General features: G+C 37.3%; 3 protein-coding genes across 6 annotated transcripts in view; all 3 read right to left on the bottom strand.

Moving 5' to 3' along the window:
- The window catches only part of LOC149784900 (uncharacterized), a 12,363-nt gene extending 10,391 nt beyond the window's left edge, over positions 1–1,972 (bottom strand). Inside the window, exons 1-2 of one of the 2 annotated variants that reach the window (XM_089978489.1) lie at positions 1,253–1,972; positions 326–399 (exon numbers count right to left, since the gene is read on the bottom strand). In XM_089978489.1, the coding sequence (XP_089834615.1) occupies positions 326–399; positions 1,253–1,519 (341 nt within the window). In that variant the 5' untranslated portion in view covers positions 1,520–1,972. The remainder of the gene's footprint in view (positions 1–325; positions 400–1,252) is intronic. The other variant, XM_089978490.1, reaches the window with a different exon arrangement.
- An 11,480-nt stretch (positions 1,973–13,452) lies between these two features.
- On the bottom strand, positions 13,453–55,978 carry LOC149784899 (uncharacterized). Of its 2 annotated transcripts, XM_089978486.1 has the most exons (7): positions 55,857–55,965; positions 26,814–27,129; positions 19,223–19,776; positions 18,122–18,320; positions 17,353–17,415; positions 16,301–16,402; positions 13,453–15,674 (listed from the first exon to the last, which is right to left on the bottom strand). In XM_089978486.1, exons 2-7 carry the CDS (start codon positions 27,117–27,119, stop codon positions 15,342–15,344), a joined length of 1,557 nt encoding a protein of 518 aa, XP_089834612.1. In that variant the 5' UTR covers positions 27,120–27,129; positions 55,857–55,965; the 3' UTR covers positions 13,453–15,341. The 2 variants fall into 2 exon arrangements, with proteins under 2 accessions (XP_089834612.1, XP_089834614.1); XM_089978488.1 differs by lacking the exon at positions 26,814–27,129 and having other exon boundaries at positions 55,857–55,978.
- Positions 55,979–90,014: 34,036 nt separating this feature from the next.
- LOC149784898 (uncharacterized) overlaps positions 90,015–102,500 on the bottom strand; it is a 15,133-nt gene continuing 2,647 nt past the window's right edge. The window contains exon 2 of one of the 2 annotated variants that reach the window (XM_089978484.1): positions 90,015–93,000. In XM_089978484.1, the coding sequence (XP_089834610.1) occupies positions 92,261–92,980 (720 nt within the window). In that variant the 5' untranslated portion in view covers positions 92,981–93,000 and the 3' untranslated portion in view covers positions 90,015–92,260. The remainder of the gene's footprint in view (positions 93,001–102,500) is intronic. The other variant, XM_089978485.1, reaches the window with a different exon arrangement.

Below are 102,500 nucleotides of genomic sequence, written 5' to 3'. Positions count from 1 at the left end.
GTCACTCATAATTGTTTGCGTTGTTCAAACAAAACAAAACAGAAAGATCCCTCCTCTAAAAATCCTGCTCAAAACAAAATGAAAATAAAACAACTTGAAATTAGAAACATCCCCTCCAAAAGCAAAATTAAAATGAAAGCAAAAAATAAACAGAGAAAAAAAAGACAAGTAACGACATTGCAATTACAAGTTATTTGAATGTTTATTTGTTTATGGCCACAGATCTGCTGGTGAGTATTATTTAAGTGGCAGGGTTAATTACATTAGAAAATTTGACGAACCTTGGTATATATATACCTTTTAATTTGATTAGAAAATATGTTACCACTCAAGGTCTTCATCTTTACTCGGAGTTGGTCGATTTACACGTTCCTCTTTGTCCGTTGTCGAGATAAGAGGCTGAATAAAAGACATTGTATATCACCATATTCTAAAGTTGATCTTGCAAAGTAAACATATTTAGTTTCAGAACGTTAAAAGAGTGTTTGCATAGAATACACTGAATATTAAAATGGAGATAAGAGACTTAAACCTCTCAGTAAAAACTGCAATATAAATATGATCCCAGAATGCTTAAATTGCAAACGACACGGTTGCATAGAAAACAGCCGGGTCACTTATGTACCTTTGCCATAATTCTATCGAAACTCCTAACAAATGAAAACCGGGGTCCAACAAAACATAGTTGTCTTTCCTGCTAGTTATGCAACAATGCCCTCATATGTAAGTTGCAAAATATTTAAAACTTTAACATACACACTTAAGCGTTGAAAATTGCTGCCATCGCATTTATCCCTGCCGCAAAGTGCTACTTATTACTCTCTGTTTAAAAAATAGTAAATTCGCCTATTCAATATTTAGGTATAATTTATTTTCGCCAACGAAACCTTGCTAGTGAAAGTCGCGAATGCTGGCAATTCTATTTCGACCAGTTGGCGACTCGGCGAGATGTCGCTCTCTATATACACAGTTAACTAACTGACATTTAGATTGCTGCGCGACTCTAAAGCGATCTGGGTTACTGATGGTCTGATACCTTCACCAATTTCATTATATAACATGCACAGATTCACATAACGTGGTATTGTTTCATCTAAATTTCGTTAATTTTCACTGTGAAACAAAAATTACTCTTAAATAAAATGGTAGATTTTATATATTTTTTTACAAGTAATCTTCTATTTTATCAAAAACTATATTGATATATAGCAGGCATGGTTATCTAAGGTCTGGGGATTCGTCAAGTACCCACCTGGTTTTTATTGCCGTTGGCTTTGGTATATCTCTCATATTCACCCTTTGCCCCTGGGAACAAGGATGTAGCTTTAGTCCAATTTCCCACATAACAGCATTGGAGGAAATCATTTATAGTTTGTACGTTTCTCTTGTCCTCTCCCAAGTAGTGGTTGTAAACTTGTAAAGTCCTGCTCATAAAATGCTTATCCAATTTACTAAAACATTTCTGCTCGAAATTATACAAACATTGTCCCAATTGTGCTTCAACAGGACTCGCAGCCATATTGACCTTTGTTCAGATCTGTAATGTTAATAAAACGGTGACCTATCTGCACAATACTATCCCACTGAAAATAAACTTCAAAAAGATATATTCAACACAAAATGGCCTTTATTATTTATTGACCGTTTTCCTTTGTAACATATGGTTGGTGAACAGACATAGCATGGAACACATGAGTTAATAGCATCGATTTTTCTTCCCAACAAAGAGCGAAGAGGTGTCGAAAATCTCAATGGCCGATATTTGTCTGTGTAATACTTACAACTCCAACTCTCATATAACGGCTTGAGTTTTTTCAGGTCCTAATCACGATTGTTGTATGTTAAATAAACCTTTCTTACGGTCATGCATGGAGCGGTCTCGAAACACATGTCGTCTAGGTAGCATGAAATATAAACATGTATACACAAAACGTAATTTACTTCCTTTTAAATCGTTTCACATGTACACACACCGACATATACGTGTCCAAATGGAAGGGAGATAACTGGATTAGCACTATTTCAATTTTATTTTGATAGATGGTTATTAGAAGAAAAAAAAAAAGCTCCCGACAAGAGTGGCACAATAGCCTATAAACAGGAATGATCTGAAGAACACTTTATTTACACGTTTTGATGTAAATTCCATTAAAATAATAATCTATGGAACAATAAATATGAATCGAGGGAACTGCATATTAAATCGAGCCATGAGAATAGACATTTTAATGTATAGGGGCAGGGTTACTATGGAAAGTTAATTTTAACATGTCGAAGATAGATTTTGTTAGAAAACACTTTTAACCATAATTTTAAAATTTACCGCGCGCTTGTATTTTTTGCGTCGAACCTTTCAACCTCGCTAATCTTTTATCAGATGAAAACCTTGTTGGTCCTGAAATTTGGATATAGCGACATTATAATTGCCCTTTAAGTAGCGTGATATCAAAAGTTTAGATGATCCAGAGGAGTTGGGCTTGATCAGATACCGTGCAGATACGCACCTCGAAGCTGTCGCCATGGCTTACTGGTAAGACGGAGGCGATGTCAAATATGCATCTGTTTGCTTGATATAAGTAAATCAGGAAATAACACTGTCTTTAAAACGCCGTCAACATGCTCACCAGGAGTAGCAAATACCGTGCCCAGTGTTCGCATGGTCAATGACTCTGTTTTCTCACCCATGCGACAGAGAAATCTAGCTGTTTTGCTAACCTTACTTTTCTTATCTCAGTCTAGTCATCTCAGACCAGTCGTCTCAGTCAAGGTGTCCACGCTCACATAACTACTTTTAAAAAAAGAAACCCTTATTGTCTTCTGCTGTGCCTGACGTAGTTGTTCTAAAATCAAACAACAAAAACAGCAAAGATATAACAAAAGCATAGTAACTTAAGGTCAATCCATCTTTGAGAAAACACCATACAAAAACATTTCGAGAGAGACAAAGACACACGCACACGATGTCGAACTTTTTGGCATTATGCTAGTTAGTTCCACACAGCATGGTTAATTTTATCCTATATGCAGGCCTAGCTCAGTACATTTTCAGGTCAGCGTCATTAAATGTAGCTAAAAGTACCTAACCAGTTTTAAATACTTCGTGTGAAACAAATTATATACATTTATAAACTGTTAGCTGCATTTAATGACGCTGACCTAAAAATTGTGCTACAGATAGGATAAAATTCCCATTGCTGTGTGAAATGAACTATGACAGAAAACTCTGATCCATGCGCATAGACTAAAGACCTATACACTTCATAGCCTCCCAACTCCCTTAACAACTACAGAAAACTTAGTAACAGCCAGAAATGTGTTATGTCAAACACGCTTTATCCTAATTTTGTGAAGCATCTCCATTGTGCCCCGGTTGAATAAAAAATATATCTACAATATTTAATGACAAATAATGCACTTACCAGCCAGAAGGAATCAGGTATTCGTCAACACATTAATCCATAAGCAAATTTTTCACTGTAGCACTTGCCACATTTCTAAGACATAATTTGTTTTTCTTCAAATAATCCGTGAACTTGAACGTTTAGCACATGGTTATACGCTAGGGTCCATATATTAAATGTGATAATACCTCATTACTATGCGACGATTTATGTTGTTATTTTTCTTTGCTCATGCGTGTAAACCGTGTACTTCGGATGCAACAGTCACACCACAGCCCTCATTACATATTTGTATTAATGAGCCGCATGTAAACATTTGGACGTGAACTATATTACACTAGTGAAGAGTTCTTTTTACTTGAAAGGAAAATATTGGGTGAGAAAAATAATCTACGTTGGGGCTTGGACCGAGACAAGGAAATCCCAGTCGCGGGGTTACATTATATGTTTCCCCAATCGGCAAGCCTCGTGGGGAGACAAATAAGGTAACCCCCTGACTGGGATTTCCTTGTCTCGGTCCAAAATACAACATAGATTCTGTATTTCTTGAGCAAATGCGACTGAGTGCGTCTTTTCCGTTTACAGCTTTGTTTTCTCTCCAGGACAGATGATCTATGTAGGGTCCTAATTACCCTCAAAGAGAGTTAATAGGGGAGGGAGATTCGCCAAATACCATGTTGTCATTGCACAATCGACCCCCCCCCCCCCAGCAAAACGTTTGGCTGTTGATCCGACAGTGAAAGGGCAGCTGATGCTTCTGGTTTGGCTTAGGATTATCTACGTGACCCAAGTACTCGATGTCCATCTGATTTGCGTCCTCATTCAGCTCCAATCTGCATGGACACGTGTCAACCCCAATGACACTTTGAGACTCTCGCACCATTAATTTGTGTTCCTTGATGATGTCATGTACTGGTTGAGCGAATTATTCCTATAATCCGTTGTCGATCACTGATTCATGTTCATTGTTTATGCACTGTCGCTCACTCATAGCTTTATTGCTTCGCCTTTAAGTTAAGTATATAGAGGGTTCTTTTTGCAAAAGTCGTACATAATTATAATTGCTAAAAACCCTTAATGTTGTACGTTAACGCTGAGACCCTTGCACCAGAATTTCTCCAAAGTCAAATATGGAGACAAAAATAGTTGTAAATCTCTTTCATTTGAAACTTTTGCTGGAACGACAGGCTGATACTCGCTTTCATTACTTGCCTGTAGAAATCCGTTTACAGAGATTAACACATTGTATACGTTCAGTCACGAGTATAATTAAGTACACACTGTACCTAGTATCGTTGTTGCTGCTGAGGATAAAGCACATTTGTTTTGAAAGTTTTGCATTCAATCTCAGTGAAAGTAACAAGACTCATTTATTGCTGTAACGCCTTTGTCCGATGAGACACTGTTAACCGCTAAGTACACGACCTTAATAGTAGCATCAGTGCCGGTGCTTGCAATGGACGTGCTTGCAATGCACAGTACGTGTTTGAGAGTTGTAGCATCTAGAGCGACATTAAACGGGGAGATGGTCCGAAGGTACTTGCAACGCGGCAAGTAAAGTAGTCAAGGTCACGTAGATCATATATGTGTTTGTCGCTTGTGCTTTCCATAGGCACCAGTGTTGATTTTTAAATTGCAAGGGTGATAGTGCACGCAATGACCTTAACTGTGGATTGTTTTTCATGTTAAATATGTACTGGTAGTTCCTGCATACTGTCTTCAAGAAGACGGTGACAAGTTGGTCTTCAAGAAGACGGTGACAAGTTGGTCCTCAAGAAGACGGCGTCAAGTTGGTTCTCAAGAGGGAGACAGTACACGTTCTTTCGTGTGAGTCACCAACCACAGGAATTGTTGCAGAATACCAGGTTTTTTTTCCATCAAACATTGATTGTGTGCCAGATATGCACAACGCGAATGATTTGAATCCAAAATTTAGGCTCAGCGCGTTGAGATAGTGCTGAGAGTTTGAATTAATGAGTCTTCTCGATACATTCCGCACTCATTCCAGGCATGACATCCTGTATTACTTTTTCGAGATTATCCATAATGCATTGCCAGGCAGAAATGGTAACGCTACACAAACAGTTGTGCGGAAGGATGGTTGATGATTATGACGGACACTAAACTCAAAATACAAAGTGACCAGTTTGTGTAAGTTGTGGGGTAAGCCGGTCTTCCATTGTTAACCGAACACCGGCAATTGTGTGACCGTGATGTTGAGGAGATAATCATTAGGCTGGAAGTCAAGTCAGCAGAAGCTTTGGGATTATACGGAACACTTGGCGGTACCCCACGATTACCAGCATTGTTTGAAACAAGAAAACGGGGGGAACGACTGGAACAGCGGGAATAATAGGAACAACAAGAATCGGCAAAATGACTGCAAGTTAGCGTGACCACCTGTCTGTGTTAGTCGCTTCTAGAGCGGTGAAAGAAATCAAAGGCCGGCATTTTACGTTTGTGGAAATCAAGGCAACATTTCTGTATGGCACATTCTGATCATAGATGGCCACGAGCGCCTTCCACATGATTTCAAAGGCGATCCTATCATCCAGGCCTCTTGGGCGAGTATCAGTAGTTGTTGTTGTTGTTGTATGGTTTAACGTCATTTTCAGCACACGATAGGCTATACATGGCGGCCAGTATTAATGGTGGAGGAAGAACCCGGGAAAAGCCCGGAAAGAACAACTGACCCACGAGAAGCTACTGGCAAGCTTTCTTACATACCCACATTGGCTGAATCTGAGACTCGAACCCACGCAGAGAGAGGTGAGACGGCAGTGATCCGGAACGGAGAGCGCTTTAGACCACTCGGCCACTCGGGGCCCCAGTATCAATAGTTACCTCTATTTTAGGTATGGTTCTATAGTACCACCAACTGCAGTTGGCATAATCACCTAGCGGTATGTTAAACGAGCAAGCAGTCTCAAAAGTATATTTTTACAGAGTTTGATGAGTGAGATTTATGAACCAGTAGAAGTACCTTCGTTGAACGTGGAAGTACCGATGTCGGTACCAAAGTCGGAAGCGATGCTTGCGCAACTGTGGATCGCGGAGCAGGAGCTGGAGCAGGAATTGATACAGTTTGCTTGTTTTAAAAACCAATGTAGAGTTGCCTCCGGTAAAAACTTATTGCTGTGATGATACATGACTGAAAAAAGCGCCGAATGGGCGTACCTATTTACACCTTAATCCGTGGATCAACGTCGAAACAACCAGCGTAACGCCTGCAAGGGCTGATAGCAGAGGACCCGTGTAGGGTCAAAGGCAGGAAAAATATGGGCGCAAGCAGTCAATATTAAATACTTTCCCAATTCTTTTATGTGTGCGCGCAAATCCAGGTAAACCAAAAACTGCACCACCGTACGCCAGTGACCTTGGAAACCTTCTTTTACCACAGATCAGTACTTGGCGGCCTTTAGGTTAAGTATGTGATGATTACCGAACGCTTGCTGAGAAAACCAGTTGACCTTGGTCGCCTAGATTTCATAGATAGAGCGAAGGTTATTACTATCACTGCGCTGAATCTTTTGGGCACATACCACGCTAATTCAACAAGGCATCATTCCTGCTGATATTATCACAGCTGAGTAAACGCAAAACAATAATGACATCCGTATCTCTCTTGATCGATGGTGAAATTACTAATGCCATTGTATTCTCTGGCTCAAACAAATTCTTCTATAAGATGTATAATAAAGGCCGACGGATAAAAATAATGCATTAGGACAGCTTCATGCTGCACAGGCTGAGTAACAAAGCAAGCTGAGCTTTTTGATTACCACAGTGAAAGAAGAAAAGATGAACATGTAACTGCGCAGATATACTAAGACGTCGATGAATCTATTGTTATCCCAAGAATGAAAGCATGGTTTGTACCCAAGCCAAACATTCCTGACTTTAAACACGCTTGCCCAGTCAAAAAACAATTAAGTCAAATTGTTTGGCTATGTGGCTTTCAAGTACTTTTAACATATCTCTAGTGTCAGTACGGCAAGTGCAGGCATCTTTCTAATTTTTATCCACGCTTGCCCAGTCTACACAAATATGAAATCATATTGTTTGGCTATGTGGCTTAAAATTATTGTAACATATCTCTAGTATTAGCACTGCAAGTGCGGCATCTTTATTCCGGCATTTTATGATACTAACAAAGCGATGAAGGTAAAATTATGGAGCACAATTCAGGGGAGCCAACCGCGAAAGGTGACACAATTCCTGGTCTTATTATTCACCCGAGGGACGAGGATAATTGTGTTATTAACTAATCCCCGTCTTCGTTGCGGTAGTTATCTCATCATGTTGCTGGTATGTACGTATGTCGTCCTCTGATACCCCCACCCCGATAAATACAACGCCATGCAAAGTTCGTTCATGTATATAGCAAACGCTTCCGCTTGTTAGCGGATGACAAGCAAAAGTATTTTTTGCCGCCACGTTGGAGCTTTCAAAACAACAAAGTACAGCAAATATTTTAGCTTGTTAGGCCATTGAACCTATGGATACAATGATACCTTCAATATTCAACAGTCCGTGTGGTTAATGGAAGATGAGATTATTACAGACTGCCACAGGCCGCTAGGCTATCACAAGCTACTGGCATGTTCATGAAGCACACCACGTGGCAGATATACCTGCCGCCACCGAGCAACATCTTACAGTTTCAATTTGATATTTCAATCCCAACCGAGGTGCTACCTGAAGCACGATGTGCTTCTACATGCGAACGTGTCTGAAGCATTCCACGATAGCTTGCTCCAATACTACGGGCTATCAGCTGGGACTCTTTTTTAAATAGAAAACTGGCTTCCAGCTTGAACTGCTGTTAGACATTGACATGCACCTGTTTATTGAGAAGGGAATCATTGGTGACATTTCGATAGTGCGCAGCCGCCATGCAACAGCAAAAGCTCCAATGTATGGTGACTCAGAAAGCGAAATCCAAGCAGCTACCTATTTTGAACGTAAGGACGTCTATGGCTGGGCCGCGATACAGCTAATGTTTGTAGGACCGCCGTTTTGACTGATTCACCAAATAGCTATAATTTTGAAGAACACCCCAATTATTATGAGGAGCTTCATGAATGGTTTCTGAGACTATATTCATTCAAGGAGATTGGCTGAGCGAGTACCAGTTCGATCTAGTGAGAGAATGGGGTCAGCGGGGTAAGTTCACAGACAGAATGTTGCAGATGCCAAGCTAGTATGACAAATCAGACCCCAAAATCTGTGTTGATACTGGTGGGCGATTTTGTGGGTATGATGTCACCTGTTCCTTAACTTGTGCATTTTGCGAAATGCAATTCTTTCCGGAACAAACCTACGGACAGTTGAGATACCTACCGGTAATTGGTAACAACCATATCTAGCACGAAATTCAAACTCGCTACATGACATAGATTTGTACTGTTCCACTTGGATTTACAAGTCGTAACTCAAGAGATGCGAGAAATACCGGTACGTGTTTAATATGCACATCGATATGTTGAGGAGAGTCTTATCTGCAAACCGTTCTTCTTTTCTGTGAATAGGTGCTATCATGCATCAGTGTCAACAGAGGTCTTGAGGTCTGATTTATCGTTTAAGTGCCAGGCCTGCGATAACAGAAGCAATACATAGTTCAATACGGAAACTTCCAGGTGTCTACAAAGCTCGTAATGAGTATAACAAAGATGCACAGGACATTGGAGTTCGACCAAAGCATGTGGATGACCCCATACATACAGCTAAACAGAGATCTTGAGATCAAGGTGACATCAGAGCTTGAACAATATTTCTTCAAGCTGGTGAAAAACTCCGTATTTGGGAAGATTGTGGAGACAATGTTTAAGCGGATCCAATTTGATCATGTGGACTAGAAGGTGAGAAAGATATGCATTGCAGCCTGAGCGTTGGCCCAGTGATACAGTCGAGGAGAGTACTTGATGATAGCCTAATCGCCATACATCCCAAATATTCCAATCAGGAGTTAAATAATCGAGCAAACTCCTCATAGGTGACGTTGACTAAAGCATAATTAAGACCAGGTATGGAAGCAAGGCTGTCCTGCTACACACAGATATCGATAGCATGTTGTTTAAAATCGAGACAGTCCATGACTATCTCGACATGGATGAATATGCCATCATTTACGACACAAGTCAATACCCACATGAGCACTAAGTCTACAGCACTAGCATCATGAAGGTCGTAGCATGTTTAAAGATGAATGCGAGGGCCGCAAGTTGCCTAATTTGTTGGCCTCTCCGTAATATATTCAGCATTTTGCATGTGACGCAAGCAAATATCCCTAAGATCAAAGAATTAATGGATGGTAATAAAAGCAGACCTCTATCTGGAATGCTTCAAGAAAGAAAATAGTTTTGGCACACTATGACTATCATCGGCATCAACCACCACAAAATGGGGGAGGGGTTCCTTCGCATAAACAGACCCGCTGGGCCACTACCTCAAGACGTTCGCCATGCGGTGCGATGAGAGAGTACACTGGATAGTTGTAGTCGAGTATCTTCTGGAAAAATCTCTAATTATTATCAAACGAAGTTAGTTTCTGTAGCCGAGTGTACCCACCAGAAGGATATATATATATATATATATATATATATATATATATATATATATATATATATATATATATATATATATATATCACTGACTTACCTGGGATGTCACGCCTACCAGCCAGAAAATTGGATAAACACCATGATCAACTGTCAGGGTAGGTGGCACTGTGTATCGCTCAACCTCGGCATAACATTACTATTACTGATTCTACTAAGATCCTACAGCAAGAATAAATAAATTTTGCAGTGACAAGATTGGATATTTCTCTACTTGACTTCAAGTCACAATTAGTATTTTCTAAAACAAATATTTACAAAATAAAATCTTAGTTATATTTAGAAATGTGTTACTAAAATTATAATACAGATTGTCGAATATGTTAGATATGCCAGGTAAATGTAATGGGGAAGTTCAATAACCTAGACCCAGACATAAATAAACAAATAACTTATATTAATAATGATCCTGATATTAAACCCATACATATAGAGAATATTTTATGTATTTGTTAGTTGTTTAACAAAAAATTGAAAAATCAATGTTTCAGGCCTGGTAGAAAATGAACTTGACTTTGGAAAAGGTCAAGTCAGCAAACAGTATCAATAGTATATATTGAAATAAAAATAAAAAATAAACAAAACCTAACAAACAATAGAAATTAAATATACATAACACAAAACAAAATGAATTCCCTACAATACAAAATGAAAATTAAAATTACGCTTACAGTTTAGTGAATTAAATCCTAAATTATCCTAAATATCCTATCACAAGTATTACAATATAGAATGTTCCGAATTAATTCCAAGAGTTTTCACTGTCTTGATGTACCGCAGTGATGCTGTCCAGAATGTCTTTGAATGTGTTCACAAAAATTCCAAAATAATGTGTTAATCCAAAGTCAATGAGCATTCAGTAAATCCGGTGAATAATTTAAATAAATAATTAATCTCGAATGATATCTGAACACAACTATAAACTGATAAGAAATGGATTCTATGGAATGATCCATGATAGTAATAAATTATTTGTTTATCAGATCCATATTTATACACATTTTCAATTGCCATATAACATAACAGAAGTTGAAGATTGCCTAGGAAAAACGTAGTAACATATTCTGCATTTTTAATTTTGTCGATGCAATCATTTAATGTTGGTATAGGAAATTAATCTGTTTTGGTGACACTGGAAGTTGCTATAGTCAGCATAAATGCTGAATGCCAGATTTGATTTGCTCGTGTTGGAAGATCTGAAAAAGCGCTCGTATTGAATTATTAGCTGTTTTAATTCACTGCTTTTGTGCTGTTGTAGATGTGAATGTTTCTGGTCCAGCTTGTTCAATATGTCTGAATTGCGAATATTGATTAAACCAAAATCATTACAGTCAGATTGCATTCCATCGTTTACATCGTCGCTGTGTGGGATAGGTACAACTAAATTGGTTGAATAATTAACTATGTATCTCCATCAACATACTCCTTTAATATATTTATTTGACAAAGGTTTTTTTTATTCCACCTCCTAGGAGTGTTAATAATATCATTCCAGTTATTTACTTTCTTTTCAATTCTATAAGGACCATACACATTATCCCGAAGTGGATTTGGAGGTATTGTCAAAGGAGCCAGAGCTTTACTGTAGGCTGAAAACACCTTTTCTGTATATTTCTCTCCAAAGACCGACCGCTCCGGTGGCCTAATGGTTAGAGCATCCGCCTCGGAAGCGGGAGGTCGTGGGTTCGATCCCTGGCCGAGTCATACCAAAGACTTACAAAAATGGTACTAACAGCTGCCTCGCTTGGCGCTCAGCATTAAGAGGTTAGTGTTAGGACTGGTCGGCCCGGTGTCAGGATAATGTGACTGGGTGGGACATCATGCCACATGTCTGCAGCATGATGCCCCAGTGCATAGACATCACTAAAAACTGCCACACTGCAGACATCGTAGCGATATGACTGAAAAATTGTTAAAGCTACGTTAAAAATCCAAATCACACACACACACACACACTCTCCAAAGACCAGTACAGAAGTACTAAAACCCGATGATTCTTGAACTGATTTCCTAGCAGCAAACAACAGCAAATAAACATCCTCATTCCAATCCTTTCCCGTATGAAAGCAATAATACCGAATAATATTCTTCAAAGTTTGATAAAATCTTTCCAAACCTCAAAAACTTTCAGCTTGACATGAAGAAGATTTAAACTGTTGAAATTTGATTCATGCATGGCTTGTTGGAAAATTACAGGCATACATGTTGATCTTTGATGAGACTGGACAAATTTGGGAAGGTAAAAAATATGTAAAATAAACGTTACCAAAGCTTTAACAAAGCTTTCTCAAAGAAATTGCCTCTGAAAATCTTGTGGACGCACACATTATGGTCAGAAAATACTGGTTGCCTGACTTAGTCTTAGGTATGGGACCAAAACTGTCCACCATCATTCTGCTAAATGATTTATCAAATGCAGGAAGGGGTTGTAGATGAGCCTTAGGTATCATGTGTCTGTGGTTTCCTACCATTTGACAAGTGTGACAAGATCTAAAGTATTTAGAAACATCACTTTTACGTTTCGGCCAGTAAAATTATACTAGATCTTGTGATAAGTCACGTTGATCCTAAATGACCAGCCAATGGAATTTCATGGGCTTGACTTAGGATTTCCTGTCGATAAGACTTAGGAACAATACGTTGATAGCTCATTGACCGCTAGTCACCAGCGGGTACCTTAGATGGTCTCCATTTTCTCATAAGGACTCCATTGTTCACAAAGTAACAAACTGGTACTTGTGTGGCTTTAAGTTTGCCAGTAGTCCCCTGAAACAAGCTGGAGATCTTAGGATCTTATTCCTGTTCGACAATGAGTGTTTGTCTTCTGCTACTCTAATTCGAATAGAGAACGAGTACCAAGTGACATCATCAAAAGATTCAGAATAAATGTATCAGCTAACGGGATAATTTCCTGCTCAACATGATTTTCATGAGATCTTATGCTAATCATATACATTTGTTTAGAAATAAGGTGGTGAAATCTGTTCTCGATATTTGGCATCCTTGTCTAATGTCAAGCAATTCGAATATTTTTAGTAGACATACTTATTAAATTGTTAGATATTTAATAATTGTAATTGTTATTCCAATCGCTCAACATAATGTCAATATAAATTACTGTATCCACTGCATTTACATTGCGCAGAGATATAGTGATCCGTATTGTCTATCAGTATAAAAAGTGATTCCATCAACAAAACTTTAGTTTGCTGTGGTCTTTTTATCACATCTGACATGTGAATTACTATGGGTAGACGCAGAAGCCAATCACTTTGAATGTTGCTTGGTCCAAGTGTAGTCACCGAACAAAGTTGTTAATTTAAATACCGTCGATCGGGGATAAAAGAGGGCTGGGAAGATAAACCATTCTTCTGACTCCTATTTCATATCAGGCTAATTTCCCATACAAACAAATAAAAACAATATTAAAAGATTTTTTCTTTCTGTTTATTCAAAGCAAATGCAAAATACATAAATACTTGCACAAATCTGGACAATGTTGTCTTTCAAAGATACTATATAAATTGATTTTTTTTTGCAACAGCTCTGTTAATGATGCACAATTGAAATGGTTGGTTTTACAGTATCCAATGTAAATATAGTGGAATATGTTTTTAAAACTTTGCTACGTTTGTTTCTGAGCATTTAGTATGACAGTATTCGCATTCGTTCTGACGTTTGAAGACTTACTTTGCAATGTACTTTGTTTCATCTTATTATCTATTCCTCCACTGGCTTAGTTTGGACAGCTCTCTTGTATCCTTGAGTGACATATGCTAAATTACAAAAGTAGCATGGAAAAAATTATAATACGGCCACTTCCAACAATGCATAATATAGCCTTTGTTTCGTTTTGTCATTAATAGCCAATACAGCAAATCTCACCTCAATTTAGTTTCTTTGGATATGAGAGAATATATTGCACAACTGATTGTAACGTGACTAAAATGTTTGCAGAACTTGTTAAAATATGCTTAGCGATTATGTGAAATTTTCTTTTGATTCCACATAATCTCTAGGCATGTTTTAATCAGTTCTGCTTTTGTGGGGAATGAACGTTTGGGCTGAGTGCTGAAAGTTGTTGCGAATATAACATTTTGTTCTTCGCGTAGAAAACAGAGAAACATCATACTTCACACTACGACAACAACAATAATAATTACCTCACTTGCCTATCCAGGTCCAATTTGGAAAAAGAAAAATACCAGGAAGAAGAAGTAAAAAAGGAAGAAGAGGAGGTGAAGACAATCTTTGGTAAAGGAGACAATCACTAATACTTGAATCGAAACGTGTGTGTGACTTTTCTTTTAAAGCAGGGCAATCTGATATGTAGAATTCCAAACAGTTGATATTGCCAACATATTTGTATTCAACATTTGGGGAATAGTTTTGTAGAGGTTATGTTTTACTTTCTTTACCATGAACTTATGATGTTATTGTGTCACTTTATAGTAAAGTTTAAGTAGGGAGATCACATATACATAAAGATATCATCTTAAAAGGAAATCTTATGTAAATATTGTAATGATGGAAAACGTTTCTGAAGGTATTTGATTGACTTAAAACTAACGATGCCGTTAAATATCGTACATGCAACTTACAAAACGACAACTTCTCGTACATGAAAGCGGATACAAGAAATATAGAGAACATATTAAGTTTTTATTTTACAACAGGAAAGTATTTATCAACACAACCACACAATATTTACCTTTTAATTTACATCGACTCAACCAAATCTTCATGAAATGTACAAAAAATCAATTTATTTATTTAATCCGCTTCTCGTTATTTCTGCCGTAGTTTGAATCATTGGAGTTCTGTACAAATAATTTTGGATACGTTTTATTTCTTTACATAGAGTATTTTATAAAATATCATTGACGTATTCACCACCCTAATTCTCTGTAGTTGCGCTTTCATGTCCTGTTTTTCTACACACGTGTCCTTACTATCTCGACTGTTTTTAATTTGTCTTTACACCTGATTAGCATAAAACGCTGTGTGATTCATTAAGCTCATTTTACCTGGTCAAAAGATGTAATCTTTAATTTACAAATTTGCTACAGCATTAATGCGATCAGAATATTAAAACGCTTTATGAATGCATCTAGTTGAAAGACTGTAGTTATCAGTAGAGCACTGCGTTGTGGTTACAACAGTTAACTTTCTATTCTGTTAACATTTTAAACCTATATATTACTATGTATCAAAGAGAGTTTACATATCGTCGTAACATAAACTATAACGTTTCGTTTCATAATCCATGATTTAATTTCGTCCGCACCATTTCGTACTTAAATATAACTATGATGGGTCATTAGTTTATTCCTTGGGCAATTCCTTTGGAAAGAACGGGTCCTTCTTTATGGAGACGAACAAGTGGCCAAACACAAAAGTCAACATACTGTCCTGATTTAGTGTAACTGCGGTACAAATCCGAATCAAATCTCTGCCTCAGAGGTTGATTCATGGGTCGGTCCTGAAGCCACTCCAAATGTATAGGGGGATTCTGCACACACATCCACCACACTATCTCGACACATTTTGCGGCGTATTTCCTGTATTTTGAGTGTGCATGTTCAATTTCAGCATGTTTTGTTACAGCAGAGAGATCTTTTAGCAACAATGGAACGTGATTTTCCATGAACATCTGAAGAAGATAGCAGATAGCTGTTAATCATAAATATTGTTCCTCAATATAGGTTTAACCTACCAAAACGTGTTTTTTTCAGAGCGAGTAACTATTGTAGAAAGAATTATAAAATGAATCTGTTTTAATATTGGTATTATTGGCTGTGCTAGAAGTCTGTATATGTCAATAAAGTTTGCTTTGTATATTCTGAAACTGCAGTCAAACCCTATTGCATATCAAAATACCAAAATTTTAAAATATGTCAGTAAAATATTACAATGATCGTCGCATTTACACAAACACACACACACATATATACGTAACGAATACGATGCCTTCTAAATCGTCTTTTTCTCACTGCTGCTGAAGTACCACGCGGAAAGAAGAAGGAATGATATCGTTGAAAAAGAAGAGCAAAAGGATATAATTCCAGGATGAATGCACGGTGTACTTTAATCAAAGCGTCTCCCAGATGAGGAGGGAAGAGTTTGATCCCATCAGTGAAGTCGATTCCTAACTTACGGGACAGTTGATAGCACATAACTAACAGTCATCACATCAGCTGGAACAGGTAGATATAAATGTTTACTATTCACCTACCTGAACCACGAACCAGCAGATACAAATTCTTATTATTCACCTACCTGAACCACAACGTCTTTTTTCTCCTCCGCTTTACGTTTCTTTTCCGCCTGGTGCTTTCCTCTAAAAATAATGTTTTGATCGTCCGACTTTGAAATTTCCAGCTGAGTTAAAAAATGGATAAATTAATTTTGTGACAAATTTGAAATTCAATAATGACGTTGAGCCAGCGCTATATAAACGTAACTATTTCGATTCAAGTTCAGTACGAAATTAGCTTCATTTGAGTAACGACGCTCGTAATAGGTATCCGTTTGGCAGGATATATTTTGTAACCACAAGAAAATGTGATCAAAAAGTGAAGCTTCACATCAATGGATATTATTATCTCCTAACTGTAAAGGGAGCCACGCCATTTGGTAGACTGAGCACCACGACATTAACTGATAAGTGTTAGGTTTCTCACAATTTAATGTAGGTAGATAACAAGTGAGCCAATTATAGCTCATGGGCAATATATGTTACGTGATTTACTCCAGCCCAATCAGACAGTTTTCGCTAGATTAAATGCGTAAAAAAAGAAATAAAAATGTCATACATGATAAAGATATCACTGGAAAGGTGATTGCTTGATATTGCTTCCTTACTAACGTGGACTCAACGAAATATGAAAGGACAACGTGAGTTCTAATTTGATGAAATCTCTTCAAGCAGTATTATGAGAGATGGGTATTTTTTCGTTTTGTTGAAATCGTCGTAACATCAGCTGTAAACACGACAAACTTGGAACAGACTTAAAGGTGCTGGATGCCCGCAAGCAGTCTGTAAAATGTGGTGAAACTAATGTTTCTTTTCCTCATACTCACGATGCAAAACAGAAGACTTTCGTAGGTCAATATCCTACCCATACGTGACCTTAGATCCACGAAATCGACAAGGTAGTCATGTACCTACAAGAGTAACTAGCTACGTATATATTCGCAATGGTTTTTATCTTCCTAAGACATATAATAGTAAATACCCAAAATAAATGAGAAACGTTCTTTTTAAGAGGCTGCATGTTTCTCTTTGGAAAGTTAAATTGTAATATATCAAACTTCTTAAGCTAGCGTACCTGCTGTATTCTCAGTTCCTCATCAACTTTGTGATTCCATTCCTGGCAGTGTTTATAAGCATGCTGCAATTATAAAGTGACAAAATTTCAAAACAAAGAAATATAAACATAGAACTGAGGACAATGATATAAGTAATTCTCAAATATACAACAAAGATGACAGCAAATACGTTTAATTTAAACTTCAAGCACTGAAATTTGCACATATCAGTATATATATATATATATATATATATATATATATATATATATATATATATATATATATATATATATATTAACATAATTTGAATATGCTATAATATTGTTGGATCGTACATATTGCAGATTCGGTATGTCAGCTTGCAGAGTATTAATTCTGGGTTACATTTTGATTTCTTTGCGGCAGTACTTTATTGTGTTCTATTTACTGATTGTTTTGCTAGATAAATAACAAAAGATTCAGCAATTATTTCATATAACATTATATACCGCTCACAATCTCTGTTTAATAAGTTGAATATTGCAATAAATTCTTTTTTATGTTCATTAAATGTAAAAGGATAGACAATAAAATTGGACATATTTATACCCAAAAATGTTGCATGCATTTAATATATATATATATATATATATATATATATATATATATATATATATATATATATATATATATATATATATATATATATATATATATATACGATATACGCACATGTACAGTTTTTTGGAATCAAGAAGAAAAGAGGAAAATTCCTATACTAAACTGAAACGGTTGGAAGATTCTTACTTTTACGACAAGTAAAAGCTTATACTCCATCTTTCCCTCATACGAATGATATCTCGTGAGCTCTTCAAACGCGTCTGTATGCTCGTTGCTATATAATTCAGAGAACCTTTCGGCGAATTTAGTCGGACGGTTTGAATCAGACAGGTCAGTGATGTTTGGATTGTTATCACGAAGCAGGATGCTAGCCTCCTCGCTTCTTCTGATAAGAAACATGTTAGAAAGAAAATTAGGATTTGCATTTGTCCACAGAGTACTTTCTAGGGTAAAAAGATTTAAAGAGATGGTACGTAAGTAGGATGCGAAGGTGAGGATAAGAGTAAGTTTTATACAGCCATGGCTATTTCAATGAATAGCAGTTTATTACGACCACATAAAGGTCTGTTTTACTGTGCAAATACATTATTGTAACAACATCTCTTTAAATATTGTAGGAGCTCACGTTTCTTCATCTGATATAACTTTCTGAATCTATGAAGTTAAATTAAATCTGAAAATAATCAAGCTGCATATAGTAGGGTCATTCAGATAAAAACAAAACGTTTATTATCTGGAACCACTGATTGCATATAATACGAATTAAATAAAACAACATAAATATGCACAACACCAATTAAAATGAAGTTTTTTTGACACAAGATGGATTCCGTTTGCACAACGACACCTGCAAATTTGACAAACTTTACAACATAAAACCTTTATCTATGTCTAGAATAAAGAAATATTTATTGACGTTTTCTTTTTCTCCAAAAGTAAATGGAATATGCATCAAACTTATATCATATATAAGCCTTTTACTTCGAGTGAAGTATTCTTGGGGTTGCTTTATTTTAACTATTTGCAGTCTACAACTTTAATAAGTGTAGATTCACCTTATTATTAGGATGATTGACAGTAGCATTCGTTCAGACAGATTCATTCTATGTACCTTTAGAAGATGGTGGAAAGTTTTATAACGATTTATGCATATGTTCAAAACCTTTGTAAAAATATATGACATATATTTCAAAGAACTTTGACTTGGATTCAATAGAAAATGTAAATAAAGCGAATAGGTATGCTATTGTCTATTCTCCTTTGACTTTATATGACATTAGCTTGTACCTGTAAATATCGGCTGCTAGGTAACCATATTCATCTTTGCTTTCTTTCTTCCTATTTTCTTCTTCAGATATGTGTTTATCATAATAGCTCGCCGCAGGTGAATCCTTTGTAGATTTTAGCTGTGTTGAACGTTTATGATCTTCCTTCTGTGCTACTTCGAGTCTTCTTCCCGCGTCAAAGCTTGGGGACGTTAGGTGTTTCTCTTCCAGAGACACACTTACGGGTCCTTGCGTTATTGCCCTACCACTCTTGTTCTTGAGATTCTGGTTGGTATGTATATACTTCTCCTGCTGATATTGATGATCATGTTCGTATTTCCATTGCTTATCGGATGCAGTCGTGGCTGCTGACGCTGATGACACCTGATCACCTGTATTCTTTGTGGGAATCTGGTGGTTATCTGTTATAGTTTGTGCATAGGATTGGTCTCTATTTGGAGAATAGATGGTGGCTCTGTTGGCCGGCGTTTTATTTATATTTTTACTCTCCGTGATAACATTCTGATTGTAGTCATTTGTTGTGTCTCCTCTTTGGTTGGGTTTCCTCATATTCTCCTGTTAAAAATATTGACCCATTTTAATATATACGTAGATACACGTTCAGAATCAGAAACTGTATAGACCATATAGTTAAATTATGTTGTTGTATTGTTAGAAACCTGTCCAGTTCCTGAGCAATTTGGGCAAAATTTAAGCTGTCTTAGATTCCTTTCAAGGCTATACGAATTCGAATTCTGGCTCACTGCCGGATAAAAGGCATGCTACATTATGATCCTTATATATATATATATATATATATATATATATATATATATATATATATATATATATATATATATATATATATATATGAAAAAGTGATTAGGTCGCTGTATAGTAGAAATATTTTTTTTTTACCCAGCAGGATATCAGTAATGTTCATCCTTTGTGGTTATGATTTTTATTATTATTATTATTATTATCCTAAGGTATACTTCAAAACATCAGATAGAAAGTAGATCCAGAAATGCTGTAGATGGTGAATAGTAGAGGTATTGAAAGATTCAGTATTAAACGCAAATCTTAAGGTAAATTACAGTATGATATGATGGTGTTATTTTATTTTAAAATATAAATATGCTCACTAACGAACAATGATATGGAAGAAGTACTAAAATTGGTTATTCTAGTTTCTTTGCTTCACATTACGATGAGTACCAAATTGAACAAAAGACACATGCAAAAATTAATAATGAAATTACCTAACGAGAATAGAACGAATTTTAGTTGATGAAAATTAATAAATTAAGAATGATTTAGTCAAACCGATAAAACATTATAGAGGTAAAAGACAAAAGTATAAACAGCATATACGTTTTCAAAGCATTCCAAAGGTTGGTATTGGAGAGTGGGAGGTGTTTCCGCTAGAATGAGTTGCAACTGACAATTTCGGAGTTGCTGCGGTCTGCTCTAAAGGACGTATGATAGCTATTACTTGTAGAGGGTTTTGATGCAATTGTACTAAAGTTTATTACAATCGCCTTAAACGACAAGCGGGTATACGTTAACGTTTTAAATTACGATAAGATTGCAACCTGTGCTATATCGTAGTTAGAGACTAATTTTTGTAATGTTTAGTAAAGAAATGAAATAAGTCATGGTGAGTTTACATTATAGTTATCAAATGCAAGAAATGGTTGGTACAACGCAATAGAATATGTTTCGTAAGGAATTGCCTTGTTTAAATGCAAATCATTACTAAAATGAGGAAAAACAGTCTCAAAAGTAAATAAGTTTTAAAAATCCAACTGATCAAAAATGGCAAACTATACATCTCGTTAAAAAGAAAAGATTTTGTAGCTGGTTATTAACCTTTATCAGATCTTAAAAGTCTGCTATAAAAAGAATATTAACCATATCAATTTCTGTTGGTTTCAACGCTCTTGAAATTACATAAAAATTCAAAGAACGAATGAATGTTATTGGTGACTATGAGGAAATCATATTGAATGTCTGAAACATAACTCTACAATTTTAATAACTACTAGTAATAATTAAACAGTGTATATAAAACATTACAACTCTAAATTACTAGGAGTGTAATAATCAATGATCTATCAATACATCTTCCCTGACCTTTTGAAGCCTAAGACGTTTTATATCTTTTTTCATCAAATAAACACTGCAAAGAATTATTGCAACGATTCCTACTCTACTATGCTAGAGGCCTACTTTTTATGTATGTATTTCAAGTGATTGTATATTTTGTAACATTAACAGCTCATGAAATCAAATACAAAGAGACAGTATTCACTAATTTAGTGTTAGCTTTAAGATCGAGACTCTAAAATCATACATTTTAAAGGTATGCCAATTACATATATCTTTAGAACATCACAGTCAGGTCAATTTTCCAGATCATAGTTGCTTTTGGAAACAAATAATGATATAAACATCTTTACGAGTCCTAGTTATTTTAGATTCAAATTCAAATTGTAACACGAAAAAGACGAAGCCTAAGTCAATCAATAAACAACAACGTAAACTTGAACAGCAATCGCGTTAACAAAACAATTCTTTGATCCAATAGAAAATATAATGGAGGCGATAAAAGGTTTGTGCAAAAACGTCTTGACACGCACGTACGTACGACTTGCGAAGATAACAATTTGAAAGATAAAAAAATTTCAGAGGAAATGTTAATTTAAAACCCAACATCTGAGGATCAGAGTATCACATACGCATCTACTAAACTAAAAGCAAAACAAAATAATCAAAGATTTCAGGTGGACAAGATTAATTAACAATAGATCAATTATATCAATCCTTTACGGGGTTTATAAATTGTTAGAACGGACTCAACTATGAGGCCTGCAGAAAACACACGATATTTATTGCAAGTAATTGAACAAAGGATAAATGCTGCAATTTCATCCCTAGAGAGTGACTTAAGAGACAAAAGAAGGATAATGATGCTGATAGGACTTTACATCTGGTCTGAAAAAGTTCGTCGATAGACTGACCGGTGTCTGACAATCTCTTTCACAACGACAGAGGAAGAATGACTTTGTAGAAGTCAAATGAAATACAAGGGACTTAAAGAATAAAGTTAACTGGAGTGATAATAAGATTGGATACATGAAAACAACCTACGGATTATCCATTTAAGATTTAAGACGTAAAACGAAAGTTTCAAGAAATGAACAGGATTGAGCGGTTGTCAAAAATTAACAATCTGCTCGAAATGAAAAAGTTTAGTAATAAAGTATATACAGATAACGTACTTACTAAGAAAAAAAGTAAGGTACAGGGAAGTATTGGTCAATTTGATAAAAAGATGAAATAAGTGAGAAAAGATCTGAATGACCTAGAAAAGAAGATAATAACAGAAACTGACAAAAGTAAAACCAAAAGTTAAATGACATAGATAAAATGATTTTTGCGTGATGTGAAATGATTGATTTATTCAAATATAAACTATACAAATCATAGAACAAAAGATAAGAATATAAACAGATGAAATAATTAATAAAGTTGATAAAGCACATCAAAGTATTAGAGAGATAATTAACTTAAATAAACGGAAATATGCGAGTACAGACTCAAGCAATTGATGAAATTAACAAAAGTTAACCGATTTTTATAATAGGTTGAATATATGGTTTGATTCATTTTAAGACGAACGGCCTAAAAGTATATGACATTTTCAATTTCGCTAAAGACAAAGCGTACTTTTCATTTAACCAAAGAAATAAACATATGCTTACTTTGATATCATTGATGGAATGAAATCATAACTTCAAGGAAAAGCTATTTTTAATTCTGTCACGTACACGTAAAATACACAGAGGCAATATTAACGATCAACTTTAACGCTTATGAAACACGTGACCACTCATTTGATACCTACAACAATCTAAAGGACAAAAATTGCAACACGATCAAGACTAGACGCTATACCTAACGATGTAGCTGTTCTAACTTAAAAAACAACTATCCGTCACCAGAAAACAAAAGGTTGACCAAGACGGATAGGTAAAGTGTCCGAACATTTCTTAACTGATGTCTACATCTCTTCCAGTATTATTTGCAGTCAGAGCAAGTCTGTTGAACCACACAGCACACACGACAGCGCAAACATAGGGCAGCGACAGTTACAGAAGCGTATACGTGTCGGTCGTTCACTCTAAAATATAGTATAGCCTCGGATGAGATTCTCACCCCATATCGCTCTCTCTCTCTCTCTGTCTCTGATGGATTTTGGTGCTTTATTAATGTTAAATACGAGGCACATGTTTACTTAGACACACATTTATTTTCTGATACTAATGGTGGCATTGCTCCGTTTGGAAAGATTACTCGCGATTTGACAGTTCTCGGGAGTATTTATCAAATTTGATATTTTCAAATATTTGTATATATCCCAATTTATCATTTAAAATACCAAGCAGTGGAGTGAATAAAACTATTCTAAATGAATAGGTAATGATTTAAATGAGTTATTTAAATACATTTAGATATTAATTGACTATTCGTGTATAGAAACAGTAATATTTAAATACTTTTTACGTCCAATGGCTCGTTAGGACGACCGCTTTCTTTAATTCATGTGAGGAATTTCTGCATATTTCGACTTTGGGGTACGGAACAAATTTCACAGAAGCAACAAGCCCATCTGTGGTAACTGTCTGAGTTACAAAGGCTACAGGCACAAATTTTCAGCATTGTCAAGAGTAACATGCAGTTCATTACGCCTGCTAAACAAATCCATACACTGCTTGTGAACGTATTGTTAGTTAACGAAAATGGCAGATGACTAACTGGGTGGCAATATATCACTTAAATGTTCGATTTTGGTCCAGCGAATTAACGTCACTGAAAGTTTACGTAAAGTCAATATTTACTAATGACTTTACTTAACATGAACATTTCATGCTTCTAACTGAAACTGTTTTAACATATAAAAGGAAACCTTCAATTATTTCATTCAGTTACTGAGACAAAAACAATGGACACTCATTGTTATTACAAAAGAGATGTTTAAAAAAAACAAAACATTCGGACGAGGATTCTCCACAAACGTTTAAAATGTCGAAAAATGTATTTTAATTTTAAGTTTTCAGTCCACATGGCTACTGAGCAATGGGTATTGCTGACAATATGTACGCTGTGTAAAAACACATTTCAAGGAAAACAATAGAAATAAATAGAAAAATACAAAATATATTGATGTGATCAACTGGATCTCTGGAACTCTCTAAAAAAAACAAAAACAACGGGCTGGACGTAACAGTAAAGTGGTGACATCTAGTTTTTACAAGTTTGCATTGTTATGTATATTTAATTTAATTGTTTCTTTGTTAGTTTTGTATTATTTTGTGCCCAGTTGGGATGAACTGTATTTCTTCAGGTTATTGAATTCAAGTAATTACACTCTCTGGAATTACAAAAGGGCTCTGATATAATTGTTGGATAGAGACATTCACTGGAATTTATACTGAATTGAAACCTGGGATTATATTACTGTGATTCAACAAAAGACTGTTGACACATCAACACTCTATAAGCTATAAATGATACGTCATCTTCTTCAGTTTTTGGATTTCTTAGGGACTTGTAATGGGTTTTATTCAGGACTTTAAATTACTAGGAATTGTATCTGTAATTCTTGGGTTATTTTGGGATTTAATTCGCGATACCGTTCTATTTTTATCATTTTCACTATGTATTCTAGGAAAACAAATTGCTTGTTAAATTTTACAAAGCATGTTGCCTTTCACTCTTTTCTGTTATTTATTTTAAGAGCATAGACTCGTAACAGCATACCTGCGTGCTTTGTCTAAACATGCGTTTGAATACCTAAGCTAAGATAGAGATGATGTTTGTAAACACGGATACAAATTAAAAATTACAAATTAGTATATTGATATAACGCTGATACAATATATAGTATTCATTGGGTTGGACACTGAGTAATGAGAGTTCATTTGCCCAACTCATGTCGAGTGAAATAATGGTAGTTGTCTGAATGGGATGTGTAGAAAGAATGCATGACCTGCAAGTTTTCCTCTTTCTATGAAACAGTTACTAGCATCAAGCTCTAGCTCAACACACGTGGTTCGGGGCTGTATTTCCACGCTTGTGGTCAGACTATATCACATATGTATTGGTGATCTTAGTATGACGGAAGAATCCGTTTTATTTTCCATAATAATTAAGATTACTAAAGCAAATCAGCAATACAATGAATGGTAAAGCAATGTGCTGGGCACAGCGCCCAAATACACCGAACGTTGACCTTATATTCTTGTTTGCCCTCTGATATGTAAATAAGGGGTAAATACAAATTGGTGCTAACAGAACGATACAAAAATCGTCTCTCTCCCTGTCTACATTTCTTCAGTTTAAAACATTTTAGAGAATAAGGAAATCATTCTAAGTATTACATGTATAAAATTGGGAACGCCCCAACCACCCAACCACCCACCAAACAAATGATAACAAAGATATCTCTTCCAAAGGACGCAAGAAACACTGCTGTGTACGAAAACAAGATTTGCTTCACAACGTACTACAATGAATTGACATTGGAAAGTTTGACTAGTCATTTAACGTATCTTTACCTGTGTATATCGTGCTTATAGAGGACATAATAGGTACTCAGCCACGTATTTCACTCATGACCACTAATCAATAGTTTAATTAAAAATCATTACAGAAAATACAGATACCATCTATATACGGATATTATCGATATACCGATACCGTCTATCATTAAAACGTGACATTTAAATTAGAAGAAAAGGAAATAAATTCTAACAGATAGAATATAAATCAACCTTATGTTTTTTTTCTTCTGTTCATTGATTGGATTGATCTGTGGTGCTACAAGTGATAACAAATACAACATAATCTAACTGTAAAAGCTTCACTATGCACATAATTCAATGCAGAGTATAATTTTCCAGTTCAATTCAAAATGCATTATTTATGAAAATACCTAGTAAAGATGCTAATTAAGTCTGGGTGTAGACAAAGAGTCTTATAAGAGAGAGAGAGAGAGAGAGAGAGAGAGATATTGATGATGGAACCCGGATAGATAGTTTGGCTTTAAGTGAGTCCTTGACATTTTCCTGACGGACAAGGAGAAGTATATCCACATACAGTTTCAAAGACAGGAGCTGAGTGATGAGAAAGCAAAACTAATAAAAACTGACACAAACGGGGAGGGGGACATTTTGACTGATAGGCTTTCAGGAGGCCCTTGCATAGTCTTAGAAGGAAACTGAAACAAAGAGAGAGAAGGATGGAAATACACTAATACTACCAGAACATAGATAGGACAGTTTAAGAGACCTGTGATCAAAGACGCGCAAGAAGCACATATGGTTAAAGATAAGTTCAGATGCTAAATCTCGGAGGCACCAACTGACATCGACCTAGGCATGCATGTAAACAGCGTATAAATGTGGAAAAACAGAAATCACTGCAGAGCTTTTACGTGTACAATCTAAAATGGTTTTAGCAAAAGAGGCGAGATACACTTCGTTTTCGACGACAACAGTAGGAATATAACGAGACCTGGAACAGCCATAAAAAATTAATTAACTTACTACATTCCTCATAGATTTCTCGAGGCCCTCTACAAATAAATTGTACTCCTTTCTCGCTTGGTCCAAATTTGCTTTCGCGTAACTCCAGTTACTTTGCTCACAACCATCTAGAAAGGATCCAAGAGTATTGAAAGCGTATTTAACGTCTGTTATATTCTTTCTGATTAGGCCTTGACCTTCAGTGAATTCAAGCTTTACTTCTGTCATGAATGGTGTCTTTAATAGGTCAACACGATTCACGTTGTTGGTTGCAATGTATTCTTCAACGCTGCTGAAGCAACGATCCAGATGATGATGGCTCATCATTATTCGTAACCTAGAGCAATTACAATAATGAGAAAAGCTAAATTTCTAAAGCAAACCGTCATACAGCCTTCGGTTAGTTTCTTACATACCAAATAAAATGAATTGCAACAAAAAAGTAAGTTTTCCAGTGACTACAACATACACACTAGCGAATGTATCAGTTTTCATACGAGTGTATCTTTAATACTCATAATGAAAAGTTCGTATATGCCATAAGATCAAGATTAGATATATCAAGCATGCATATATGTATATAACCTCCTCCTTCCCCAACCCACCCCAATGTATAGCGACGTGCTTCCGCGGGCACCTGCAATATAATATGTAGCTTCAGGCGGACGGGCGATAAGCTACTTAGTCGAACCCTTGTTTCCATATAATTTTCACAAACTAGGTTATTGTTGTTATTGTTGTTGTTGTAGGGTTTAACGCCATTTTTCAGCACACGATAGGCTATACATGGCGGCCAGCATTAATGGTGGAGGAAGAACCTGGGAAAACCTCGGAAAGAACCACCGACCCACTAGAAGCTACTGGCAAGCTTTCTCACATACCCACATTAGCAGCAGAGAGACTGGGCCCACCAACTATTTCGTCCAACAGGACCATCTATCGAAAACTTTTCTGATAGAAGTTCTTATTTCACAAAAATAACCCTTCTATTCAGAAACTATGATGACTAAATCCTCTTTTCTGGCTAGAAGGGTTATTTCGACAAAGATAACTCACTATGAAAAATGTTTCTTGACCGGGGTGACGTCGACGACGACGTTGGCGGCCCAGTCTCTCTGCTGCTATCATGTAAAATATTTTAGGATTTTTAGTTAAAAAATGTATCTAACCCAACTCGGTATCGTGTCCTAGGATCATGTAAATTTATTGTTACAAACCCGTGTGGTTTTCGCTGTGCATGACTGAAGAAATTTCTGAATCTATTGAGGTCCATGTCACCACTGCACCAAGTCTGATGAATATTTCTCAGCGTGTGTGCGTCAACTCCGTTAAACACCGCAAGAACGTTACAATTATCTCTGATCACTTTTGGAATTTGTGTATACCGCTGAGTCACATAAATGACATCAGTGTTTTTGTGTCGACCACGGGAGAATATTCTGGCTGGATTTTTTGTTTATCCAACATTACATCATCGTACACAACTAAGTTGTTAATTGATCCATCAATGTCGTCGACGGATGGAGCTTCTTCGATGTCAGTTATAAAATCAATAACATCTTCGTCGTTTATCGATTTTGCACTTTCGTTAAAATCTTTTAGCACTTGATAACATCGCTGATCGTCCACAGACGGGGCTATCAAATATAATTTATCCCACTTCATCCACATCATTATTAAATTAAGTAACAACTGTGTCTTACCCGACCCAGATGGACCTATGATAATTATTCGGATAGAATTTGGTAGCGCTGAGTTATGTTTGATTGGCTCTCGTCGCTTTGTCGCAGAAAAGTCAGTGATTTCCATTTAATATATCATAAAATAAATATGGATTTATATTGTGTGAAATGCCGAGCACGTACCCCAACTACGGATACAACAACAATTAGAACAAAAAATAATCGACAAGCGCTTACAGGCAAGTGTGAACGATGTGGCACAAAAAAATTTAGATTTATTTAAAAAAAAGCGGAGGTGATATCGCAGCCAAGTTAACAGCGCTGCCAGGAGCTCCGTGGGCTAAATACCCAGGAGAAAAACATCTTCCAGGATATAATTACTGTGGTCCAGGAACCCGACTTGATATCAGACTTGATGCTCAGGATCATCCAAAACCAGGTGAGTATCCGATAAACGCTATTGATAGCGCGTGTCATGCTCATGATGTAGCTTACCGAAGCAAGGATTTACAACAGCGCCATCTCGCGGACGTGAAATTAATTCACGCGTTAAATGCCATCCCTGATAAATCTTTCAAAGAAAAGTTAGCATCCTGGTTAGTAAAGTCCGCAATGAAATCTAAACTTGTATTAGGCGCTGGGTAATTAATAACAATGCAAGCATTTCCAATGGAGTCGATTTATTATTCCCCAAGCGGATACTGGAGAGGTAGCGCGGCAATTAGTAAACTCGCTGAAGCAGCAAAAGTTACGGCGGTTACTGCCAAAAATTGGTTATCACGACAGGCAATATGGCAAATTTATCTACCGCGCCCTAAACAAATTCACTTCGCGCATTTCGATGTTAGTGTACCAAATGAGGTTCATCAAGCTGATATATTATTTCTGCCACATGATACTATCCGAAGACGCACATACAAGTACGCGTTAACCATAGTTGATGTTGCCAGTAGATACAAAGATGCGGAACCGTTAACAACTAAAACAGCATCTGAGGTTGCTTCTGCGTTTGAAAGAATTTATCGGCGAGGACCTCTGCGATGGCCAAATTTATTACAAGTTGATCCTGGCAAAGAATTTCAAGGTGCGGTATCATCGTTGATGAAACAACATAACGTCACCATACGACAAGGACATACTGAAATTCACCGTGATCAGGCAATTGTTGAGCGATTCAATAGAACACTTGCTGAGCGGTTATTTGGATATCAATACGCGAAGGAATTCATTCAGGATACGAGATCGCGCGAATGGGTTGCAAGATTACCAAGCGTGATAACTGAGCTAAATAATGAAATTACCCGAACCACCAACATGAAACCTTCCATCGCGATCACGAAAAAATATATACCCGTACGACGTGATTCTTCAGCACAGCCGATACTGGGTAATGTTACTGTAAGATATTTATATGAACCAGGTGAACCTGAAGGTGGAAACGAAGAGCGACTGATCCCATTTGGAGTGTTACCACACATAAGATATCCACCGTGACAAGATCCACTGGCAGACCAGCAATCTATAGATTAGATTCAACTGCTCCTCAACGCGGATTCACCCGTGAGCAACTTCAGGTAATTCCCGAGGACACACAATTGCCGCCAAAATCACTGAAGTGACTTAACTAGCGCTGGCACACCGACGTCGATTACACTCAAGACAGGTCAACATGACATTATCACGTGTATGACCGCGATTGTTATCTTTTCTGTCTACGGTAAATTGTCTTGAATTTTTATTCGAATACTGCCATAGCATTATACAATTACAGCTCGCGCAGTGATTATTCTGCTGTTGTTTCAGCGCAACAACGAAGTCATCGTCAAGATCAAAATCGCTATTATTTTTTTTTTGTCACTCTGTTTGTAACCAGCGAGTTTTTTTCTTATTATGTTGCTGTTGTTTTCATTATTAATTTTATCAGCGTTTGATTCATTCAAGACAATTCTTCGCAGTTGAGATATTCTTCTGACTCTGGACACCGCTAAGTAAACTAAGTTTGACCATTCGATTCGATCATCAACGATCCAGACAGCTGTATCTGAAATAGTCAGTCCTTGAGAACAATGAATGATCATTGCGTATCCTAGCGTCCACGGGGATTTATTCATCGCTAGTGCATCCTCGACAGCATCGATGTCAACTAACACAATATCATTCAATACTATATTCTGTTTCTCTGTCTTTCCTGGAATATCAACATCTATAATTTGTAACCGCGTATCAGCTGGTCTATAACATAACGGCGTTGGCAGCATTGGAAACTTTTCTTGTTGTAATTGAAATAGCTGTTGTTGAAGTGTGTCTCTGACTATCTTTCTACTCGCCACTATCAAATCGTTTGGTTTCCACACGCGTAAAAAGTCACTCATCGAAGTTTCAGGAATCATCTCGCGCATAATTTCACATTGAATTTTATTCGGTTGCAGCCTGATTAATGTTTTAAATTCTTTCAGCGTTGCATCAAGTGCTCGGTAATCATCAGACACTTCTTCGTGATAATCAACAAAATTCCTCAGCCAATCATGCGGAGATGCGCGGACAAACGGAGGTGGTTGACCGTGATCGCCGCACATAATCACTGCAGTATTTTTCGTTAACAGCCAATCAAGAAATGTTTTTAACGTTTCCAGTGGCACCGTACATATCTCATCCCAAATTATTATATCATTGATATATTTTGTTCCCGTTCGATCTGGCGTCCACACACCGCCGCTGTATTTGAAAAAGCTGTGATAAGTACAAGAATTGACTCCTCGCTGTTTCATCTCTCTGGCAAGTCTGTGTGTGGGTGTTAGCACAATCATATCTGATTTTCGAAATAATTCAATCGCTCGAGTTGTTTTACCAGACCCTCCCGGCCCGTTCAAATAAACAGTTTTGTGTCTGGTGATTGGATCATCCACAGACGGTGCGGAAGATATTTCTGGCATCTCGGATTTATAATAATCATCCTCGATTGCAACATCAGCGGATTCATAATACTCGTGTAACATCTCGGCTTTTATTCTCCACGAACCCCATTCATCTCCGCCGCAGAATTTCATTATATCGGTCAGTGATTCTGAATATTTCTTGTCGATGTAAAATGAATCCGTGGCAACTCTGACTGCCATACCAGTATGGTATGGGTCAGGAAATCGATTTACCATCGATAACAAATTTATAGAAACATAAGCCAGCATTGAAGATCTCAAATGTGTGTATTGAGGCGATTCTCCGTCGATATAACTTACAATTGTGCCCAACTTTTTCCCGTCGGACAAGAACACATCCTCCCTGTTACAAAATATGTCTCTGGCAACCGCGTCGGCGATTATAAAATCCAATTCAGCTTCATCGATAATCAACCGCGAGTGATGCATTTTATGATCAAATGCTGCACCCTGAGTAAATTTACCGATTATTCTTCGTCCAAGATCTTTCGCTGTGCTTTCACTGTTTTTGAGTTTAATCTTGAGAATTTTAGGAGCCTCACTGACAATGACATCCATCGGGGTATTTGGACACTCTCGTGCATACTCGCCGATAACTTCTTCGAGGGTAACACGCTCCGGTGTTGGTAACCAAACTGAGGTCTGCGGTTGATAACATATGATTGCTTCACTGACAGTCAACGATACCAGTATGCCGCTGTCAAGCATGTATCGCAATAACACTATTGGTACCCAGCGCTTTTCAACGAGGTGTCTGCCAAACCAAACATAACAAATCGGATGAAGTCCCGCAGCAAATACAAACGAAGTCACACGAGCAAATCCTGTCAGGTCAGTGTCGGGTAAACTGCCGTTTACGGCGACTCGTGTCATCGAGTTCGTGGGATGTCCAAACCGCGCAAAGTATTCGCGGCACTCGCCGTTCCCGAGAAAGCTTCCTGGGTAGCAGGCAATCATATCCACGGAAATCATATCCCGGTAGTCATATCGGGTATTCCATAACCCGCCATGACCATACTCGACACAACTTAACTGTATATCCGAGAGAAACTGACTTCGGGTTCGTCTCCACGAATTTCTTTCTCTGGCGGAGTGAGCGGCAACACTTGGAACTGTAAAACAATTAGCCAATAACTGCTCATCGCTAGCATTTCTCATATACGTTTTTGCGAGTTTTTTCATTTGTTGTTGCAACGATTCTGTTCTGTATAATTCTCCGTTGGGTCTCACAAATTGATCATAGTCGCCATCTTCAGAGCTCCTAAATAACCACACCGACACAGGATCGGTTTTACTCAGCGCGTAAATAACCTCGTATATGTTTCCAGAATAAAACTTGACAACACGGTCTCGTGGAAATATTGTAACCGCATCAGTCCACGCGTGCGAATTATGATCAATAATTTCAATCGGTGATCCTGACTTTTTATACTGCTTCGAACTGTATAATATTTCCCCGGTTAGTGTTTTTACTGTTATTGAGCATTTTAATTTACTTGATAGCGCAGCAACATCATTTATTGTTGCCCCGGTATCTTTAACCGATTCACCCCATGATGTTATTTTTTCACGTCGCAGATCGGTTAAACCGTTTCCTCGTTTTGCGTTTTTAAAATGTTCCATTACTCGCTCGGCTACACAATTCAGCGTTGAAAATCGCATCGGAGCGAGTTTATCAATTTTTGTTTTTTTTACAGGATATATTCCATAAATGACTGCGGTTACAGGATACGCTCGAGCGTAATATGGTTTATCAATCCCGGTCAGCATTCCTGGTTTACAATTGCTACTTAACAGAATTGTCTTTCCGTTAGCAAGAACAGGATCGAGTTTGTCACGGATAACCCACGTATCGTCTTCAACGTTGACAATAAATTTTATTCTGAAAAAATATTTCTTTTCACGTTGATGAAAATCAATATAATCAATAATTGTTTTTGCTCGGGCATCAGTCATTGTAGCACCGATGATGTTCTCATCACTGGCATCGTCAACGTCGCGGATAATTTTAAATGACGACCATGCATGAGATGCGCCGTCGTCGCGAAATTCTTTTTTACCCTCGTTGATAATATTAAACAGATCAGTTAGATGCCGTCGTTGTGGATCCGGGTTTAGCCTGTCAAGATCGAATCTCCCGGCGCCAACTGCGGATAATTTCGAAAACTCCTCCATGTTATATTTAAGACAAATATTTAAATAAGAAAATATTGTATATACAATGAACAACTGCAAATGGTTAAAAGTTGGATCCGTAACAGTCTGTGGTAAGCCCTGCAGGAAGGAATTCTGCGGTGAACATATACAGAGCATCAAACGAGGAAGCACAGGACCTATTCGTTGCCTGCGATGTGGCATTGGTGTCAGGGGTAAAACACAATTATGTGCGGGGTGCGGGGGGAAACGGTACCGGGAACTCAAGCGATATTACAATAAAAAAAATAACGGAGACGCGCTAAAATCCGAAAGTGATTATATAACTAGGTTTTCAGACAAATTATAAATTAGACAAATACATGAAGTATATATGAATCAAGAATTTGTCTCACATCCAACCATCAAGAATTATGAAGCATCACGACAGGGAATAGTCAGACACTGTAGGCGGAAAAAGCCAGTTGGTGTTGTTAATAATGCTGGTTACCTCCATTTTAGGGTTGCTGGCGGTAAAAACTATTATATTCACAGGTTTGTGTTTGAGGTATTTAACGGAGAGATCAAAAAAGGTCTTGTAATTGATCACAAAGATAATAATAAACTTAATAACTCTCTTCAGAATTTGCAAGCCATTACTCCAAGTGAGAATTCTGCACGAGGTGACGCTGGTAAATTTGCAAAAATTCCCAGAGCTGTAAGACCTCTCAACAAAAATACTAATAAAGAAAATATATTTCGCTCAATGAACTCAGCTGCGAAGTATTTTGGTATTAACTCCCATTCGGTTCATCGTGTTGCAGAGAATATTATCAAATCAACTTTTTCAAATAGGTTTGATAGCTGGATTATATTTTCTTATGTAGATAACTCTGCAGTGACTGCGTGAAAGTCAATGATACAATTATTTCCCCGTTGTCACCTTGACTTTATCAACAGCGCGCTATAACACTTTACAGGTACGAGCAGACGATTTTCTGCACAAGGAAGTAAATAACTTCCCTTGTTTTTCCCCTTGACAAGTCAAGGTGACAGCGCAAGAATGATTTTATCTTCTGGATTTTATCAGGCAAACGTGTATTTATCTTTTTTTTTTCACAGACAATATCGTTATTTTATTACACTTGTTCGGGTTTATGGTTCATCTGTGGTTTCCACACGATCATATTTAAGAAAATACGTTTTAAACAAATCACGCTGAGCTATTTCTGAACTTTCAGGTATCAGTCAGTTTATATACAATATCGTCCTGATATCATATTGGGGTTTCGAAACCCAACGAAGTTGCACAACTTTCTCCGTTATCGCCCCGTTTCGGGGTAACCTTTTACCCCAGAACAGGGTTGATTTCAGGGGGTACGTGTGCAACTTTGTTGGATGTAGAATTATAACCCCGCATTGTGTTTGTACCGTCCTTAGGATAAGTTAGAATTAAGTTATGTGTTTGTGCCGTCTTAGGATAAGTTAGAATTAAGTTATATGTTTGTACCGTCCTAGGATAAGTTATATATACAATTGTAAAATACAATCGCTGTAAATAGCTTCTACTGTAAATATTATGTGTTTGTGCCGTCCCTAGGATAAGTTACATGTTATGTGTTGTCCCCATATGAGCCTTGCTAGCATATCAAATGGTAAGCTAGGAGGTTCACAAATGGGGAATGTCTCGTCGTTTCGCAAACACACCCTCTGGGCTTTCTAGACTGTTATTTGGCAGTTTAGGAGCTCAATCGGGGGTAGTGTTTCCGCCCCCTCCTGAGTTTGGTAGGATGTCATAAGACACCCTAGAGACTCAAAGGAGATGTGATGTTTTTTTATTTTAAAGATATAAAAATACACATAAATATGAATCAAGAAAATATCAATAATGTGATTGATGCTATTAAAAAATTAGAAAAACAAGGATTTAAAATATTACTAAATGTTGAAACTATTCTGTCTGATTTTGAATCATTATACGAAGGTAAGCGCGCAGGGCGTTATATTCTTCCTGCTCAATATCGATTCATAAAGATGATTCAAAATAATTTGTATCAATCGCTAGCCAGCGTAGCGGAGACACAAATAAATGAATTTGTTCCACTGTCTCGTGCAATCGAAAAGATCAGGCTGGCACTGGCAGCCGAGTATGAAACAAAGAAGATAATTAACAATCGGGTCAGAAACTTAAAGCATTGTATGTCCGCTGATTTCATCAAGGACGAAGTCAAGGGTGAAAGCAAGGATAGCTTCGTCACGGATGACGAAGTAAATACCTCACCTTGATTGCATTACTTCCTTGAAATCGAAAGTAAAAAAAAGTAATATTTTTTTTTTTACTGTGTAAATTATGCAACTGTCCGATTTCGTTGGTCTGTACTAGCTGATACCCTATGAAAATCAGCGAAATTGTCAGTGGTAAAAAAAATATATACAAAGTAAAATATTTTCAAAGACATTTTTAAAAATCCTAAAGGATGGAAATATCTTCGATATTTTTAAAAATCCTAAAGGATTTTCACTGCAGTATCTTATCAAGATGATCCCGTGAAATGCAAGAGTGAACAACGTTGAGGATTTGGTCTGCGTCACAAGTAATCATCGTGATATTGTTTTCGCGGAATTGCTTCAGCTGAAATTCTGTCAGTAAAAAATCATCATTGCCGTACTTATCGATGATTATTTTAACAACGCCCGGGAAATGATTTCCGGGAAATATTTTTCGGATGAATTCTTCAAGCGCGCGCTTGTCAACGATGGAACATTTCACGTGCTGATACATACTATTATTTTCGCGTTCATTTAATATAATTTATTACGACAGTGCTGTCGCTGATGGTGATGTCGTTGGAAACGCTAGCGTTTCCCACAGTGCTATCATCGTCGTCGTTGTCAGTGAAATCACTGTCGGAAACGCTAGCGTTTTCAGAGACATCTTCATCACTGACAACAAAATCACTGTCAGAATCACTTTGTGATTCACAAACACACTGTGTTTCCACGCTAGCGTCAGAACTGTCAGAGAGATTTTCATCATCATGATCATCATCATACTTCTGGTAATTCGAAGATTTTTTGGACATTATTATGATAATGATATTATTAATTGAAAGTCTTAAGACCTCACCAGCAAGTTTATACTAACAGTCTCGCCACGTAGGTCCAAAAATCTACCCTGCTGGTCAGTGACTTTAAAATTTATCCTTGTCAGCGTAGGGTTATGACACCGCAGAAATACAGGATTGATTGGTTCTTGCACAATCAAAAATCCAGGCGGTTCTCTAGGAGTAAATGAATACAATATATATCCTTGCTGGGCTTGATTCGATGTTGTCGTGGTTACGCTGTAGCTGCCATCGATTACATCACATACAAGATTGACCGCGACGACATCAGTGATATTTACTATGCCTGGAGAAATATGTCTGCCATCACCGCTGGTGGAATTATCGTGTTTCAAGATAGCGGGTTCTGGTAGTGTTCGCTTGTACTCTGCAATGATATCCTCGAAGGATTGATCGATGAGATCACTAAGGAATTTTTTTATTTCAGGTACGTTATATCCGGGAAATTTATAATTTGGTAATTCAGCTTCTTTTGTTTTAAATAATCTTAGAAATTTTGTTTTGTCTGCACTATTAATTACCATTTGAATTGCTTTCCGGTTAAAATATTCCATGTCGTCGATTACCTGATTTAATATCTCGATATGTTTAATGATTTCGCTGCGTGAACCGGATAAATCAGAAATATGTTCCTGAAAGGATTGTTGTAGATATTTTAGATGTGTTTTATAATGCTGATTCATTTCTGGATTATACATTTTACCACCAGTAATATCACTAGCATCAAAATAATAACCCAAAATTTCTGAACCATAGTCGGTTAAGGGTTTAACAGCATTCTCCTTAAACGAAAACTTCCACAAGGGGTAGTATCTTGAATCTTCGGTATACTCTTCTATCAAATCTGGATTTCTCATCGCAGATAATACATCAGCGTATCGTGGGGTAACATCGTGATATGATTTATTATCTGTTACGTAATCAGATTTTTTAGGCTCTGGTGGACGTGGTATCGCTGGTGGTTTTTCCGCTGGCCATCCTAATACTGTTCTGATTGAACTATTATAGATATCAATGGCATAACCCGGTGTTAAGATTTCAATGATCGTGGACAACGTTGGCTCGTGTGCTGATATGCTGATCTTTGATTCTTTTCCGGTAATTCGTTTTATTTGACGCTGTATTTCTTTGTTGATTTCTTCTATCTGATAACTCCCAGTTGGTAACGTGATAGTATCCCAGTCTGGGGTTCCATCCGCGCTGTTTTTATACGAAAATATAAATGAATTATCTGGCAACTGTCCGTGAAATGATGTCGACCTGATATTGGGCCAACTGTGATATACTCGTAATTGTGCCAACGCTATTTCGGTAGCTGGAATTGCAGTTGGAAAATTAACATTAAATTCTGGTTGCGTCGAAGATATTGATATCATTGATGTTTTTACCGGAGTTGTGTTCTTGGCTATCTCTTGAAGTATCTCCGTCATTATTTATCTTCATCGTTTTCAAATTAAAATTCTTTGCACGCTCGTAATCGTTGTATATGCTGGACATCAGCGTGAATTCGGAATCTGATATTGTTGTATCGTCAAGGCTGGATGATATCAACGAGGACAATTTCGAGTAGGCGCTGTTGGCCGCGCTGTTTAGCCGCTCATACTCGTGTAATTTTGTTATCGCGCACGAGGATATTTTTTTTTGCAATTATATTAGCAACTCCTGCAATCGTCGTTGATGCTGAAATTGTGATTGTAATCGCGATTGCGGTCGTTACCGGAGTTAACGCAGACAATAGCACACCCGTGGATGCAACTACCGCGGATACCGAATACACTATTGTGTCTAGCGCGGTCACACGCCGTTTGTATTTTTTTATTTTTGTTACGCATTTGTCAATGGTGTTTTTCAACGTTGACTGCCATTCGCGTACCTGATCATACCGGTATTGCTGAGCGTCTAATGTTGTCGTTGATGCTGATTTCCTTTTTATTATTATTTACGTTGTGACTAAATCACAACGTAACCAATTGAGGTGTTTCTGCGACGAATTCCAAACACCACCAGTAAGATGTTGCGGTTAATTTCTTGTCTGCGGCTTCAAGTATAAATATTTCTTCGGTTCCGCTGTTTAGTATTACAGTTACAACCCCGGAAACCTGTCGGTGGAATGTCTCCAGGGATATGTTGTGAAGATTTCAAATTTAGCGGCGGAAAACACAGACAACCTGCACACGCCAGTGGCTGTTGCTGTATATTTGATAGTATTATTTTGTCGGGACCATGTTGCGAATCCCGATGATAACGTGAATACGATGTTGGTGATATGCCCAGGGGTAACTCCAGTGGGGACTTTAATCAAACTGGTTTTGTTAACTATCTCAGGAATTCCCGATAAGATATCCTGCTGTGTTTGTTTGATCGTGTCAATGTCGGTCTTGATTTCAGAAAGTTTTACGTCGATGACTGGAGGAGCCCCAAAGAACTTATCAATGGACTCATCAGCCTTTGCGAAGTTTCTTCGAAGTCTTGTAAACGCGCCCACGTGAACATCATACTCTGCCCGCAACGTGGCTAGTTTACCGTCAATGGTGTCTACGTATTGTTTGTTTGCGGCATCTTCGGGACCTTCCGGATTCGCTAAAACGGTTATTTTGTTACCGTTCATGCTGAGTTCACCTGTCACTGTATCACCGGTCTTTGCTACACGCCCCCGGGCGGCTTTCTGTGCATCATCTCGAAGTGCCGCGATTGATATCGACGAATCTCTGATTCTGCCGCTGTCAGTGAATACAACGATGTTGTCCGTGGTAGCTCCAATAACCCTGCGAATTATGTCATTCCACTTAATGTTACTGGTTTTTAGTTTGCCGTGCCTGTCCTGAAAAATAACAACCTCATCTGGGTCTATCCCGGTTAACGTTAAAAGATTATCAACTTCATCTTTGGTCGCATACTTCGATAAATCGATATCTTCTTTACTTTCCTTGGTTCTGCTTGATCTTCCGTAAATATCAACCATTATCAATTACAGAGTTGTTTAAATTTGGAAATCACAGATGTGATTTCAGCGTGTATTCATGCACGACTTTGTGAGGAGGACTCGCTGATTTTGAGATCGCATCAAGAACATTTAATACTTGTCGGCCGCATATCGGAGGATCGGTTAGTGTTTGTGTTGGTAACGTTGACTGCCAAACTGGAATATTGGAAAATCTTTTTATGTACCTGAAAAACTCAACTGGCGGTGCTAGTCCGTACGAATCGAAATATATAATTCCACGTGGATCGATCGCGTAAGCAACCCAATGAGTTCCAGGGCCTTCTTTGTTGTCGAGATTAATAATTCCTGTTTCTGTACTGTTCGGTCGTGCTGGTAATTCATCTCGCATAAACACACCTCTGAAATTCTTTATACGTAACTGCGCGACAGCATCAAGTAAATCAAAATTGCTTAGCGGAGACTGCGTCGTTGAAAGCGTTTTTAAAATCTTTTTGGGTACCATGACGCGGGAGTTCCTGGGAGTCTGAGACCGCGGCCTGTTTTTTTATAACCTGATCCTGATTTTTTTGACATTATTGCGGCGGCCAGTGGAGACATGATTCGACCAGTAGGAGTGCTAAAAGCGTGTCTTAAAATTGCTGGTGCAAACGCCTTGATAGCTTTTACTCGTTCACTTGGCTGTAATGAAGTTAGTCCAGTCATTGCTGATAAAATCGCAGGATTAAATTGTCCTCCGCGTTTAGTATATCCGTTTCCAGTTGCTTTCTTAAGTGCCATTCCTGCTGCGGTTCCAACAGCTCCTAGCGCTGCGGCGTTTGCTACAGCTGGTGCTGCTGCGGCAATCAGCGCTGGTATCGCTGCGAGAAAAGGAAAGATTCCACCGGATTTAATCATGTCGCGGACAGCTGTGGCAGTAAAATCAAGTCTGATTCCTCTTCCTGTTGCTCTTGCGCTGTTGATTTGATTAAGCTGTGTTTGAGTAACCGATAACTTATTTTGACCACCACTAAGTTGTCCGTGTTTAAGTGTTATTGACGTTCCTGACGCTGATGCTTGCTTGGATTTCAATTTGTTGATCTGACCAAGGGTCAGAGCGACGTCAGCGTGATGATATGACATTTTATTTATCAGAGATTGATTAATTGACATGTTTTCGAAAACCTATAAGCTTTCCACGGGAGCATCGATGATTCTCATTCGGCCGCCAGTACCTTCAAGCAACATTGCTTTATCGGAAAGTATGACCGCGACAGCTCTGTAATTAGCTATAGCTCCTGCTGCTGTTAGGTCTCTATATACAGTAACCCTGAGGTGAATATCAACGACAGACTGTCTGGTTAGATCAAGATGCTCCAGCGAGAAGTAATAGATTGGATAATGAGATATAAAATCCAATTGCGATATTTGCAAACCAGTGTCGATATTTAGATCACGCGCTAGATACTTTGTCAATCGTTGATATGCACGTGCAACATGATTATTACCAAAATTTAATTGTATATTTTCAGCTGGTTCTTGATGCCCGTTTATTTTCAGAGAAACGCCAGTGATACTAAGTTGATCAAATATCATATGCGAACGTGTTTGATCACCTATTCGTCTAACATCCTGAAAAGCAATGAAAATATGTCGCGGCGCGGCAACTCCCTGGTGTGATGCTATCTGCCATGTGAATGTACCATTGACGGTACTTTGAATACTATCTGTGGTTGTTGTAAGCCACGATAGCAGCGTTTTGCCACCTTGATCCATGAAAGAAAGCAGTCGCTGTTCTTCGGCAATTGCAGGGGACAATACCGGCATCCACAGTGATAGTTTTGTTATGTTTAACTTACCAGGGTCACCTATAGGTCGCCATAGCGCATCATTGTCGTTGCCTTTTCTAACAAGCACGACCGTATGTTTTGCTCCGAAAATTACCTTTCTGACATCCCGGCAAAATCCAAAGATATGAGACAGCGGAATCGCACAAGAAAAATTTCTACGATTACCTGCTAGCATTTGTCTGCGTGCAGCGAAACCTATATTAAATTCTGCATTAGCACCATGAACCACCGGATTCACATCAGCGTCAGCGTTGGCGGCAAAGTTTCTTGGTCGTCTAATATTGTACTGATCACTGTTAGGAAAATTAGAAGTGTCCTTGGCAAACATCATTGATGGACCAGCTGATCTTGTATAATCATCAGAATATCTCGCTAAACCAACTATTGTTGTAGCAACATCGACATCATTCTGAATCGCTTCGATATTTTTTCCATCAATCATATAAATAGCGCTACTAAACAGCGTCATAATTCCGTTGTTGACAAAACCGATTTTAACATCAGGTCCGTATTCTGTGTCATTGTCTCTTATAATTTCACCTTCTACCTCAATAAATGCTTCAGCAGGCAGGAAATATCTACTTGTATCCTGAACCTGAAGTTCAATTCGTCCTAGTTTATTCGGATCTCGTGCGTCATAAGAGTAATACTGATAATCACGCACTGATTCATTTTTAGAAACCGGTTCGTCTATGTCGAATGTTGGATCGGATTCCCGTTTGAACATTTTATTGTAAAAGTTATCGTCTAAAACGAAGACCACTTCCCGCGACCAAACTTGTATTTATTTGTTCAGGAATTTCGTTGACTAGCGCAGCTAGCTTTTGATTTGCGGCTTCGTTTATTACTTTACTGACATCCGGTGGCATGTCTGCGGTGGCTGGTAATTTTACCGGTGGAGGTTTTCTGCGTATCAGTCGTGCTAGTTTGCCCTTGACTGCCGTGAATGCTTTACCGGCAGCGCTACCAACAGAGCCAATAGCTTTATCTTTAATAACATCAATGGCTTTCATGCCTAATTGTTTTACGATCGGTATTGCTTTAGGTGCAATTCTCGCAAATAAACCCGTAACAACATCGCCGAATCCGTTTCCATAAGTCATCCTGTATACGGGTAGTCGTGAATTTATCACTCTGACCATGACTGGTCTGCGTTGAGAATTGTGTACTATCATGCTATTTAATTGTTATCTCTCTAATCGTCGATGAGCTCATCAATAAGTTCTCGATAGATATGAGAATCCATGATACCGCCGCGAAATAGTCGCTGACAGATATCAGCCGCTTCATTAATTATTTCCGGAGAGTTATTTCCGGCTCGTTTTCCTCCGATGAGAACTTCCAACCGAGATACATCATCGAGAATATTATCAGGGCAGGGAATAAAACCCGATCCAGTTTTAGGTTCCAGCAACTCCAATTCTTCAAGAACATCTCCTTCTTCCGGAACCTCTTCTACTTTCAGAGCAGAGTAAGATGGCGCTGGTTTCTCTTTTTTAGGTCTTCCTTTTCGTTTAGGTTGTTGTTCAGGTGGCGGTGGTTGATGTTTCTGTGCTGTAACTTTCTTTCGCTCTTCCTTCGCTTGTATTTTCGCGATTTTTTCCTCTTCTTTTCTTTTTTCTATCTGTTTTTTCAGTTCTTTATTAACCCCAATTACTCCTGTATTTATAAAATTATAGGTATCATCAGTTGGAGATACTCGGGAGATATCTCGATTTATTTTATACACATAATCCCTCCACTCGGATTGAGACATACCCTTAGCAGCATCTGGGTTTAAAAATTCATGTCTGCGATGATAATTTTTCACGATCCAAACAGAAAACTGTTTAAGCTCCTCTACGTTACTCAGTGGAATATTTCTTATTTCGTTGATGCCATCTTCCGTACATTTTTTAATAAATGTTTCCTTGACAATTGCAAGTGGACCTACTGCACCTGGATCAGCTGCGGCTGCTACTTGTTGTTTACTAAGTTGTTCTATTGCTTGAAGCAAACCTTGCTCTGGTTTTCCACCCTCAATTGCAGCCTCTTCAGGAGTTCTTCCTTTGATCGCAGTTAAAACCTTTCGAGTGACTGCAGTTACGGGTTTAAATAGTTCCCCTGTGGTCTCTGCGAAACCTTCCTGAATTTGCTGTCTCATTTGTAATTTTTCTCTGACACTATCTCGCACAGGAAGAAATTTTTTTATTGCTTCTAGTCGCTCTCGAGCTAGTCTAGCGGAATGTGATTCTCCAATGTTGGCCATTATTGTTAACTTAAATTTTTAATTCACAACAGAAATCCTAAAATATTTTACATCGTTAGCAGCAGAGAGACTGGGCCGCCAACGTCGTCGTCGACGTCACCCCGGTCAAGAAACATTTTTCATAGTGAGTTATCTTTGTCGAAATAACCCTTCTAGCCAGAAAAGAGGATTTAGTCATCATAGTTTCTGAAAAGAAGGGTTATTTTTGTGAAATAAGAACTTCTATCAGAAAAGTTTTCGATAGATGGTCCTGTTGGACGAAATAGTTGGTGGGCCCAGTCTCTCTGCTGCTACATTAGCCGAATCCTAGACTCGAACCCACGCAGACAGAGGTGAGATGGCAGTGATCCGTAAAGGAGAGCGCTTTAGACCACTCCGCCACTCGGGGCCCCCACAAACTAGGTTGCAGTGTAAGGCAGTCTGTGGAGTTAAGAAAAAAAAAAGGCTGGACAAGCCTTAAACACCACATGCATTAATCCAAGGACCAGTTACTGATCAGTTTTCTCTAACAGATTAAAACTGAAGTCAAGAGTAAATACAACAAATATCTCAAATGGCTATGTAGAGAAGCTGTACCAATCGAATCACAGTCGCATGTGTGTGACCCATTCATAAACATAATTTGTATGGATACATTATTTGCTTTCCATGACCCATGTTAAGTTATGTAATATCTGCTGCTATTTTGTTCCAGATCCATTATGAAATTCAAAATGTGTGGGTGTGAGTTCGAGTATGGCCTCATGGAGGTGTCACCATTATGTTGGGCAGGATGTCATTCACGAACTGCATTTATCCAATCTAAATCCGGTACTATGATAATTTGTCATGTATTATTCTTGATTGTAATGATGCTGATAATGATAGAAGAGCGTAAATGTTTTGTATTTATTTACAAAAGTTAGTTCCGTCGAATGTTGAAAAACAGCTAAAATGCATTCTTAAAGTTTTAAAGCTGACTTTGAATTAATAACTTTTTCTTTTTATTGTTCATTATTTAATTCTTATTTTTCCAGATTCCTTCTGTCAGTACAACATGCCATAGCCCAAGTTTTCTCTTGGCGTTCGCGTTTGCTTCGTGGATGTAAGTTGTTTCTTTCAAAGAAGGAGAACTTGAGTAGCGCGATAAGTTAGGAAACTTTTGTTATTGTGCCATAACCACTCTCATATATATATATATATATATATATATATATATATATATATATATATATATATATATATATATATATATATATATATATATATATATATATATATATATATATATATATATATATTAAGAGAGAGAGAGTCGAACTTGACATAATGGTCTCCTTTATTCAGCGGTCACCCGTTCACAAAGACCATCCTAAATTTATCTCCGGCAAATTTCTTGTATGATTGTATGAATGTCCTCTATGTAACGATCGATGTTTCCTAAGAAAACAATGATTACTCCCTGTCGTAACTTGTCACTGTTGCGTATCTACAGTGACCGTTCAGCATAGGCACTAGGCATTGTTTAGATAAAGACATTTTATCAATATCAAGTGTTCTCACCAGCCATGTTCATAACATTAGACAAACGTGCCAATATGTCTAATTCGAAAGCGAGACGGTGTTTATCTTTAGGGTATAGGGTCGAAGCAAATCGTTTCCTGACTGGGGGAAACGTAGGTGTTATAGCAGCAGAAATGGAGGCCGCCTTTTGTGAAATAGTGCCAAGTTTGGTTTGATATCTTCATCTACGTGCCTGTCAGTTAAAGTTATCTCTGCAGAAAAAAGTCGTCTTTGCGAAATGATAAGATTTACATACATTTTCATTAACGTTAGGGGTATTTATCTATTTAAAACTTTGTAAAGACAGGTGAAGTTTCGAATAGTTCTTTCACGAAGAATAGTCATATACGCATTCTTCTGAATTTGTATTCATCAGAGGCTTCTCAGATAAGTCAACTGTCATGCTCTTTCTACATTTAACTTTTATACAAGCTGGCTGAGAAAAGAGGCTCCTTTTTTTACAGACAGCTGTCAATCAGTAGTCAAATTTTTATGGTGCACAAAAGTAGCTATGATAGGTGATTATTTTAACAATGATGTTTTAATTTATAGGAAGGATTAAAGTGAACAAGAACCAGTAATCGTGTGTGGAATATAAATATGGCAAAGAACCAGATATACTCTCACTGAATGATTGCACTGAAAATTGTATATAAAACAATACTGTAAGGCAATAATAAAAATAATAATGATAATGTTTCTTTGTAATACAGGCCACTGGCCCATTATAAATATCCATACATCATGCGGCACAAGAAGATGTTTTAGTGCGTAACAAAAGAAGATAGAATCTTTTGAAAGTGATATACATGAAAGTAATCATTATTGCATTTTTCGAATTGGATGAGATACAGGTATATATTACAAAGAAATCACACTAACGAATTTGAGGGGAACCCTAAAACCTGCATGGAGCAAATTTTGTGATATTGATGTAGAATCTTATGTAGCTGGAGTCGTTGATATAACAGTTTCTCTAATATTTAAGGCTTTTATAGTAAACATTGCTAAATTAGTCATCAGAATTTTGCTAGTATCATTTCGCATAAAAGACCTAAATTTTTCTGAAGTTGGATTTTTATATTTAATGGTAAGGGTAAATATTTTCTTCGTATATCTCCATATAGCGGACAAGCAGTAATAAAATGGAATTCGTTTTATATGTTAATGTTATAAATTTGACACAATCTTTCCACACAGCAAATACTTTCATATTTTTATGTGTTACCTCTGATTGGCAAGTTCCCCACTCTATGCATAGTGATTATATAACAAAAATCGCTATCTCCCAACAATTCTAGGTATCTTTGTCAAGTGAATTCTACTTCCAATGGCCTATAGAAACGCAGTCGTTCCATCGACTTAGTCTCATCCTGCAGCTTTTGCCTAAAATATATTCATATCTCTGGCTGAACAATCTAAGAAATATATTGTCATCATTTACGTCCTGAGTACACCAAACATTGCCGAATTCGAATGTAAATAGACGCTTTTTAACATTGTTGGCCCAGCAATTACAATTTGTACCCCATCTTAACTGTAAATTGTTGCATTGTTTAGGATATCTGTCTTCCGGCATTTTCATTATTCTTAGCCAATATTTCCAAATACGTTTATATCTTATTTACTGCATACTAATTCTTCGTAATTCGTTATGTACGAATGAATTTGGAATACACTTGGCTGTACCAAGAATATATTTACAAAATGATAAATGAGCTTTTTCAATATCATTGGCATCGTAAAACCCCCAAACTTCAGTCCCATAGTTAAGGATGGGAGATACCTTCACGTCAAACAGACGAAGCAATCGAGTTACGGGTAATCTGCCACATTTTTAAAGACTTTGCTGCAAAATATGCATAGCCTTCATCGCCGGCAAGGATAGAGTTTTCTGGCACATATACCAAGAGATATTGAAGAAAATATGGATAATAAATACTTACAATGATTCATTCATTACCTCTGTATGGCCATAGTACCAGGTTTTGTAAATTATGAGATAGCCACCTCTGCGAAATACAACCACCCTTGTGTTTCCATTTTCTTTTTTAATTTCCACTTTAAATAAAATGTATGCAGCCTATTGAGCCTTTTTTGCAACTGGTGAGCAGTGTCAGCCAAGACAATCAAAACGTCTGCATACAACAGTAAAAATAGTTATTAGGTTTCTATCAACACTCCCCTGCTTCCTTCAGCTACAAGGGTTTTAAGTCTTTCAAAATAAAGAAAAAGAGTAAAGGCGATAAAACACAACCTTGGCGTACGCCCAAAGGCAAATTAAACATATCGGTAATAAGATTGTTGGACTTAACACATGCTTTTACATCATTATAAATTTCCCGAATGAATCTTAACATTTTTCACTAATATTTTCACTAACTAGTTTTTGGTACAGCAAACGTCTCTATCCTATCAAAGGTTGTTTCATAGTCAATAAATACTGCATAGATGCTTACAATTAAACTAGTCTAGGATATCCATCTTTTTATATCTGTCTGGATGCTTAAAATTAAACTGGTCTAAGATATCCATCTTTTTATATCTGTCTGGATGCTTAGAATTAAACTAGTCTAGGATATCCATCTTTTTACATCTGTCTGGACGCTTACAATTAAACTTGTCTAGGATATCCATCTTTTTACATCTGTCTGGACGCTTACAATTAAACTTGTCTAGGATATCCATCTTTTTACATCTGTCTGGACGCTTACAATTAAACTTGTCTAGGATATCCATCTTTTTACATCTGTCTGGACGCTTACAATTAAACTAGTCTAGGATATCCATCTTTTTACATCTGTCTGGACGCTTACAATTAAACTAGTCTAGGATATCCATCTTTTTACATCTGTCTGGACGCTTACAATTAAAATAGTCTAGGATATCCATCTACGTTGTCTTAAATTTACAAATTAATGTATATAATATAAATATATTATCTGCTGTAGAATACCCAGCTCTAAATCCTGCTTGCTGTTCACCCAGGAATTCGCTTTCCTACACCCATTAATGTATCCTATCTACAATCGATGTAAACACTTTGCTTAATACAGGTAGCGGACTAATGCCTCTGTAAATGGAGGGTTCATTTGCATCCTCTTTCTTCAAAATTGGTATGATGACAGCCGTTGACCAATGTTCTGGATAATACCCAACATCGAATATTTTGCTAAATAATATTTTTAATATCGGTGCTTTTATGTTGCCCGCAGATATAAAGAAGTCGCTGGATAAATCATCTATTACCCCAGCTTTGTTATGTTTCAGTTTACTCAGTGCTAGGCTACCTCTTCTCCAGTCATTGTTCTGCCTATAGTCTCATGAATTAGTTGATTGTTTTCATTTTCCTGTATCTGGTCAACAGAACTTGAAAAATAAAATAATTCCCAAAAAATATTCATACCAAGTTGCAAACGTGATACTGCTGTGCATACCAGTACCTGGGTTCTTTACAAAGCGCTAGAAAAGTTGTGAATTTTTAGAGTATAATGCAGATAAAGGCTATATTTTGTTTTAATTCATATTGCATTTGCTTGCTTCTTGTAAGAGGTTTATATAAAATGCATAATCTTCAAGTGATTCATTTGTACCTTTATCTGAACTGTTTTAGATATACTGTCTGTTTTTGGCGGTTGTGCAATTTATGTCAAACCAAGGCTGACATTTAACAAATCTTCTTGGAGATGTCACCGCTAGGGTTTGCTTTCTCTTGATTGTCTTCATTGTGCATGCTGCATTGTGGTAAATATCAGTAATTATTTCCACGTATTCATTAAGTTTGTTATTGTTTATATCATTTAAAATCTTACCCATATTTTGAGATAATAGTTCTTTGCAGTTCTATCTATCTATCTGTCTGTCGTCGTAATAATAAGTTTAGTAAAATAAACAAATAATTTATTTCTCTAAGTTTCAAAGTGAACATGTAAACGGAATTTACAGCATTGTGAACTAAATCTCAAGTAATCCCTTAATTTGCTATCAGAAGTTCAAACGTATAGTGTTCCGAATGAATTCCAAACTTGAATGTGCCGATGATATACCATTGGTTTTTATTCCATGCCATGAAAAGATGACTAATCGGGCCACTACATGTAGTCAAACGGCAAGCAAATTAACATCTTGAAATTCTTTCAGGTCATATATTATTGTGGGTGTATTGTATATGTTCAAAGCGTGTGATGGCAGAAAAACAGTTTGCGTTTGGTGGGTTGGTGAACACTCAACTGCATGCAGTATTTAATAACAAGATTTCCGCATATAGGGCCCGTCGAGTCAAATGTAACAATTGTCGAATGCCAACCAATGAGGCCCTGGTCCTGTTGATGAGTCCGGGCTGATGACGCGGGTTTAACTCGTGAAGGGAATGGTTTATATAAGTTCATCACCCATAAAACCACCTCGAAAATACTTGACGGACTTTATGGTAGAGAGTAAATCGAAATTGGTCAAATGAGAAGTCATTCTCCAGTCGTACCGGGTAGTTGAAGACCTCTGCCTGAGGTTATTCTGAGTCTACCTTGATAAACGAAAACATTTTCCTTTTTATTTTTCTACGAGAGACTATGCGGGCCTCAAACTGCCTTTTTCTAAACCATTCCAGACGCAGTTCCAACTGCCATTAACGCGGCCGCTTTTGCAACTGCAGAATCCTCAGCCGATTACAACAGTGGAATGGCCACAAGGAATGGAAATATTCCACGTCTTTCTCAGCTGCGTCACCACTTACTTGGATAAATGTAACGTCACTGAGATGTTCTTTGACTGGCTGTATTAAGCTGACTATGTTGTTCTTGGGTCAGGCCCACGGAGACAATTCCAGTTAACTTTGTTGCAAAAAGCCTCAGTGTGACCCCGTAATCGTTTCGTATTGCACTCACTATTAACCGTAACTTGTGATTGAACATCATTATTTGAAAACATAACAGATGTTATTACGATTGTATGAATTTTTCACATGCGCGTCAAGGACCAAATTTTGGCCTTCCATGCCATCCAACAACAGAGTCTTGTAGGACAGGATAACAACAAAGTTTGTATTACCGTCTCCTGAAGCCGTACCTACGCATGCATGAACTTATATGTCGACAACAGACTACCAGAACAATTCCAGGCGTTTTAATGAAAAGTTACAAATCGGGTACATTGTACGGCAGTCGTGCTGTTAAATCTGCAAACTCGTGTCATTGTCTTGATGGTGGAGCAGGTACGACCACAGAGTGCGATATGCACGTACGACTTGATTGTCTGTGAAGTTAAACAAACTTTGTTCAGAGGGTTCCATAGGACAATTTAAACACAGAGAAATTTCAGTCACTTCTGTATCATTAAATATAATCTTAATAGGTAGGGTTTGGTCACCATCTCGAATGCTTGAAACACCTGGAATACGTGTTTTGGTGCGGTGAACATGGGTTGCTGGTGCGATTCTGTTGCATGTGCGAGAAACAGTGTTAACATGGTTCCAGACTTCATATACGACAAAACACGATACCCTGTGGTCAGCTCAAGATCAGCACAAGCATCCGCAATGTTAATGTTGCCAATTCAACTACGGAATAACGTGACCGTGAGTTTAGATCCAAAAGCAACCTCGCTGATACCTCTGTAAAATTCAACTATGAGCCTTCAAGAAGTTGTAGTAGACGAGTTAGAAATGCAGCATTGAAATTTGAGCTGGTGTTATTTATCATATCGCTTACATTTGCATGTATCGCCAACACGATATTGAGGTCGCAGAGTTATATTCGCTTTATTATCTGCATTATCGGATGTATCTTTGATAAATATCATAGTATGGCCAGCGGATTTTCTGCAATCGTCGATGTATCTGGAGAGTCCGAGAATAGTCGTGACAACGTCAACATTGTCGAGAATAGGTTTTATTTTCTTTCCACAGATAAAATAACTTGCGCTATTGAAAAACGCCATAATTCCGTTGCAACAAACTCAACATCGGGTATTGTCAACATAAGCATTACTGTCGTTCTGCGTAAGTTCTCCCTCAATTTCCTAAAAAGCCTCACACGAAAGAAAAAATCTCGACGTGTCCTGCAATAATTTCATTGACCAGGAACCCTAGCCGGGCATGAATAATACAAACAATCTCTTTTGCTACTATCTACCAACAAAGGCAGTGGCAAATGATGTCGTATCATGTGTATCGCTGAATGCTGCTATTGTGTTTACTTATACATCATTATTTACGTCTAATACATTTTGACAGACAACCATAGTCAGCTTTCCATTGTCAAATTTGCAATCAACGAACCAGCTCTACGTTCTGAAAAGGCTTCATTGATGATTTTAATAATCTGGCTGGCATTTCCGCAGTCTACTGAAGTGTAACTGGAAACTTTGGTTCAGCCTTTGGTGCTGCTCTTGTCACTAATCGTGGATGTCGATCTCGAGTGGACTGAATCGATTACAATTCCACATTTTTTAACCGATCCGCAACAACCTCTTTGATGCTATCAACGACTCACAATGGATCTAGTTTAGCGATTGATCCTGCGCGCGAAGACAAGATCGCGAGTGCCTTTGGTGTGCCTATATCCTTGGACAATATCGCCAAGACCAGTTCCGTTACATATAACGTTAATCGGTTTTCTCACGTTAATAACACACACGGGTATTACACATGCACGTACGACGTCATTGTATTTAAATATCAGGTCGGTCTCTAACTGACAGTTGTATCGTCAATATTTCTCCGCGGATGTCCTGATCTTCTAGAATACATTGAATATCTACCAACCGACCATTATGACATAGACAACAATGTTCTCGGGGAAAAATTCGGGGGGAGCCCAAAATATATAACCCTGGGAGGGTTTCCGCTTTCGTAACTACCACTGATAACATCAAAGAGCAAATTAACCCCAATCGTTGAGGCAATCCTAGCAACGTCTAGTGAGATATGGCACGGATACTCTTTGGGCCCTGCACTTTAGATTTGTTTATCCTCAGGAATTTCATCAATATCTTCAGGTCAAACAAGAGCCGTTCTCAACGACGACCATTCATTTTCAACCGCGTACTGTGGAAATTCAATCGAGACCACAGAGGTGAAGTTGATCTCGCATTCGTTTATATAGATTTTTGAGTCTTTGTCAGTCACCAAAGAAATTATGTGTTGGATCTTCATTGATTAAGGTAATAATGTATGCGTAAGAGAGAAATTCAGCAACATTCCATGTTACGCTACCATCTGGAGAAAATACAAATGAGTTACTCGCGGGAAGACCTTTAATCGGCTGCAATCGAATATTAAGCCAACTGTTATACACGCGAAGTGATGATTGTGCGACCTTTAGTGTGTGACCTTCCTCCGTGGTGACTGATCTAGAAAAAGTCACATACAATTCTGGTTTTGTTAATAAGATCAAAACGTTGCATCGCATCATCGATTTTGCGTAAAGCACGAAATGTTTTAATCGCCCCAGAATTCATCATTGATTTCGTAATATACATCATATATATGGCTTCAACAAGTTCGTGCATCAACGAGCAAAACACCCCGCGTCCATGATGTTAATGGTTTCTGGTGCGTTATTGCTCACGCGAACCAATCCTACGAGTGTTTTCAACCGATCCTCAAGGTCGCGTTGGTCACACATTCCACCAAGGTCTTCTCCTTGTTTCTTTTCTTGTTGATTTGTGCTTTGGTCCAGGTTCGGGTTCGGGTGCGTCTACCAATTCGTGTTCGGATTCAGGTTCGCGTGGACGTGCTTTCTGCATGGGAAGGCGTTTTGCAGGTTTTCCATCCTCTATTTTTTCAGATGTCTTGAAAACATTGCTTTGCCTTTGTCTAAATCTCCAACTCGATATGCATTAAGGAATAATATTCCCACCCCTCGCGAGCGGTTTGTTTATGCCTGGTAATTTTAACACCCACCCACTTGGTCCATAACATTATTTATCTTCGATGGTATTTCTAGCACCAACGTTAGAGTGTACGCAAAGAGCGGCAAATATAGGATTTTAAAAGATTCACTGTCGTGCTTGATGATTACAATGTTGCTGTAGTGTTTTTATCATTAATTCGTACACAGGTGGTGGCGATGGTTATAGAAGTGTCTCATTTGCCGCTCTGACGTCTTCCTCAAGTAAATGGATACATTTTGCAATCACACCAACGGTTTTCTTTAATTTCACTGATTAACTCTTTCGATTCCCACAATCGCCTCTTGCAAGCTTCCAATATTCTCCGCGGTTGACATGTTTTGGGGGGTTATTTTACGTAGCTACGAATAAAATTATTCGTTTCTTTTCATGTACAAAGACTCTGCGTTTCAAGTTTAAAGTTATTGCAAATTTTCTTCGACATGAATGAACGTATCAATGACGGCAAAGTTTTAAATCCTAACCTAATTTTGACAAAGAGGTATCAATGTGCTGATGTAGAATTCATCAATAGCATGACGAGCAGACAGCGTTGAGCGTTGGCTATAGTTATGTGTATTTCTCTGTAACCATGTTACAACTGGAGATATCGTTTTTACTAAAACAAACTAATTGTCAGTCTTCATTATTTGTTGTTGACGAGAGTATGAGTTGGCTGAGAGAGGCAAGTGTTGATTTTCTAAGGTGTTTTGTGCCTATTTTGTATGATTCTCCCCCCCCCCCCCCACTGAGTAACACTTAGAATGTTTTTGTTAATTTCTAACTTCAAATTCCATTTTGAAAATAAAATTTTGTCCTGTCTTTAAATTGTTTCTATACAAAAATACTGCAATATTTGTCTTCTTCAGCATTCATCCAAAACTGGCTTTCATTTTTTCTTGAATTCAGAAGTTGTATGTGTAAAAATTGAGAACAGAACTTTTTTAAATAATATTCACACATTCTTCTATTTTTCTTAAGTGCATACTTAAAAAATTGAATTAGGTATTTGGACGTTATAAAATATATTGTAGTACAGTGCTGTACGTAATCAAGGCTAGACCTACAAATATACTGTGCAATTGCATCGTCAGTCTGTCTGCAGTGTAGATATGGATTTACTCTTTAGCTTTGAATTGAAACAAAAAATGGTGTATGGGATATATTAATGGATTTAATCTGCAGCCACAGGCAATGAAATTTTTTGCCTTTCTTCTCAAATGGAAAATGGGTTTTGGACCAGTAAGTGACCTCTACTTACTGAATAGACACTCTACTTCCAAGCAAATGTCAGGGCAAATTCCACAGACAAATAGTAATTACATACATTACATTTTATACAGAATGTTCATTAATTTACAGTACATTCATTCTCTTTATGTTAATTTTTATTTGGATATATTTTAAAAAGCATATTCTAAACAATATTGCTTAGTTTTGTTCTCTTTATTTCTCTATTTGAACAGCCGCGAAAATTTAAAACGTAAGCTTGAGTTTCCTTCTTGTGCCCCAGTGATGAGAAAGTCTCAGCAACAATGTAATAAGATATAATTCCCCTACAATAAAAACAGCTACTGTGATATGTATACCTGCATGCTGCAAATATTCGTCAGTTTTATCCTCAAAACTACTAAATAAAATCAATTTCCCGGTAATATTAATTGACAAATCTAAGTCTCTCCACTTAAACTTGCTCGTTAAAAATATAATTCTGCACACCATTTTTTCAAACTCTGAAGCTGAAATGGATTTTAGTTAAGATTGGTATTTTAGATGATTTACATTGTGGAATGTCTCTTCGGAATTTAATATGGAGTAAAAATTATTCAACGTGGGGCATTTCTAACCTGAGTCTTTCTTTGTTTGTCTGGATTTTAAACAAAATCAATACAAGATTTCAGTGGCAAAGTACTTGCTCTCTCTATCTCTCTCTATTTATCTATCTGTCTGTTGTCTGAGAACTCATTGTACAAGAGTATGTCCAAAACAGTGTTGTCCATCTCAAATAACTTTAATTTCACGGCCTAGATACCGTCAACTGCACATAAACTAATGTCTCTACTCACGGGTCTCTGCCATTATCCCCAGCGGCAAAAGAAACCTTTTGCAACGAATATGACTGCATATTTTAAATATACAAACGTCACATTTCTGAAGACTTTAAATTGCAAAGCAATAAATAATTTCCCTTATTGTATAAGTGGACTATTATTAAATAGTTCAAACTGCAAACGTAGTTCCAGGCTGGATGTGCGATACGGAAATTTTAGGTGTGCGATACTGAATCACAGACTGAACATCTGTATCGTACGCCAAATCAGACATTTAGAATTTAATGGGTGTGTACTAAATGGTGTATCAGTCTATTAGGACTCTGCATTGTCACCCTTAACTACTACTCTGTTAATTGCATACCGATTTATGGACTGACTAAAAATACCTAGGGATACAAAGGATGTAAAGTGCACTAGATATAATAATGTACATTACCTTTTCATGCAGATCGACTTCTACCTTTTTTGTCTGCTACTTAAAGTGAACTCGTGGGGTTTGTTTGAGAATATATCAACATTTTTATTCACACTGACTGAATAACTTTGACATTCATGATATCATACAAAATCTAATGACCACGCACATGCTATATCAAACAAATGCACGTTGCTCTTATAGTAGACAAGACTATGGTAAAGACGTTAGGAAAACTGTTACTAAGGTTATAAGCCATAAGTCATACTTACCGGAAGTGACACAGAAGAACCTGATTGGGGCGGTGATATGCGTTTACTTCACAATCGTTGCTGACTTTGTGGGATCATGTCAGGTGAGAGAAGTCTTTGTGACGCGGTGTTTTATATTTAACAAACACAGTAATTTACTTCCTGGTGTTTCTCTAACATGTACGCTTCTAGCCAAGCGAAGGTACACACATTTTTTTTACATGTATATTGGTAGTAATTTAAACGGATCGGTGATCGCCACTCGTAAATGGCACAGTATATTTACTTCTCTTATCGGTCGTGCAGCTAAAAAATATTCTCTCTCTCTCTCTCTCTCTCTCTCTCTCACTCTCTCTCATAGGCACACAATAACACTATAATACTATTCGTGCATGCATGTGGAAACAAAGAATTGAACTAAATTCTTTTTTACCCAGAATATGCACAAAAAGCACACACAAACACACAGTGGGTCACTTTGGCCGAGTGGTCTAAGATGCTCGCCTTTACTATTCACTGCCCAACCACGTCTGTCCCCATGGGATTGAGTCTCGGTATGTGAAAAAACTTGCCAGTAGCTTCCTTTGTTTCAGTGGATTTTTTCGAGATTTGAACCGGTTCTTCCTCAACCAGTTATTCTGGCCGCCATGTATAGCTATCATGTACTACAAATCGGCGTAATGCCAACAACATCATCAACACAATGTCGGTTTCTAAATCCCGAAACCTTCTTGGGATTTCCCATAACTTTTTCCCACTGGAAATATTTTACACACGTTTGAGACTATGTCATGGGTATCGTTTAGGGAGCTGCATACAGATGATATATGCTGGTAATACATAAGTGATTCACTATTAGAGAACTGCAATGGACTATACAATGCTATTATAAACCACACAGTTTGATACATACGGTGTTGTGAAAGAATTCACGCATGTGGCTAATGAAAAAAATGTAATTACCAGACCAATGGTTTGTACCGTTAAAAATGATAAAATCACTGTGTAGCTTGAATGTGTCATATTGATTCGTCAAATAGACCCAATAGAAACTATATAAATTTTGAAAGACGTAAACGTGTAAATCATCATAAATTAACATTAATCTTTGGAGCGAGCATTGCGCAAATTTGGCTAAGAATATAAAAAAGCCCGAGGAAGTCAATGGATGATATTGTACAAGAAATTCTAAATCGCTTACTTTAATGAGTCACCGCTCGAAAACAGAGAAAGATCCAGCGAGGACAGTGAAACGTCATGCGAACACATAAATGACACTGAAAAGCTCAGCGAGCACAGCGAAGATCATCACATTAGATAAATGTTATGATCATTAACACTCGCCTTAAGGAAACGTACGAAAAAATATGCAACGACGCAGAAGCAAGACGGTTGGAACTGTGTGATTAGTTTACCAAGGATATATTTAAGCATCACATAACGCAAATCATATAACATGCATATATGTGACGGTACAGAACGTTTGACATTATTGGATAAAGACGTAAATATAATGGTGATATAGTTCATGTAAACTTTTATAATAGAACATTAGGGATAATGTTTATCAGTCGCAGTTTGGAGAAAACTTTACCTGTGCTGAGACCACACAAATTCGGTTGGGATCAGGCAGATGCTCATTCATAGATTACTATTTATTTAGTGGAACATGAAATAGTTTCACGAATCAAAATAGGGTATGATATTTTGGCTGTTAATTCAAGTATCATGCTTACCTAGATACCAAAGCATATACAGCAGGAAATAAGAGAACGACGACAGAGACAATAAGAAGGATGTAACCAAGAATTTAATTGGAGACTATAGAGACTCGAGCAGTATATATTTTACCTGAGGGGATAACGGCGAAGGTTCGGTAGACGATGCCGGCGTGGTCTGGGGTGGTACAGAGCTTGGAATGCATGTTATTCTGGCTGACCCAAATCCACGTTTTTGTCTCGACCCATGAAGCTCAGATCTGGATAGAAGCGCGGGCCACGTTGATGGTCGCGTTGTCCAAAAGGATTTCTTTGGTCTGGTCCACGTGACGGTTGATGCGTGGGTTCACTTCACTGACCCACACAAACACCGATAGAACGACATATTCCGCGCCTATCCTATGGATAAAGGCTTAATCAAGTTTTCGAAGCTCGCCTTGGGGATACCGGCAGTAACGCAACCCCAGATGTGGCGACTAATATGCTTAACATTATGCGAAGAGGGCAGAGTACTATTTCCTTCTATGCCGGCGCTATGGATACCCAGCAGAGTGCGGTCTCCGGCCATCTCTCCAGGCAGATCAGCGCCCAGCTGGCAATCGCCTCACCCAGGCAAGTCTTCCTAGTTCACCAGCTCTCAAGTCGGGAGAATAACCAGCAGCGCAAAACCATGATGTTCGACTAGCTCCTTTATTTTCTTTATGTGCAAATGTTCTGCAAGAAAAACACTATGCTTCATGTAGAAAAGACTCAATGAAACAGCTTTCATTTAGCGAACGACAGATCTAAAAATATATTGTCTTGCTTTATTCTGTCTTGGCAAGACAACTCATTGACTTCAAGAAATATAGGCCAAATGCTATCCTTTCATGATTTAAACAATGACAATCTATCAATGTACCACATCAAAGAACCGTGTTGTATTGTTTAAAATGTCGCTAGCTTTAAAATGTTTGCGATAAAACTAACCATAATTTATATCCTCTATATTAACAGTGATTTTTTATGCAACAAGATCTGTTGAAATAACAGGTTTTTAAAAAAAAATGTGTAAGCTAAAGGAATTACAACAAAATATCAGACATTGTTCTCACTCAAACCATGATCAGATATTGGACAATTTTCAGTTAATAATTTCAAGAGAAATTTGCAATTTGCACAAAACTGTTGAAATTTGAATGATACCTTAAGATTACTTAATTGGCCTTGAACTGGTAGAGAGATTTGTGGACTATATTTGTGCCTACACAATGAACAGAAATTCATGTAAGCAGATCACCTAAACATTCTCAAGTGATATTGTGCTTTACGGCAAATGATGATATGAAAATTGCACTTTGAGCGAACGATATGGATGCAAAATTGTATATTGGTTTGTCACTATGACCTCAATCATCCTAATCATTATATATAAAATCTTTTTCATCCCTTTCTTGAGGATACGTGTGTATTTTTTTATATTTATGTTATTTTTTAATAGTTAGATTCAAAATAAGCATGCAGTTTGCGAATATAATCTGCTTCATTACTTCTATTTATTTCAGCATGATATTACATGTAACCTCATTTTTAAAGCAACCGCAACAACTTTATCGTCTCAAACAGTAGTCTTGATTTGTCCGCTATCATTTTTCATGCAATATCTCTTACAGCATTGAAGCTTTCATTGAATTTGATAGCTTGTGCAATCTTGCCTTTTCTACATGTCTGCCTATGCAAGCTTGCGTAAGCTTCTTCATTACGTAATTTAGGCATGAGCATGCTTGCATACGCATGTACATTGCAATATTAGGATTGCACAAGCATGCAACATTTCTTTTAGATAACTTCCGCAAGCTTGCACTAAAGAACCGCGCAAACGTGCCAGTTTATTGAACGAAGACTAGCCTTCAGCCAAGTAACAGAGGAAGCAAAAAAAAAAAGAAATAAAAAGCAAAGACAAAAATAAAACAAAACAATAAGTTAATTAAAATTCAAAACTATAATTTAATTCTCTAAGTTATGACATGAAAATATAAGAGGAACTTACGTTATTGTGTAAATCCCTAATAATCCTAAAAGTTCTATCACGAGCCCAAAAGTATAATGTTCCGAATGAATTCCAGTGGTGTTCAGACTGAATTCCAGTCTTGAATGTGCTGATGTACCAATAGCCCTGAATATACCGATGTACCCATATTCTCAATGCATCACAATGATACAATCCAGAATGTTTTTAAATGAGGTCACAACAATCCAAAAATAGTGTTTTAGTCCAAACAGACAATGAGTACTTTGTAATTCCAAAGAGCAGTTCAGATAAATAATTTCCCTCAAATTATAATTTGTTACGAGTTTATGCTCTTAAAATAGGTAACAGAAAAGAGTGAAAGACAACAAGCTTTGTAAAATTTAACAAATAATGTTTTCCCTAGAATACAAAAACTGAAAATGAGAAGAAAAAAAACTTACGGTATTGCGAATAAAATCCCTAAATAATCCATGAATTATAGACACAAGTCCTAGTAATTTAAAGTCCTGAATAAAATTCAGTAACAGTCCAGAAAATATCCCTGAAGCTGATGACGTGTATGTGGTAGCTATTGAAGTGTTGATGTGTCACCAGTCCTTTGTTGAATCACAGAAATATAATTCCAGGTTCAAATTCAATATAAATTCCAGTGAATGTCTTTATCCAAGAATTTTATCAGAACACTTTTGTATTTCCAGAGAAAATAATCACTTGAATTCAATAATTTGAACCAAAAAATATTCCAGCTCAAAACTCCTGGTCACAACATATAATACAACTTAAAAGTGCTAGATGTTAAAGCACTGATGACCAAGTCCTCACAATTACAAGATTATATAGTTCTCTACTTGAACTCAGGTCACAATTAACATTTTCTAAAAATAAACGTTACCTAATAGAAATTAACCTTCTAGAATGACCCTGATGTTTGCAAAACCAAAACCATAACCTGTAAAATTCACTTAGGAAAATCCAAAACCCTGATCCAAATAAACATATTAACTTCTTCTACTAATACAGATCTTGATATTAAGCCCATAAATACAGACAATAAACTTGATAGGATCGATAAAAAAAAGATATGAGATATAGTTATTTTATTACTGAAATAAGTATATATATTGAATAATTACGACGGTTAGAATCACAACCACTATTAGAATTACAGGAGCAACCATTTCCAACAATATGCGATAAAGAAGCTGAACAAAAAAAGAAAACAAAAGGAAGAATCAAAACGAGGGAGAGAGAAAAAGTAAAAGACCAGGAATTTGAGAAAACTAGACAAATGTGGGAATTACGTTCTTCGCCAGGTAAGAAAGATGTAGACGAAACAACTGGAAGTGGTTTTGTTACTCAAGGAATCTGTCCTGACAGTGTTCTTATCGAAGCAGAGAGATTATAAGTTCTGATTGGATGAAAACGTGCTGGAAATAATTCGCCGGAATTTATTAATGAAATATGTGAAGATTATTTACTGGCGGTATTATGGAATGCAACATTTATCGTTCTCTCATTGATGAAATTGCTGATGCTTATCACAGCGACTAAACAAATAATTAATCGGTATGTAATTAAGAAATGATTGTACACAATGCACAATGTGGGCCTGTAATGGTTAGGATAGTAAACTCACGAGTGCCAACTTACAAAGCGATTTATGGAGATAGACTTGGTGATACTGTTATGTTTTTTATTTAAAATAATGGCTCCAAAAGCAATACCGATTGCAAAATAATTAGGGATGAAGGCTATTGAGGTTATTCGTGATAAAGGTATTAATGATAGTGGTAATCTTGCCGGTAAAGCGTTCTCGACAGTCAAGGATAGACTAGCTCGATTAGTACGAAGACAACCACAACCACCAATGAAACTGGCCAGCACTGAAGTTATGCCTGCAAATATCAGTAAAATAATAAATCAAGCCGCAAATAAAAAAAACTGTCAGAGTTGGCTGGTGAAGCAGAAAGAAATATAACAGAAGTTTAATAGCAGGAAGTGGTCTTCGTGTTAGACGATAACAATTATAATAAAATGTTCAAACGTGTATCCGATCCGGCGTTCGAGATAGACTCAGCAGTTCTCAAAGATGAATCGATACGTGATTATCAATGTTATTTTTACGACGCAAGATAACCGAAATCAGCGTGGAAGAAATTCAAGATGCAAGCAGATATTTCTTACCCCCTGAAGCATTTATTGACGTAGAAGGTGAAATTATAAATAGCGTTATAAAAGCAGATGATACTGAATACGCAGCTTATGTTACAGTTGGTTTTGTCAACAACGGTATCATGGTGTTATTTGACAGTGCCACGTAGATGATCGACGGAAGAAATATTGAATCAATTCAGAAGGACGTTGACGTTGCCACGACAATAATAGGTCAAGCAAGATATTCAGATGATTATGCAAGATCAGCCGGCCGGACAATAATGTTCGCCAAAGACGGTACTGACAGTCCTGACCACAGACCGCATAATATAAGACGACCAAGAAACGATACCGACACTGCTGATGCTGCGGTGTGGCCGGTGTCTCATGGCGCTAATACAGACTAGAACTCAGGATTTGTATCACGACGATCAATGCTGAAAGATGTTCGTAGAAGATTGTCATGCTCAATTCCACTGTCACATATTTTTGGATTTTGTAGAAACGTTATCTTTGGAGCTAGGCATACAGTTGCACTTGTAAGAAAGGCTACTGATGATGATGCAATTTGGCGACCTGCTGGTGATGGTGGTAAAGTAATACTGATAAAAATTTCGTTGTGGATGCCGGTAATGACTCCAACGATTGCCGAAGAACAAACACTACTTTCTTTTATGGATTCGGGTGGAAAATCATTACTATCATGGTTGATAGTAACTACAGACAGTGTTCAAACTAGTGTTAATGGTTTATTTACATGGCACATAGCATCACAGCGGGGTGTTTCCGCACCACGACATATATGTGTTGCTTTTCAAGATCTTGCGCGAAAAATTCACAATCACTTAGTCATACTAGATTCGACAAACTTGGAGTTAATGAAGTTTCTTTACGGATAAACGGATATCAAGAACCAGCTGAGGATATATTGTTAAAGTTTGATCAAAATCATGTAGCTCGTGCATATCATCGATTGATGACATTTATGGGACGTGATCAAAACACAAACACAGGGTTACAAATATCACAGTTCGATTTTACGACGCTGGATCCGATTTATTACTTTTCGCTGGAGCATATTGATTTATCTAGACAATCTGTCGTTGATATTCACTGTTGAGCTCAAGTAACACAACCTCCTGTTGCTGTAATTGGTCCACCAGTTATTCATGGTAATTACAGAGCAATTGCAGTTATTCTTTCAGACAAAGCAATGTTACTTGAAGGTGCTGGTGGAAGAATGCGAGTTATTGACGCTCCAGTAGAAAAACATGTACTTAAATCAATTATCATATTATAAAAATGTCGTATAGTCACGTTAGAGTCATTCTGAATCCTGGTTAGGTGAAAAAATTACAATCAAAACTCGGGAGTAAATGAGGAACAAAAATATCACTAAAAAAGATCAATTTTCTAATGGTGGACCAAACAAATTATCATTAACCAAGACTCAACTTAAACATTTTAATAAGGCTTTAGAGTCACAAACGGGAGTTCAACTTCATCTTTCTCCGAGCGCTATTAAATACATGGTTAAAGATGGTGGTATATTTCCACTTCTTGCAGCGATACCAGCATTAATAGCCACTGCAGCCCCAGCTGTAGCAAAAGCAGCCGCGTTAGGTGCTGTTGGAACCGCCACGGGAATGGCATTAAAGAAAGCAACAGTACAAGCATATAAAAAAGGAAGGGGTCTATGATTACCGGGAACTCCTTATCGATACGGGAAAGGTCTGAGACTTCCAGGATGACTTCGTTAATCCGTCCAATATCAAATTTTGATTTACTTGATGCTTCTAAAAAATTAAATATAAAAAATTTCAGAGGTGTTTTTTATGCGTGACCAATTACCAAAACAACCAAACAAGTTTGAAACAGGAATCTTAAATCTTGATGATAAATCAGGGCCTGGTGTTCATTGGGTGGCATACGCAATTGATCCACGTGGAATTGCTTATTTTGATTCGTATGGGTTGGCTCCACCAGTTGATATTTTAAAATATATAAACAGAATAAAAACTCCAGTCTGGTATTCAACATTACCATCACAATCACAGATCTGCCAATATGTGGTCGTGAAGTAATTAATAATCTTAACGCTATATCAAAGTCTTCCAATGCACCTCATAAGGTCGTGCATGGTTATACAAGTAACCGCGTTGTTTTAAACAGATCTTAAAATATAATGGTATAATGGTTGATATTTATGGAAGATCTTCTTCTATCAAGGGCAAGAAAAAAAGATAATATTGATTTGTCAAATTACGCGATTAAAGATTAACCCACTTATATTATGAACCTCTCTGGAGTTGACAGACATGAAGTTGTTATTTTTCAGGATAAATACAGTGTTTTAAAGACGAGCAACTTCAAATAGATTGATATAGTTCACAGTGTTCTCGGTGCTACTATGGATACAATTCCAGTATTTACTGATGACGGAAAAATCAGAGACTCAGATATATCATTCGCAACTATTAAAAATGAAATTGCAAGGAGCGTTGATAATCTTTTGCGGAACACCGGTGATAAAATGACGGGCGAACTCAGCATGAACGAGAACAAAATAGTTGTTTTAAGATATCTAACATCTGATGAAGATGCCGCGACAAAAATATGTAGACACAGTAAATACTAAATTATCCACGCTACGATGCAAATAAAAATAAAGATGATGGAACTCCCGATTGGTTAGTTGCTTCTATTCCTACAGGAAGATATCAGATCTAACAAATCAATGATAACTTTCAGCGCAGAATCAAATCAGTAACGGGAAGAGAAGCGAAAATAGCTTTAACAGTTTACGAACCAACATTATCATCCGCGATAGAGATAAATTCTCCAGATTACGTTCTAGATATTTATCAATCATCAATCAGATATGTTATAGGTTGGCCTGAAATAGTACCAGAATATCAAGAAATACCAGAACCAAAAATTTCTGATTTTAATACAAACAAGAAAATATTTCTTAAATATCCAGAATATCGAAGAAGATATCCGTTGCGTTTCTCTGAGTCTGACAGTATATTTCATAATTTAGTGTTTAAAGTATATGTACAAGCTCATAGAAGGATAAAACCAATCATCGACAAAGATTGTGCTGATACACATTTTCTTGAAAATGTTAAGTCTGAAAATCACTTACAGATCTACGAAATATATTTTCCAGTATCACACCTTATTACAATATCGACATAAAACAAGAGATCATTGAAACGATACAACTTCTAAACAAGGTTACATCAGATTAACAATATATAAACCGGGTTGTAATTGAAAAAATATTAGTAAGCAATTTTGCAGTAACAAGAAAAGAAGGAAATGTTGAAAAACAATATGGAGTAAAACAATTATTTATTGATTATTGCGAAATAAGTGATGCTGAATTACCAACGTTCGTAATACAAGGATATGAAACTGATGAACTAAAAAAATCACTCAACGATATTATCAACGAAAATATTCCTAAGATACTCGAGTCATGGAAAAAGTAGCTAGTCCTCCAGCTATTCTAAGACACAATAATAGTCCGTATGGTGAAGGTTGTCATATTTCACTAGGAATCGTTAATATAAACTCAACGATGGCAGTCAATCTTAAATGTCACGTAATTGATGGCAGCTTTCAAATAGATCTTGAAAAATCAAATAAGGCTCATCAAGGATATATTTTATACGCATTTACTCCTCAAGTACCGCAAGTACCTCCTGGATACTTGATTGTACAAGAACCTATTAGTCCTGTTTATTTACGAAGTCATAATCCGTTATTATCAAGCATACATTTTAAACTTACTGATCACACCGGACACTTAATTGACCTACGTGAAGAATTTCAGAATTTAAATCTGTATGTCAAATCTTGACGATTTTTACAATTAATCAAGAAGTATATTATGTAATGCACCAACATGTGAGAGTTTTCATACACGACAGGGCTGTATTCAAAAATGCCATCAGAACAATAATGAGAGTCTCCAGCAAACAAAGAACAATTTAGTGTTGACATAGTTATTGATGAATACGGTAACGAAAACATTTTATTGACGCAGGAGCAATTAAATCAGGTCCGGCGAGAACATATTTGTATGATCACTTGTGATAGAGATCAGATTCTAAATTATGCACATTCCTGCATTAAACTCGATCAACTTAAAAAAATATTGTCTAGTACTGAATTTTAAAAAATAAATTATATATATATATATATATATATATATATATATATATATATATATATATATATATATATATATATATATATATATGCGGGTCATTAACATGAAAGAAGGGAGAAAACCGCTAAATTACTGTGTAAAGGAGAGGGAGTTATCTCCCTTCAATAATACTGATTAATATAATTATTCTTTATCATATCTTACATGTTTTATGAGTGAGGAAGCTTCCTTTTCTTACATGTATATTTAATGATTTTAGAAGTTTCCTCACCAGCAATAATAAAATAAAATAGAGACAAACAGTCTCTATGACTGTTTGTCTCTATTTTATTTTATTATTTTACTAATTCAAGTTTCATTAGAGACTCGTGTATCTTTAGATCCTGTCATAAATAATTGTTATGATGATGCATATCATTTATGACGTTAGGTAATTGACGTAATTGTTGTTTTAAAAACAAGACGTCGTCCGTCACTTTCAAAACATTTCGTGCCTGAAGAAGCATAAATTAAATGCGAAACTAGTTGCACAGAATTTTCGGTGTTTCTGTTGTTTTTTATGACAATTCTCACCAGCAATAGAAGACTTGAAATGGGAAAATAATCGTTCTATCATAATTATTTTAACAAAGATTATGATGATACGAAAAAAAGAATTTAGATAAATAGTTTAGTAAATATAAGCGGCATAACTACTTACTACCTCTACCTTTGATAGCTTAGCTTGACAGTTATCCCTAACAATAATTGAAAGTGATTTTTGTTTATATTTCTTAGAGAGAGCAGATTTGGTTATATTTCTGCGACAAATTGTACCGAAGCAGAATAAATATGAAAATATTTACCAGCTTCAGTTTTGATTGAAATATTATTTCTTCTTCCGTCTCTGTATTAGTAGATTTACCCGCTCTCTTTCCAATTGTTTTACATCTACCAGTATTTCCAAATTTGAAATCTTGGCTTTGCGTGACAACTCGTAAATTATCCAAGCAATTATTTTTCTTGTCTAAGTCAATATGATCGATCACAAGACCACCTTCGATCAATCCACTGAAACTTTCGTAAATAAATTTAGGGTAAAAATATTTTTTCTTCCAAACAGTAAATATTAGATAACCGTGATTATTAACAGAACCGACTGGTATTTTTCGTTGACAGTGTCTGATTACACCATCGCGATTTGCTTCGAAATCCTTGTTTATTTGATGCCTTAAGAAGTATTGGCTTGGGTGGTTAGCAATATTTTACTCCATATATGTATAATATTATTTGTTTATTATTTGCAAGGACGAGAGGGGGATCCTGACGTATGGGCAGCCCAGGATCTCCATACTCCACGCCCAGGCTTGTGCCCTGGAGAGGACACTCCAGTCTCGCTACGGAGTGAGGAAACAACACGGAAGCTGACAGTTTACGGGTTATAAGTCCCACCCGATTGGCGTAGAGAAGGGGCGCCACGGGTCAGCTTTGACAGTGGGAGGGATCGTCGTGTCCCACTGGTCGACTATCGCCCGCCTCAAGCCGGGCAGCCCCGGTCAATAAGGTGTTGACCCACCATCGTCTGCCTGCTCCAGTGGGTGTGTCTGGAGCTCAGTGTGTTGTTCAGCATGACAAGCAGGCGGTAATTCCACACCAGACAAAAGAAACAAGAAACCAATAAAGAAGACTCCAGCTCTTCGATTTGCAAGCTGGAATGTGCGCACCATGTGCACAGGCATCTCCGACGACCTCAGAGAAGTGGACGACACCAGAAAGACGGCCATCATCGACAGAGAACTAACCAGACTAAATATCAGCATAGCTGCCCTACAGGAAACCAGGCTCGCCTCTAGTGGCTCCCTCAGAGAGGAAAACTACACCTTCTGCTGCAAGGGTCGAGAACCTGAGGAGTCCCGCCAGCACGGAGTGGGCTTCGCCATCAAAAACAATCTCCTGGCCTCGGTTGAACCTCCCACAGGGGGCATTGAGCGTCTCTTGTCCATCCGCCTCACCACTGCTGCAGGTCCTGTCAACATCATCAGTGTCTACGCCCCCACCCTCACGTCGTCAGAAGACGCAAAGGATCAGTTCTATTGGCAGCTTAACGAACAGATCAAAGGATGCCCCAAAAACGAACCACTATTCCTCCTCGGCGACTTTAATGCCAGAGTAGGTGCGGACCACGAGTCATGGCCTAACTGCCTCAGATATCATGGCACTGGAAAGACCAAATAAAACGGTCAGAGACTGCTGAAGCTATGAACCTACCATGGCCTGTGCGTCATAAACACCTTCTTCAAGTGTAAGCCACAACAAAAAGCGTCATGGAAACACCCCAGGTCTCATCGCTGGCACAAATTCGACTTGGTCATCACCAGGCGCTCTGCCCTTAACAGCGTGCTCTCCACCAGAACCTACCACAGTGCAGACTGCGACTCCGACCATGCTCTCGTGAGCAGCATAGTGCGACTACAGCCACACACACTACACCGCTCAAAATCAAAAGGACGCCCTCGTATAAACACTGCGCAGATGTTAGTCCCCGCCAAGGTGGATGAGTATGTGTCTGCCCTGGACAAGGCTCTCCAGGACCTGCCTGAGCACGACGCTACAGCCAAGTGGAACGCTATGAAGGGTGCCATCAACAGTACAGCTATGTCCACGTTTGGCAAGAAGGAGCGACCCAGCCAGGACTGGTTCAACGCACACCTATCAAGGATGGAACCACAAATCGAGGAGAAACGAAAAGCTTTCATAGCTTTACAAAAATGCCCTAATGAACGGACGCTTGCTGCTCTCAGAAGTGCCCGAAGTAACACCCAACGCATCGCTAGACAGTGTGCAAACGAGTACTGGCAACAACTATGTGAAGGGATCCAGCGCAGTGCCGAGTCCGGACACATCCAAGGTATGTACAGTGGCATCAAGAAGGCTCTAGGCCCTACAGTGAAAGGGGTCGATCCCCTGAAATCTCTGATGGGAGAGAAGATCACAAACCGTGGACAACAGATGGCCAGATGGGTGGAGCACTACTCAGAGCTATACTACCGAGAAACGTCAGTCACCGATGCAGCCCTCAGCAGCATAAAGAATCTGCCCACCATGGAAGAGCTCGACAAAGTGCCAACCTTAGAGGAGCTCAGCAAAGCAATCGACTCCCTCCCAAACGACAAAGCACCAGGTAGTGACAGCATCTCGCCCGAAGCTATCAAACATGGAAAACCAACATTGATTAAACCACTGCATGAGCTACTTTGCCTCTGCTGGGAGGAAGGAGCAGTCCCCCAAGACATGCGCGATGCCACAATTGTGACCCTCTAAAAAAACAAGGGCAACCGCAATGACTGTAATAATTACAGAGGGATCTCGCTCTTGAGTATCGTTGGTAAAGTGTACGCCCGAATCATACTCAACAGGCTGCAGTTGCTGGCGGACCGTGTGTACCCGGAATCCCAGTGCGGCTTCAGAGCAGGCAGGTCGACGACAGACATGATCTTCTCCCTACGACAACTCCAAGAGAAGAGCAGAGAGCAAGGTCAACCACTCTACATGATGTTCATCGACCTCACCAAGGCCTTTGACTTGGTCGAGAGGAAGGGCCTTTTTGAACTTCTCAGTAAGATCGGTTGCCCCCCAAAACTCCTCAGCATGATAAACTCTTTCCATGCAGATATGAAGAGAACAGTCCTATATGATGGATCCTCCTCAACCTCCTTCTCAATAAACAGCGGCGCGAAGCAGGGCTGCGTGCTGGCACCAACACTTTTTGGGATCTTCTTCTCCCTGCTCCTGTCCTACGCCTTCGACACGTCCAAGGATGGCATATATCTACACACCAGGTCCGACGGGAGGCTGTTCAACCTTTCACGACTGCGCTCAAAGACCAAAGTGAGAGCTGTGCTCATCATGGAGATGTTTTTTTTGCAGATAACTCAGCTCTTGTGACCCACACCGAGGAAGCCCTCCAGAGACTGGGAGACCGTTTTGCTGATGCCTGCATGCAGTTTGGTCTCACCATCAGCTTGGAAAAAACATGTCAGCGTGCAAGATACCACCATTGCCCCTTCCATCAAAATCAACGGTGTCACACTGGAAGCAGTCAACAACTTTACCTACCTGGGGTCAACCATCAACAACACTCTCTCGCTTGGCATGGAGCTGGACAGAAGGCATGGAAAGGCAAACACCATCATGGCACGACTAACGAAGAGGGTGTGGGAAAACACCGCGCTGACAGAGCACACCAAGATCCGAGTCTAACAAGCCTGCGTTTGCAGCACCCTTATATATGGAAGTGAGACATGGAGTACCTACATGAGGCAAGAAGGCCGGCTCAACTCCTTCCATATACGGGGCCTAAAACGCATCCTGAAAATCAGCTGGTAAGACCATGTTCCACACAGGGAGATCCTGCAGCGTGCAAGTACCCCCAACATATACTCCCTGCTGAGCAAACGCCGCCTTCGATGGCTGGGACACGTCCGACGCATGGAGGATGGAAGGCTGCCAAAGGACATCCTATATGGAGAGCTGGCCACTGGAATGAGTCGGACGCCCCTCACTCCGTTTCAAGGATGCATGCAAGAGGGACATGAAGGCATGCAACATTTCACCCGATGGCTGGGAAGAGCTAGCCGAGGACCGAGGCACCTGGAGACTGAGGGTACACATTGGCATATCAGTCGCTGATGCGAGGAGAGGTCAGTTGGCGGCGGAGAAATGTAAGAGAAAGAAGATCGTGGCAGCAACCACAATAATGAAGACTTCCCAATGTGTCTGCACCAACTGCAAGAGGGACTGTCACTCACGTATAGGCCTGCACAGCCGCACCAGACGATGCCAACAGAGACAGACAACACCCAAGAGCACTATTCGCATGGTCTTTCGAGACTGAGTTGCCAATGATGATGATGAAATAATAATTTGTCTAAATTATTACTTTAAGAATATTATTAGATAATCTTCTACACATTTTATAACCCTGTCATCGTCATTATTTTTTATCAAAATATCTTTTGAGCTCTCTGTATCTTTTACCATCACATTGCATACACAAACGCGTTTTTCGTCTAACTCCAACACCGCATTTCAAACACGGTTTTGGTCCTAGACTTCCATTACGAACACTCTGCAAATGATGTCCGCAGAATTGGTTACGAAGTCTTTGTTCCAAGGAGTCAGGGAACCCATCATTAGCCATCTGCATTTATTCTTTGTTTGAGTCATTATATATATATATATATATATATATATATATATATATATATATATATATATATATATATATATATATATATATATATATATATATATATATATATATATATATATCTATATATATATATATATATATATATATATATATATATATATATATATATATATATATATATATATATATATATATATATATATATATATATATATATATCATATTACAATTTAAATGTTTGTCTTAGTTATAATATGAACAAATTATAGAGCTTATTCAAGATCAAGCCTTCTGAAATTGATTATGAAATTAATCCGATAAATGAAAAACCCAGCGTTGATAATCTAAAACCGATGAAATTTTCAAGACTGAATTGTGTAGCCGAACGAGTAACGGAACTTTTTACCGTTTCGACTCGTGGAAACGGTCTAACGGAAAAAAGACGCAAAATAATAAATGAGTGGGGAGAAATAGTTAAAGATACGGGATCGTCTATCAAAGATGTTGCTGAGTTAGAAAAAAAAACTAAAATTTCCAATTTTAGTAAAAACTATAACCAAAGAGATTTTGTACGAATCAAAATATAAATCAAAAGTAACTTCGATCGAAATTATTGTTCATAATACGCATGCGTGGATTAATACGGTAACAATATTCCCACAAAATCGAACCGTTAAAGTTTACCAAGGAGATAAATTTGATTTTATTACTGAAATAAGTAAAAACGATTAACTAATTCTGATACGCGAGTTTCGATCGCCATTGATCGCACCGAACGGTCAAATTTAGTTTATCTCGCAGTGTCTAGAGTTAGAAAAATATCTCAGTTGCGGAGGGTTATTATATACGTTACAGAAACCACTGGCGATGTTATTGACAATGATATAATAAGAAAAAATTAGTTAACTATAAATAGTGTGACAAAAAAAATAAACGCCAATTTGATCTTAATGCTGAATTTATAATGAAGCTGAAACAACAGCAAAATGATCAATGTGCGAGCTGTAATACAGTAATGTTGTGTCGATACTCGAGTAATCATCCAAGACAATTTACCGTAGACAGAATTAATAGTAAGTTTGGTCATACACGCGAAAATGTAATGCTGACCTGTTTTGAATGTAATCGACGTCTATGTGCTAGTTAAGTGAATGAGGTGGTAATTGTATTGTGTGTCTTCAGGACTAACTTGTAATTGTTCGCCTACAAATCCACGTTGAGGAGCAGTTGAATCTAGTCTGTAGACTGCAGGTCTACCAGTAGATCTTACCATGCTAGATATGTATTGTGTTGTTACACTCCAAATAGGATCATTCGCTTTTTTAACGCCTTCAGGTTTACCAGATTCATATAAATACCTCACAGTAACATTACGTAATACTGGCTGTTTTGAAAAATCATTTCGTTGTATTGGTATATGTGTTTTTGTAATTGCATTAATAGGTTTCATGGCAGTTGTTCGAGTAATTTCATTATTTAATGCAGCTATCACATTTGGTTATCTTGTAACCCATAAGCGAGATCTCGTATCTTGAATTATTTCCTTCGCATACTGATATCCAAATAACCGCTCAGCGAGTGTTCGATTAAATCGTTCAACAATTTCCTGATCACGATGTATTGCAGTATGTCCTCATCTGATTTCGACATTATGTTTTTTCATCAGAGATGATACTGCACCAAGAAATTCCTTGCCAGGATCAACTTGTAATAGTTTTGGCCATCGTAAGGGTCCTCGTTGATAAATTCGCTCAAAAGGAGATATAATTTAAGCAGCTGTTTTAGCTGATAGTGGCTCTGCTTCTTTATATATACTTGCAACATCAACGACACTTAATGCGTATTTCTATGTTATTTGACGTCTACCAATTTTAATAGTATCATGTGGTAAAAACAAAATATCTGCCTGATGAACTTCATTAGGAATGCTGACATCAAAACGTGCATGCTGAATTCGTTTAGGTGGTCGTAGCTAAATTTGCCTTATTGCCTGTCGTGCTAACCAATTTGCGGCGGCGGAACGTTCGACATCTGCTGCATCAGCAAGTTTACTAATTGCTGCTCTACTTCTCCAAAATCCTCTTGGACTATAATAAATTGATTCCATTATTTTAATGATTTGTTGATTAATTACCGGCTCCTAATGCTAGTTTACCTTTTCATCGCAGATCTTACCAACCAATTCGCTAATGATTCTCTGATATTTTTATTTTTTATGGAATTTAACGAATGAATCAACTTCACATCTGCAATATGTATATCTTGTAGGTTTTTACTTTTATACTCTACATCATGAGCGTGACATGCTTTATCAATATCATTTATAGGATACTCTCCAGGTCTTGGGTGGTCTTGGTTATCAAGTCGAATATCAAGCCGGGTACCAGGACCACAATAATTATATCCTGGTAGATGTTTTTCTCCTGGTTATCTAGCCCATGGAGTTCATGGAAATTTTGACATTAATGTAACAATATCACCACCGTCTTTACGTTGAATATTAGGTAACAACGAAGACAAAAATTCTGTTACATATTGCACATCTTCCACCATATGCTATTTTTCCATTTTTTGTTGTAACCGTGACTAAATCAGTGGTAGGAGTATTAACTCTAGAACGTAAACAATATAGATTCATGTTTGTTTATAATTTAGATGTAATTGATTTCTCAGCGACACGAAAGCAAGAACCAGTAAAACGTATTTCACCTTTACCAAATTCCATCAGAATGATTATAATAGGTCCTTCTGGGTCTGGTTAAACGCAATTGCTGCTTAATCTTATAATGAGATGGTTAAAGTGGGACAAGTTGTGTTTAGTTGCACCATCAGTCGTTGAACAGTGATGTTATGATGTACTTAAAGATTTTAATGAAAATGCAAAATTGTTAAATGAAGATGGTGACGACATTTTTAATTTTATAAACGATATAGCGCCTAGTGTTGATGAATTAGATGGATTTATTAATAATTTAGTTGTATACGATGATCTGATACTGGACAAGCAATCAAATCCAGCTAGAATATTTTCTCGAGGCAGACATAAAAATACTGATATAATTTAAGTCACTCAACGATATACACAAATACCAAAAGTGATCAGAGATAATTGCAACATTTTAATTGTATTTAACGGAGTTGGGTTTCAAGGGTTGTCATTGCCGGGGGCGGATGTGGGAGATCAGCACCCACTTCCATTGGATACCTCCTAATGGCTTGCGTCTGAAAGAGCATCCTGACAAACAAATCCAGTTCCAGACCTTCACGAGTGGCGGAACCTGTTTAAACTGACTGGAGAAGGGACGACAGGCGAGATTCTAGCGCCTCAAAACCAGATGATTTGGGCAGATGGGGCTCATTAACCTGGGGTGGTCACCCATCTAGGGAAAGGTAAGCTCTGATTTCAAACCTTCGCTGCCTTGCGACTATACCCTCTCATGGGAAATGCTAAGGGAGTAAGCCCCAACAGAAAATCCGGAGACGGAGTCCCTAAGGCGACTTGGCATTGATTTCAGTGTCATCTCGGCAACTCCTGCGACGCAGCTGGTGCCATGATGTATCGGTTTGTCCTTTCCCTTGGATCCATCAGCTGCGTGGAGAGGGGGGATAAGCTGCATGGGCAACAGTTGATTCTCCATATCACCCTGTCCAGGCTTGCGCCCTGAAGAGGACACTCCAGCTTCGTTCCATAGCGTCGACACAACACGGGAAGCAGCAGTTTACCGGTTATATGTCACTGCTCGAATGGCGTAGAGCCAGACGCCAGGGTCGCTTCTGACGGTGGGAGAGACTGACATGTTTCACTGGACAGCTACCGCCCGCACCAAACTAAGCAGTCCCCAGCCAATAAGGCCACAGTTCGCCTGCCTTGCTTGGTGCGTAAGGCTTAAGGTACGCGAGTACCTGACAAGCGGACTGCAACTACTGCACCAAGAAATAACAAAATAAAAATAAAAAGGAAGACTTCAATCCTCAAGCAAGGTACCTGGAATGTCCGGACCATGCTGACTGGGCTGTCAGATGATCTCCAGACAATCAGTGATGTTCGTAAGACTTCAGTCATCAACGACGATCTTGCAAGGCTCCAGGTCGACATCGACTCACTACAGAGACACTACTACCAGATTCCGGGTCCCTCAGAGAAAAGAACTACACATTCTTCTGGCAAGGAAAGAGTGCAGATGAAGCCAGAGAGTTTGGTGTTGGATTCGCTGTCAGGAACACTCTGCTGGGGATGATAGAACCCTGCCAACAAGGCAATGGAAGACTGCTATCCCTCCGCCTCCATACCACAAACGGGCCTGTCAACCTGATCAGTGTTTACGCTCCCACACTAAGATCCGCCACAGATACCAAGGATGAGTTTTATGATGAGTTAAACTCGCTCATCTACAAAATTCCCATGGACGAGAACTTGATTTTGCTGGGCGACTTCAATGCTAGACTTCATGACTCTTTGCCCTCCTGTCTTGGCATGTTGGGCGTTGGGAAGATGAATGAGAATGGGCAGCGCCTTCTGGAGATGTGCTCGTACCACGAACTCAGCATCACCAATTCATTCTTTCAGACAAAGCAACAGCACAAAGTGTCTTGGAGGCATCCCCGCTCTAAATACTGGCACCAGCTGAACTTCATCATTACAAGACGGTCAGCCATGAAGGGTGCGTTTCTTACCCGTACCTTCCACAGTGCTGACTCCGACACCGACCACTCGCTGGTGTGCTGCAAAATGAAGCTTCAGCCAAAGAAGATCCACCGCTCTACAAAATGAAGCTTCAGCCAAAGAAGATCCACCGCTCTAGGCACGAATGTCAACCAAGCATTGATGCAAGCAAGACATATTCAGTCAAGGCTGAGGAATTCACCTATGCTCTTTCCAAGACGTTTGACTCAGAACCAACCAACGGCAGTGCCAAAGAAAGATGGGATCACATCAGAGAGACTCGTATACAGCACAGCCACACGGATCTTTGGTACGAAGCAATCTAAGAACAATGACTGATTTGAGGCTAACTCTGCCACAGTCATGCCAGCCATAAAAGAGCGTCGCAGTGCTAATCTGCAATACAAGCGACCTCCCTGTCAGAAGACCCTACAGGCATACAGGTCTACCAGAAGGAAAGTGCAGAGATAAGCACGACAGTGTGCCAATGAATACTGGCTTCAGCTCTGTCAGAGTATCCAGTCAGCAGCAGATATTGGAAACATCAGAGGCATGTACGATGGCATAAAGAAAGCAATGGGTCCCACGAAGGAACTGACAGCACCACTGAAGTCTGCCGCAGGCGATACCATCCACAACAAGGGCAAGCAGATGGAGCGTTGGGTGGAATACTACTCCGAACTGTACAACAAATAGAACCACGTGACCAATGATGCCCTCAACGCGATTGAAAACCTCCCTCTCATGGCTTAACTGGACGAGAAACCTGTTGTAGACGAACTAACGAAGGTCTTAGAGAAACTGTCCCTAGGTAAAGCCCCAGGGAAGGATGGCATCACAGCAGAACTCATCAAGTGTGGATGTAGCGTGCTGCTCACACACCTGCATGACCTCCTCTGCCAGTGCTGGGACGAGGGTGCAGTGCCTCAGGACATGAGAGATGCTAACAGCATAACCCTGTACAAGAACAAGGGCGACAGAAGCGACTGCAACAACTACAGGGGCATATCACTTCTCAGCATCGTGGGTAAAGTTTTCCCACTCGTCATCCAGAACAGACTGCAGATGCCTGCTGACAGAGTTTACACAGAGTCGCAGTGCGGGTTCCGCGCAGAGAGGTCCACAATTGACATGATCTTCTCTGTCAGGCAACTGTAGAACAAATGCAGAGAACAACACAGACCCCTCTTCCTGGCCTTTATAGACCTCACCAAGGCATTCGATCTGGTCAGCAGAGACGGACTCTTCACAATCCTGTCGAAAATTGGTTGCCCTCCAAAGCTGCTAAGCATGATCCAGTCCTTCTACGATGACAAGAAAGGCACAGTGCAATATGATGGCTCAACATCCGACCCCTTTGACATCCGCAGTGGAGTTAAACAGGCCTGTCTACTTTCCCCCACGCTCTTCGGCATCTTCTTCGCAGTCCTGCTCAAGCACGCCTTTGGAACGTCCACAGAAGGGATTTACCTGCACACCCGATCAGACGGCAGACTGTTCAACCTGGCACGACTGAAGGCAAAGAGCAAAGTGCGTGAAGCAACCATCAGGGACATGCTCTTCGCAGACGATGCTGCTCTAGCCACCCACACAGAAGCTGAACTTCAGCGCCTGATGGCCCGCTTTGCTAAAGGAAGTGATGAGTTTGGGTTAACCACAAGCCTAAAGAAAACAAACGTGATGTTTCAGGACGCGGACCCCCCAAGCATCATCATCAACAACTACGAACATGAGGTGGTGAGTCAGTTCACGTACCTCGGCTCTACCATCACCAACAACCTCTCGCTCGATGCTGAGCTCAACAAGCGGATCGGAAAGACATCAACAACTCTCTCCAGGTTGTCGCAGAGAGTGTGGACCAACAGCATGCTGACCATGAACACTAAGATCACCGTGTACCGTGCATGCGTGCTAAGCACTCTCATGTACGCCAGTGAAACCTGGATTCTGTACTCCTCACAAGAGAAAAGACTGAGCGTCTTTTACATGTGATGCCTCCGACGCATACTCGGGATCAACTGGAGCGATCAAGTAACAAACAATGAGGTGCTCGAGCGTACCAAGATTCCCAGCATGATCACACTCCTCCGCCAACGTCGCATCGGATGGTTGACGGACTGATCCCCAAAGACATTCTTTATTCGGAACTCGCCTCTGGCAAAAGGTCGATAGGACTGCCACATCTTGACTTCAAGGATGTCTGTAAGCATGACATGAAAGCCCTTGATATCGATGCACAACCGCCAACCGGGACATCTCTCATGGGCGCAGTTCCATCGTCTCTGGAGACTAACGAATGCCATCATCATCATCATTTAACGGAATTGATACACATACTCTGATAAATATTCATCAAACTTGGTGCAGGGGAGATATGGAAATAATTAGATTTAAAAACTTCTTTTCAAAAGCACAAACTACCCCACATGGATTTATAACAATAAATTTACACGATCCCAGAACAAGATATCGTGTAGGTCTTGATAAAATATTTGGTTGATAATTATAGCAGCAGAGGAGGCGCGACCTCATATAAGTGTCGAGACGTGTAAATGACAGTTTGACGTTATTGACTTTCGTTTTCTTAGGAAGCCTTAGTTTTCAAAAATAGATCTTCAATCAGTGATATCTTCACCTATTTTCGTTTTTCATGGGAAGCCTTAGTTTTTACAAAAATGGACCTTCCAGCAAGTGGTCTGTTCGCCTCCTTTGCTGCTTAAGGATTACGACTGCAGTAAAAACATAACAACAGGACCGAATGGCAGGTGTAGTACGCCACCAAAAATAGTAGCAATAACATTTTTGAACCGTTCCGGAGGCCTAGTGGTTAGAGCGTCCACTTCGGATGCGGGAAGTGGTGGGTTCGAACCCCGGCCGAGTCATAACAAAGATATATAAATGGTACTAGCAGCTGTCTCGTAAAGCGCTCAGCATTAAGAGATTTATGTTAGGACTGGTCGACCTAGTGTCAGGATAATGTGACTGGGTGGGACATTGTGCTACATGTCTGTGGTATGATGCCTCAGTGCTAGACATCACTATAAACTGCCACACTGCAGACATCATAGCGATATGACTGAAAAATTGTTAAAGCAACGCTAAAAATCCAAATCACACACAGACACACACACACACACACACACACACACACACACAAACATTTTTGCATTTTATTGTATTTTGTTATTTTATAGTATTACCTAAATTTGAATCTAACTCGACACTTCTAAACCCAATTGGTCTTTCTTCTGGAGGGTGTAAAAAGATATATGAATATCTATAATGCAAGTAGATTGTTTTGCTTGTATTTATTGTATTTTATTTTATAGCATTGCCTAATTTTTAATCCATTTCTATGCTTCTAAATTCGAAAAGTCCTTCTGCTAGAGACTGTCAAAAATGTATGGAGATCTGTAATGAAAGTAGACAGTTGCATGTGGCCAAGAATTCTTCAACAGTCACATGGCGACGACCTGCACACGGAAAGTACATTCTGGTACACTGCAACTTTGCTTGAAAACAATGAATAGTTCTATGCCGCAGATTCAAATCTCTTCGTCACAATTCATATAGAAACCATTATATTTGACTTGGTTTGTATGACAGTCGTATGAACATGGGAAAGTGACTGATACACACTGGCATCGTTCGCTACTTTAAACACAGTCAGATCAGTACATGAATATCGGATATATGACCTAGTGTAGTGCATGGTACTTTGTAAAATATGTATTTGAGGTCTATTGTTGTTCGATAAAACCCTTCTACTGCGAACTAGACTTGAAAGAGATTGTCCAGCCCAAGTGGTTATTGTACCATACGGCTCACTTAAAGCCGTGGAAATTCAGCTTGAATGAGACTAAATGGGGTAATGATATGCTTTGTGTTTGTTGTAGTAGTCATCACAGTTCATTTTTCATCTTAAAGTCCAATGTTTCTCACATAGATATCAAAAGGAGGTTAAATTTCGCCTAAATTGTCTGCTCTCTTCAAATTTTAAAAAATACGCATTGCATAAGGAAACTTACCAATTATGGAGAAGTTGGTGCCTGCAAAATATACACTGCGGTGTCGCATTTCTGTATGATTTTAGCAGTATCGGACAGCTCATCTGAGATTTGCTGAAACAAGGTTTGACACAAAACTCTTTCTCTGGAATTTAAATTATGCCGCATAATAATAAATATAAAATGAGATAATTTGGAATCAATTTTGTTCCCACCTGTAGAAAGCTTCTTGGGGAGACAAATAATGTAACCCCTTGACTGGGATTACCTTGTCTCGGTGAAAACCCCACCATGTAGATTATATTAGTCAGTTATAGCTACGTCTCTAATATGTTACTAGACATTGTTGGCAAAAACACATGGAATTGGTTCTGTTATCGTTTAGCGTTTGTGTCTTTATCAATTTTGAAATACGGATGATGTAGTCACTAGAAACATAACATTGCCACAACCTTCATCGTCTTGTTGCTAAAAAATTTATATTTCAAATGGTATAAGTTATGCATGTTCTCCAATGGGAAGTGGTGTCTCTTTAACTGGAGACTTTTCATACTGGTCAGTTGCCTTCGACCCGATGAGTGCGCTGAATGGATATTTGACTTTTTCCGGTCATTGTATGCCTTGGTTCAATTAAAGTGTAACTGGACCTTATTACCAATTAAAACAGCATTGCTATATAGCAATCAACAAGCTTCAATTGACACAAGCAGGGAATAGTTCGCTAAAGACACTTTGCTGGAGATAAGAAAGATATTTAGGGGTTTGAAGCTACATAAATAGTAAGACATTTCTTTGGTCAAATTGGTAAAGGCACCCCTGGTTTCATGATCTAGCAAAATATATAACTGACAAATACTCGAAGGCAAAATAGACAATATGTTGTGAAATAAAGTCACAACAACCTACTTTGTGGACAGCACTCCTCATGATGATTTGATAATGTGTGCGTAATATTGCCTTGCATCAAACTGGAATTGACTACCCATAGTAAACTGTGGTGAGAAAAAAGAAAATCATGATGTCATAACCTGTTACGTGAGTTTACCCCAGTAAAGAACGTTCTATCAGAGCTTCTTTTCCTTGAAAGCCTTAAATAACAAATATAACACCTTAGCGGGCTGATATATTTCGATGACCTTCTATTTCTTTTCCAATTTAAACTTTCTTAAGAAAACTGTCGTCATTATGCCATTTACTAATCCCTTATCCTACTATCACCCGACACGCTAAAAAGATAGCTTTTGGTAACATTATATCTTTGTTTACTTAGTAGAGTTATAATATGTATGAAACTGAGGCGTCTGCAGGGGTTTTCAATGCAGACACCGCAGGCCTAGTCAAATGTTCATTTCTTTCATTATTCCTATAGTGTGTGGATGTATATCTTACACGAGTATCTGTTTTGTTTTGGATTATGTTGTTATGGGTTTCCTTCGGTTGTTATTTTATTTTTTAGGAAGGGGTTATATAAATTCTTAGTCAAGCCTTAAAGCAGTAACATTTGTAATATTATTTAATAGTAATGGCATATATATATATATATATATATATATATATATATATATATATATATATATATATATATATATATATATATATATATATATATATATATTGTTACATATGTCGACATTATTACCTTTGGCCCCTTCAGGCAATTTTAATTTAAACTTTGACATAAAAAAATGAAAAAGAAAAAATTAATTGTTAATTAATTGGACTGCAGATCGATATGATTAATTTTATTACCTTCGATTATGTGGAACTATCTACATGGTATACAGGAAATGAAAATATTCACGCATTGGCAAATTTGATATGACGGGTAATTGGTAACAGGCAGGTGAGTGGGTGTTCCCCATTAGAAAATAACTAAAATTTATGGTAATAGTTATGTCCCATTTATTTCAATAAAGTATGCTGCAACATTTAGCTGTGTGTGTGTGTGTGTGTGTGTGTGTGTGTGAAAGAATAACTTCTAATTAAAAAATATATACCTGTTTGGCTAAAGAACTTAATGCACTGTAAAGCAATATGGACTCTGAATGTTGAGAAAATGAAATGCCACTGACACTTATGAATAATCCATATAGTGATAAGATTAAGTATATATATAAAAAAACGCTTGGAGAAATTGAACATGAGTGTTTCTCCTCTAATGTTTTATGCCAAAAAAATGGATTCTAGTGAGTCTTAAACATCACTGACATTAGTTTATAAAACAAAGTGGGAAGGTCTGTATTATCCATGTATGTTAAAAATAATGATAATAATAATAATAATAATAATAACACAATTTTTAGCTCTAAATATTATAATAATCGCTAAAATGAACATTCTGGAATATTCCATTTGTCTTTCTTTTCATGCTGTACATCTCTTTACATATTCTAGCACAATCGGTAATTCAGTTTTCTGTACTTTATTAATTAACGAATTTCGTGTTTAACCCTCTGACCATTTTCCTAGCAATGGGTTTTGAGGCCCAATAAACAAAACGTAAGACGTTTGGTTTTGTATTACCCTTTATGTAGATCGCCTGTCTCATTAAGCTGCCTCATTGCATCCTGGTTTGTAACCTAATCCATGTCCTTGCAAATGACTACACTTTACAACGTTAAGATTAATATGCCCAGTTTTCAAATGTCATACATAAAACGGTATAACTACTCATCACAAGTACAGAAAATTGTCGCTAATTCACCACTAAGTGTCAACTCTTTCAACTCTCATTCGACACACCGTAGAATCAACTGTCGAAAACAATATATATATATCATCATCATTGGCGACTCAGTCTCGAAAGACCATGCGAATAGCGCCCTTGGGGTGTTGTCTGTCTCTGTTGGCATCGTCTGCTGTGGCTGTACAGGCCTATATATATATGTATGTATGTATGTATGTATGTATGCATGTATGTATGTATGTATGTATGTATGTATGTATGTATGTATGTATGTATGTATGTATGTATGTATGTATAAATGCATATTCATCATCACGAAGAATGTTGTGCTATACCAGTGTAACATTCGCGATGAATGAAAATCGTAGCATCCAATATGACCGAAAGAAGTACCTGCAGCTGAATATATATCTTACCTGTTCAAGTTGTCATTTTTATAAATTTGTCTTTTTCTTTTTCAGCCAAATTTTCAAGTAAAGGAAACCATTTTGAAGATTAGGATTAGGTCATAATGAATCCCTAATAGGGAAACTCTTATTCCAATCAGGGCCTACGCTGTCAGATTGATTTAAATTACTCATAAATCTATATGAAACTTACAGCTGCCATGTAGTTTTCATAGTGTTGGTCTGGTTTAAATTACTTCAGGAAACTGCTGTTGATGTTTCCGTTTATTTTCAGTGTACATGAATCCTCCTAGTTTCCTTCCATTCTTTAACTGCATCAGAAATAATAAATGTTCAGCAGTGTGTCGTTTTAATCAACAAGCTACAAGGAAATAATAAGGATTAGTTTTAGGTGGGGGTTTAATCACGACAATTAAACGTCTCCTTATTGTTTAAACATAAATGCATGAGCTAAAAGGACTGGTGCACTACTAAGTATGGCATTAACTTATCAAAAAGCCTCCTGACATTTGTCAGACAAAAAAAAAACTTAGTCTTCTTGCTTAACACATTTTCGAGATGCTCGGCTATCCTGGAAAAACTAGAGCTACATTCTGGTAATATCACGCCATATAAAAAAATCGCATTAGTTTTTTTTTTTCTTACTGATAAGCACAGAAAATTCATAGATAGGCTTAACCTTAACTTTTACAAGTTCATTTGATCATGTCCCACAGCATGACCTATAAAGATAATACAAACACGGTAAAAGTCAATTAGCTGAAGTTCATTGTCAAATTTGCTTCACTGAGTCTTTCCAAAACTTTTAGATGGTTTGAAGGTGGTCGTTCTATGTGTCTTTATAGTTCATGATGTTATCAATGCAGGCGTCAAAAATTGCAATACCGGATGCTGTATTCATTAAACGTTGGTAAGAACTGGGAGAAACATTCATTCCCCATGACCTGACTTTATATTCCTGAAATTTCCTTTGATCTCTTTGTAAGTGTAATTTCTAGAATCTCCTCAAAAAGTCATATTTACTGACTAATTTAGAAATGAATCTGTCTTGGTGACACTTTTTACTTGTCTGTAATCAGATTACAGTCTTGTCTAGTTTCGGCACTAGAATAATGGTGAACTCCATTTAATTTTACCTGGTTCGATGAAGTCATTCTCAAGCAAGTACTGGGATTCTTTCTTCAAGCAGTATTGCTTAAGATGATTCTTCTTTTAAGGATCTTGTTTTACAAGCATAGAATCTACTATTTCAATATCTTTGAAGACTTGGTTCGATGAAGTCATTCTCAAGCAACTACTGAACTTATTTCTTAAAATATTCTTGTATGAGAGGATTGATTTCTTAATGATGTTGTTTTACAGATGTAGCATCTACTATTTCAAAGTCGTGAAAGATTTTGTTTGTTCGTTTGGAATATTTGGAACAAAATCGATCATATTCTTTTAATACGTATTATATAGTTGTTATACCCCCTCAGTTTCAGTACATATGTTTATTTTTAAACTTTTTCTTGCAGATTTACTGACAAATGTTGGTCAATTTTCAGTAGGTGGTGAATTTCAACTCCTATAAGCTTTTGGAGATTCTTCACATTCCTCAGACACAAAATTCATTTCTGACCAGTTATTTGTAAACGGTTCCAAACGACGTTATCCTTCCCTTTGCATATATGGTGTTGCTGATATCTTTATAGTTGTTGATATTCATAAGCACTGTTATGCTGTTGTCAGTCGTAATACCTCACACTTTGTCTCCGATGGTTGAGACTAATAAACGCGTACATCCAGCTGGAGACAAACTTGCTGGTCTTACTTTCTGCACTAGGAAATTTCTTACGTAGTAACTTTGATGTTCACTCTACATAATATTACCTGCAAGGGCACAAGCGACTAAAACAAGGGAAATTGGAATGCATTAAAAATAAACTTTTGCTGATTTCTGAAAAGACATACACAAATTTATATGTATTGTATTACTTTCCACATTTAAACAATATAATAAAATTCTTTCTCTCCATGTTATCCTTTTTCAGTATGCAAACATATTCAAAGATGAAAGTAGGAAAGATGAGCAGTCGTATGAGAAAAAAAGGTAATGCATTATAGCATTGTACGATGTCAGTTTATTGAATGTGCAGAAAAAAATCATTGTTTTAAACCGAAACTTACTTTAGATTTTCTTTTCTAATACCATCAAGAAAATGCCAAATACCGCATTCATCTGTCACGTTTGCTAAGTTCATATATTGAGACATGTATATTTGTGTTTGATGTCTAAACATTGTCGCGGGCTAGAGTTAATCTCTTACGCAAGGCTACCGTGACCCGCAAGAGAGCGGAATCTTGAATCGACACAGGCGATAGATCGTGCCAACTGGACAAAGGCTTGCCGTATCAAACCTACATGTTAAAGGTTTGTTCAGAGATCAGCGAAAACCCACGGGGTGAACGGGGTGTGCTCTCATCGGTCAACACGTGGACAGACAGCGAGAAGAACATTATCCGCTAAGTTTGATTGGATCGGTTCAAAGCGAGATCTAATCGGAATTGAGATAGAGGGTGTAATTACAACAAGGAGCCGAATTATAACTTCATAACGCGCAAACAGAAGGTCAGTAGTTCTCTTGGGAAGATTACTCCGAGAAAGGATTTCGTAATTTGGTGGTAAAACTTCGAAACAAATTTTAAGGAAAGACAAAGCTTCGAAAAGGTCAGTGAGCTATTTGCTCGATTTTTGCAGAATATTACGGCATCGTAATTGTAATTATTTGTAGTATATATACTTAATTACTAGCATCGTTTAGTATGTAGAATTAACTTTGTAGTGTTTCATTTACATGTGTATTTGAGAAATGGGCTTGAGTATTGCGTAGAGAATTATGTAGATTGTTAGCTTGCTGTCAGAATAAATTGTGTAAGTCGCCATTAGGTTACTTCGTAGTAAACCAATACATTTATTAATGCATTAAGTTAGAATTTACTCATACTTGAATTGTGAGTTTGGAAACATGGTTGAAGTATGTAAGATAAGTTACTATGGACGTATGGATATATCAGAGCATGGATATTTTAGTATTTGTGCAATTTGTATGAGTTGTAGAGTAAAACGATGCGTCCGATTCTTGTGATATTGTTTAGAATAATTGGATTAGGAATATTTACTGATGTGACGCAATTTATTGATGTATGTATGAGAAGTAGTTAATACCTGCTTTTATTACGACTTTGTTTTACCATACAAGAACGAATGAGTATTTTAATGTGAAGAAATGCGTGACCGAAGAAATTTAATAGCCGTTATCTGATGATAGGCTGGGTGTAGTGTGAGATGGGAGGGCTAAAGAAAAATATTGTACCGTCGATGTGTTTTCACAGGAAGCCTTTTAGGGGACAGAACTTCTGGTTCAGTTGAGTCCCGAGTCTCCAAGAGGTGGAGATATAAGTGAGTCGGAGTCGACCAATGTCTAGTCGGTGGAGAGAGTCAAGGAGGAGGAGGAGAAGGACTCAAGGAGGAGAAAGTGGAGAAGGAGGCGCAGGATCTTGAGAAGAGGAGGAGGAGAATTAATTTGGAGAAAGTCGGGAGAAAGAGGAGAAGGAATTGGGAGGAATAGGAGAAAAGAATACACAGATGAGTAGAATACAAGGACAGGTGGAAATCTATCTCACACTACTAATCAAATGATGCAATAGATTATTACAGGGTCGAGCGGAAGCAGAGTACTTGGGAAATTTGAATCATTTGACTATTGAATTGCTATTAAATTGTTATTCGTTGGATTTCACTTTTTTGTATATTCAATCATTTAATCGTTGGCATTGCTGACTGGGGGCTCGGAGTTTTACAGCTATCTTTCACTAATTCAACTTAAACCAAAATCGAACCTGGATGGGACTTCTATTAATATTTCAATAGAGTATTGGGAGCACCCCACCCCAACCATAACAACCCTCACATTATCCGTGAACATCTAAAACGCATAAACATCATCGAACTCGGGCCAAAAATCATATTCATATATGGACACAAAAGAAAATACTACAAACACCGTTAACTTCACCTCCAAAGACAAAAAAATAAATACATGCCATCAATCGCACGTCCTAGAAACACATTCATTCTAGGGCGTCTGAAACGCAATAAATAATGCAAATGTACGCTGTAAAAACATTTTAAATTCAAGTGCTCTGAACACAAAGAGAAAAAAATCATATGTAATACCATCGGAAACACCATCAAACTACCCCAAAGGTAGTAGGTATGGTGACCACTAGGTCAAATAACAGGTTATGGTCATACAATTGCAAGCAAACTCGCTGGTTATGGAACTTCATCCGAATCGTCACTGATACCCAGAGATTTCTATCATGGCGATGAACATAGTTTGACGTTTATTCGGAAGAAACTCGATAACGACGCATGAACAAGTTCTTAAAGGGTAAGTTTAGTTAATATGAATTACCGAAAATATTTTTCAATGTTCAAATGTTGAAAATATTGCAGATATGTGTTTATTTGGGAAATTACAACACTTTAAATCTCTTTCAAGAAATTATTTTATAAATTACTTTAGCTTTCAAGACAACACAGCATCACCCAAAGAGACTTCTAGGTACACCTTTTCAGTTGCTTTTTGACGAAAGGTTCAAAACCCTCCCCTGTCGGTCCGGTACGGCTGCCTTGGCGTGTTCCGAGAAAAGGTCCCTTTCCTCGATATAATATGGCAACTAATGTGCTCAAACTGTCGTTAAAGCCAGCCAATAGTGTTAGATGAAAGACTACATACGGTTCACGTGAAACGAAAATTCACGAAACTCTATGCCTGTTTTGGCTGTTATAAAAAATTATTTTCCAACATTATTGGGACTCAACACGTCTGTTATATTAGTTCAGAAATGATACAAATATTGAATACAGCATGGTTTACGGTTCGCAGATGTACAGCCCTGTATACTTTTAATGTCATTACATATTTTAGGTCTAGCTGTGTGGAGGCAAGGATGTCGTACTTGAACTTTCTGAAAGGATGTGGTCTATATAGTAAATTTTACCGCTATATTGTAAAGATTCTACTTCGGTTTATCTTGAATTTTCTTTTACTGCATGTTTAAGCTTTGATCATGTTGGAATTTGTGTCTACTTTCATTTGGTGAGGTTAGAACTTTTGCAATTGTTTAACTTTGCACTTTTTACAACCGAACTTTGAAATTACACGATATATCCAGAAATGTGTCTATTTCCCATTACAACAAATACATACATACATACATACATACATACATACATATATATATATATATATATATATATATATATATATATATATATATATATATATATATATATATATATATATATATCACCTCCTACATCCTTCCTGATGGGCGTAGTGTTGCAGAACAAACAAAAAATAGAACTTTTATTCCTTCAATATTGAAAAGTGTGTACGATTCAAATTAGTAAAATATTACTTTGGCATATGATAATGTTATTTACTATGATACTGTAAGCTACTTTGTGTTAAACATGCTACTACTCAGGTGTAACAAGTTATGGCTGAAATCAGCATAACTTCAAATATAGTGTAATCTTTAGAAACATTGAATCGAGTTATATAATTGCTAATGACAAAGCTAAAACGGTTTGCATGTGATCCTTTTAGATATAAACGACCAGTGGAATGATTGACAATCAACTGAAAGCTAAAATTTGAACTCACATGGAGAAAGTTAGTTATGCCATTTAACAGCACATGTACCTGAAAAAGGGTAGTTATGCCATTTAACACATATGTACCTGAAAAAGGGTAGTTATGCCATTTAACACATATGTACCTGAAAAAGGGTAGTTATGCCATTTAACAGGACACGTACATGGAGAAAGGTAGTTATGCCATTTAACAGCACATGTACCTGGAAAATGGTAGTTATGCCATTTAACAGCATGTCTGACTGGAAAAGGGTAGTTATGCTATCTAACAGCACATGTACATGGAAAATGGTAGTTATGCCATTTAACAGCACATGCACATAAAAAATGGTAGTTATGCCATTTAACAGCACACGTACGTGGTTAAAGGTAGTTATGACATTTAACATCATATGTACCTGGAAAATCTTAGTTATGCCATTTAACAGCACATTACATGGAAAAGGGTACTTATGCCATTTACAGCACATATACATGGGAAATGGTAGCTATGCTATTTAACAGCACATGTACATGGAAAAAGGTAATTATGCCATTTAACAGCATATATACCTGGAAAAGAGTCTCTATGCCATTTAACAGCACATGTACCTGGGAAAGGGTAGTTATGCCATTTAACAGCATATATACCTGTAAAAGAGTATATATGCCATTTAACAGCATATATACCTGGAAAAGGGTAGTTATGCCATTTAACAAAACGTGCACACGGAAAAGGAAAGTTATGCCATTTAACAGCACATATACCTGAAAAAACGTAGTCATGTCATTTAACAGCATTCCCAATAGATGATTAAGACCATTCTAAAACGAGGCAGCCAAAAGTAATGAATACACAATGTATTGTATACATTTGTTTTGTTCACTGTTCAAGATGACACCAGGCATGCGCAGTTCTGAACTGCGCCTTGGTATATATAGAAATAGAATTAAATTATTGCAACATCTCAATACAGGTATACGATTCCACAGCAACGAAAAACCGATGGAGTAGCTGTTTTGTATGTCATTTAGATTATGTACTTGACCTTTGTCCGTGATTGAGGGTATGGCTTTTGCTTGCCTGAGTATTGTCATGGTTTGCTTTCCTGGTTTTTTTATATCAGGATTATGAATGGTAAATAATATGATTATTGAAAATTTAAGTTGTGTAAGAATTGGATGGAAGTTTTCATTTGAAATGACCAAGATACTGGGCATTCTATTGTGTCTTAGGTCATCAAGTGAAATTCGCAAATATATTTTTTGTAAATAAAGTCTTAATTCCCGTTTATATAATTTTTTGAGAACCTCTGAACCTAGTTTTAGTTGTGTTCATATATAATTTGAGAGGAATCATTTATTTAAATTATTCATTGTAATTTCAAAGTGCTCACTGACCTTTTGGACTAAAACACTACTGTAGGATTACTGTGAAGTCATTCAAAGACATTTTGGAATATATAATTATGACACTTCAAGGCTTCTGATACTTTAATTTAATAATCCCTCAAGGCCATTGTTACATCTGCACATCAGTATTAATATAAATCATACGGAGCATTGATAGAACATTTAGAATTATTAGGGATCAAAGTCACAATACTTAGGGTTCCGTTTAAATTTTCATTTTGTAACATAGAAAAATAAGATGATTGGTGGTTTTACTAAATTTGATGGATTTCCTTCTTTTAAATAGTTTTAGACCATAGAGGCGTAACAGTAACAACTCTCAGCATTAATGGACGACTGGTATAATTCCATGCTGCCAACAGTTAAGAAAATGCAAAAACTCGTACATAATTTTGCGTCATGACATTTCTCTTACCTTAGATTAGTTTTTAATTTATTCTTGTTTTTATTCTGAATTGTATTTAAATCAGTGATGCTTTTCCATGTCCTGTACTTATTTTTAAAATATTTCATGTTAAGTATTAGTTTCAATTGGTGATTAATATCCACATTCCCTGCCAGTAAATAAGAATTCCTACACTGCTTGTAATGTCTGTTTTTGGAGTATCAGTAAACAAACTTATGGTAATGTGTCCACCTACTTATGCATGTAAATGTTTCACTTTTCTGACGTTAAAATGCAACACTGGTCCGTTCAAAGTATTTCTATAACAATTCTTACCGATATATACTTAACTTTACATTGTACAATTTGTCAAACTTATTACTTATTCCGGTCTGTTTATTAGCCAATTTATGATGGCTTGGAAACCAAATCATAAAGCCATTCAGTGATCCTCTACAGTGATGAGCTACATCCCCAGCTTCATCATATGCAAGGATATTTGATCACTATTGCAAAATGAGCATTTTCCGCAAGGTTTGCGGCTTTCCTTCACCTCAGAATAGCTCATAGCTGTAACATGAGTTTCAGAGAGAACATCAGAAATAAAGTACATAAAGACTGATTCATGGTTTTCATTACTGGTTTACTAATGCACTTCATGTAGGATTCTTTCTGTCAAATTCATTTTATTCTCTTCAGTGTGTGGGCCCCAGAGAGTAATTAAATTTCTATCACATAACAGAACCTTCTCTTGGACAATTGTCGAAACAGGACAACAGAGAAATGGTCAAAGTGAATAACTGAATCGATGTTTGTATCATCCTCTGAGGTTTATTTCAGCGAACGTATTGCTCTTTTTCAGCAACTTAAAAAGCTCGAGATAATGAAAAAGAATATATACAGCAAAACTTAGCTGAAACTTAAACTGAAATTTCTGTAATGGTCAAAATTGACTCTTTTCAAGTATGCAGTGAATTTTCCCCACGCATCATGACTAATATATAGTGAATTTTCCCCACTCATCAATACTCATTAAGTATTTAATGAAATTTCTCCACGTCCTAAGACCAACAAGTATGTAGCAAAATTTCCCCACGCATCAAAACCTACGAGTATGTAGTGAAATTTCCCACGCACCAAGACCTACAACACTGTAATGAAATTCCTCCACGCACTAACAACTACAAGACTGTAATGAAATTCCTCCACGCACTAACAACTACAAGACTGTAATGAAATTCCTCCACGTACAAAGACCTACAAGACTGTAATGGAATTCCTCCACGGACCAAGACCTACAAGACTGTAATGGAATTCCTCCACGGACCAAGACCTACAAGAATGTAATGAATATTCCCCAACGCATCAATGCCTATAAGTATGTAGCCAATATTCCAAAGAAACAACACCTACAAGTATGTAGTGATTTTTTCCCTACGTATCAGAACTTATAAGTATGTTAAAAAGTCTTCCCACGTATCAAGACCCATGATGGCCATCTATAGCCATCATTGTAATCTCAAATAATGGCATTATGTGGAATGTTTCCAAATTATCAGACTGAACATAGTACAGTTCTAGCACATTTATTTTCAAACACAGCAAACCTAGCTCGTTTGAACCTGAATTAACGTCGCTATCACATGGGGAGCTTGATATTTCGTTGTATAGGTATAGGTAACTTGTGCATTCTTAATCCATATTTGAATCTGTGATCTGTGATTGGCAGACATTTGGAAAGTAATTACTACGAGTCAAACAATCAAATATATAAGTTTCCACATGTTGTTTTCTTATTCATTGTTTTCCCGTAAACTGGTATCCTATAAGTCGAATGCACTCGCAAACAAATTTATTATTGCTCAAAACTACATACATGTTAACATGCAATGAAAGAATAAAAACAAGTATTTTTAACAACAAGTCATTCAAGTTCAAATGCTGTCTTTGTAGGCACTAATGCATTATGCAGCCTCTGAAACCTAGGGTCGTCGGTCAACCGGGGATACAACGTATGCCTTGGAACAAAATCCTCAAAGATGCCATTTGCATCTACTGTGTGGTACGTCTCGATATTGCCGTGCTTATCCTGAATCTGGAACACAACGACCTTTTGATTTTTGTATATCGCCGGAAGCCGAAGTTCATTAAGCGGACTTCGGGTCCTTTCAGAACTTTCGTTTTCGTTATGGACTTTTTCACTCGTAGCAGGTACCTCTGTCGGTGTCTTTTCTCCTTCATGTCTAGATTCTACGTGGTCACTTTTTGCTTGATTCTCTCTTCCAACCATTGACAAACTATCATCTGATATGGCTGGCAGAATGAGGTTCTGTCTGTTCTTGACATCCTCTACTTCTTTCTGAAACCTTTTCTTCCAAGTCATGAATGTTCGTTTGTGAAGGTCGATCAGTCTTAGAGATCGGTTTAGCTCAAGTTTAATGTGGGACTTTCTCATGTCCAACTGGTGCACTTGTGTCGAGTTATCGTGTAAAAGAACTCTTGCAAAATTGGATCGTCCGTTAAGTGATTTCCTTGAAAGTCCGTAATTTGGCTCAATAGTCGGTGGCCGATGCATATACTTTGTGGACGATTCACTTCTCGATGGTCCTTGATTCTTCTTTTCCGCTGGTTTCGTTGAGAACATTATGTACGGTAATAACGCTACTGAAATAAATTGGTAAAGGTAATATTAGCATATGCTACAAATAGTAGTAACAACAGTAGTAGTGGCAGCAGCAGACGGACGAGAATGAAGAGGATAAAAAATGAGCAAATTTATTGTTCAAAGATTTAAAGCACATTGGTTTGGTTACTTTCGATCCAATTAATTGAGCAAACGCCAAACATTACTCTTCCTGGAGCTCTGTGTATACTCTGATCGATTGTTTTTTGTATCGGTAGTTTTTGTCGTGAGTCAAGCCAAGGGAATACGGGACCATTCTAGAAATCACGTGGTACATGCCGCCAAACCCATCCCCATCTAGCTATAGACGAGAGGTATAGGTGAGTTTCATTCTTGCTCAGTCCTTGTGAATGCTTTATTTATCAATGCAGATCAAGTGTCTAAATATCCAGTAAACATCCATCCAGAAGAGATATGATTCTTAGGAACAGAATAGAACAGAAAAACATCACTACTCTCAAAAGACATGTCACTTACCAAAAATTCACAGGTGGTATCAATAGACACATAGTGAACGGCAACAGTAATATCTCATTATCTGATCACGTGCCAGTTACAGCAACACTAGCGAAAGATATGTTTAAAGAAAATACGAAGACAAATGGGATTCTGAGAATTAAAGTAAACGTGGCAAATCCATTAAAAGTCAACATATATAAAAGCGACGTTGAATCAGTTCCTGAATTAACGTAAAGCGTAATAACTGCTTCTGATATTCCAAAGTCTGCATTCTGATCGTATTTGAAACCATATTGAAAACATAATGGACTTGATAAGAATGGATAAAAGCAGGAAAAAATATATGCCGACGTAATTGACAGTAACATAGAATACAAGGTCGCAGAGAGGGAATTCAAAAGGAAACACAGTCTAGAGAGAAAAAAAAAACTGGGAATATGCGAGTTCTACAAAACCATATCGGAAAGTAGGACAAATACAAAAGATGGTGGTAATATTGTATTCCATGGAGCAGAATCAAATCGGAAAAATGTGGTGACAATTTATTGAAACTGTACTTTTCTGAATTAAGTAATACAACAGTCAAGGAATATATTGACTAAGATAATGTCAAGAAGATGTACGAACAAAGTAATACTGAGACTCATATCATAAAATGTGATATTATCAAGGAGGAGGTATTGCGGCATATCAAGTCTACAGAAATAAAAGTATCACCAGGCATTGATTTCGTGTTCAATGAGCATTAAATGTATGGGGGAAAGTATATAATCAGATATCTAACTGCTCTCATTAAATATATGATCCAGTCTTAGTTTTTGCTTATGTGTGATGAATCAACAAATATACTTACAAACTAGTAAATATACAAAGGAGTAGATGACTTATCATGGTCAAAAATTGATATGTTGTCAGGAGAGAAAAAAATACGTTTTAAAAATATTGACGGTCCGAATTCGGAGGTATTTAGTCAAAATACATTTTCCATAGTCCTATCAGCGTGAATTTCGTAAGGGAATGGAGCCGTCTCAGGTGCATTCACCATTCAAGAATATCTGATTTACTACATAAACAATGACTCTAATGTATATGCTATAACGAAAACATATATCGTGACATTGTGGGTTGCGAAAAAATTAAAATATTTGGGAAAAATGCAAAAATCCGGAGAATGATCTCCCGTTCATACACACACTCAAGTGCTTGTGTATCGATTAGATGACGTATATCGAACTCATTTTGTTACGAAGAGGAGTTCGTCATGGGCCTGTAATGTCGGATTTCCTTTTTTCGCATACATAAATGATCTACTGAACACCTAAGACACAATAAAAGGACAAAGATGATTGTCAAATGTTCATTTCTAGAACATTCTAAGTTCTAAACAAAGTCAGGTCTTGTACTGTAATTATAATAAAGAACATGACCAGGTATTTCCAAAGGGAACACCAATGTCCTGAACTCTGGTCCACGGAAATATGTTTTTAAATAAAATTACATTAGTGAGGTAGGCCCAAACTTCTAAACTCAGTTATGGACATATGTCAATCAAGCAATACAAGTTACATATATGTAGCAGTGGTTTTAATGATATTTCAGAACTATTGGAACTCTAGTCTTGGATAAATGTAATAAGATCATCTACGAAATGTTTCAGTAACATTAAAAATATTATACATTCGATCTCATTCATCCACTCACAAACCACAAACTCATTGATAATTAAAATTAAAAAAGGCACGTTCAAAGGGAAATGACCAGATCAGGAGTTGTCAACTTGGAACAAGGGGAAGTATCATGAAGATAAATCTGTCCTTGAACATTCCATACGTCCTCCGTGCACTACCTACCTTCCAATGGTGAGTCCAGAATATAGTTATTATGGATACTTTAGAAGAGAAGAAAACTCTTGATTTACCTACTGAACTGTAAGAATCCATTTACAAATCGGATTTTCTATTGTTGTAATATATTGTGTGACGTGTTCTTGAAATGCCGTTGTTGTATATTAATATTCACGGGAAAATAATGCAAACAAACAACAGTAAGACTGTATCTGGTTATTTTAAAAAATTTAAATAAGATCTCTACACAAACATTTTATAACGTACCTAGCTCTCTCTCCCTCTCTCTCTCTCTCTCTCTCACTTACACACACACATACCTCTATTCCATATTATAATATATAGCCTGCACAAACCATCTCGTAGAATGATTTCAATTCAAAAATATAATTGTCACTGTTAGCTTTAACATACCAGATTCCCTTCTTCTCTGTCGCTGTCTATCTCTCACAGATACCCACCCGTCAGGAGTTCTATTGCTCACGCAGACACATTTCATAAAAAATCTTTCTTATCATGAACAATTAATACTAATAATAATAATAATAATAATAATAACCTATAGCCTTTTAAGTAATCTCTCTCTCCGCCTAATCCCAATGATTAGGTGAAATAAATAATTATGTTACTCTGATTTTGCCGGGGTATTTTTCTTCAAAAAACCTACTCGCCAAAAGAAATGTAGAACTGTTGAGGCTTTTTTTCCTTCATAGGGTTTACTTCATCACTCATAAGAAACCTAGAGTTTAGTTACAGCTTGTGTATGTCAGAAATCTTAGCTTGGGCGTAGACCGTAATCTTATTATCTGCGTGTCTTCAAATTCTAAAGCAAAACTTTGGTTATGAAAAAGTCAGGCCACAATATGCGAACCACATTAGTTAAACAAATTATAACAACTTAAAACGATCTAAATTTTCCTCATTAATCGACAGAGACAAGTATGTAATCCACGTTATACGTTTACTTCACGCTATAGGTTTACTGCACGCTATAGGTAAACAAAAAATGCACAGTCCGTGGTATTGATTGTAATATTGTAACTTCTTTTTTTAACAAACGCCTTTGCCAGCCAGGATTATAGGCAAGAACAGCTGCGTTTTACCATTGTCCTAAATAATACACGTAACCTAATGTTAATTTCCTAAAGACGCGTATAATATTGAAAAAAATAAAAATGGTTTCCTACTTTGTTTTCTTCTTTCAATCCACCCACGTGTATGTAATAATTACCTGACTTTGGGCAATAGTGTGTATACGAGCGTCGACTGATCAAACAAATGTAACAATTTATGACCAAAATTTTCCTGATATGTAACATTTTACTGTTCTGATAAATGCCTTTGCAAGTCAGGCTTAAAGCCAATGTAACCTGGGAGAATATACGTGTTCATTCGACAATGTTTAAATATAGCTAGAATGAAGTATATGCCAGTGAGACTAGTAGAATGTAGGATTGCTAACACATGTATTAAGTCTCGGAGAATATACGTGTTCATTCGACAATGTTTAAATATAGCTAGAATGAAGTATATGCCAGTGAGACTAGTAGAATGTAGGATTGCTAACACATGTATTAAGTCTCGGAGAATATACGTGTTCATTTGACAATGTTTAAATATAGCTAGAATGAAGTATATGCCAGTGAGACTAGTAGAATGTAGGATTGCTAACACATGTATTAAGTCTCAGAGAATATACGTGTTCATTCGACAATGTTTAAATATAGCTAGAATGAAGTATATGCCAGTGAGACTAGTAAAATGTAGGATTGCTAACACATGTATTAAGTCTCGGAGAATATACGTGTTCATTCGACAATGTTTAAATATAGCTAGAATGAAGTATATGCCAGTGAGACTAGTAGAATGTAGGATTGCTAACACATGTATTAAGTCTCGGAGAATATACGTGTTCATTCGACAATGTTTAAATATAGCTAGAATGAAGTATATGCCAGTGAGACTAGTAGAATGTAGGATTGCTAACACATGTATTAAGTCTCGGAGAATATACGTGTTCATTCGACAATGTTTAAATATAGCTAGAATGAAGTATATGCCAGTGAGACTAGTAGAATGTAGGATTGCTAACACATGTATTAAGTCTCCTACAGAATATGTTAAAGCTTGCTAGTTGATAGTCTGTACATAATCTGTTTGCGACTGTGAGTAACCATGTACGGTTCGTTTAATGTATTACGAGTCAACGGTTAAGGGAATATAATAGCCGTTTCAGCCCCACTTTCTTCACAACAATATCTGCAGTTTTCAAACTAGTATTTCATCTTAGCACTACGTAATTACTTCCCAAGCCACTTCCATTCATCCGTGCATCCAAGCATACATACGTGCCCTCCAACTTACAATATTACCAACACAAACCCCTATCTCTCTCTCTCTCTCTCTCTCTCTCTCTCTTCATTTTGCTGCACTCGCAAGTAGCCCGATACAAACATTTCAGGAATTCATTTTCCTTACAGATTATCTATTAATGTCTTTAAAGTCTTTTGTCAAATGTCTTAATTGAATAATGCAACGAAATATACGTGTACTTTCAGACATGGAATATAAAGAGGTAATTGTAAAATTACATTGTACGTGTACTTTCAGACGTGGAATATAAAGAGGTAATTGTAAAATTACATTGTACGTGTACTTTCAGACGTGGAATATAAAGAGGTAATTGTAAAATTACATTGTCAACAAGACATGGACGTCATTCATTTAGATTATAAACACTGAAAAAAGAAATCTGAATCTTCTGAGGTTCACGAATGCCTTTAAAACCATAGGTCAGAATAAATGTCTTGTAAAATCAGATAGCAGTCGTTATAACAGCATGTTGAATATTTCAATCCGGTGACACATTTTTTCTTTAGTAGGCTTTGTTTTTGTTTTTTGATTTTTTAATAGCTAGTCATTGGTCAGAACCCCCGCCCCAGGAACAATATTTGAAATTTCGAACAAAACACTGTTATAATATTTATTTGAAAAAAAGACAGCGAGAACTCTTGTAATATTTGAGATGCAGATCTGGGAAGGAGGTGGATGGAATCAGTGTCCACCCCGGAGAAATTTCCCTCTAGGCTCATACTAGGGGTTCTATCCCTCTCAGACCTCTTGCCTGCTTGTTACGCCATTTCTCACCCCCAAACGATATGGCGGGATCCGCCCCTATGTTGCATTCAATTACCGAGAAATGGTTAGTATCATGAAAATTACGGATTGAACCATGCATGCCCCATATTCATTACAATCCTGCACTTAAGGATGCAAACTCATTTTTTGGATAGCTGGTAATTAGCCAACTGATTATATGCATATTATTCAAAATCATAATTTGAACGACTGGTTATTAATTAAAGATCTAATTAATATGCAGATTATTCAATCCCAACTCCTAAATGGCTGTTATTTAGCCATCTAATTAATATGCGGATTAATGAATCCCAATTCTTGGATGGCTGGTAATTAGCAATCTTAATAATATGCAGAATATTGAATCCCATCTTTTGGATTGATGGTAATTAGAGATCTAATTCATATGCAGATTATTCAGACTCAGCTTTTGGATGGCTGAGAACTGATTTGGGAGAGAGTGGTGAATTGTATTACTTATTATTCATGTACCAATGCTTTTAGCATGCAAATTAAATTGAGGTAAATAATCATTTACTATATATCAGTGCCATGTTTTGATAATGTGGTACGTATAAACAATGATAAAAACTCAATTATAAACAAAGTTATTCAAATTAAAAATCATGGAACACAGAGGTGCATGGCTGAAGTTTGCAATTAAAGGATAGATATAATACGAATTCCAAATCTGTAGCGATATATATATATCAGTTGGCTTGCATCTGAGATAGGTTTTCCCTGGAGTAAATATATCATTATATATTTACATATCTGGTTATTATCGCATCATATGACGCAGAAAACTGAAGTCATCTGTTCGCAAAACCATAAATAAACAACTTATGTATTAGTTAATCGTTCTTGTTTTCTTTAACAATATTTGTAAACAATGAATACAATATCTCTTGCAAAATTTTTTTTATAACTACTTTGAATTATAGCAATTTTATCTCCTATTGTAGTCGATTCATTACGTCAGGAAGCTTTATTAAAATCCATTACACACGACGCGTGAACGGTCGTCACTTCCCAAGGGGAATGCAGGTAGCGTATTACGGAATTTTCAGTTGGATCACTTTATCAATCTTGCAAAATATGAAATTCAGTTTGCATATATTCGATATTCAAGCTTTAATGGTATTAAAATTTAGTTTGGTAATGCCAACAGTTGTAAATATTTGTTTAATTTTCAATTTTAAACTTTGCATTATTTAAGGAAATGATACTTTAGCTTGATCGATTCACGATTATTCGGAAAAAGTTTCACATTGTCTCAGAAAATGTGACTCTTGAATGAATAGACAAGACTCTGCCAACATATAAACATGTATGTGTACATTGTGTCGAGGGGAATTGTTGCAGAACAAGGACGGCTTTTTAAAGGTGGGTTTAATTTAGATGTTTGACATATCGGTGGCCTAATGGGTAAGAATGTCCGCCTCGAGTGCGGGAGGTCACGGATTCGACCCCCTGCAGAGACTCATAAAAATGGTACTAACAGCTGCCTCGCTTGGCGCTCAGCTTTAAGAGGTTAGCTTTAGGACAGGTCGGCCTGGTGGCAGGATAATGTGAGTGGGTGGGACATGATACCATATATCTGCTGCATGATGCCACACTGTAGACATCGTAGCGATGTGACTGAAAAAGTGTTAAAGCAAAGTTAAAAATCCAAATCACGTACTCACAATATAGAGGTTATCTGTATTTTACATTTTTATGGTATATTAAAATTATACATAATAAACAGACGATGGAGGATTTATAAAGATGTAAACTTTGAATTTTGCTTATTTACTTATTTTCTTGTATTAGTTTTGTTCACGCGTGAGACAACTAAGATTCTTGTAAAAATGAAAACGAAGTTTAAAATATTGAAATTGTTGAAATTAATCATAATAAATATTTGCAAAATGAAATAAAATTGTTATATATATATATATATATATATATATATATATATATATATATATATATATATATATATATATATATATATATATATCATTGAATATTTATGTTTTTATTCATTCATTGGCGCATGAATAATTATAATGATATGCTAGTAACCCATTGTCATAAGCCTGGGACGAACGATTTTCACCTGTGGTTCCTGATAGTGGATTGTAACCTTGACAGAGAGCAAACATAAAATATTTTGCAACATGTTGCCTGTTAAATCTTATATGGATTCGGTATTGTTTGACCTTTGTAAAAGAAATTACCTTTGTCTTATTCTATATTTGTTCGTTCGATATACGTGACTAGATCGAACTAACTTCTTGCTATTAATTAGCTTTTAAAGTTCGGTATACGTGACTAGATCGAACTAACTTCTTGCTATTAATTAGCTTTTAAAGTTCGATATACGTGACTAGATCGAACTAACTTCTTGCTATTAATTAGCTTTTAAAGTTCGATATACGTGACTAGATCGAACTAACTTCTTGCTATTAATTAGCTTTTAAAGTTCGATATACGTAACTAGATCGAACTAACTTCTTGCTATTAATTAGCTTTTAAAGTTCGATATACGTGACTAGATCGAACTAACTTCTTGCTATTAATTAGCTTTTAAAGTTCGATATACGTGACTAGATCAAACTAACTTCTTGCTATTAATTAGCTTTTAAAGTTCGATATACGTGACTAGATCGAACAAACTTCTTGCTATTAATTAGCTTTGAAAGTTTGATCCACATTAAATAATTTTTTTTAACAAATCAAAAGAATCACAAACAAAATAAAACTTTTTAAATCCACAGAAATTAAAGCGGTTGAGAACATACTACCAAACTAAATTGTACAATTTTCATGCAACAAACCACATACATTCAGCATGCGTTGTACTGTTATTGATCGGCTATATTGAAATTCTACTCTCATAGGTTAATCAAGAGAGAGAGAGAGAGAGAGAGAGAGAGAATTACCCCTTGCATGTATTTTGATACATTTGACAGGTATATATCCATTAAGTTCAAAACACACTTCTTCTGACACTTACGACAATTATTTTTTACCTGTCTTTGAAACCTGCCACGGTCATTTCACCTTGTTCAAAATTAATTATATGTAGGTCTGGTAACTCTTGAAAATAACACTGCTTTCCATATTTTTTTACAAATAAAAATTATATATTCGTCTAATCTTCTAAACAAAGAACATTGTTAAAGTTTTTATCTGTATATGATTTTCCGTTTTGTCTATTTCAACGCCAACCAACCTGCAGCACATGTAAACAAAGTTAAATAATATTCATCCCCTAATTAGTTTTCTATCCCCTAATTAGTTTTCGCTTATTTACTGACTGACTTTTGTTCTACGCAAATTAGGTTGCTACATTTGATGTAAAAATTTGGAATCGTAATGAGAAATTGAGTCTACACGCAATCAAAGAATGTGTTCACACGCAAACAAGGAATTTGTTAACGCAAAATTAAGAAATGTACTAAAGTGGAGAACATGATAGATATACTCACCTATTCCATTAAACATGGGACTGCCAATCCATGCAAGACTCTAAGTATACTCACCTATTCCATTAAACATGGGACTGCCAATCCATGCAAGACTCTAAGTATACTCACCTATTCCATTAAACATGGGACTGCCAGTCCATGCAAGACTCTAAGTATACTCACCTATTCCATTAAACATGGGAATGCCAGTCCATGCAAGGCTTTAAGTATATTCACATATTCCATTAAGCATGGTACTGCCAATCCATGCAAGGCTCTAAGTATACTCACCTATTCCATTAAACATGGGACTGCCAATCCATGCAAGGCTCTAAGTTTTCTGTACCATATGCATCTAGCTCTTCCTGTATGCATACGTGTGTTGTCGTGTTTGTGTTTGCAGGTCTGTGTGTGCGAAAGATCAGTAACGTTTTGAGGAAACATACTAGTTTTGATCAAATATCGGATTGAAGAAATCAATATGAAGCATGAGGTAAAGTAGGTTTTTCAACTGATTGGTGGACTGTTGACCTCAGAATTCATTATGCAGCATAAAAAAGAGATAAAGATGTATGAAACATT

The sequence above is a fragment of the Sinohyriopsis cumingii genome, chromosome 13 (assembly GCF_028554795.1).
Source record: "Sinohyriopsis cumingii isolate HCF-2022 chromosome 13, ASM2855479v2, whole genome shotgun sequence".
NCBI classification, from domain to species: Eukaryota; Metazoa; Mollusca; class Bivalvia; order Unionida; family Unionidae; genus Sinohyriopsis; species Sinohyriopsis cumingii.
This window is presented reverse-complemented; position numbering and strand designations above follow the sequence as displayed.

Coding starts and splice junctions, on each gene's coding strand:
- LOC149784899 (XM_089978486.1), bottom strand. CDS start 27,119: ATGATGAGCCATCATCATCTGGATCGTTGCTTCAGCAGCGTTGAAGAA. Junction 19,777..26,813: donor AGAAATCTATGAGGAATGTA/GTAAGTTAATTA, acceptor TATTTTTAACAG/GAGAATATGAGGAAACCCAA. Junction 16,403..17,352: donor AGGAACTGAGAATACAGCAG/GTACGCTAGCTT, acceptor TTTTTAACTCAG/CTGGAAATTTCAAAGTCGGA.